The sequence below is a fragment of the Balearica regulorum genome, chromosome 3 (genome assembly GCF_011004875.1).
Source record: "Balearica regulorum gibbericeps isolate bBalReg1 chromosome 3, bBalReg1.pri, whole genome shotgun sequence".
Lineage (NCBI taxonomy): Eukaryota > Metazoa > Chordata > Aves > Gruiformes > Gruidae > Balearica > Balearica regulorum.
The window spans coordinates 114,178,886-114,322,146 of NC_046186.1; the positions used below are offsets into that span (position 1 = coordinate 114,178,886).

Below are 143,261 nucleotides of genomic sequence, written 5' to 3' on the forward strand. Positions count from 1 at the left end.
GGAGTGGCTAAGGTCACTTGGTTTGTTCAGCTTGCAGAAGAGAAGGCTAAGGGGTGCCTTCATCGCAATCTACAGCTTCCTTAAAGGGGGCAGCAGAGGAGGAGGTGCTGATCTCCTCTCTCTGGTGAGCAGTGGTAAGACACCAGGAAATGGTATAAACCTGTGTCAGGGGAAGTTCAGATTGGACATTAGGAAAAGGCTCTTCACTGAGAGGGTGGTCAGTGACAGGGACAGGCTTCCCCAGGGAAATGGTCATGGCACCAAGCCTGTCAGAGTTCAAGGAGCATCTGGATGATGCTCTTAGTGATATGGTTCAGTTTTATGTAGTCCTGCGAGGAGCAAGGAGTTGAATTCGATGATCCTTATGGGTCCCTTCCAACTCAAGATATGATTCTAAGACAGAGGTAGAGCAGGACAGAAAATCACTGAGCCTTAGTCATACCAAGATTAGTGGCTGAAACAGGACAAGTCCCCTGACAATGAATTTGGCAATTCCTCCAATGCCATACTGCAGCAAGCAGAGACAAGAACTGAGATGCTCGAGAGACATCCTGTTTGTGATGGGGTTACTTTCACAAGGCAAGGATGCAGAAGAGAAGCTGCCCTGGGGGGAACTGAGGTCTCACCATTGCCTGCAGTGGGAGCAGGCACTGGAAGAAGAGCTGGGACTGACAGTGAGGTGCCCCATGAGGCCCTGAGCCATGCCATTTGGGAAGTGATGCACAGGGTGTGCTACCCAGCTTGCCCTCTGCACTGTCTCCCCTGTGACTCTAAGAAGGCCATACTGGAAGGACAGTCTTGGTTTTTGACTAAGGGACATTTTGTACATGTGCATCTTGGCCATCACCTCATTGTCCTTGCTTTCAGCTGAAATGATCTTCTGGTTCTCCAAGTGTTCATTCTGTTCCCCATGGGCAAAGCCAGGATGGAGACAAGGGAGGTAACAGTATTCTGTGCTCCTTGTGATGGAAGTAGGAATGGGCTGGCCCCTTCCACCGATAGCCCGAAAACAGCCATTTTAGGGTATGGCTGTGTCTTCACTGGGAAGGAAAGCCGTCTTTCTGTTTAGTTATAGCCTCCCAGCAATGCTGGTGGGAAAGGGCCCTGAGAGTTTCCAGTCCAACACCCTGCTGTGACCAGCACTAGGTCTAGACAAATCCTGAAAACCTCTAGGGATGGAGATCCCTGACTCTGACGACCTGTCCCAGGGATGAATTAAAAATCCTAGGGCAAAGCAGGACTATCCAATTCTTATCTATAATGCAAGGCTGACCTTAGGTAAGTGCACTGAGAGAGGAAAAATGCCCACCTGTTCTGTCCAGCAGAACTTGTTATTAAAATATTTTGGATATTAGCTGACAACCTAAAAAAAATCCCCACCCCTTGTCTGCCATCGGCTGGGGTTGACTTTGCAGTTCTGGCAAGTTTTGCAGTCAACTTCAGACTAAATTCTAGGTCTCTTTCTACCCTAAGAGCAAAGTAACGCTTAGATGCTGGATTGGATGACATGAGATTTGAGGTTGTGATTTTAGGCTGATTTTAAGAGACTGTGGATGCAGCTAAACTTGGGGGCATTGTGTCAGCTTAGTACAGCCAGCACCGCTTGGACATGCTTGCTCTGCCGAGTACCTTTCTTGCCAGAAACTGAGACTGCTCCTTCATGCTTGTGCTTCGTATTGCCCTGAAAGCAGGTAGAAGACAGCAGTTCTCACAGAAATCCTGGTCCCCTTGCTGGGAAAACAGGGCAGTGTCCCTCTGGGTGTGAACCTCTGGCTGTTATCCAACCGTGAACCTAGATCACTTATACTGGAAAATCAGATGAGTGTTTGGGATTCTGGGGCAGGTTGGGGACAGGATGGTTTCAGTATGCTGACCCCTGTACCAGCAGTTTTCTGACAGTAAAGTAGTCCTGCTAGGCACAGCCAGCCATGTCTCTCTCAGCTTTCCACAGGGACAGAATTTCATTGGTCTGTGCAGAATGTTTTTTTTTTTAATTTTTATTATTGTGATGCCCAGAGCTGGGCCAACAAGGCAGAAAAGCTCATGACTCATTTGAAGGAACCTGTCAAACAAGCATTTCTCTACCTGGGAGTGAAACCAGTGTGGAAGCTTATCAGCCTGCGTGTTCAAAGCAGGGCTATCCGGACTTCAAACTGTTCATAGTGTGGGGAAGGCTCTGAGCTCCACAGCTCCAGAATATGCCTCTAGCTCACTTGATAAGATATGACAGGCAATGTCCTGTCCCTAGCTGCTGCTTGTTGTGTACCACTCATCCCAGCCTCCTGGGAAAATGCAATGTCTTGATGGCCCTGCAGCAGCTGCCTGCCTTGCTGCATTTTCCAATGCAGGTGTAGAGATGGAGCCAAACACCTCTGCACATCCCTGCCCAAATTCTAAAATGCTTTGTGACTCCCCAGTGTCAGTGGGAGGCATCTGGCTGCCTCAGGAGCAGGAACACTCGTGTCCCAAGCTTGGTTATATGGAGTTATCTGACAACCATTACCACTTGCAGGTTGGTTTGTAGGATAGAGGCCAGCGGGGAGAGGCATTAAAACATTCTGACAGATTCTAAACCTGTACTGGGGTAAGTGTGGCCAGCTAGGACTGGTTGAATCTCCCTACCAAACAAAGATAAAAGTTGTTGAAGTAGTCGGGAACTGGCAGTGTTGTTTTTATAACTGACCTCTCAACTAGAAAGGGCAAGCTCATGAAAAAGATATTTCCATTCATTCAGGCAGCACTGAATATATTGAAGGAACTGCAGTCTACTCGTGGCTTTTGTCAACTGGTAAAGAGGTTGAATTCATGCAACAAATTTTTCAGAAGTTTGCCAGAATCTCATTATGAGCTCCACAGACCAGAGGAGTGGAAACATCAGCTACAATTAACTTCATGTTATAAAACCCTTTTGAGATGCAAAGACTAGACCCTGCCAGCCCTACTGTACTGTAATGGCCTCGTTGCTGATGATTTTAATAGGAACCTATGTCTATTCAGCCTGTGTATGCCTGTGTGTAGTAAAATTCATGAAAATCCTATGAGCCATTGTCCAGGATATGTCTGAGGAACAAAGCAACACCCCAGCCAACGCAAGCAGAATTCAAGCGTGGGTTTTGAGTAGGACTAAACATTCCTCAAAGTAGTGAAATATCAAGCTGTCCTGGTTCTGGCAAGGATAGAGTTAATTTCACAAGGAGCCAGGACAGGTGAGCCAAGCTGGCCGGGGGCTATTTCATACTATGTGACATCATGCTCACCATAAAAGGGGGCTAGTCGGGCAGGGGCGGGCTCGGCGTGGCTCCAGGACGGGTTGAGCATCCCGGTTGGTCCTCGGATCCTCGGATCGGTAAATCGTTCTCTGTTATCACCCATTGTTACTATCTGTTATCAGCACTGTTGTTGATTGTTTCCCTCTCCCTTGCTGTCCCAGTAAACTGCCCTTATCCCAACCCTCGAGGCTTTGCCGTTGTTTTTCCGTTCTCCTCCCCGCCCCGCTGGGGGAGGGGTGAGCGAGCGGCGTGTGGCACTTAGCTACCGGCTGGGGCTAAACCGCGTCAGTCCTTCTTGGCGCCCAACGTGGGGCTCGAGGGGTTGTGATAACGACAAGTCTGACCCAAGTGTGTTAAAACAAAGTTGTTATAAGCATTTATAATGTTATTGAAACAGTCACTGGTCATAATGATGTTCTGTTTGGTTGCATGGCTCTGTTTTGTAGACCCGTGTTTACTCTATGTAATCCCTGCGGTGCTGTTTATCACCTCTGGGAGAGGGGTTCCTGTTCTCATATTGTTGTATTGTGTGATAATGACTTATGATATCATTGACAGTCATGAGTTTGAGCTGGTATGTGTATGTAGCATTTCAGTCAGGCCCGTACCTCGGTCAATATCTTTCAGAATTGATTAATAATTGGACTCAATTATTAATTTGAAGTAATTAATACTTCAAATTAAGTTGGGGAGACGGGGGGGATATCTTCTCCCACTCTTTCACCTCCCCTTTTCCCTTTTGGTTGGTTACAACAATTTTTGAGAATTTTGAATAACCTTGGAATGTTCAGGCCAGTATATTCCTATTGCTAGGTCTCCTGCATGCTTTCCAACTCCTGTTCAGGGTTAGCAAAAATTGTTTCAAGAATATTACCCAGGGATATTCCCCAAGACTGAATGGTCAGGGCTGGCATGGCATGTGGGAGAGTATGGACGGGTATCTAGAGACCTTTTCACCCCCAATGGTTTGGAGCTTCACTCCCGAACAACTGCAAGACCCTGATAAAATGGTAGAATATTTGAAAGGAAAATGCTGTGGGGATTCTAGGGAGACACAACTTACTGTGCTGTGCTGGGCCCTGGCCACAATCTATCAAACACTGCTTGACAGCACCATCCAGAGGGAGAGAGCGGACCCACAGGCACTGCAGCTGCCCAGGCCCCTGTAACAGGCACTGCAGCTACCCAAACCCCTGCAATAGGCACTGTAGCCGAGCCAAAAGATCAACCCATACCAGTATCAGTTGCCCCTATACACAAAAAGAAATACACAAAGAAATCGGTTCGCTTAGTTAGAGATGATGATGAACTGGGGCCATCATGAGAACAAGAAGAAGAGCCAGAACCACAAGTGATCACTTGATCCATGTCCCTGAGTGAGCTGCGAGATATGCGGAAAGATTTCAGCCGCCTTCCAGGGGAGCACATTATTACCTGGCTGCTCCGCTGCTGGGATAACGGGGCCAGTAGCCTGGAACTGGAGGGCAGGGAGGCCAAGCAGCTAGGATCCTTGTCTAGGGAAGGGGGCATTGACAAGGCAATTGGGAAGAAGGCGCAGGCCCTCAGCCTCTGGAGGCGACTCCTGTCAAGTGTGAGGGAAAGGTATCCTTTCAGCGAAGATGTCGTATGTCAGGTGGGCAAGTGGACCACCATGGAGAGAGGTATCCAATATCTGAGGGAATTAGCTGTGCGGGAGATGGTTTATTACGATCCAGACAACACACAGTTGCCCACAGACCCCGATGAAGTCCAGTGTACCCGATCCATGTGGCGAAAATTTGTGCGAAGTGCACCATCATCGTACGCCAACTCACTGGCAGTAATTGACTGGAAAAATGAAGAGGCACCCACGGTGAATGAAGTGGCTGGCCGACTCCGGCAATATGAAGAGAGCCTTTCTTCCTCCCTTGTCTCGGCTGCGGAGAAACTGTCCCAGGACGTCCAGCAACTCAAAGAGGATATATCATACTCCCCACCCCCACAGACCCCTATTATTTCAGCTGTTAGGAGTAAGCGTTTTTCTGCTCCAGAGAGGGGATATAGAGCATACACACCACGAGGTGTCCTGTGGTTTTATCTGCGTGACCACGGAGAAGACATGAGGAAATGGGATGGGAAGCCTACTTCAACCCTGCAGGCACGTGTACATGAGCTACAAGGCAAGACAGCTGTAAAAAGGAACTCTTCCAGAAAGGATGCTGCTCCAGTTTCCACCAGGCAGCCCCCCAGACCAAGTGAAAGGCCAGATCGCACTTCTGATCCTCTTGAAGGGACTTCTAAGTCCTTTCTGCAAGAGATGAGCAGTGAATATGATGAGCAGGATTAGAGTGGCCCTGCCTCCAGCCAGGTGGAGGAAAGGGACAATAGGGTTTATTGGACTGTGTGGATCCGATGGCCTGGCACATCGAACCCACAGGAGTACAAAGCCCTAGTGGACACGGGTGCACAGTGTACCCTAATGCCGTCAAACTATGAAGGGGTGGAACCGATATCTATTTCTGGTGTGATGGGGGGATCCCAACAGTTGACTCGGTTGGAGGCTGAAGTCTAACTGGGAATGAGTGGCAAAAGCACCCCATTGTGACTGGGCCAGAGGCTCCGTGCATCCTGGGCATAGACTACCTCCGGAAAGGGTATTTCAAAGACCCAAAAGGCTACCGGTGGGCTTTTGGAATAGCTGCCTTGGAAGCGGAGGAAATTGAACCATTGTCTAGTTTGCCTGGTCTCTCGGAGGACCCTTCTGTTGTAGGGTTGCTGAGGGTTGAAGAGCAATAGGTGCCAATTGCTACTACAACTGTGCACCGGCGGCAATACTGCACCAACCGAGACTCCCTGGTTCCCATCCACAAGCTAATTCGTCAACTGGAGGGTCAGGGAGTGATCAGCAGAACCCGCTAACCCTTTAACAGTCCCATATGGCCAGTGCGGAAGTCCAACGGAGAGTGGAGGTTGATGGTAGACTATCGTGGCCTGAATGAAGTCACACCGCCCATGAGTGCTGCTGTGCCAGACATGCTGGAACTTCAATATGAACTGGAGTCAAAGGCAGCCAAATGGTATGCCACAATTGATATCACTAATGCATTTTTCTCGATCCCTTTGGCAGCAGAGTGCAGGCCACAGTTTGCCTTCACTTGGAGGGGCGTCCAGTACACCTGGAATCGACTGCCCCAGGGGTGGAAACACAGCCCCACCATCTGCCATGGACTGATCCAGACTGCACTGGAAAAGGGTGAAGCCCCAGAGCACCTGCAATACATTGATGACATCATTGTATGGGGCAACTCAGCAGAGGAAGTTTCTGAGAAAGGGAAGAAAATAATCCAAATCCTGCTGCAGGTTGGCTTTGCCATAAAACGAAGTAAGGTGAAGGGGCCTGTGCAGAAAATCCAATTTTTAGGAATAAGGTGGCATGATGGGCAGCATCAGATCCCTATGGATATTATCAACAAAATAGCAGCCATGCCTCCACCAACCAACAAAAAGGAGACACAGGCCTTCTTAGGCGTTGTGGGTTTCTGGCGAATGCACATTCCGAATTACAGTCTGATAGTAAGCCCTCTCTACCATGTAACCCGGAAGAAGAATGATTTCAAATGGGGCCCTGAGCAATGACAAGCTTTTGAACAAATTAAACAAGAAATAGTTCATGCCGTAGCTCTTGGGCCAGTCCGGGCAGGACCAGATGTAAAAAATGTGCTGTACACCGCAGCCGGGGAGAATGGCCCTACCTGGAGTCTCTGGCAGAAAGCACCAGGGGAGACTCGAGGTCGACCCCTGGGGTTTTGGAGTTGGGGATACAGAGGATCCGAGGCCTGCTACACTCCAACGGAAAAGGAGATATTGGCAGCCTACGAAGGGGTTCGAGCTGCTTCAGAGGTGATTGGCACCAAAGCACAGCTCCTCTTGGCACCCCGACTCCCAGTGCTGGGCTGGATGTTCAAAGAGAGGGCTCCTTCTACACATCAGGCAACCGATGCTACATGGAGTAAGTGGGTTGCACTGATCACACAACGGGCTCAAATAGGAAGCCCCAGTCGTCCAGGGATTCTGGAAGTGATCACAGACTGGCCAGAAGGGAAAGGTTTTGGCATGTCACCAGAGGAGGAGGTGACACGTGCTGAAGAAGCCCCACCGTATAATAAACTAACAGAAGATGAGAAAGCATATGCCCTCTTCACTGATGGGTCCTGTCGCATCGTGGGAAAGCAATGAAGGTGGAAGGCCGCTGTATGGAGTCCTACACGGCGAGTTGCGGAAGCTGCTGAAGGAGAAGGTGAATCGAGCCAGTTTGCAGAGGTGAAAGCCATCCAGCTGGCTTTAGATATTGCTGAAAGAGAAAAGTGGCCAACGCTGTACCTCTACACTGACTCATGGATGGTGGCCAATGCCCTGTGGGGGTGGTTACAGCAGTGGAAGCGGAGCAACTGGCAATGCAGAGGCAAACCCATCTGGGCTGCCCCACTGTGGCAAGATATTGCTGCCCGGCTAGAGAAGCTGGTTGTAAAGGTACGTCATGTAGGTGCCCACGTACCTAAGAGTCGGGCCACTGAGGAACATCAGAACAACCAGCAGGTAGATCAGGCTGCCGAGATTGAAGTGGCTCAGGTGGATTTGGACTGGCAGCGTAAGGGTGAATTATTTATAGCTCGGTGGGCCCATGACACCTCAGGTCATCAAGGAAGAGATGCGACATATAGATGGGCCCGTGATCGAGGGGTGGACTTGAGCATGGACGCCATCTCACAGGTCATCCATCAATGTGAAACGTGCGCTGCAATCAAGCAAGCCAAGCGGGTAAAGCCTCTGTGGTATGGAGGACGGTGGTTGAAATATAAATATGGGGAAGCATGGCAAATCGACTACATCACGCTCCCGCAAAGCCGCCAAGGCAAGCGTTATGTTCTTACAATGGTGGAAGTAACCACTGGATGGCTGGAAACATATCCTGTGCCCCATGCCACTGCCCGGAACACTATTCTGGGTCTTGAAAAGCAAGTCCTGTGGTGACATGGCACCCCAGAGAGAATTGAGTCAGACAATGGGACTCATTTTCGGAACAACCTCATAGACACCTGGGCCAAAGAGCATGGTATTGAGTGGGTGTATCACATCCCCTACCATGCACCAGCCTCTGGGAAAGTTGAAAGCTGCAATGGGCTGCTAAAAACCACCCTGAGGGCAATGGGTGGTAGGACCCTCAAACACTGGGATACGCATTTAGCAAAGGCCACCTGGTTAGTTAACACTAGGGGATCTGCCAGTTGAGCTGGCCCTGCCCAATCAAAATTTCCACGCCCAGTAGAAAGGGATAAAGTTCCTGTAGTGCACATGAAAAATATGTTGGGTAAAACATATTTTTGCCTTTGCCTTTGCCTGAAGCAGGTTATCCCTGCTTTAGGCAAAGGCAAGCCCATCTGTGGGATTGCTTTTGCTCAGGGACCAGGGTGCACTTGGTGGGTGATGATAAAAGATGGGGAAGTCCGGTGTGTACTCCAAAGGGATTTGATTTTGGGTGAAAATAGCCAATAAATTAAATTGCATTATGTTAATAGCGATATACTGTATCAATCGTATGACCATAAAAATCACCCAAAACTAATGAAGGATGGACTTTGAAACTGAACAAAATGCCACGATGATGGAACTAGAAATGACTTCAGTTGGGGTCCAGACACTTTTTCGAAAATCACATCTTTGACATCCAGACTGTGAGCATGGACCATACCAGATACACCGGCTGTGAAAACTCCTGATGCAGCGTGCAACAATCCAGCAGCTCGCACCATTGCTCCTGCTCAGAGAGACTGTAATGGCAGATGGAACCCAAAGCCATGGACTAAATGAACTCGACAGACATTTTAGAGCGATAGCCCATAGAGTAAGGCAATGAGATCTGTAAAACAATCTGGGCATGACGTAGATGGTATGGAATGAAGGGTGGATAATGTCCTGGTTCTGGCAAGGATAGAGGTAATTTCAGGAGCCAGGACAGGTGAGCCAAGCTGGCCGGGGGCTACTCCATACCATGTGACATCATGCTCACCATAAAAGGGGGCTAGTCGGGCAGGGGCGGGCTCGGCGTGGCTCGCGGAGGGATTGAGTGTCCTTCTCTGTTATCACCCATTGTTACTGTCTGTTATCAGCACTGTTGTTGATTGTTTCCCTCTCCCTTGCTGTCCCAGTAAACTGCCCTTATCCCAATCCTTGAGGCTTTGCCGTTGTTTTTCCGTTCTCCTCCCCAGCCCGCCGGGGGAGGGGTGAGTGAGCGGCACATGGCACTTAGCTACCGGCTGGGGCTAAACCGCGTCACAAGCTTATAAGCATTAGCACTGAAAAGGATTTTCAAAATGTGTTGCAGCTAGCAGGATTTTGCTGAGGGCAAAGTTAGACCAACACCAGTCTTTCCTAATCAGGTTCTTAATTACAAAGTCTTTGCTGAATGCAGTTAATAAATCTCTTCAGGAAAAGACACTGAGAACATGCATTCTGCTCAGTAAAACATGGGGTCTGTGGCCAGAGCAGCAGTCCACAATGTGCAGGGTGAAGAAAGTGCAATTGGTTCATAAGCATGGGAAAGCAACAGATCAGATTCAGCTGACAGAAAAATGTTCTACAGAGGCAATGCCGTTTCACCAGATTCATCACAGCAGCTCAGAAAATGTTGATTGTGCCTTTTTTAATGCACTGCATTAGACTTTTTATGCAAATTTATATTCTTGTCAGCATCTATGTTTTAGTTCTGTTCCAGCTAAACTTCACTGGCCAATGTGAAATGTATTTTTAACTGTTAGGGACCTCAGCTAAAAACAAAAATAGTAATGGAAATTGTTTCTTTTTCTTAACTGTCAGAGAAATGAAATATCAATTAGTTGCACAGCTCTGGATAGAAGCAATGGGAGAATAAAGGGAGGATGAGTCCTGCAGCTGAGCAGAAAGCATTCTGAAGCATTTTGGAAGGTAAAGTTCATCATAAGTGCTCAGAAGCATATACTGTGTATTCTTAAGGAAAATATATGTTGGGCATTTCCAGTATTTATAGCTATCATTTATTCAGAAAGAAGTTTTTAGTGCTTTTAAGGTAAATGCTGATCTTAGAATAATTCTATTTAATCAACCAAACCCAAAACAATGCTTGCATTAGCAACTAGCAAGAGAGACTCAAATCACTATGATTATTCCCTGAAATCTCACACAAAGAAACTTTAGTAACATCTGTCACTTCCTCAGCTAGAAGGGAAAAAAGTATTCAAGAAAAAAAACAAGAGGGATCCTGCTGAGATAGGGGCCTTAGGCATAATTCCTCTAGACTTATTTTCTTTTTTCTAAAACAGCAACTGTGATGGTGACCCTTAGAATAACCTACAGTGATGATTCTGTTGCACAGCCTGTAAACAGCAGGGATCAGATTTACTTCACATCTATACACATTGCAATGTGGGACAAATGCTCTGTAAAACACTGCTTACAACAACTGTTAATAAACAGCCATCATCTTGTGCTTTCAGTGCAGGGCTTGTTCAAGAAATAGCTGAGACCATGGCTGTGATGTAACTGCACCCAACGGCCTTAGGAAAAGGAAGGTTCCAAAAGGTGTCACTCTGTTTTCTCAAGTATCAGAAGTGCCCCACATAGACAACTCATGTGGAAATAAGAGGTGAAGGAGCAAGCTAAAATAAGGAGGTCAGGGTTGCTGGGACCACCTGGTGCATCCCCAAGATCTAATGGGATTTAGGAATAAAATCAGCTGTTAAGAAGGGTCCAGTTCATACAGATTTTGCAAATGCAAACAAGGTTTTGCAACCTAGAACACAGTGATCATGGCAGCAAAAATACTATGCAATTGTCAGACCTAAATTACTTGCACCATGTAAAAGTGAGGGGTGTCACAGTCTCCCTACATTGGACAGGCTGAATGTGGAACTGGGGTTGTCACTTTTCTTGGGGACCAAAGTTCTCCTAAGAAGCAGCTCCTGTGGTGGCGCACATGGGTTGGTGTACGAGTGTGTGATGTTTGGGCAGATATTGAAAAGAAAGCAGAAATGGAAGCACTGGAATCAACATTAAGACACAGAAGTAGCTTTGGAGTTGGGTCAAAGTGAATGGAAAGGAAAAAAAGAAAGGATCTGTGAGGTCAAGAGTAGCACATGTCAAGAATTAGGCTTTTTTCCTTAATATCACTGAGACGCCCTTTTCCCTGTGGAAAGTCACGGTGGTATTTTTAAACAGGGGTAGGAAGGCAAGGGCATGGAAGCTGGGGGACTCTGAATGAGATGCCCCTTGATGGCAGCTATTTCCTGGGCCACCTCCTCCCATGATGGCTCTGTTACATTTTAATTGAGTACAAGCCTACCAGGTCAGGCAAATGAGCAAACCAAGGGAACGGATACAACCATTCTTACAGAAGCGCCTGGCATCAGGCACACGTTAAAAGCAGTAGGACATTCACTTTAACATCTACAGAAGTCTTAGCTATCACTGCTAATTGAATCTAGGGATTTGATTAATTAAACTAAGCAGATTAGTGCAGAAATCTGCAGGAGAAAGCTGTTGCTTGGCCTTAACAAGTGAAAGGTGCAATAAGAACTTCCATGCAGGTGAGACAGTGGCTGATGAGTTAGTGGATGTCCCAAGAACTTCACTAGTGCCCTTGCGGGATTTGAGGTCCAGCATTTGGCTCCTCAGCATCTGTAATTCTCTGGATGGAGCCAGGATGTGCCCATATCCACACCTGAACAGGTATAAACCTGCCCATCGGGTTTTTACACTGATACAATTAAAATGGAAGTTTTAAATTGTAGTTCAAACAGGCATGCTTTCCAGCCATTTCCAATCTGTCATAGGGGAAATAACCACAGGAGACCGGAACTGTAGGGATTTTGGCCTGGGATAGACTCTGGATCAATAAAATACATAACAGGAAATGACATGAAAGGAAAATGATTGCCACTGCAAAAATAAAGTGCTCAGGATTTAGCAGGTAAAAGACTTAATGTTTCGTGTGCAAACTTTATTCTACTGCTCCCCCTCATAACAGCTGTTGATTGCAATGTCATGAACTGCTTTTTTCTACAGTGCTAATGTCTCTTTCATGGAGGAAATTTATTTTTTAAATTATATAATATATAATATTAAACTATATGTTATATGTATTATATAATTATATATTGTTAATGTGAATTCCTGCCAAGCTGCCTGCATGACAAATGCTGAGAACTTGAAAGTCACTGCATAACATTATTTGTGACACTCAAACTGCAAAAGTTTGTGTGCTGTTTACATTCTTTGGATGTAGCAGAAACAGTAAACAGTATTTGCAATATACAGTACCTGGTACCTGGCATTGTCAAGAGAGAGGACTAATTCTGGACTAGATTCTGTTGAGATTAGTGCCTTCAAGAAGGGAGTCTGCAAAGGACCAAAACACGGCACCGTATCATGATACTTCATGCACCCTTCATGCAGGGCCCACCACAGGATGGGTGCACATGAAATAGGAGGGTCTGGCAGCTTGGTGGCAGCTGACAGAGGGGCAGTGCAGTGCAGGCAGCTGCTTCCACCTTCTGCACCAAGCCCCAGGAGCCTGTGGACTCCCAAGGGCCCAGCACTGGAGCTCAGCAGAGAAGGGGATGTTAAAGTCAATATATTAAAGCACTCCAAAAAATGGAAAATTTATCTCAATGGTGTGACACTGGGTGTTGCTCGCAGGGTCCTTAGCTCCTGTCTCCAGCCCTGTGCTCACATCTGGTGCAAACGTGTTGGGTGGATTCCCAGATGGCTTTGCTTGGTACACCACTATTCATACTGGTGAAATTCAGTGAGTTTCATGGACCCAATCTCACCCGTGGGCAGGAGGAATGGACCCCAGTGCATTTTGCTTGATCAAGGCAGTAATACACAGCTGTTTGCCAGCTCACTGAGTAGTTGCTGTTCATCACAGGATTTGCTGGTTGGAAGCCAGGTGGTTTGTGCATTCATGTTGAATACATTGCATTATTTAGTATGCATGTGTGCATGTATTTTACCTACTAAATTGCACAATTGCAGTAATATAAGAATACATTTGTTATACATGTGTTTATGTATATTGTGTTAGCTACTTTGATGAGAATTAGTAGAATCTGAGAAGCAACTGCTTTTCCAGTAAAACATGAGTAAAGAGGAAGTAGAAACTGTTTGAGGGTTACTAAATCTGAAGTTAATGAATGGCATCGGGGCACCCAGAGTTACGAATAGCTCTTTGGACTGGGTGAAAGCACTTAGATCCAGAGTAATGCCTCCCAGCTAGTGCCATGTGGGGTGCACTATAAATATTCACTTAAAAGGAGGTTGCCTCTAACATGAAAGAATGGGAACATGTGGTGATCCTGCTGCAAAGGCAAAGAATCCTGCTTGGATCTGCGGAGAAAGCAACTGGGAAAAGCAGAGGCAGGGAAGCTGATGCTGTTGTCAGTCCCTGCAGTGTGCCTTCCACTAAGTGCTGTGAAGTTTCAGCCTAGATTGCATCATCACTCTGCTGCAAGAGTAGGGCATGCCCAGGGAGGACAAATCCTTCAGGTCTCACTTCAAACTGGAGCTGTTTGATGTTAAATTGAAAAAGAAAAAAGTTTGTATTAAAAGGAAGACCAAATGACCCCACCACTCTTTTCCCATATGAGACAGTACCATGGAATATTTTTAGGTTTTTGAAATTTTATGTTTTACACTTCATGCTTTTCTGTGGAGAAGAGAGTGAAATGGAGGAAAAAAAATCTTTCTTAGGCTTTCGTTCCCCTGTGCTGTAGCAAGCCTCTTCCCATTTCTTACACCACAGAATACATAGTGATGTAGGTTGTCCCTGAAAAGCTCAAGCCCAACTCCCTGCTCTGAGTGGGTCCAATTACACAGGGTTGCTCAGGACCATGTTCAGCTGAGGTCTGAATACTTGCAATGATGGTGATCCCACAGTCACTCTGGTCCTTGTTCCAGTGTGCATTGTGAAAAATCCATTTCCTTATAAAATGGAATCTCAGAAATACAGATTTTCAACCATGGCATTTTCCCCTAATAATATTGGATCTGTATTTTTTTCCCCAAAGTCAGAATATTAAGAACAAAATTAGGAAACAATAACAGATGACACAAAATATTCCAAAATGAAGTGAAAAAAAAAATTTATGTTTTTTGTCAGAACCAAGCACAAGGTTTTTCTGAATTGACAGAAAGCCATGTTCTTAGGGGTTATTGCCTGGTCTAAACCTTTCCAGTTAGCTCTAACCAGGACTTTGGTCAGTGTTACTGTCTGATGGGGTCCTGGCATATAGCTCAGTGCCGTACTCTTAACTTAAGATCCCGATGATGCGTTTGATTCTTTAACTCCTGTACTGGCTTCTCTGTTGCCATTGAAACGTCTCTAATCAAAACACACTGATCTGTGAATGCCAGGACTGAGGGATTGCTCTGTCCACTGTGTGGTTTTGTTTGGGTTTGTTTTGTTGGGGCTTTTTTTTGCCTGATACACTTTTATGTGCAATGGTTCTGTTCACAGCTGGATATATTCATCTGACATTGCCCTCTTCCTTCAAGCACTGTTACTAAGTTATATTTTAATGACTAGATGAAGTTTTGCATTTTGCTTTTATTGCTTCTAGGTCTTTCAAAGGGTTTTCGTTGATTAAAAGATGGGTAAATTACTTAAAGGCTTCTTAAAGACCTACACCCAGATTTTAAGCACTCAGGTCTTGTCAGCACTAGTGGAGTTATGTGGTGAAACAGGTGTGGCAGATTGTGGGTCCAATTGTGCAGAGAACTTTTCAAAGGTTGAGAGGAAGGATACCTCACCTAGGCATTTTGCAGATTCCCCCAAATGTAAATGTTTATGAGCACAGAAATAGCAAATCAGCAGGTATCAGGGACTCTGACCTTCCTTTCGCCATTAATACGAGCTTATATTTTCTTTTAACAAACCACCTAAAGCTTCTCCTATGCTGGGCAGAAAGTGCGTTTCAGAGGTTGCGAAGGCTCAATGAAATACATCTTCCCATTTATCTTACCCTCAAATCTGGCAAGCTTTAATATAGTAAGGTGTCAGCAACTCAGTGTCAGGTTGAGACAATGCTGGAGAAAGGCACTGGAAGGGCAGCCTGGGAATCGCTTTTAGAGGCAGGGCAATCTACTGCATTCAAAACTTCTGAGCCTTGCCCTTGAAAGCTGGGTTGTTTAAATACTTATATGGATAGAAATTTATTCTGCTTTGCCTCCTCGTCCTGAGCCAGAAATAAGCATTCATTTCACAGTTACAAGCCTTTTCACTCCATTTCATTAAAGAAGAAGGAGCAGGAGCAGAAGGAGGAGAAGAAGAATAGCACAAGCTGAGATTCTGGTCCTTCAGAGAATCAATTTATTTCTGGATGTGAGTATGTGTACATGCCTTTATGTATACATACATGTATGTACACAAATACAGACATACATATATGTATGCATATAGGCAGGTATATATAGATATACATATTACATATGTTGGACTTATGTCCAAGAACAACTGTCCATTTATAAATGATCTGTTTTCACAGAGCATCTACTGTGTATTTCCAGCATCTGACTTTCTGAGCACAGATGCCTGCTTTACAGATGAAGGAGCTGGCTCAACCACAAGTTTTGTCCTGGACCTGAGAATAAACCTACTTTTCCCAAGTTCCCTTCCAGGGCATTTTTCTGCTGCTCAGCTCTGCCTCCTGGTGTGCTGCTGCTCTGAGGCAGAACAACAAAATGATACTGGCATTCCTGTATGTGGGAGACAGCCATGCTGATGGCTGTCAGACCCAGAGCACTTGCACAGAGGGAGATGCCAGAGTAAATGTGTCAAGTTTTCCCATTGTTTCTCCTTCACACCATTGACATTTGGTTTGCCCCAACCTCCTTGGGCCACCTGCTTATAAGACCTCATCAATGTGGAGATAACAGCAGGTGGTCAGCTCCAATGTACCCAAACCAGAGTGCCCCAGTCTCCCTGGACCATACCTCAGCATTGACTAGCATGGAAAATCTGTTTATTTTTAGAAGCAGAGACTTAGAGGCTAGAAAACCAAGTTGTGTGGGGATTTATGCATGTGCGTGCAAGAGTGTGTTTGTGAGGTTACAAAAGGTGGTACATCTTGTGCGAATCTTCCCAAACTTGTTCTCCCTTTACCTGGGGATGTGTTTGCCTGCCACTGGGACTAGTCTGCCAATGGAACACTAGCTTAGGTGTCAGGCCAGGACACAGCATCCTAGGCCATTCCTGGGAGCCTGGATCTACCTGAGCTCACTTCAGGCACCTAGGAATTACACTGCTGCGCTAAAATCTTCTCTTAGGCTCCTTTATAGTCAGCAGAGAGACATGGATACCTCCAGATGACAGGCCAGCCTATTTGAAAACAGATGTGAGTGAGAAGCTCTGGGCCAGCTGAGGTGGTGGTGGTGGGGTCCCAAACCTGATCATCAGCCAATCTCTGTCAGTACTCCTGCACAGCATGTTTGAAAGCAATGGCTCTTCCCATTTCCAAAATGCCCTCAATAATAAAGAAAAATGGAAAGATCCAAGGTGGGTAGTGGTGTCTGCAAACATATTTAATGCTTCAGCTGCCCCCAGTTGCTTAGGAACAAAAAGCAGAATATATTTAGACCTCAAGTTTGGGGAAAATGCTGATGCTGAGAATGCCATCCATTCCCAGCTGTTCCCTCCATAACACAGGTGGATCTTGGAAAGCAGCACTGTCTTCTGATAAAAGCTCTTCTGTCAAAAGTGAGTGACCAGTAAAAAAAAAACAAGATTATTTTAAAATGCAATGATGCTCATTCCAGTATGCTTTAGGTTGATTGAAGGAGACAGCCACTCATATGAAGCCAAAGTCAACCACAGGCACTTCTGTGGCTAGTTGAAAGCAAACAGGTTTGTGCATTAAGTCCTTCTCTATAGTAACAGGAGTAACTCAAGGGTCAGAACACTGTCTAGATTTTCATCACTGTCCCAGTTGTCCTGGCTAGGATAGAGTTAATTTCACAAGGAGCCAGGACACATGAGCCAAGCTGGCCAGGGGGCTATTCAATACCATGTGAAGCCATGCTCACCATAAAAGGGGGCTAGTTGGGGAGGGGTGGGCTTGGTGTGGCTCTGGGATGGTCTGAGTGTCTGGTGGGTTGGTCATCGGATCAGTAAATTGCTTTCTGTTATTACCCATTGTGAATATCTGTTATCAGTACTGTTGTTGTTGTTTCCCTCTCCCTTGCCATCCCAGTAAACTGTCCTCATCCCAACCCACGAGGTTTTTTCTTTGTTTTTCCCATTCTTCTCCCCATCCCGCCGGGGGAGTGGTGAGCAAGCGGTGCGTGGTGCTCAGCTGCCAGCTGGGGCTAAATCACATCACATCACCAGTTCATTCAGTTCCTGCAACATACTGATCAACACCACATCATGTAGGTACATCCTGAGTGCACCAGGCAGTTGGTGTTCTGCCTCCTTTCTTCAGTCATGCAAGTTCTAGCCAATGCCAGTGCTATTCTTTCCATAGAAAATATTTTATTCTTAGGAGAAATCCCAAACCATAAATCTTCTGGCCACAGAACAAAACAATTCAATTCTCTCATGGTGCTCAGTGTTTCACAGGCCATGGAGATTGCGGGCCCCATGCTCCCATTTTCTTCTCAGGGCGCTTGGACTCTGCTTGGACTTCATGTCCTTGATACTTTTGGTCCCCCATGTGCATGGGGGCACACAGGATGTGTCTCAGCAGGAACACCACACAGTGGTGAGGACAAGTGTGCTCCTTGCACAACAAGAGCTCCCTGAGTTGTTGCTCAGGCACTCCCAACCTGAAATCTGGACTTGGGGATGAAATCTTTGGCTGGAAAGATTATTTTTTTACAAGTGATTTTTGAGGGGGCTGGATGTGGGAGGGCATTGATCTGTGAGTATGTATCTATCCAAGTGCTGTTTTTCTTGCACAAGATATAACTTGGTGTTGTAAAGATTGGGAGAGCTCTGTGTACAAGTTCAGTGGAAACATGATGCACATGTTTTACCCACATGAACTTATCCTACCAATGGCAAAAAGCAGGAATGCATCACTTAATGGTTTTACCTACATTATTGGCCTTTGCAGTTGTTACCATTTTTCCCTAGTATATGAGAAATAAGCAATCTATTCAGGTGGAGTTGGTCTTGAACTGTTTTCAGCATTTGTTAGACACAAGTCTCTGAAGAGAAAGAGCTCACAGCCACCAAATTCAGCTGTTAATGCAGCTGGTAACCAAGGAAGCTGCAGGCCACCTCCTATAAACTTTTGGGTGTCTATGCCAATGAGAAGAGCACAAAGAAGCAAATGTCCAGTGTGCTTTAGGAATAAAGCTATCCTATATTATTAATGTAAATTACACTCTCCAAAGAACATCCGATCAATAGTTTTGAGCAGCTGTAGAGTCATCTTAGACTCCTAGAAGTGCTGGTTAGAATGGCCCTGTGGAGTCTCCAGTCCAGCTCCTGACTCATAGCTGAACTGATGCCAACACTAGATTAGGTGGCCATGGCTTTGGGTGAGTCTTGGCAGCCTCCACAGCTGACAGTCCCCACCTCTCTGGAGACCTGTGGCTTGGCTGCATCACCCTTCCAGGGAAGATGCCAAAGTAATCATCCCAAATGTGAGAGCTGGCACTTTGGTGAACTCCTGTTGTCATAAGAGGAACTTCTCCCCAGGGGCTAACAAAGATGGTGAAGAGAGCACAGAGCTGTGGCAAAACTCAGCTTGAGACTCTGTAGAAGGGGAAGATAAAACTAATTTCAGTTTTCCACCTATTCTTCAACACTTACAAGCACCTAGGCATGTCTGTCCAGGATTCCTTGTGGTGACACAGAGGATTAAGAACAGATCCCAAGTCCTCATCTTGTCTCCTGATACCTCCCATGATACTGTGTGACTGTTACTTTTACAACTCAACCCAGCCCTGAGCCTGCTTCAGCAAGAGATGGAGAAGTCACACCACTGGTGCTCCAGCACCTATGTGCACCCAGCACTCTTCCCAGTGCCACCTCCTGCCAGTTCCCAGGCATTATCGATATTCCATCTCGGATTTCACAGCTTCTCTCAGTCTCTTGACTTGCCGCATATCCAGCCAGACTTCCTGCTCTGCTGTTTCTTCCAGTGTTTCCACATATGTGCTGTCTTACAAACAACTGTCAAGTTTCCTTTGCAAATCTCTACAGAGCTGGAACATGTTATTTACTGTCACTGAAAAAGGCAGCTCTTCAATAAAAACAAGAGAGTCAGAGACAGTAAAATCAGTGCACGAATCCAGCTGACCTGCAGAAACCTGTATAAAATGATGACCTTAAAGAGGGTCACTAGCCAGCTCCTCTCTCTTCTGTGTTGCATGCCTGGAGGAAAACTTCTATGAGCCATGGGCAGAGCAAAGGAAATAAGACCTCTGCATTGGGCACGAGGGGTGAGAACAACTTGTTGTTGCTTTGTGGAGCTATGTGCTCTTTGTCAGTTGATGAGCGCCATGGAAATCCAAGCCCTGGGCTTGTATGGGCTGGAGGGATCAAGGTTGGTGGGGCAGGGCAGTCCATGCTTTTCTTGGTTTTTCTCTGTGCTTATTGCAGGGGGCTGCTGCCTGCTGTAGTAGCAGCACTGGAAGAAAGCAGAAAAGTGAAATGAAAAACTCTCATCTGCATCGCTCCAGCCAGAGCTGCTTATACAACTGTACTGCATTCGGAACTGTCACTGCAGCCTTTCTGTTTTTTCTTGTGGAAGACGGCTAGTGGCTCAGTTGAGTTATATTGCTCCATTGATGAAATGGTTTGTCAATAGAAAGGTAGTTTGTTGTGCTCAAACAGCGTTATGATCCCATAACAACAATTCCCTCACCTACTATTGAGACCTTATTCTTTTATAAGGTGTATAGTGCAATGCCTGAAGGGGTTCCTTTCGAAGACAGCCAGGTACCTTATCCCTTTGCTTGGGAGTTTTCTTGCCTTGATGTTGCTGCTTCTTTTTCCTCTAGTTCCACTTCAAGCAGTTTCTCCCAGCTCTCAGAGTTGCACTGAATTTGCTCTGCACTGGTTGCACAGGCCAAAGAAGTAGCTTGCAAGAACCTAACTGGTATCCCAGTGCATTTTGCAATGCCTTAAATACTCACTTCCATATATACAAAACAAACATTTTGAAAACAGAGACAATGATGTCCAGTGTCTGATTTGACACAGGTTAAACAGTAGCCTGAGTAATCTTGGAAAAGAGGACCTCAGTATTGCCTGGCTCATTTATGCCAAGAGAAGGCCTCTTCTTTACAGCTGATGTAGTTTGTACTGCTGGGTGGGCAGCAGCAGCAAAGGAGCAGGCTGTGGATACACAGAAGATATGAACTGTGCTGGCACCACATGCATAAGTTCAGTCCTGCCCCTGCTTGTGCAGAGAACACCATGAAGAGTTTGTCTTATGTGTAACAGTAAAATCAGCTTTGCAGAAAAGGCCACCTTTGCTTGTAAGCCTGCTAACACGACACTTAGTGTAATATACAAATTGAAGTTGAACATGCTGGGGCGTGTCTGATAACTTGTTCGGCACTGTATGTGTTGTGCCCGCAGTTGGGATGTCTGTTGTGGACTTAGGAGCCCTGCTTTGTGCATGTAGGTGCTGGCTCACACTGCACAGCCACTCTGCCTGTCCCTGGCTCTTGTCTCCATGGAGCTAATTAGGGACACATTCTTATCCTTAATCTCCTTCCAGGTTAGTTCTACCCTGACAAAGATTTGGCTGGCCCCAGTTTTTGCTGTTTTGTTTTTTCCTCCAGTCTGTCTCTCCCTTTTTATAGGAGACAAGTAGAATCAGGTTGTTGTGAAGGGAAGCTGTGCCCAGAAGACAAAATGCTTCAATAAGAGAAAAAAGGGAGAGAAAAATCCTGTATTTTATCCTAGCAGTAGCCAGGAAGAGCTGTAAGTCTCCTGGGAGGTCTTGTTCCTGAAGATCAAAGAGGCTCAGAGAAGACTTGCCTACTTTGGAAAAAATCTCCAGAAAGCTCTTAGCTCCATCCACAAGCCGTTTCCCATCCAGTAACTTAGCCAGTAAAATATCTTGTGAGCCTTCTTTAAAGCAGTGAACTAAAAAGTGCAGAGTATGAAGTAGGATTTTATGGCCCCATGTATATTTCCAAAATATGCTTATACTTTTTATAGAGACTGAGCATAGAATTTTAATGCAGAGAGTGGACTATATAAAAGGCAAGGTGGAGTCACTTCTGGCCTGGATGGAAACTGCTGAACTCACTCTATACTCTCTGCTTTTGAGAAGAGAGAGCTGGTGCTGAACAGGTTGTAATTCCAGGGCCAGGGCTCTTGCAGGGCAGAAGAAGAGGCATCCAGTGAAGCAATGTGTTAGGCTGCAAGCATTGACATCGATAGCATTTACTCACAGGTAAGCTATAGGAACCTGAGCCAGAGAGCCGTAAACCAGAACTACCTCCTAACAAGAATGTTTATCAAGAGATGGAGCCAATAGGCCTGGACACTATTGCAGAGCAAGCCAAGTCAGTATTTCCCTGGCACACAGGTGCTTTATTTTTTTTTCAGCATAATTCTGCAATAAAAGCTCTTTTTCCCCTAGGCATTAGTGGCAGATGACAGGCCATAAGTGTAATTGCATAGCTAAGACATAGCTTTTGTTGCAGCTAATGGTTTCTTTCCTCAATAAGTGATACAGACAAAAATATTTGCACTTGATCCTTCTCAAGTATTCTGAAAAACAGAAAAGACCAAAACATTTCCTGAGCTCAAAACAGAATAATGTATTCACAATTTGTATTCAGAGCATTGGTGCTTTACTCTGAAAAAGGCAACAAATAGCAGGCAGACTGAGTATCCACCAGGCTGATCATATGCTCAGCAGAAAGTGCTTCTGACTGTATTTGTAATGCATGGCAGTCACTGCATCTCCACAGTCAAAATATTTGGCTTTGTTTATAGATGTTTAAAACATCTCTGAAACTTAACTTCCCAAGTGACTGGGTTTCTTCTAAGCACAGATAAACAAATGCTTCTCAAGGTGTTCTCAGATCTCTAAGTGTTTCAGATTGTCTCAACTCATCACGCTATAGAAAGTCACTTTGAGGCAGAAGAAGACTCCTGGTGCAAGTTTTCAGAAAAATACTGTCAGTGTGTTGCCCCTCTCCACCTGACACCTGGGCACATAAATCAAGACTGTCTCAACTACAGGGAGGTACAGGACTGAGACTGAAGACCATCTTCAGAACTTAAGTCACCCAACCCATGCCCTGTTGGCTGCAGGATTGTCTGACCATCTGTATAGGTACATCATAGGCATGCCAATGCAACATTTGGGGCACTCCAAATCTGGAAAGGGGTGAGGTGATGGTGGACAGCATGATGAGGGAGGCTCTTGTACTTTCCCTGTTAAATCAGCACTGGGGATCTGCTTCAAGTGCCTGAATGTGAATGCAGGTAACATGGGAAGCCCTTGGGAAGCAACAGTGTATCTAATAAGAGTGAACCCATTCTTGCCATAGCAGAGGAGCATGTCCCAGAAGGACTAAGGCACTCCAGACACTGGGCTGTCTGTGGTCAGCAGCTGCTGCTTTGAAGGAAACAGCAATAATCTCTCTTGTGAGCACTTCAGGGCTAATAGCCTGCCTCTGTGCTGCTCATTTTCCCATTTCCTGAGACGATATAGAAGATGCAGCTTGATTAGGAAGTAACACTGAAGTTAGGATGAGATAATCAGCATATGTACCAGTTGATACAACCCACAAAGTTGGTATGACCTTCTACACTGCAAAGATTTGCTGGGTCTACTAGACTGGTTTAACATCTGACCTGATGGATGCTGGCTTATGGTAAGAGTTCTGAGAAACCAGTCTAGCTTTTATTCCAAAGTATGTAGACTTTTCTGGTTCATAACTTTCATTTGTATCTAATTCTTTTTCCTCAAACTGTAAGAGCAGAAGTACAAGGCAGCAGCTCCAGGAGCTTCTCTTGACAAACTGGAGATGCAGCTCAATGCAGGTAAGTGAAGGGCTGTACTTGGGTAGGAGTTACGTGCAAGCCTGACCTTGGCTTGGAGAGCTGCTGAAGTGATCCGAGCCCCAGTCAACCACAAGCCAAACAGGAGGCAACTGTGCTCTCATGGAGAAGGCATGCCTCATACTGGGATGTATCACAGGCAGTTGTCCTCCTGGCATGTATATAGTCAACTGGTTTTTGCTATTTACTGTGGGTCACCTGGAGAGCTGTGTCTGAGCTGGAGGCATTCATCATGGAAGGGATGCAGGCCTGCTGGAGAGAGTCCCAGGGAAAGCGCGAGGTGGTTTCAAGGTCTGAGCCCTAGGAAATTTGCACTGACAGAAAGCAAAAAGAAGCAGGGGTTGACTTTATTTAACCTATCCTGGAATTGCCTTCTCTGTCACCAGCACAACTGGGCTTGCAGTCTGCCCTGGAGGCTGCACACTAGTGATAAGCATAAATATTTTAAAATTTCATATTAATGAAATTGACTACCATATGCCCTAAAGATAACAGCCATCGAGCTGTCACTCAGAACACTTTAGGTGCGAACAGATGCATTTTCCCCTGCAGCAATTTTCCTCTGTGAGAATAGTGATATTATTAAAGTTTGCCCAGAGACCATTTCAGCAGCTCATTAAACACAGCTGTGTATTTTGTGTAGCATTAAAGTAATTCACTTAGTAATTAACTAAATGTATGATAAGACGTTTTAACTAATACTGCTTTTCTCATGCAAGTGGTTTTCATTCATCCCAATCTAGTGTCCTCCTAGCTGATAGCATGGCAGGTGAGGATTGACTGCCAACCAGGGTGGGGGCAGTCTGTGAAGCCACTGCATGGCCCTGACAGGCTTTTCATCTGAGCATGTCAGGTCCTCCTCCAAAGCAGCTGTCCACCTCTGCACTGGACTTGCCAGCCTTCTCCCTCTTGTCTCCATCCTACTCCTCCCAAATAGCAATCTTGATATTTCTCCACATTTTGCCCTCCTCTTTTGGATTTCTGTGTTTCTCCTCCTGTGTCCATAGGTACCATGTAGTTTCTCCCTTCATGCTGCTGCTGCTTCTCTCTTCATCAAGGGCTGTTTGGGTAGTTTTGCAGTCCTATGGGTTGACCCATGTTCCACAGTGGCTCTTCCAAGTGCCTTTGCTGCCTGGGGCTGTTGGATGGCAGAGTCAAAGCTGCTCTCTGCTGTTCAATGGCCTCTGGCCCAGGTGAGCTTTGTTGAGCCAGGGTCCCTGTATACTGGGCATCCTGGGACCTGTTGGTCCCCTGAGCTTCAAGTTATGTGTTTGTCATTCTTTGCCTTGCTCTGCTGCTATGCTCAGCTTCTTCAATCCCCAGCATTGCAACTGCAATTGCAATGGCCCAGCCATCACATGCCATGCATGGCACAGCACAGGGAAATGCATCTTCAATTTCCAGCTCACAGTGCTTGCTGCAGGTGATCACCAAGACCTCCATCAAGAAAAGCAATAGTCAAAAAGTCTTATGCTACATAGCCATATGTTTTCTGCCCTTATGAGTGAGCAGGTTTGTTCTGTAAGGCTGCGATGGTGTCAGAGAATCTGGAATCTTTGCAGGTCTTGCTTAGTGCATATCAGGTTTTTGTGCAGCCTGAATCCTGTCATCCAGTGCCAGAAAGGAGCTCCTGTGTGCTGAGGCAGTGGTCTGCACCAGCCTTCCTCCCTGAGCCAGCATCTGGCTGGATGAGCATTGTAGTGGCTCTTCCAGGGGAAGCTATGGCATTCATTTTGCACCCCAAGACAGGGTGACCCCAGGGACACCTCAGGACTCTCGGGGCAGGTCCTGGTGGTGGGCAGCAATGCAGTGCTGCAGCTCCTATGGCAATGGGGAGCAGCAAGTCTGCTGCAAGGAGGCAGCTCTGGGATAGTCTCTTGCTAGGCCAGCAGCTTGCAGACGGTCCATCAGAACGCAGAGCCATGGACTAGGGGGTGAGCTGGGAAGCAGGAAGGAAGATGGATAGGGAGGGCCCAGGCCATTCCTGCAGCTAGGTTTTCGCTGAGCAGTCATATCTCAGGTGACCCCTTTGCTCAGCACATGGGAAAGTCTGTAGCAGATTCTGGGAGGTGCTATATATGCAGAGTTTGCATCCTTGCCCTAGATGTAAAAAAAACCAAAAAGGGTTCAGCGCTATCTACATAGCAGCCACCATGCATCAAAGTCATAATTTCACTTCTGTTGTTCATAAATGGTGATATGATTTTGTTTTTCCTAACAAGTGTATTGGGTTTGCATGGCAAGGTTTGGTAGTGGGGGGCTACAGGGGTGGCTTATGCGAGAAGCTGCTAGAAGCTTCCCCTATGTCTGATAGAGCCAATGTCAGATGGCTCTAAGACAGACCCACCGCTGGCCATAGCCAAGCCCATTAGCAACGGTGGTAGTGCCTCTGGGATAATGTATTTAAGAAGGGAAAAAAAAAAAAACCCAAAACACGGAGCAGGAGCTTTTGCAGCCAGAGAGAGGAGTAAGAAGATGTGAGAAACTTTGCAGACACCAAGGTCAGTGAAGAAGGAGGGGCAGGAGGTGCTCCAGGCGCCGGAGCAGAGATTCCCCTGCAGCCCATGGAGAAGACCATGGTGAGGCAGGCTGTCCCCCTGCAGCCCATGGAGGATGATGGGGAGCAGAGATGCCCCTGCAGCCCATGGAGGACCCCACGCCGGAGCAGGTGGAGGCACCTGAAGGAGGCTGTGGCCCGTGGGAAGCCCACACTGGAGCAAGCTCCTGGCAGGACCTGTGGATCTGTGGAGAGAGGAGCCCACGCCAGAGCAGGTTTGCTGACAGGACTTGTGACCACGTGGGGGACCCACGCTGGAGCAATTTGTGAAGAACTACAGCAGGTAGGATGTACTCACTTTGGAGAAGTTGGTGGAGGACTGTCTCCTGTGGGAAGGAGTCCAGGCTGGAGCAGGGGAAGAGTGTGAGGAGTTGCCCCCTGAGGAGGAAGGAGCTGCAGAGACAACGTGTGATGAACTGACTACAAGCCCCATTCCCCGTCCCCCTCTGCCGCTGGGAGGGGGGAGGAGGGAGAGAAATCGGGAGTGAAGTTGAGCCCAGGAAGAAGGGAGGGGTGGGAGGAGGTGTTTTAAGATTTGGGTTTATTTCTCATTGCTCTGCTCTGTTTTCTTGGTAATAAATGGGATTAATTTTTTTCTAAGTTGAGTCTGTTTTGCCCATGACGGTAATTAGTAAACGATCTCTCTGTACCCTTATCTCGACTCATGAGCCTTTTGTTATACTTTCCCTCCCCTGTCCAATTGAGGAGGGGCAGTGATAGAGCGGCTCTGGTGGGCACCTGGCCTCCAGCTAGGGTCAACCTACCACACAAGTAATATGACATAGGGCATCCACTGAAAAAATGGAGTGAACACTTTATTACACCGCAAGGTCCAACATTCCTAAAGGTATGTGGATACTCCCTAAATTTAATATGGACACCCCCCCCCAAACTCAAGAGAGAATTGAGTATAATAATATGAATAGTTTTTAGCAGCTTCTTGCTTTGTAACCAGAGAATGAAAATGAATTGGTGTAAGTCTTATTTTGGAATATTTTGGCCTCATCCCAGACTAATTAAAAAAGTTTTCTTTTGTTCACTTCCACCAATACAGAGCATGTATGATGCTTGTAAGGGAGATGGAAAACTCCTGCATCAACTTACTTGTCCTTACAAATAGTTTGCTGTAGACTAGCCTGCAATGTTCAGTGTTAATAGAAAACAGAACAAGATGAGGAGCTTGTCTCATCTTCTGAGCATTTAAGATAACTTTGCTACTAGACTTCTCTCACTGGATTGTGAAATGGTGTTTTGTGTGTTGGTGATGGGCTGTAATGGGATCCCACAAGAGGGTCCCACATCATTGCTTAATGTGCTGCTGAGCAGGAATCTGGAAAAATGCTGACCGTTTTTTTAGGATCTTGCAGCACCAGAATTGCAGTGAAGCGCTGTTAATGGAGACATCTTTGAAATACCTCGAGTCAAAATCTGCCACCCACAAATGAACAGGGCATTCAAGAGATTATCACTAGCAGCCTTTCTCTGCTAAACAGCTTACTGAATTTCAATATTGCCAATGGAGTGGGCAAACTGGATAGTATGAACATTAATAAACATAATATTTTTTTTTGCACAGTCCCCAAGGTATTATTTTTCCCTCTTGTTTAATGTAAGGAAGGTGCAGTGTAACTATGGAAACCTTCAAACTCACTTCACCCAAGTTTGGGGGGAGGGAGGCAGGAGCAGAGAAAATGAAGAAGAGATGCTTTTTTCTTTGGCATATTTCTCACAACTCCTAGATCCCACAAAAGCAAGACTCTTAGGGGAAGGCATTTCTCTTGTTCTGTGCAATTTAATAATAATTTGAACACAGCAAGTTCTCCATCTTGGTCCTTGGTCCTTATGTCCTGGATCCTTCCACCCATTTGGCTGAGCCTGGGCTTTCAGTGCCTGGATGCTGCACAACTCACCATCTGCATAGGAAGGAAATAGTGGGATGAGAATCAGAAGTATGGGGAGCTCTAGAGGGTCTTACAGCCTCTACAGGTGGACTCACAGCAAGAGCAGAAACAGGAGTTGGTTCCCTGCTCATTACCCTCTCAGCCAGTACTTCCATTTGTGCATTCTTGCTTTCATCCCAATGATAAAGCTTTTGGTCCTGCCTTTCCCTGTGAGAGTGTCAGTAGTGGAGACTGTGCAGCCCCTGACTGCCCTTTAGGCAAAGGGAGTGGTGGGACAAGATGAAGGCACTGGCAGGCTAGGCAGAGTAAGCAGCCCTTCTGTCCCAAGGCAGAGTGAATTTGCCGCTGCAGTACTAACATGCAATGCATGGGAAAAAACCTCCTTTGGTTCAGGAGACAAATACCGCAGGTGTTGGTGAGACCAGAAGTAAAACGCCCTGAGAGTACAGTTACAGAAACTAAAAATGAGCAAAAGCAAAGGGCACTGCTGTTTTGTACTTTCTTTCTCAGCTGTATCAGCAATTGGGACAAAGTTAGTGCAGGCTCAGGACCATTAAGATCAAACACCATTACATACTGGTTATGATCAAAGACTAGTACTCACACGCAATCACACAATATACTGTTTGGCACACTGGTACTGCAGCTCTGGCCACTGAAACTTTAGCCCAAACCCTTCTGTTTAGGTGGACTATGAAGGCATCAAGGGAAAAAAAAATAAAAAATTTACAAACTGCGTAAAAACTTGAAAAAGTCATACAGAGACTTTAGAAAGTAGTCAATAAAAATAAGATATTACAATGTGTGCATGACTAGGATTGGCAGGGTTTAAGAAAACAAGAAAGGAGGTCTATGAGGACAGTGAGTAAAAGAGAGATTCTAGTGATGCAGTAGACTGAATGCCAGCCAATGGAACTTATTAACTATGGTGGAGAAAATGCACGTTCACTCAAACTGCATTTTTGCCTTGCCCGTCTTTGGAATGGATCAGGAGATTGTTCATGTATCAGAGCAGGAGGAAATACTTCACACGTCAAATCAGTTTTATTACAGACAATCACATTTTGATCAGTAGGCCGTGATCCATTTGTATCCACAGGTCCAAAAACAACAGCTGAGGAGGCAAGCCAGCTCACTGAGATCCATTCTTGACTAATACTAGAATAATTTCAATTGTAAGGAAAGCAGTTTTGCCCAGGACCTCAGGAGACCATCTAGTCCAACTCCCCCCACACAAGCAAACACTCTCAGAGCTGGTCCAACTAGATCTGGTTCCTGCAGGAGCAAATCTGGAAACAGTGGAGGAGTTTCCAGTCTCGGACACGCTAACATTTTGCACATGGTCAGATGGTGAGTGGAATGACCTGGCGTTATCAGATATAGCAAAAATAATGGAGAGACAAAGAGGAGATTGGGGTAACATGGATGAGATTAATAATTAGTGGCTGTCAACAGCGTATTCTGGGAAAGAGGTTTGACCTGGATTTTATTTTAATGAGAGGCAACAAGTTTGCTTGGCAACTGCAGGCATTTGCATGGACCAACCATTTTTTCGCTTTGGCAGCACAGTGAAGCTCTTTGCAGCATTTCTGCAGCTTGTGCTGCACACCCCTTGAGTGGGTGAAGTGACAAGCGTGAGGAGGGGCTTCAACGCAGGCTGAATAAAGCTGTTACTCCCTGCTTACCCTGAAGCGTTTACATCCCTGAACAGCTGATTTAAGTCAATCTTAGATAGCTGCTGAGAGATACACAGTTTAAACAAACCTCCCTGAGGCAAAATAAGGAACCTCTGGAGGTGGCCAAGGATCTTGTACTGAGTATTTGCTGCTTTCAGGCAGGAACCTGTTCCCATCTGAATATGGTAGTCATCTCGCCAAGTGCTTCCAGAGTCATACGAGGCCAGCACTAGGCAGATGTATGCCCCATCTCTGCCTTAGAGATCATCTAGTAAGGAGTGCTTAAACTCAAGCAAAAGGTCTGACGTTATGATTGGACTTGATGATCTTAAGGGTCTTTTCCAACCAAAATGATTCTATGATTTTATGCTGTTTTCAAAATGGCATCATGAGGTACAATGTCCGAGATCCTCATGAGTCCACAGAGATGCCCTTACCTTTTGCTGAGTCTGGCTCCAGTTGCTTCCTGTGGCAACAGTCTCCATTTCATCAGCTAGCTCAAATGGTTTTAGGAGGGGAGTGGGATGGTCTGTTTTCCTTGTGATGTTTGCACTGCTCATCTCTACCAGGTCATGGCGTTCCCCATGTTTTTCTGGGCTTTCACCAACATTTCAAATGCTTTGCCTGTTCTGCATGGGAGGCCTATGGTTCAAGAACTTCTTCTGAACTTGTTAAGGGTCAACATCTGCTATTCTCATAATGTCTGGAGCAGGGTTTTGCTAACAGCATGGATAACTCATTTTTCTACTCCTTTGTTGTTCCTGGCTGGTCTGATGATTAAACCAGCCTTAAAAAATGCATTCTCTTCAGGATAAATTTAAATACAACAATGGTTTAACTTCTCAGCAGTATTCTTTTCTTTTTTTTTTATTTCACTCCTGGTGATATACCAGAAGGTTCACTGGGTTTGAAGTTAGCAATATATTTAAGTAACCTTTTGAATCTTTAAGATTTTAAGTCTCTAGCATTAACATATTTTTGGGTTGTAATTTTCTGTGCTGCAATGGATGTCTGGGACTGTCTCATTCATAGAAAGCAGGGGAATATTCTCAAAACAATTTTTGATATATGTTTTTTACTGTTGGTCAATAAGGTTGGGGCACCTGGTTCCTTTCATTCACACACTGAAGACAACTTATCAGGCAAATGAAAAAATAAAATAAAACCCCAGCTTTTGCTCTTGGCTTCCCAAAAGCAAAAAGCCCTCAGTTCATTTCCTTTGGCAAGGAATTGCTAGTTTCTGAAATCAAATGTTCAGCTTCATACCCTTGCAAGGATATCGTGGTGGGTTGACCCTGGCTGAGGGCCAGGTGCCCACCAGAGCTGGTCTATCACTCCCCTCCTTCTCTAGACAGGGGAGAAAAAGTATAACCAAAAAAAACTTACAGGTCGAGATAAGGACAGGGAGAGGTCATTCACTAATTATCATCACGAGCAAAACAGACCGAACTTAGAGAGGAAATTCATCTTATATATTACTAAGCAAAACAGAGTAGAGGAATGAGAAATAAAACCGAATCTTAAAACACCTCCCCCCACCCCTCCCATCTTCCCGGGCTCAACTTCACTCCCGGCTTCAACCTCCGCCCCCCTCAGCGGCACAGGGGGACGGGGAGGGGGGGTTACGGTCAGGTCATCACACGGTGTTTCTGCCGCTTCTTCATCCTCAGGGGGAGGACTCCTCTCATCGTTCCCCTGCTCCAGCGTGGGGTCCCTCTCACGGGAGACAGTCCTTCACAACCTTCTCCAACGTGAGTCTCCTCCACGGGGTGCAGACCTTCAGGAGCAAACTGCTCCAGCGTGGGTCCCCCATGGGGTCACAAGTCCTGTCAGCAAACCTGCTCTGGCGTGGGCTCCTCTCTCCATGGGGCCACAGGTCCTGCCAGGAACTTGCTCCAGCGTGGGCTTCCCACGGGGTCACAGCCTCCTTCAGGTGCCTCCACCTGCTCCGGCGTGGGGTCCTCCACAGGCTGCAGGTGGAATCTCTACACCCCCTCATCCTTCCTCCATGGGCTGCAGGGGGACAGCCTGCTTCACCATGGTCTTCACCACGGGCTGCAGGGGAATCTTGCTCCGGCGCCTGGAGCACCTCCTCCCCCTCCTTCTGCACTGACCTTGGTGTCTGCAGATGTTCTTACATCTTCTCACTCCTCTCTCTGGCTGCAAAAGTGCTGTTTTTTTTCCTTCTTAAATATGTTATCACAGAGGCGCTGATTGGCTTGGCCTTGGCCAGCGGCGGGTCCGTCTTGGAGCTGGCTGGCATTGGCTCTGTCAGACACAGGGGTAGCTTCTAGCAGCTTCTCACAGAAGCCACCCCTGTAGCCCCCCCCGCTACCAAAACTTTGCCACGCAAAACCAACACAGGATATATATAATAACATTTTCACAATGGCCGTCCAAAAAAAGAGAACAAAACTCCCTGATCACTTCTTGAGCATGACCACGCAATGACTAGGACTTTTTTCCATGGTGGTTGTTTCTTCTGGGAATCTTTTCAAATGACCTGAAGATAAGAGACTGAACAAAAATCTCTGCACAGATTTGCTATTGCTTGGAAATAGCATGCTTGAGGACACGATGTGCCTTCATCAAGGAAGACCTCTATTCTTTGCTAACTGACAAATAGTCACACCATAGGCCATCTGTCCTATTTTCTTGCCAGGGTTAATCCCGCACTTCAATCCCTGAAGCTCCCAAAATGTTAGCTCTGGTTAATGGTCTTGAACTACTCCAGGGGAATCCATGGGCACTTACGCCTCTCTACCATTTCTTCCCTTGTAAAATGGAGGCATTTGCACACCCTGAGTGGTTGCAAAGACCTGCATTGACTGCAGACGATGGACTTGATATATTGTACTTGATTTGGTTATTAGTAACTTTGAGTTTTTCCCTCTGAGGCTGAAGTATTCTTTGTTGGGCAAACCAGACAGGGTTTTCCTAAGGCAGGAGGAGGGAGGTGAAGCAGTGTGGTCAATGTACTCTATGGGGTTAATGGGGCTATGCCATTCCCCATCACTGAATGATTTGGCCCTCTGTGCTAATACCAATCCATGGGTAGCGTTCTGGAGCAGGGCATTCCAAACATACTGTTAAAAAACATCTCTTTCATTTATTTACAAATGCTCAAGCAACTTTTTATGCAGTATTTTTTAAATGATTCACTGTACATAATTTAAATTGCATTGCTTTACTTGGGGTAGGGGGAGGGGGGCAGGGAAAACTTACTGTAAATAGTTATTTTATTACTGGCTATAGACACTGCAAAAAAAGTATTACTTTAACTGAAGTTGGAGTTCCAGTGAAATTTCTCAACATGGAAATTAAACCTGTTTCTTAGGAGACTGTAACTCCTCTTCTTTGGGCTTCCAAAACCTCTTTTTTTAACCCAAAGCCCAGTACAAATATAAAGTTTTTGCCTTGTAGTTTGGCTCCTTTTTGGAAAGAGAGCATTGACCTCAGTGATGTCTTGTTGCGGACATACTTCCAGCTGTGCCATTAGGAGAAGCTGCCGTCATTAGTTCAGCTGCCTGGACAGCATTGTCCACAACTAGACCAGACATCACCTTGGCCTTCGTGTCCTTATCAGTGGGTTGGACTGTTCATAGGTCACAATCTGTCACATGAACTTTGAACAGAAAAGAACTTGATTTCAGGAAAATTTAGTGTCTCGCATGCTTTGCTTTCTTCTCCTTAAGTGTGCTATCCTAGGGTGCTGCTGAAATCTTCTTTTGTTGATGGAATATTTCAACAGCTTCTTTAGAAGGATGTCAAGCAAGCAGAAAATCAAAGCATGTATTATGCATGTGAAGATACTAGTTCTCAATTTTTGTACAGTTGCTTAGATCAAATCTTGACAGGATGTGTCCGCAAAGTTGTTCCACTGATTTCCACTCAGTCTCCAATTGCCTAGAGGCCCCAGCCCCTGAAAACACATGACAGCATCAGCCGCGGTCCCTTCAGGGGTACTACCTCATGGTGTGGGTAAACCAGCATTAGAGAGATAAAGTGGAAAACACAGCTAAATAGGGAGCAATAAAAAGAAGGAGGAACACATCAGCAGACTGTTAGAAATGTTGCCGCTTTCTGGCCCTACCGTGAATCTTCCCCAGTCCATTTCATTGCAGAGATAGGTGCCTCATGGGACTCCATTCTCACCAGCCTTCTCTCTCAGAGCCAGCTGCCAGGCTTTTTGTCAGCTCTCATCCATGGCTGTTTGAATGTGGAGATGTCAGTGCACCTGGTGCACACCTGGGCTATGAGTTGGAAGTACTTCCTAGCCACATGTCCCAGGCTGCATCTAGCCCTGCTGAATGGTCCTGTGGTTGATCTTGGCTGGTAACCGGGTGCCCACCAAGCTGCTCTATCACTCCCCTTCCTCAGCAGAACAGGGAGAGAAAAATACAATGAAAACCTTATGGGTCGAGATAAGGACAGGGACATCACTTACAACTACCATCACAGGCAAAACAGACTCAACTTGGGGAAATTAATTCAATTTATTGCCAATTAATAACAGAGTAGGATAATTAGAAATAAGAACAAATCTAAAAACACCTTCCTCCCACCCCTCCCTTCTTCCCGGCCTCAACTTCACTCCCAACTTCTCTACCTCCTCCCCAAGCAGTGCAAGGGGATGGGGAATGGGGGTTGTGGTCAGTTCATAACACTTTGCTGCTCCTTCCTCCTCATGCTTTTCCCCTGCTCCAGCATGAGGTCCCCAGCTCCAGTGGGTAACCCATGGGATCCAGTCCTTCATGACCTTCTCCAACATGAGTTCTTCCCATGGGCTGCAGTTCTTCATGAACTGCTCCAATGTGGGTCCCTTCCACGGGGTGCAGACCTGCCAGAAGCCTGCTTCAGTGTGGGCTCTCCACAGGGTCACAGCTTCCTTCAGGGCACATCCACCCACTCTGGCATGGGGTCTGCCACAAGCTGCAGGTGGGTATCTGTTCCACCATAGACCTCCATGGGCTGCAGGGATACAGCCTGCCTCACCATGGTCTTCACCACGGGCTGGAGGGGGATCTCTGCTTCGGTGCCTGGAGCACCTCCTCCCCCTCCTTCTTCACTGACCTTGGTGTCTGCAGGGTTGTTCCTCTCACATTTTCTCACTCCTCTGTACCGGGTCCTGTTGCTAAGCAATTTTTACCCTTTCTTAACTATGTTATCCCAGAGGCGTGACCACCATCGCTGATGGGCTCAGCCTTGGCCAGCAGCTGGAACCTGCTCTGTCTGACATGGGGGCAGCTTCTGCTGTCTTCTCATAGACGCCACCCCTGCAGCCCCTCCCCTACTGAAACCCTGCCACATACACGAAATATGTACAATGTTGTACATATGGCGTGGTGATACCAGCCCACTTCATTGCATACTCTATGCATACCTTATGACAGTTCCAATCAGGACTGCTACAGTGCCTGCACAAGATGAGAATGAGCCCATGGTGAAGTCACTCAAGTTCAGAGAATGGCTGTGGAGATTTAGGAATCCAAAGGATTGGCTGAAAGGATTGGTACTAAAGCAATGTTTCTCACTATCCCTCCCAGAAGTCATTGTGAATGACCACTCCCAGTGTCAAAAGCCAAGAATGCTGCTCCATGTGAGGTAATTTTTAAATTGAAGGTAGAGATGGAGCATGGGCAATGTGCACCACAATGTCTCAGATCAGTGGGAGCTTTTGCTTTGGTTTCTGGGGTTTTTTTTGTTTGTTTCATTTTGTTTTACCAATGTTTGTAGACAAGAGAGACTGCTAGTCCAGATTTTCCAACATACTTGAACACCTAAGGATAGATAAAAGGATATCTAGCACTCACTGTGAAGCTTTTCCAATATGTATTTATAACTTTTGGCACCTTATCACTAACTATGATACCTAGCAGAAGCAGCATGGCTCAGGAGTGGCAAGTTGCCCTGAACCAGCAGCAGGGTACATGTAACTCAGCTGTCAACAGGTAAGACTGTTTCATGTGGAACCTACTACCATATTGCTGCCCACTTCTATATGAAGAGCGTGAGTCATTATTATACTTTGAATTCCTGATGGAGCAGACTGGGGTTCCCATCAGATTTCAAGCAGCAGATTTTACCTGAATGTTTCACGAGTGAGCTGTAGCTTGAGGAGAATAATCACAGCTTCCTCAGTCAACCACAAGTCTTCTTAAGTTTGATGAAGCACCTTCTCTTATCTTTCTCATAATATAACACACTGAATGATTATGGCAATAAAGATCATAGAATTATAGAATAGTTTGGGTTGGAAGGGACCTTTAAAGGTCATCTAGTCCAACACTCCTGCAGTGAGCAGGGACATCTTCAACTAGATCAGGCTCAGAGCCCCATCCAACCTGACCTTGAATGTTTCCAGGGATGGGGCATCTACAACCTCTCTGGGCAACCTGATCCAGTGTTTCACCACCCTCACTGTAAAACATTTCTTCCTTATATCTAGTTTAAATCTACCCTCTTTTACTTTAAAACCATTACCTCTTGTCCTGTCATTCCAGGCCCTACTAAAAAGTTTGTCCCCATCTTTCTTATAAGCCCCCTTTAAGTACTGGAAGGCTGCTATAAGGTCTCCCCGGAGCCTTTTCCTCTCCAGACTGAACAACCTCAACTCTCTCAGCCTGTCTTCATAGGATCTGATCATCTTCATGGCTCTCCTCTGGACTTGCTCGAACAGCTCCATGTCTTTCTTGTACTGAGGACCCCAGAGCTGGATGCAGTACTCCAGGTGGGGTCTCACCAGAGTGGAGTAGAGGGGCAGGGTCACCTCCCTTAACCTGCTGGACACGCTTCTTTTGATGCAGCCCAGGATGTTTGTCTTTCTGGGGAGCAAGCACACATTGCCAGCTCCTGTTGAGCTTTTTATCTACCAACACACCAAGTCCTTCTCCTCAGGGCTGCTCTCAATCCCTTCATCCGCCAACCTGTACTGATACCAGTGGTTGCCTCAAGCCAGGTGCAGCACCTTGTGCTTGGCCTTGTTGAACCTCATGAGGTTCACATGGGCCCACTTATCGAGCTTGTCCAGATCCCTCTGGATGGCATCCTGTCTGTCAGGCATGTCAACTGCACCATTCAGCTTGGTGGTGTCTGCAAACTTGCTGACAGTGCACTTGATCTCACTGTCTATGTCATTGATGAAGAAATTATATAACACAGGCCCTATTAAGTCCCTGAGAATGAGCGGCACTTTGGTGGGGAGCCGAGTCCCAGAGGCACCCAAACAGCTGCTGTTGCTGTTAGCACTTTCCTTGGGAGCAGGGAACAGAAAGGTTTTTTGCCTGCTCTGCAGAGAGTTGGAGGTGCTGAAGTCGGCGCTGGCAGGGTGGCTTTTCACATCCTCTTTTACAGCGTGATCATGCTTACTTACCACGCCCAAGAGAGAAGGGTCTGAGATTCCCCTCCAGATGCTGGGATGTGTGAGGCAGAGAGTACAGATCAGTCTCAAATCTATTCTGTTTGTTCTGCATTTTAGACCCTGGCAGCTCAGCTGCCCAAGCCCAGATCACCTCCACCAGTTCATATGACCTGCAGACACGGGAGGTTTTTTTATTTTTATTTTTTGAGTGTTGCATTAAATTTCCTCAATCTCTGACATGTCAGGGAGGGAAGAAAGAAAATCTCATCACCTCTTTTCTCTAGAAATACATCTTAAAGAGGAGATGACAGTATGTTTTAATTTTTTAAAAGTTCTCTCAAGCAAAACGAATATTTATTTTGTGCCTGAAAGCATCTATTTTCTGAACCATAACTTCTAGTGTCTGTTACTCATAATGTGTCCTTTGGATTCTTGACATTCCCTAGAGATGTCCCCATCCCTGGCAACATGTCATTTATTAGGACTGATTTTTTCAGACCGAGTGGCTTCTGGGATGACACTGGGGTCATCCTCAGAAAGACAAGACAGGCTGGCTCTCGTTGCTGTGAGAGTAGTCCTCCACTACCAGCTCTTAGCACTCCAGCCTCTTAATTTTGTGCTACTATTGGGGGCAGCTGACACAAGAGCTGACTTTTTGATTGGTTCTTCACTACATTTGCTATGTCATGAACGAGCCTTTGGCATATACGTCGAGCTGGGTGTTGCTCAGACAAGTTGTGTAGATAGGAAGCAACTGAACATAAGATGCTTGGCTGCCAGGTAGCGGGACAGCCCCGGAGAGCAGCCCAACAGATTATGATTTTTGTGTCAGTAAGTTCCCCAGCTCATAATGCATCCTTGACACCAGCACAGGAAAGAGGCAAAATCAAGACACTAAGTGCAGGCTGGGTGAGAACTCTTCATGCTGGCAGTGTCACCTGTGTTCCTAGCACTGACTGCTAAAGGTTATTTAACAACCTAAGCCTATGCAACAGAGAGCTGTCCTGAGGGTCTTGGAGTCATTGCAAAAATTGAGATACTGCAGGTAAATCAATCATCTGTTGGTCTGACATGCATCATTAAACCATATCAATAAAAGATGTGTATGGGGTGACTCAATGACAAACACTGCATTACTTGGTCTTACCTCTTTAAGTACAGTGTTTCTAAATAAAGAAAAACAAAGACCCCAAATAGTCAAAGGAGCTATTCCAATTTAGACCCTGTAGATTTAGTGCTGGTAGTAAATGCCTTTGTCCTGTACAGAATTTCTGCCTTCCTTTGGCATAATTGGTATCTTTCAGGATGACTAGTATCTAAGTTGCCTGTTCTGTTCTTTGTTGTTTATACTCATGTGCCAGATAGAGGCAGGGATCTGAGCATGCAAACAAGAGCTTGCAGCTTTATTTCATTTCCTGCCACCCTGTGACAGTGGCCCTAGCAAGACAGTCTTTGCAAGAGGAGGTCAGCAGATGCAAATGTCCAGCTTAACTGCAGCTGCTGTTCCCATATGATTTCTCACTGCACCCTCTATTTCACATCAGCTCTCTGGGAAGTCAAGTGTTGAACACCTGTAGTGAAGTCTGGTGTGACAGACCCCTGCGAGTTCCTGCTCTTGGAGTCTGCTCATGCCAGCACAATAGTGATGATGGATTTGTACTAAGACCCTGGACTGGTCAAGTGTGCAGTCACTGTACTAACCCTGCCAGAGCAAGTGTCCATGTCCCCCAACCACGGAGTCCAGCAGAAGCTCTTCAGAGCTGTGCCACTGTGCACCTGAGTGCTAGCAGCTGTTTTTTTGAGACAGCAGCCTTCTGCTTAGCAAATGATCCATGTGAGACAGGTGGAGCATGGTTTGTTACTGCCAGTAATGGAAGAAGAACACATAGATAATGTGAAAAGGTGAACAGTTGCTTTGTTTACTACTCCTGTATCTCTGGCTGCTGCCATACAGAAATCAGCTATGATGCATTTGATGCCAGGTGGCAATAATATTTAGATCTCAGTAGAAATGTGTATTTCTTTAAGAGATTGAGCAGTACTGTCAGATGAATGTTACCCTGGCTAAGAGGTATCTTTGAGCAGCCTTCTGGGCCTGCCAGACCCTGCTTTACATATATGGTTATTGGTCTGTATAACTGATTGACTGCTTTTCCCATTGCACAGCCTTCAAAGCAGGTGCCTGGCAGTAGCCATCTATTTCAAGAGGCATGTAAATTATCTTCTGTCCTGCCTGGAACTCAGTATACCTTAATGGACCTGGCCACAGGAAAGATTCAATCTACTTCCAGCTTTCACTTTGGCATGTTATTGATGTGTAGCTTGTAACACTGCACCTCAGCAACACTAGAGAAATGATGGCAGTAGTCACATTAACCTTTCCAATCAGCTACATGCTGGTTTCACATTGCTTTGCTAAGAGCCTGCCAGTGGCTTTTGGGACTCACAGATGCCATCTCAAAACAATTAAATACCAAGGAATGTCATTGCTGAAAGACTCCTAACAGCTATGGCAGAAATACCCAGGCACCTTCAGAACTCAAGTGTGTTTATGACCTTTCTTTTGGCTTCATTAGCAATACTGCTGTGCAATTTCATGTTAACTGTTATGAATAGCCAGTGCACCTGCTCATTTCCCTGCTTGACTCTGAGCACGACCAGCAGTTGCAAGGCCTGTGCTGATCACCTACGTATCAAAAGTGGAAGAGTAACCAGGCAGAGCAAGCAGCAATTGCTCTAAATACTTATGTTGGTATGATTTTGTATCGGGAAGAAACAAGGGTTTCACCTGGTGCCACATCACACAGTGTTGTTAGATGCAGCATCACTACAGCTGCTACAACTCTGTCATGCATATCCCTGATAATATGGACACCTGGGATTCATGTGTCACCTCCTCCATAAAACTGATGCTTATGCCCAAATAGTATGAAAAGTCAAGCACCCAGAAGTGTTGAAGAAAACAAGTCATCAGCCAAGTGTGAGACCAATGGACTAAAAAAAGAGGGGGAGAGGCAGAGAGAGTGTACTGACCGGGCCAGGAATGTTTCTGACTACAATTCAGTGAGCAATTGTATTAAACACCCACTGAAGATTTCAAATTACTGAAAGCTGTCTGGTTTCAGCAGCTGTGCAGTATCTCTAGATCAGCAGAGCCGTATTGTCTTTGCCACTCTCCTTGGCAGCTGGTCTTTGGCCCCAGAGATACACTTCTGTGGCGATACTGGAGTTTTACAGCATGGGAGCCTCCACAGACCGGCACAGAAGAGGAGGAAACGAAGCACTACACAAACTGCAGGCAGGAGCAGAAGGGTAGCATCTGCGAAGGGAATAACCGATTTTGCTGGCACAGAGCAAAGGAGTGACCACTGGGGAGATGGTGTGCCACAGTTACTCCTGACTGGCTGAGGAGAAACAAAGTTTTGGCAGAAACCCTAAAAACAGTCTGGTACTAAAAGGCAGCAGCAATCTGGCAGGTATGCCCTCATGGATACTGCTGATGGCCTTGGTCTGGCATCTTTAATGACACCTTCGTGAAACAGGATCCTTGACAGTGCTTGTCAGTCCCCAACATGTACAGAAGCAAACCCTTAAAGTGCAGGTTTCCATGGAGAATGCATTATATTTTCTCCTGGCAACCCTCAACTGGCTATTGTGTTTGCAGAGTAAGGCTGATTTGGCGTTTAGCAAGGAAGCTGGGGATGGGGCCCCTTCCATGTGCCACCAAGGCCTGGGATCAAGGTGGGCATCTGGGCTGAAAGCTCTCTGGTTCATTGCTACCCAGTGGCCCAGGCAGGGAAGAAGGATACAAAATATCTCCTCTACCTGGGAGGAGATTACCGTTCTCTGGCACACAGCTGTTCCCATCGCACCTGGAGGACCTTCCTACTCCTTTTTAAAAATGCATTTCCTAGCATTAGTTGCTAAACAGCTAAATACTGCTGAGTATGTCACATTATAAGGTCACCCACAACTGCCTGTGCTATCTCACCTCACCTTGAGCCCTGGGAGCAAGGTCTGGCTGATTTTCCTTGGTACAGTGGAGTGCCTATGCCAAACAGCCATTTCTGTTATTTTGGAAACTTGTTTATCAGAAACTGTTCAAGACAACAGCCTCTTCCCTGCTGAAGCTCACCCAAAGTCAGTCAAGTCCTTCTGACTCCACTAGGTCTCAGAGCTCCTCCTCTTTAGAAATGTTTCTTCTTGCACATCCGAAGGTCCCACCAAGGAGAAGCCAAAGCAGTGTAATGCATTTAGTTGACATATTGCTTTTACAATGGGAAAGCCTACCTTGGGGATAACTTCAAACAACAGAGATTTACACACAATGAACCAGGCAAAAAAATAGTGTTTATGCTATCAGTTGTTAAAAATTATCAGTCTTGCTGAAACAAATGAGCTAGATTGACACTGCTACTATTCAAAGATAGGAAAACCCTAACCAAAATCACATCTCCTCTGAAATTTTTGTCTGCTGGTGTCAGAGTGTACTATTCACCCTTCATTGGAGCAGGCAGCCTACCTTTGAATGGTCCATTATCAGGTGGCGTTGCTGTCCCTCCCAGTGACAGCACTGTTCACACATCAATGATTAATATTGGTTCAAATCTATTTTACTGCCAAGTAAAAGTTATCACTGATGAAAAAACAGGAGCAAATAAGGTTTGCTCTAAAATGTAAGTGATAGCATGCCCAAACAGTAGGTTTACTGTAATTGTTTTCAGTTCTGGTAGGTTATCAGATATGATGGGATTTTTCTCTATCCTGAGACAGCGAAGAGATAGCTGGTAACGTCACTTTGCTGAAAGTATTCCAGTGCTGGACAGACCAGATATGTGTCTCACAGGAGTGCAGTGGGATGCCAGAAGTGCCAGGCTGCCTGATGGATACCTGTGGAATGGGGCTTTTTCCACCTCAGCTTCTCACCACAGGGAGAATGGTGGCTGCACAATGGTGTTTTAACAATCAGCTATTCCCCCTTCTGGGCTGATTACCCTTCTGGTTCCATTTCCCCACCACATGTACATCCTTTCCTGCCTGCCACGACAGCACCACGCTGGCACTAACCAGATGCTTCCAGCGGCTCAGGCCATCTGCTTTCTCTCTAGCTTCTCACAGCATCAACCCCACCAGCTTCTTGCACAGCAACCAAGCACTAGCACTAGGTGCTTGTCCGAGGCCCCAGACTTTTGCAGGCTACTTGGGTCTCTGTGGAGCTCAAGGCACATGGGTAGACTTAGCATGCTATTTCCAGCTCTAGGGAGAGAACTCTGGGTTCAACCAGGTAAGATAATAATAGTTCAGAGCTAATGGAACCAGATTTTTTTAAGAGGGTCTAAGTGAAACCCCCAGGCCTCCAACCCCCAAAACCATTCTGAGGCAATTCAGAACTTTGTTACCTTTTCAGACTTGGAAGGTTTTGCTCCAAGATAATGCAGCCTTTTGGGAAGTCTCTTCTCAAAATGTGGGTCCATTTTCTTTTTTTTTTTGGGGGGGGAGAGAAAAATAATTGTAATAAACAATTCTCACAAAGGAGGAAATCTGTCCTTTTTGAGTTGGATCTTGAAGCTGAATGACCAGTAGTGAACTCCAGGAACTGGCTTTCAGGACTTTTTTTTTTTTTTAACTTTTTCTCCATCTTTTATAGTCTGTACACCATACTGAGAGACTGGCTAGTGCATAAACCAATTCCCATTGACAGAAGACAAAACACACTCACTCCTACATTGCTGGCATTGACCAGCTGCACCAGTGTGACAAGGTACAGTTGCTAAACAGTCATTTCACTGGCTGCAAATTTTTTTCTGTGTAACAAATTTGTACAGGGCAATTTTTTTCTCTCCAGTAAATGATGCGCAGAAAGTGGCATTTCCATTAGATCACCCAGTGCATAAATAAAAAAAAAGAATTTAATTCTCCATGTGACACAATTACTTCCAAAAGGAAGAACTAGAAATAAATACTGCAGCAAACATATCTGCAGGAATTTATAAGAGGCTAATTGGTTTTATCCTTAGTGACACTGTCAGGGTTACATCCTGAAATATGTGGTATCTTAATGCTGTGAGAATGGGCATGTTTAAAGTGCCTGAAGATAAGATAAAAATCCTGTTTAAAAGATTATGTCTCATATCACTTTTCTGCCAGCAGTTGGTCTGTCAGCACACTACAGGAAATTCTTCTTTACAGCTTCTCAGCATATTTTTGTTCCATAAGGTACAAAGCAATCATTGTATTACATGTTGAATGTATGACAAATACTGAACACATTGCAGGTTGTGTGCTTCTGCTCACTAATGCAAATTAAGCTATTCGTTATCACTTTAGTCTTTAATACTGGAACTAGTACATCAGGAAGAAGAATGGTAATGCAGTATATGAAAATGCCTGTACTGCAGAAGAGGGCAGTCAGACCAATAACTCCACTGGCTTTGCTGCACAGGAGGGAGAAAAATAACAGGGGAAAAAGTTGCTGTGAATCATTTCCAGCAAAGTTTTCCCTGCCCAAAAAACTGTTCTGAAAAAGCAAGAATTCATCCCCTAGCATTTTGCCTTTTCATTCTTGGTGTAATAATGCTTCATAGCCACAGTGCACCATGCAGGAGGATTCCCACCCTAAGGGTACACCAAAGGGTATAAGGTGTCCGCAGCATGCTGAACTGCCAGGTCTTGTTGTTACACTTGCTGTATGAGTTAGTTCAGGATCTTAAGCAGTTGCTAAAGCACATTTGGTGCTTAAGCTGCTGCAGTTCAGGGGACTAACAGAGCTGTGGGGAAACTGCAAGCTGTGTTTGACAGCATTATTGTCAGGCACAGGGGAGCCTTCTAAGCCACGGGCAAAGTTCATCTGTGCAGGAAACAGCTTCTGCTGGAGCTCACCTGCCCCCTTGGATCAAATGGGCCCCAGCACCCACGGAACAGCAAGCACACCATGGCTGCCACTCTGACCAGCAATGCAGAGCCACCAGAAAAAAGCTGTCTGTGAGGAGACACCTCATCTAACTGAGCATCCATCCACCAAGAGCACTGCACAGCCCACTGCGCCTCAGGTGCGTGAAAGGCGAACGGAACCACCGGGAAAGAGATCACAACTCCTAGGAAAGTCAGAGCTGCCGCCCTAGTGTTCATACGAGCACCAACACCAAACCCAGCGCAGCGCAGCACCGCACCGCACCGGTGACCCTCAGCTGCACCCGTAGCCCATCCCCACGGCTGCCGCAGCGGCGGTTGCGAGGGCAGGAAACGCTGAGGTACCAGCGGATGGCTATTTACTTCGACTCCCTTATGCCTAAGGCCCGGCCCGGCCCAGGCGGCAGAAGGCCGCCAGGGCGCAGCACGCGCCTACCTGCCGCTCCGACGCCGAGGGCCGTCACCGCCGCCTGGCCCCGCCCCTGGGTGGGGACCAGTCTCACGCCGACTTCGGGCAAGGCCTCGGCGACCGTTGGGGTCCTGCGAGGGGTGTTTGCTGCGGGTCTGTCCGGTGTCTGCCTGTTGTTGTACCGTTAACTGTGTAGCTGCTCGCGGGAAAGGGCCGGGGCAGGGGGAGCGTTTCAGCAAGGTTTCATCGGAGTGTCAGCCATAAGTTTTCGCCGCTTTGCCCTAGTTTTGCCCTCAGCGGGTCTCTCGCTGCCTTCGCTTTCTCATCAGGCAGTACGCGAGTTAGCTAAGTACGGTGGCCGTGAGCGGGGGAGGGGGCCAGTATGGCGGCTGCGGTGGCGGCGATCGGCCGGGCGTGCGCCTATGGAACCTTCCGAGTGGCGTGGCGAGGTGATGGGGGAGTGCGTGGTACTGGGGGCGCCGCCTCGGGGAGGGGAGGTGGTAATCGCTCGGGGGCCCGTCTCCCGTAGCAACGGGCTGGTCTAGGCAGTCGCCACGGGAAGCAGGGCCCGAACGGTTCTCCGCGGGGTGCGGGTGCATGTATATGCACACATGTGTATGCACGTAAGCGCGGAAAGTGATTTTGCCCCGTCCCTGCCATGTTCCCTTAGACCTGAGGGACATGGTAAGAGCTCTTCGTGGTAAGAGCAACTTGTTCCGTCGCGGCCTGCTGCCTGCCTGCCTGCTCTGGGGTTACACTGGCAGGGCTTCTGGGGGACAGTGGGAGGTCAAGAGTGTCTCTTTGTTTCCGAGGTAGTTGGTCGTTGTCATATGTGGGTGTCTGTACATGGGTGTATTTGTATTTATAAGCCCTTGCACTGATTTCTCTTCCATTGTATTAATTCCGGTGTGGAAAAAGTGCTTTGCTGTTTGTTGGACTCAACTCCATCTCTGAGACTTTATGATGGTTACTGTGACACAATATTAAAGGCTAGTGATTAATTCAAAAGCAACACACAGCAAAGTGGGAGCTTCTCTTATATGTGCATGGATCAGAACGCAGTTGCATACATTCCCTTGTTTGTTCAATCACTCCAGGTCCTACAAAAGCTAGATATGAATTTTGTTTTACATCTAAACAACACTAATGGGACTTTCTAAACAAATGTTATTTTTTTTAAGTCTATATTTTGCTAGGTAGTGTGAACCAGGTTGCTCTTGCATGTGTTATTCTTCACCAGGACAGTAAGTGTGATAAATACCTTGTGAAATAACTAGCTTTACACTTGCGTTGTCATCAGTGCACAAGGTTGCTATTGTCACTACTTGGCACTTCCTATATTTCTTTCTTCACATGCAGTAAACATACTTCAAATTGTACATGAGCTTTAAGCCTGCAGATCTTGCTTATCATGACAGGGTTTGGAGCAGACCAGCTGTGCCTTTGGAAAACTATTATCCCATCAGAGTAACTTCAGCAGTAATAGATGCCTTAAGATAACAGGAGTGAGGTGGTTTCCTTTTTAATTCAAAGATATTCTTCCAATTTTTTCTACCATTCTCCTCTTAGGTCTTTCTGGACATTTTTAATTGATAGGAATCTAAGTTTGTTTTCTAAACTTCTCTAATTCTTCAGCAGACATTCTTCTTACTTTTCAAAACTTAAAGGTATTATTTTCTCAGTAGAGGTTAAAGTATACTTAGGAGGAAGGGAGAACATGTATATTTTTTCCACTAGGGATCAGAGTTGGCTTTGGGATCTGTCCTTCAGAAATTGTGGTTAAAAAATTGGGAAAATTGTCTTTTGATTATATAATAAATAATACTGTATAATTGAAAGCTTCTGCTAGGTGGCATTTTCTGAATTCTGTAGTTAATTTTGAATTCTGTAGTTAATTTTGATATATTTTTTTTTTTTTTTACCTGCATGCTTCTCATAAGAGAAAACTAAAGTCTTTTTGTTATACAGCGTTTTTAAGCAGTGAATACTACTGAGGTTTTGACACAAACTTATGGTGGTATAGGTGTAGTTATTGCAGTGCCATGGGTACCTTAACTTTTTGTATTGCTAAGTGCCCACCATTTGCAACTTTGCTGCCTGCCTTTCAGGAGCTCTGTCCCCTTTCATTCAAGCTGGCCTGGTATTGTTGCAGTGCTTCTGGGGCAGTATTTTCCCCTTGTTCTCATGCTTGTTGTCCTTATGTTATGACCTTACAGCTGCCATTCAGGGAGGTTTGAAAAGCAGGCCACAGGTGTTTCCTTGGTGGAGGGAAACATTTTCACTGTCTAGTCACAGAGTATATCCTAAAAAAAAAATAATTAAACAATTCTTGCAAATAAATGAGGAAAAGTAAACAGCTACAACTGCTCCTAAATAATTTATTAAAATAATCTGTGTCTTTTTGGGTGTGACCCTCTAACTCTTTCTGTTTTGATTACCTTTGTGTTCCATGCTTAGCCCAGGTAGATACTGATCCTCTCCATGTGCTACGATTTTAAATGTGTGAGTTTTAGCTTTAGAAATTAAGTTCTTTACATCCGAATTTTTCCAAGGTAGCTGGAGGGTTTTTTAAAAAGCAGTTTGTATTAGTGCAAAGATTTCATTACTATATGGGCCTTTCTTGAGCACTTATAAGATGATATGAAAAAACCCAGGAATGATTCTGAAGCGTGTTCCCTGTTGCGATTCTTTGTATGAATACGTCTGTGCATAATTGTTTCATTTGAATAAGAAGCAGTGAGCAAAACGTTAAACAGAAAAAACAGGCAAAAAACCCCCCAAATTTCATTACACATTAGAGGCTAAGTTAATAGCGCTTGATATCTTCAGAACTGCCATTTGGAATTTGATCAGAACATCTCTGTTTTCTTATATGTAAATCTTTTGAGAATGCCATGATTATGTCAGCCTAGAGCCTCCCATGTGTATGTCTGAAACTATACTTGGGCAATTTTTCCAAAGTTCTAATTACAATGACACAATAACCATCTTGATTGCTCTTTTTAGAAGTTTTTTTACAATACAGTTCTCACTGCTGAAACCAGCTTCATGTGGTGTTTCTTTCTCTGAAGTATGGAACTGAGTAAGAAGAGTTTTCTGTATTTAATTCCTGTGTAAGATAATTACAGGAGCAGAAGGGATTATTAAATTGTTGCCAGTTGTTTAAAAAAAATTAGCATGTTAGAAAACTGGGATTTAAAGTTTGCAGAAATAAGACTGATAACCTGTTAGGTTTACTTTTCCACCTATCTTGAGATTTATTCTTCTGTTGCATCACATCTTGTGAGAAGAATGAAATGGTTTTAAAGTGGTTTTGCTAAGTGAATTTTTTAGTGCTGTGTGTATGTATATATATGTTTATACTTGTATACAGTTTTGTATTTAGCCAGAAAAAGACAACAATTAAAAGTCAGTGCAGGGTTTTAAGTGTAATGTTTATAGCAGGGAAGTAAGTATCACAGAGGAGTTAATTTTCTGTTAGTGCAGAGCATGACTTAAATATACTAAGTATGCATTTTTTCCTGCTTTGTTGACGTGTGTTTTGCTGGTGGCAAGATGTCAGTCCAGCATTGGTGACCTGTCTCACTTTTAAAAATGATTTAGTTTTTAATAGCTTATTGTAAGAAACATGTTAGATTTTAAATAAAAACCCCATCACAGATGTTTGGAGCACGTATAGGGAATGGAGGATATGATGTATTAAGTGTACATGCTTACATGTCAAAATGCTTTTTTTTCTTGAGATAAGACATTTCAAACTGTTTACATTCCATAAATATTTTTATTCTTTGCTCTTCTTTCAAAGTGTCTATCCCTTGGTGGCAGTATGTGTACAGAAGTGTGTGGGTATACTTTAATAAATACCAGCACTCAGTATTTCAGACTTTGGGAATCATGTAGCTTTGTTGTTTGTTCTTTTTTGTTGGGTTTTTTTTTTTTTTTTTTTTTCCTTTGGCCACATCTTCCTCCTCTTTTTGTTCTGCTGCAATTCAGAGACCAAAACTGTCTTATCTCCCAGTGTCCAGAATATGGTCAACACAGCCCCTGGGCTTTCCTAGACATATAATTTTGATTGCTGGCTCAGAACTGGTATTCTCTCTCTGCCAGTCTTAAAAGTATAAATTGCTCTCACCTTAAAAAAGATGGAATCCTTAAGGAAAAGAAGAGATTTGTCACTGGCTTCAGTGAAGCTGGGATCTTACCCTGGGCTTCAACAACTTCTGTTATGAATTGTAATAGTTAAACGTTGTAGTACTTTTTAAAAATAACTTTGGATCACCAGACTTCTTGAGATCAGCTGAAGGTCTTCTGATCTTTTTCCATCATACCAGTGTTTATTTGGCTTCTCTTTTTTTGACATTTGACTTTTTCTCCTCTTGGCCCTAGCCATTCTGTCAGAATTTTATTTCTGCAGCAGTTACTCATCTGATTCCCCTGTCTCTTGATTCTTCTTAGTGTTGTCATTTTGTCCTGAGTTTATTGCCTCTGTATAGACTTTTTTCAGATTTCCATCATGATTTCAGAAGGAGATGGTATTTAGAATGTGGAACTTTTATTTGCTAATGAAAGTAGGAGTAAAACAAACAACTGAAAGCAAATTGCATTGCAAATATTTTTAATAATGAAGTAAACTGTCTGATACTCCGTGTTCAGTTGAGAGTTTAAAACAAGAAAAAGTTTTCTTATGTTCAGATGGCATTTTGTGCTTTTAAATTTACACCCATTGCCTCTTGTCCTGTCACTGGGTACCAGTGAGAAGAACCTAGCTCAGTCTTCTTTATAACCTCCCTTCAGATATTTATATGCATAAGTAAGATCCCTCCTGAGCCTGTTTTTCTCTAGGCTAAACAGTCCCACCTCTTGCAGACTTTCCTCTTATGAGAAACACTCTAGTCCCTTAATCATCTTGGTGACCCTTCGCTGGACTTCCTCATAGAATTAGAGAATATCTGAAGTTGGAAGGGACTCATAAGGATCATAGAGTCCGACTCTCTGCTCCTTGCAGGACTATCTAAAACTAAACCATGTGACAAGAGTGGCCATCCAGACACTCCTTGAACTATGACAGACTTGGTGCTATGTCTACTTCTGTGGGGAGTCTGTTCAGTAGCTGACCTCCCTGTCAGTGAAGAGTCTTTTCGCAATGTCCAATTCTCCAGTATGTCCACGTCTCTCTTGTACTGGGGAGGCCAGAACTGGACACAGTGCTTCAGGTGTGTCTCACCAGTGCTGAGTATAGAGGGGAAAGATCACCTCCCCCAACCCACTGGCGGCAGTCCTCCTAATGCAGTCCAGGATGCTGTTGGCCTTTTTTGCTGCAAGGGCACATTGCTGGCTCATGGTCAACTTGGTGGCCGCCAGGATCCCCTGAGACATTTTCTGCCAAGCTGCTTTCCAGCCGTTCGACCCCCTGGATGTATTGGTGCATGCGGTTCCTTCCCAGGTGCGGGACTTTGCACTTGCCATTGTTGAACTTCATGAGGTTCCTGTCAACCCATTTCTCCAGCCTGTCAAGGTCCCTCTGCGTGGCAGCTTGACCCTCTGGTGTATCGGCCACTCCTCCCAGTTTTGTATCGTCAGCAAACTTGTCCCACCATCCAGATCATTAATGGAGATGTTGAACAGGATTATTGGTCTGATTTCAGATTTGGTTTTCATAGCACATATAGTATGTAATGACGTTTATCAGTTTTGATTGTGTCCAGGAACATTATTGCCTGTTTTGCTGCTAGGACAATATTTCTACTTTCTGAGGGTGAATTCTTGCTCTGTCAGCAATATGTTAGAAGCCTTCTAGCCGCTTTCTCTTTGTGACGTTTTCTATTGCAGTATTTGCCCACCCTTCTGCAACTTGCTCCGTATTTCAAGACAGAAGGTTCAAGTTTGATTTCCTTTGGAAACTAAGCTGTATGAGTAAATATTACTGTTTTTTTCTTCTGGTGCAGAAAATGATGTTTTAAAGTAGATGATGTCCTGTATATAAATGCCTTTCTGTCTTCATTCTCAGGGTTTGCTTCTGTGCCAGTGAAAGGGAGTTGCTGTTCATATTCTAGCCTGTCATGGGCTTTCCAGACACAGTGTTCCATCTCTGCCCCCTGGAATGTGACAGTCGAGCAATGCAGACAAAGCAGTTTCTTCAATACATGTAAGTCTTGAGTTGGATTAAAATTATTATCTGTAGTAAACAGAAGAAGGAAAGAAAATTTTACTTGGGAGAGATACAGTCATGAAAATCTATGTAAAATAATTTTTGTATCTACTCTAGTTACATATCTCCTAAAATTATAGTTGCAACTACAGCTTTTGACAGAAGGTTAGTTTATTATCTTTTAATAGCAAGCAAGGGTTTCATTTATGTCACAGTGAATCCATCTAATATACATCATTGGGTGGAAGGGGAAAACACCTTCCCCTCTGTTTCCTAGTCCTTTATTAAGAATATAAATTGTGTGTTTATTTTCCAAATGATTTTTGAGCCACAGGCAAGACATACTCTTCAAGTTATGCTGTCTCAAAAATGAAATAACTAAAATGCAATAATATGTTAAACAAAAACTGTTGATAACGTCCTGCTAATTGTCTGGCCAGCTGCAGTATTTTTCTCTAGTCCTGAAAGGAATTACACACATGCTTAACATAATTGAGAAATGATGCCTGTTTAAATTCACGCTTGGGACTGTGAACTGAGACAGCTGAGAGGCCATTATGCCTGCTCTGTGGTTCCTTATCCTGTCCCATAGTGGAAGACAAGGAATAGTAAGATCTTAATCTCCGGAGGAGGTAACTGCAGCAGTTTGAGAGCCAAAGTTCTTTGTTATAATCCATAGAATATAAGAGCTCTGCAAAATTAGGCTTTCAGAACTGGTGGTCTCTTCCTATTCTTCTCAATGTCAGAGTGGCAGAATACTGTATTTGCTTTCTTTACATTCGCTAAGGAAATGGTGTTTAAGCAGTCATGCTGGCTGGCTGTTCATCTTACCCAGTAAATTTTGATTGTTGACTGATTTCAAACAACTGAGGGTAGAGAGGTCTCAAAAGACCTGCAAAAACGTGAACCAGAGGCTCTGCATGGTAGAGGTTTTCTAAGGATGCCAACTGCAGGAGAAATTAATTTAGAACTTTTCTTAGGCATTGAAACAGTCACAAGATAAGAATACGTAAGAAGTTAAGTAGTGTTGTTATTTTGTTTGTCTTAAATTTAACACATAGCACTGCAAGCGATTGCAATGTGATTACTATTTGTAGGTTAGATGTTTTCTTAAGTATGCCTATGTTCATATTCACAAAGTCTAGATGAGGTCTGTTTTACCAGGAATTTTGCCAGCTGTCTTGTTAGATGACTGGATTAAAAATGTTGCTTGCGATGGCATCCCCATTGTTTGACTTAGTAAAATTTTTTAACAAGTTGTATTTAGGCAAACTATTAATTAGATGTAACAACTTGGAAGAATTTAAATGTACCTTCTTTATGTATTCAGCAGAGACAGTAGCCATCAGATTTGGAAGACTGAAGGTTTTATATTTCAAAGTAAGTTATTCTAAGAACAGTTTCTCTTACAGAAATCAAAAATAAAATCTTCAAAATTCAAATGAAGTAGATATTAACAGTATAAATCACTCATATCCTCTAGCAGTGCAGTTGCTTCAGAAGTGGTAACATTAAAAATGCAGATATGACCATTTTATGTGAAACAATTTCCCAGTGAAATGTCAACCAAATGACAGTCCTTTGACTGGGAAAGGTGATTATACTTTTCTGTCTTGTTAGTGAAGGTTTACTTCTCTTCCATCACACTTTTAAAAAATACTAACATGCTTTCGTTAGTAGCATCATCTATGCCTTCAACCTAACAATAGGTTGAAAAACAGTTAAACTCATTTCAATAGAAGGAATTAATTTGAATGTGTGGAATTGCAATTATCCTAGGCAGTCTATGATCCTTGCCTAGATAGCTGTCTCCTGCAGCTCTAACAGGGGGTTATTCTTGACCAATGATGTATTTCAGTGAGTTTGCCATGAAGTAATTTAAAATGATCTTGTTATTCCAGGCTTAGCTTCTGTCCCTACCTCCTTTCCCATTTTCACCCTCCCCACTGTGGGAAGCAGTTCAGTTTCCATTTTCTTAATAATTTCACATGCTTATTTAGAGATGTGGAAGGGCCTGAGTTTTTTCAGATCATGTTTAAAAAAAACCCAACTTCTTCTGAAAAGTCTTGCCTCCTTTTTCAGTGTGTCTCAATAGACCTGGTATTTGCAGATACTATTTGCTCGTGCCTGTCTCAGTCCAGCTTTTGCCTGTGCCTGTTTTCCCTACCTTGCAGTACATTTATGTGCTCTTATGTGGAGGCACATAGACTGGGAAATCCAACCAATCCAGACTTTCTGAACAGATGCTTGAGCTTCAGTTGTTGAGAAACATTCATAGATAGTGCTATATGTTTAATGGAAGAAGTATGTATCTGTCTGACCTGAGATGAGGAAAATGTGAGATATAGATCATTTAAATTCGATAGCCGCAGAATTGGGTTGAAATATATAGGTTGTCATTCCTGATGGCAGCAGATGCACACACGTGTCATGAATACTGAAACAATTTGGCTGTCTCCCAGCCACAGGAGTTGTCTTTAACCCCAATCATCCAAACCAGCAAGCATAATTTTCTCAACATCAGTTGTGTATCCAAGTGTATGTGAAAACAAAGAACTTTTGTTTGATACTGGGACTATATAAAAATTATGCTTTCCTACTCTCAGTATTAATTCTATTAGCTACTCTTGTGATCAAATGAAAAGAAGAACTTAATTTCTCTGTTGTTAGGTGATGCTTCCTTTTAGGTTAGAATACAGAATAAGGAATATGATGATTTTTCAGAGGTTATAGAACTAGATTGTAACAATCAAGGGAGAGTAATTTAGACCAACGATATAAAATCATACTCGGAGTAACTCATTTTGTCTCTAGAGGTGTTGCTTACCAGAAGCAATTGTACTCAGTATAAATCTCTGTTCTTTATTGGAAACATCAGTTCCTGAAAGCCTACTCCTTAATTATAGTTTAGATTAATTTTTTTTAATTAGTCCTATGTGAGTTTTCTTTGAATTAAATTGTTCATTTTTTCTGCCATGCCTAATTTAAGGATCAAAGTGGGAAAAAAAAATAATTTCCCAATTTTTAAAGAATTTTTCTTTATGTATGTATGTAAGTACGACCACTCCAGATAAACTATTACTCAGTTACCACTTGTCATTTTCAGTAGTAACATGTGAAGAGTTTTGATGTTTCAGCATTAAGGATGTATATTTGGAGCTCTTTACAACTGTGTGGTTTTTTTTTTTAATTCCCTTTTACAAGGGGGATGCCTGTGTGTGCATGTGTGTTGAAGAATAGTTGGTTAATTGTTTTTGGTCAGAAAAAGGGGAATTATCAGATACGACATGCCTTACAGTTAATTGTACTTAATGGAGTGGGGGGTGTATTTTATTTGGTTTTAATTTCTTACTGTGCAGTGTAACTTTTATGAAGGCACTTGGCCTCTGATTATTGTTTTGTTTTAAGGAAATGAACCAGGCCAATGGTGTTCAGTTTGCAAACCTCACTGAAATGTCTGTTCTCTGTAGCCATCTGTTGACACTGAGGCCAGCTTCATAATACTTATTATTTAAAAAAAAAAAAAACCAAACCAAAAAAACCTGCAAATGAAAGCTTTATAATGAAAGCAACCTTCAAAAGATAGTAGCATTTACAACAGCATCTATTAGCTAAGTTAAGGTCCTGGTTTTTTAATAAGATGTTGAAAAGGAAAAACTACATTTCAGATGTTTGTCAGAGTAATTTACAGCACTTTTTGTTCTTTGTTTAAGCTAACAAGTTTTTAGTCTGTTAATGACTAGGTTTGTAGCTGGATTTTTCAGGATTTGAATCGTGACTAACCTGAAAATCTCATGTCTGCAACTTCTGCTGACATTGTGCTAAATTGCCAGTTTTAAAAAATGTGAAATTCTAATGCAAAGTGCACTATGAAAGTGTGCTCGAGGTTTGCAGTTAAGTGGAGTTATTCACTGTGTCTGTGTACAGTATGAAAGCATCTTTCAGAATAGTATTTTCCAGATGTTTTGTTGTACTATGATAATGCAATAGATTCGTTTCTGATTTTGGGGAAGTTGCCCAAAACTTTCCTGTGCTATCCTATGGGAATAATAGTTAGATTATAGACATCTTTTGCTGCCAACAAATTTGCAAACACACTTAAGGCATCATTTTTTCCTGAACAGGCATATTTGTCTTGCTTTGCTATAATCGATTCTGGGCATCTGATGATTGTGTAGTAGCCATGAAATTATGAAAATCCCCTTTGTTTAGCATGGAAGTTGTGAATGGAACCGAAAGTACCAAATCTAATACACAGAGGCAAATGACTGGGACATTTTGTAGATTGATGCAATTTAAACACTAGTTCCTTAAAAAAAAAAATTAATTTTTATTATTTCCCATAATGAAAATGTACATAATTTACAAGAACAGTGTTAGAGTGATTAATTTTCTGAGATCATCAGCAGCATGCAGCTTAAAGTACAGCACTTTTGATTTTACAGTGATAAGACAGTCTGGCATGTGACTGAGGATTCATTTAATGGTGTACTTCACCAGAACTAGCAGGTTTATGCATCAATCAGTTCTATCAAAAGGTGGCTTTTACTGAATGTGTAGCTTTACCAGAACTTTGAGAGTTTTGATAAGATTCCTGAACAGCATTTTAGTCGTTACTGTCTTCCATGTTATTATGGTGGAAGTGTAGCCAAAAAGATAGGCCTGTAATGAAGGCCTGCTTATATTGTACATAATAAGAAAATGTAGCCAAGAAGAAAGGCCTGTACTGAAGGCCTACTTGTATTATATGTGATAAGAAACTATTCATTATTACTTTAGGTAGAAGGCTAACAATTCTTAGAATGAGCACCTGCTACACATCATGAGAAAAAGGAGGAGCTACAAGACACTTCAAGGTCCTTATGTACATACTTTGCAGAAAGGGAGGACATTAATTGCCTCCAGCAACATCCTTATCTTTCTGAGGCGTATAGCAAACAATTACCAACACTGAAATACTGAGAAACTAGGGGAAAGGTAATTTGGGCCAGGGTCCCCACGACCACCGACCCATAAGCCCCCTACCCAAATTATACCACCTACTCAAAAGATAGAGGCAGAGAAAGGAACTGAGCATGCGTTCTAGTTTGCATACTAAGTGAAGAAATATGAACCAATTATTGTAATGGGGAGTGTACCACTTTGTAATCTTTGTAACATTTGTGTATAAATATGACAAGAGAACCAGCATTAGGTGTGCCTGATTTGAGGAACTATCCTCCTGACACCCAGCGCTGCAATAAAGGAAATGCCTGCTTCTTAATGCTAAATTAGTGTTAAGGAGTTTTCTTTCATTCCCGAATTTCGGTGACAGAAGCATCTGACCATAGTGCTCTTTGGCTTTGGAGGCTTGATAAATAATTTTGGTTAAATTGGTGTAAGAATGCCAAAATGTTGTTGCGATCTATTGTGAAAAATAACAGAAGTATAGGTTAAAAGCCAGTGCTTTTTAAAACACATCAAAGATTTAAAAAAAACAACACAATTGCTATTGGGCTTTCCAGGCTTCTCAAGAAAGCTGTCATTTTACAAAGAAAGCCTAATGTTTAGAACTCCTGTAGACTATTTAGTTAGCTCTGATAAGATAGGGTTGCAGTTGTCTCTTTTGGAGAGATCATAAAATCCAATTTAATTGGAATAATCCAGCTCTGTCTGTACCTCAGTGATGAGACTGCTTAATAGTTTAGTTTAATCATGTCAGTGCCATGTTAAAAATTCTTATTTGATGGGATATCAATTTATTGGCAGTTGTCACTGAGAACTTGTGTAATTTAAAAGTGAGTGGATTACTGTGTTCACCTTAATACTAGTATTAGATACTAGCTATATATATAATCAAAGAGGTAGAAGGATTAACTTAATTATCTTTCTGGACTCTCAGCACATCCTGCTTTAGAAGGATGACTTAATACTAATTGTTCATAAACACTGACAGAATGACCTCTTCCTCAAGGCTTTGCCTGTTCAGAACAAATACTGAAATGCAGTTCTCAGTAGTGAAGAACTTGTTTATAAGCTGTCTGGGATGTGAAAAGACTTTTCACTGTCTAATAGTAGTACAGTTGCGTAGTTTGTATCGGAGATGCACATCCTTAAGATGTTAGCCATAACAGTAGACTTTTGAAAGTACAACCAGTGCTGTGTATTGGTAGCCAGCAAGGTGTTGGTAACACACCAGTGTTTTGGCTACTGCTGAGCAGTGCTGGCACAGCACCAAGGCTGTCTCTCCAACCATTCCCCCTCACCAGTAGGCTGGGGGTGGGCAAGATCTTGGGAGAGGACACAGCTGGGACAGCTGACCCAAGCTGATCGAAGGGATATTACATGCCATATGACATCTGCTCAGCAATAAAAGCCAAGAGAAAGGAGAGGGAAGGGAGAGCATTCGTTGTTATGGTGTTTGTCAGTTGTACTGAAGCCCCACTTCGTGGGAAGTGGCTGGACGTTGTCTGCTGATGGGAAGTAGAGAATAAATCTTTTGTTTTCCTTTGCTTCTGCATGCGGCCTTTGCTTTTGCTTTATTAAACTGAGAGGTTTTTTTCTATCTTATTTTCTACCCCCTCTGTCCTGCTGAGGAGGGGAGTGATAGAGAGGCTTGGTGAGCACCTGGCCTCCAGCCAAGGTCAACCTACCACAGCCCATCATTTGCTTTTCTTACCTGGTTAATGCTTGGCATATGAATCAATCATCAGAGCTTTCTTTTGTGGTGAGGTGATAGGAACATGTGTTTTTTCTGAGAACTTATGGAGTCCATACTGTTTTTTCAGAAATGTGTTTCAAAACCAACAGATACTGAATGTGAAAACTATACCTTACAGTAGTGTCTTAGAGGAGTAAGTTACAAATGAATTTCCAGAAGATGAACAAAACCTTGCTTCATCAGACCAAATGTCCATCTAACTGAGCATCCTGACTCCCAACAGCAGCTGATGCTATGGGAAGAAAGTAAGAATTAGATGAGCATGTAGGGATGCTTCCTTTGAAAAACTTCACGATCTTCAGTGATTTGCGACATGGAATTTTTTTAATTGATAGCTCTAGGTGGCTTTTTCTTTCATGAATTTGTTTGGCTGCTTTTGAGGCCATATAAATGATCTGACAAGAGTGCATTCTCTTTCCTGCAGATGGGTAAATATGTGTCTGTCGGAGAAGACAAAACCAAGGAAATTCCCATTGCACTTGAGTATAGTGAGGTTTGTGAGTGGTTCTTAGAGGAGTTGATTGTTAAGCCTTTGACCTGCCTCCGAGAAAACATGTCTCCTTGTGGTCATTAGGCAGCATTGTGTAATTTATTGTGCAATCTGTAATAGAATATGCAGGCAGCACATTCCCTTTGCAGATGCTCTTTCATGTTTCATGTGTGTGAAGTACTTTTTCCGAATCCTGTTTTTGTTTGGAGATGGTGCCAAAGCCATTGGTATCTGGAGAAGGAAAGTGATTGAAATATCATACGTTTTTAGAATTCATCTACTAGTAAAAGTGTGTATTCCAAGCTGAAACCTGGAAGAGAATGTTAGTGACTGAAAAGACTTAACTAAGTTCCTTAAGGTAATACAGATGAGTAGATGTAATGGCATTACTGTGCAACAGTACATTGAAAGAAGCATGTTTATTATAACATGTTCATTAATCTTTTAATTATGTCATTAATATTAATGTCTTTGGATCTCTGCTGCTGTGCTACCACAAGACTATTTGTCATCAAAAAACTTAAGGAAAAATTGCTTCTAAGTGGAAGAAGTGAGCCTACTCAGCAGTTTTACAAAGTTGATCCTTTCTTCTTTTACTTCAGTTTTCCAACTTCCTGCTATTTGTCTTTCTGTGTAGTTTATATTCTAAGCAAGCTGAGAACTCATCTTGTAGGAGGCAAAGAAATCTACTTTTAATCCCGGTTTATCAGGATCTATGATACAGTTTTCTGATATGGTCTACAGCAAGTCTTTTTGTTAATACTTGTGAGTTACTGAGGTGTGGTCTAATATTCATCTTTCTCTGAAGTAAGCACTAGGGCTGTCTGGTTCCTGAAATTCAAGGATAGTATAAAAAGACACAAAACCAAATCCTTTTCAAAATACTGCAAACATCTTTTATACAGATTAAGCAAAATGGAGTGGTATTACACAAACTTAGTATTGGCGATTGTTAGTGATCAGCTTGTATAAAGCACGCTTTCAGCAAAATTCAATAGTGGATCTTTTTTCTAAGCCATAAAATAAAATCTTTTATATGATATGTTTTCTTTTATTTTTTTCAGTTAGTAGCTATGTGCTTTTCAGTAACTGACTGAAAATGTGAGGTGGCTTTTATGACGGTCTGTTTTAGCTCTGGAGGAATGCATGCAGCCTCCCATTTTACAAAGGCAAAATAAAGATGAGGCCACAAATCACTAAGAGACTGCATACCTGCTGTACTGTCTTCATTTCAGAGCATTTCTGCAAATGTGAAGAGCAGTACAGTGATTCTCGTTTCTGTTTGGGGTTATTTCCTCCTCTGCAAGACCTTTCTCCTGCCTATGTATATGCTCTCCAATCATCTTGGTGCTTTGCTGCCAAGTCAGATTGACCTTTCTTATGGTCAGATATATATTTTCTTTGTTGCTGTGTTGTCTGTTGTAAGCGATGTCCTCACCATTGTGATCTTTTTGACTGCAGCCTATCCTCTCCATATTCCATTCTTGTCACTGTGTCTTAAAATCAGTGTGATACCTGCCATCTTACAAAGAACGCTCAGCTCTGTAGGTCCCAGGCTTCTGATGTGTTTCATTAAGTTCAACTGCTTTCCAAACACATGATAATATTATTATCGACTGATTAGATGAACTGCACTTTCATACCAAATGTGATGTTTTCCTCTGGTTATAATTTTGTCAGAATTTGTGCGGTGCTTGAGGCCAAAACTTGACTCAGTCTGACCTCACCTTGCTGGATCTGTTGGCATTGACTGATCTCCTGTGGTAAAAAACCTCCTTACTCTGCTTTCCTCTGTGTGTTGGTTTTGCGTGGCAAGGTTTTGGTAGCGGGGGGGCTACAGGGGTGGCTTCTGTGAGAAGCTGCTAGAAGCTTCCCCTGTGTCTGACAGAGCCAATGCCAGCCGGCTCCAAGACGGACCTGCTGCTGGCCAAGGCCAAGCCAATCAGCGCCTCTGTGATAACATATTTAAGAAAGAGAAAAAACAGCACTTTTGCAGCCAGAGAGGAGTGAGAAGATGTAAGAAGATCTGCAGACACCAAGGTCAGTGCAGAAGGAGGGGGAGGAGGTGCTCCAGGCGCCGGAGCAAGATTCCCCTGCAGCCCATGGTGAAGACCATGGTGAAGCAGGCTGTCCCCCTGCAGCCCATGGAGGGAGGATGAGGGGGTGTAGCGATTCCACCTGCAGCCCGTGGAGGACCCCACGCCGGAGCAGGTGGAGGCACCCACAGGAGGCTGTGACCCCGTGGGAAGCCCACGCTGGAGCAAGTTCCTGGCAAGACCTGTGGATCCGTGGAGAGAGGAGCCCACGCCAGAGCAGGTTTGCTGACAGGACTTGTGACCCCGTGGGGGACCCACGCTGGAGCAGTTTGCTCCTGAAGGTCTGCACCCCGTGGAGGAGACTCACGTTGGAGAAGGTTGTGAAGGACTGTCTCCCGTGAGAGGGACCCCACGCTGGAGCAGGGGAGCGATGAGAGGAGTCCTCCCCCTGAGGATGAAGAAGCGGCAGAAACACCGCATGATGACCTGACCGTAACCCCCATTCCCCGTCCCCCTGTGCCGCTGAGGGGGGTGGAGGTTTGAAGCCGGGAGTGAAGTTGAGCCCGGGAAGATGGGAGGGGTGGGGGGAGGTGTTTTAAGATTCGGTTTTATTTCTCATTCCTCTACTCTGTTTTGCTTAGTAATAAATAAGATGAATTCCCTCTCTAAGTTCGGTCTGTTTTGCTCGTGATGATAATTAGAGAATGATCTCTCCCTGTCCTTATCTCGACCCACAAGCTTTCCGTTACACCTTTTCTCCCCCCTTGTCTAATGAAAGAGGGGAGTGATAGAGCGGCTCTGGTGGGCACCTGGCCCTCAGACAGGGTCAACCCACCACACTCTGTTGTGATTAAGTGATCTTCTTGTACAGATACTTAGAATACAGCTCGAAGTGTGTGTGTGGGCTTTGAGTGTATTAGAAGCTCAAGAGCTCCCTTTTCTTGTCTCAACTGTTTGTTGCTGCCCTTTTGCAGCCGCCTTTGTAGTTGTTAGGACCTTTTGTGAGGCCACACAAACTGCAGTAGATTGGGGAACTGTTCCAGCTTAAAAATAACCTTGCAAAGAAAAATGTAAATACCTTTATTGTAATTCCATGTTTCTAGGCTAGCAGGATTATCATAAAAAAAAAGAAATTGCTAGTTATACAATGTTTTCTGAATAAGCTAAGCTTAACATGATTGATCATCAACCTTCCAACTCATGCAACAGTCCTATAGTCTGCTTTAGAACATGAAAAACTGCATCATGCCTTACCTACTTAATATCAGTCTTTTGCTACACTGAACTGTAATGCAGTGTTATCTTAGGGCAATGTTTGCTACTCATAAACAGTCTAGTACCTATCACACCTGTGCTTTTATTGAAAGTAACATGCTGAGTCAGCAATGAAGTTTTTTGATTTGGTGAGTTCTGTGCAGCTGAAGATTTTTTTTTTTCATTTAGCACGCAGTTACCATCACTTTATTGTAATCAGCTTGAAATTTTTTTAGTGGCTGATAGTTCAGACACTGGTTTCAAGCCATTTGATACAGTTACTGTTTGTGGGATTTTTTTTTTTAACCATAAACCTCTGGACATTAGGGTTCACTTGAATGCCTAGAAAAGAGAGTAATTTCAGATAGAAATTTCTTTTTTGCAGGGACTAAAGCCTACCCAGGAACAAATACAATTCTTTCCTCACAGCATATAGGAAGTGTGATAAATGTTGCTGTTATGTGCAATCCATGGGCACTTCTACTTGTCTGTAATACAGCCGAAATCTGTATTACATATTTTGACTTGTACTATTCGTACAATATATTATTTGGATATGTAGTGACTTTCTACGCCATTCTGCTCTGGCGCATCTTGAGGGAATACTATTTTGTAGTTTCCTGGACTCGTAGCATTGTGTATGCTTGCTTTCCAATGTACTGGGCTTTGATTACTTGATTCAGGATTATCCTTCTCAGAAAAGAATCACAGTTATGCATCCCGATTTGAAAAGGATTTTTAACTGAAAAGATGGGCGTCATACCTTTGGAATGGAATAGAATAGAATGGAATGGAATAGAATAGACTATTTCATTTAAAAGGGACCCAGAATGGTCATCTAGTCCAACTGCCTAACCAGTTCAGGGCTGACTAAGTTAAAGCATGTCATCGAGGGCATTGTCCAAATGCCTCTTGACACCATATACAAACTTATTCAATATAAAAATAAACCTCAGCACTTAGCAGTAGCTCTAGAAACCCTGCATAGCTCCAGTCCCTCACCTTGTTGTCAACATAGCAGAGCTTCCCCAGTTCCAATGCATTTGCCAGTCTGTGGGACAAGATCTCTCACACGTATTAATTTAACAAGCATGAATTGCTGTTGGGAAACAGTTGGATTTCAGCATAGTTATTTTAATTCCCAGGGTTAAAAATGTTTACTGACATTTTTGTCTAGTTTAAATAAATGGTAAATAAAATCAGTTTCTAATCAGAGATGAGATTTAAACTGCCATCGTAACATTGCCACTGGGTGAAACACATAATAGCATTCATCTGCAAATAAAACAATGGTGATGTTTGTGTATTCCTTGGTGATAGCCTTCTTGTCTGGACTAACAGGATGAAATATTGTCTGTGGTGTCTTATTCGCATCATCAGTTTCATTTTGGTGTAGTTCGGTTTTGTCTAAGGAGGTTATCCTATATTTCTATTGGTTGGGCAAATAGTAGTTTGAACTACTAAATATGTGCTTCCTAAGTTGTACTCTCGTACGTTGGGTGAAACATCTTAAGACAGTGGATGCCTTGTACACAGCCACTGAGTAAGGAGGCGTGAGCAAAGCCTGAGCTCTGTGATGAGACTGTTTGAAGTGTCTTACATTCCTTCCTCCTTAATATTCCTTTGCATTTATACCGACAATAAGAGGGACCTTGTATTTTGTCAGAATATGGGAACAGCAGCAGATTTATGTTGTCAGGTAACTTCTTGTGTTTTGTGGCTTTTTAAAGCAGGCTAACCCTTGGATATTTTTAGGAGTGCTTCGAGTTGACTGTCATTGATATTTGTCCTTGTATAAGTTCTTACAGGTATTGCTGCTCTGAGTTGCTAATGAATGGTTTTCTTTTAATGACTTGGGAATTAATACATCACTGGTTACTAGTTAGGAATGTTTGCCTTCAAATAAATTTTGAAAATCCTTTTAAAAACCATGCAGCTGGCTGCGTGCCTATCTGATTGCAATCATCAGAAGTAGAGGCACATCTCTGCACCAGATACATATGCACATAGTAGCAAATCACCTTGTTAGCAAGACAGTAATCCTACAGTTTAAATCCCAGCAAAGATCAAGAAAGGGTTAACATATATATTTTTTTTTTTTGTTCAGCTTCAGTTTCCAATATAAGCTGTACTTGTATATTACTTACAAAAGCTTTTTTATTTCAGTGACAGCTGACGACCTCTGGAAAGGAGCTTTGGCAGAGACTGGTGTGGGAGTAAAGAAAGGAAGAGGAAAGAGAAGGAAGAAAAAGCTAAGGAAGAATCTCAATAAAGGCCAGGAGATTGGTGAAGGTAGATTCACAAATAAGGGGCTGAAGACATGTCCTTTTTGTGTATAGAGTTTCTTGATTTAATAAATTGACAACTTGCTGTTAATTTCTTTGGTGTCAGAACTGCTTGAGATATTTTTGTCTTTAAAAAAATAAATCCTGATATGATTGTTTAATGTTATTCTTGGGTTTAAAATATTAATTCTGTATCATAAAACGCACTTGAAATATGTGAGAATCTTCCATTTTATTGCATTTTTCTGGTGTGCAGAGTTTCAGTCCTCATTTGGCATAAAATGTAATTTTTCTCTGTTCTTTTTAAGGACGCTCTGGTTTCCTCTGGCCTGGTCTTAATGCTCCTGTGATACAAAGTGGGAGAGTCCAGGCAGTTACCCAACGAAAAAAAGAAGAACGAGAGAGAATTCAGTCCGAAATTGTTCAACAGAGAGATACATGGGAGAAAAAAAGAAAAATAAAAGTTAAAAGAGAGGGAGGATGGAGTGGAAAGTGTTGGGGAGGTGTCATTCTGGATCCTCCTGACCCAGGTCCTAATGGAGGTAAGAAAACTGAGCTTAGTTTTACTTATCTGTTCTGATGAGGGGCTTGGAGAAAGTGAGATCCAGACTTTTCCTGTGATTGAAAATCAATTTTGTACTTCTCTCTTACATGCCCATAAATGAAGCAAGGCAGTTAAATCAAGGAACAAGTTGTATTAACACAAGTGAAATGTGTTAAATCACTTCTTAGTTTAACATAACTGTTAGACTATTGTTTTTTATTATAGACTGTATGATGCTATACTGTATTACAGAGTACTGTATTATGTCGTAGACTCTTATAGGAGTCTTGAAGTATGGAAATACTTTTCCGTGTTCAACATCAGTTGTCTTGAGCGTGAAATATAGCCATGGGTTTTTATAGTTCCTTAAAGGATCCTGTGGGATAAGTCAGGCTTTTTTTCTAGTTCAAATAATGAAATACGGTTAGAGATAATGTACCTAATAGAAGTTTATGTATTTATTTGTTGCCTAAATAAATATCATAGAGAAACTAGATGTCCCATACGTAGAGTGGAGAGGTGACCTTAACTTTTTTTACAATGCTGTTCTTCACCAGAAATTCTATACTAGCTTTGTTTAATATCATTTAGAAGCCCAATCCTTTTTCAACTAATTAAATATGAAAATGAGTTTTTACTTATATTCACCTGAGTTTTTCTTGTAAAGCACTTAATGATGCTTTTATTTTTATTGTTGTCTTTCTGTAGGCTTTATAGTCAGATGAACTAAGAGAGACAGTTGAATTATTTTTTTTTCTTAGCATTGTTGTCTCAGGCTTGTTGCAGTCATTCTAACAGTTAAGCTTGTTCATGTTTTCAGAGCTCTCTTTGTCCAGGAATATATTGTCCCAGTGCAAGCTTGGACATTGGAACATACGTTGCAGCAAGTCAATGTAAATGGGAAGTTACATGCATGGAATCACAATTCTATTGTTGTCTAATCTTCTTGCAGTCACCTTTGCTCCTCACTCTGCCTGGTGCTTTGTTTATTAATTTCTTTCTGTCTGTGAATATTTTCTGGTTACATTCTGTTAGACATTAATTAAAAATTCAGAAGTTCTTTGAACCAAGACATAAGGTAATGAGAGCATTGTCTTTCTGGAGAGATCTAATGCCTTTGTCTGTGTAGATTGAAGTAACGTTGGCAATTGTGCAGCTTTCTGCTTTAGAAATCCATGCCATTGCTGCTATCTACTACTTCTCTATTCCCTTCCTAGGTTTTCCGTTCCTGTAGCAGGTATAGATGATTTTGTGGCTGCTTTTGCTGTAGATATGTTGTTTCCCTCAGATTTACCTTGTGAAATTAAGCTTGCCTGCCAACCTCTCTGAGTACTTTTTGGTTGTCTTCAATTTTGAGACCAGTTTGTTTTATTTTAATATCAGCATAATACTACAGTATACAAATGAATGATATACTATATTCACTTCCCTGTGCTTCATTTTGTTACCTTGAAAGCAAATATTTCATGGAAGGCAGTGATGTGACAATGGACTTGGCAGCCTGTCATTGAACCTTACAACTGAAAAATAGAAGATTTGATAAATGAAGGAATTGTTCCAAATTCCCTATAAGTCAGTGGTGGAATTTAGAAAAAGTCAAGAAAATTTTGTGGTTCTAGTTCCATACTTTGAACACAACAATATGTTGTTATAAATTTAAGTGTATTTTCAAGTAGTTTATTCTGTTAAAAGAAGTGGCGGCTCTTGCAAACAACATGCATGCATGAATTTTACCTTCCGGTGTTTTCATTGATTTTGGTTTTGGCTGATGCTATGACTGTAGATTACTTGCATTAAAGTTGGCTGTGTGGAAGCAAGTTCTGCCAGCAAGAGGAAAGGGTACTACAATCAAAATAGGAAAGCTTGTACTATAAATATGCTTGAGAAAAAGCAGTTTCTGATTAGTATACACTAGTTTCCTTTTAATCTGTTAAAAATTGTGGGCATTTTCAGGTCCCTGTAATTTCTTTCAACATCTTTTTATTCAGAAAATTCATGATTTTGCAGGGGAACTGGGACATTGGCTGTATGCAAAGCTCTGTCAAGGTGGTAGGAAGAATAGACCTGAAACTGCCAAACATAATGAATCCTTTTGTCCTGATATTATGGCGTGTCTGACTTCGTGGCGTCTAAGCAAGCATGAGTTCTGATTGAGATTCTGCAGTTCAGCCCTTCCTAGTATTTTGGTATTAGATTCTCTAGTAACAAACGGAGGTTGAGCATATGCTGCAGCTTCCCTTCAGCAACATTAATTTTTTCCAATAAAAACAGGTACAGAAAGTTTGTAGAAACCTCAGTGGTGTTAGCCTTCAACATCTGACAAATTTGATTGGAATTGACCATATGTTAAAAAAGATAAAAAAAAAAATTGAGGGCACACTGTGATGGTATATGTTTCATTCTTTCAGGGGGATCTTCTTCCACTACACGTTTACTTATTGTGCTGGCTATGAGTAGAGAAAGAACACTATTTTTCAGTAGGAAATAAAATTATTTTTCTTCCAGGTTTATGGTGGGTCTTTGCAAGTGAAGAGGCTTCAGAGAGCGAACAGAGAGCCTGTTGGCATTCTTATCCTCTACTGTGAGCTAGAAGTCTACTTCTTGTAGACTAACAGATCTCTAAATTGTGCTGAGATGATCATGTTTATAATCATCTTGGAGATTATGTGTAAATGACAAAGCAATGTTTAGTGGAGGAATGAGTCCCCAGTTCTTCACTTGTTATACTATTTTCAGCTCCCAAGCCTTTCTCCAGAATCTCACTGCGACTATACCAAATAAATAAGTATTAAATGCTTTAATTAACACTAGTCCTCTATGTTACACTGAAACGCTCTTGTTCATGAGATAAATTGGAAAAGCAGAAGGTTGGAAGGATCTTTAACCTATTCTGCTGCTTATACCAAGATGTTGCATTTTACTCCATTGTCCATTGTTTTCAAAGTCAGTAGGTTTTTTTTCTACGACCAAGCTGATAATAGAATAGTCCTTGTGGAAAATGTATCTGTGTTAAAATACAGATCAATTATAAGTCCACTCTCAACTGCATAAAAGGAAGCAAATACATTTGCAATTTATATTCAGGTGTTTGTGTGGTCATCAGGTTTTGAAACAGAAACTCACAGAAAATGGGAGCTTTTTGGCAGTATCCATGATTTGCAGCGTTTTTGCCTGCTTCTATACAGTGGATTTTGAGAAATGCTGGTGGGACTGCTGAAAGCCAAGCCTAAGGGATTTGCTTGCTGACTTTTTTTACAGCGGGTGTCAAGGTGAAGGCCTATGGATAAGATCTGACTGGGATGTTGTTTGCATGGTTTTATGCTCTCTCATTTGACCTGCTGTCTTTGGAGGTAGTACATCTAGATGCCCGTGTTATGCCCAGAGCTCTCCAGTATTCTTGCTCTTTCCTCCTTCACAATGTTGTAAGACATTTCAAAAACATCTTAGCTCTTTGAAGTCCCCATTTAATGACAGAACAGAAACTTACTTTCTGTGCAGTAAAAAGGATATGTTTGCCACTTAGACATGAATATGTAATGTTCACCTCAGCAGAGCTCTATATTCAGTGTTTCATTACCCCTGTGATGAAAAGACCTGAACACAGATGTGACATAGAAGCGATCTTTATTTTACAGTGCAAAACACCTTAACTGTTACTAGACAAAATAAATGATGCCGTAATTGTCTGTGATTGCAAAGACAATTTTTCAGGCAGCATCTGAAATTGAAAGAGAAAAAAAAAAACTCTAGCTATGTAATTTCTTAATTATTTGAAGTGGCTATGTATTGTGTTGTTTTATATCCCCCTGCCCTTTTGGAATTTCACAGAAATATGTGTCAAAAAATACTTGCAATTTCTTTGAATCCCTACTGATTGTCTAATAGAAGTTTCAGAATATTCTGAACAATATTGGGTAATACGGGTTTTGCCATGATGGAAGTGACCAGTTTGGTGATTTGCCTTTTTGTTTTTTAACTATTTATGGCCTTTGCTCAGTGTGTGAGAAATATGGGTCTCACAGTTTTAGAGCAGTATTTAGGGAAGAAGGCAGTTTACACTGCCAGCCAGTGAAAACCCAAAACATTGTTTTCATAACATGGTGTGAATAGTTATTTTTCATAGCATTTCTGCGGTTGGAAAGAATTAGGAAGAATATCAGATATAATTTAACAAAAATGCTTCAGCATAAGTGGTGAGTTGCAGTGATTTCCAAAAGAAAGTTTCACATTTAGGAGAGGACTTATAGCTTAGCTTATGATCAAAATATTCAACAGATTCTGAGGATGTCTCCATTTTTCTATCAGCTTTGCTTTCTGTGTGATGTTCAAACAAAGCAGTTACATTTGTGTATCTTGCTTTACCGTTTAAAAAAATTACTTTTCTTCCTTTGTACTACTCAGGTTATTTAGATTGGACAGTCTTTGGAGACTGTTTCCATCTTGCTTCCCTGCATGTATGGTAATTAAAAAAGATAAGATATTGATTGCCGTTGGAGGTTGAGGTCCGTATTAGAGCATAATGAATGTATTTAACAGTTGTCATTTCTAAATTATGACAGGAGCTGTGTTGTAATTATAACAAGAGTAGTATTACAGTTTCTGGGAAGTTTATGATTTTAACTATATTTTTTTAAGCTAGTTTTCTTCACATATGTTGATTTTACTGAAGAAATGAAAAAACCCCTATGTCTTATAAATAAGAGCTATACGCTAGGTTTTTTCACTGACCTTATTCTTAAAGAGATTGAATGAATGCAGTCAAGTAAAAAGATATCTTTTAGGCCTTTTTAAAAGGAAGCAACTAATAAAGTTCACATTAGATATCTTTGTTCAAATTATTCTTACCTTTTCTACTTATTGCTGAGATTAATTTATAAATTACAGTTACATGAAAATTGTGTCCTTTTTAAATTATGCTACCTAGAGGGAGCTGTGCTGATAGGTAAGTAATAGAAGGAAATGTAATACCCTATTTTTCTCCCAACAGAAACTTATGAAAATTTTGAAACAAGAGTCATTGAGGTAAGCATTACAAATAATCATCACTATTTTATATTGAGCTTGCAATTATTTCACCAGTCTTTGCTAAGTCAGACTTATAGCAATAGGAATTAGTCTGGTATTCTGTTTCAACTGCATGACATAATCTGTCATTCTCTTCATTGGGGCCTTATCTTTGCTGTTGAGCAAATAATATCTAATTCAAAGGTGGTTTTGAGCAACTCTGAAATGGCAAATGCCTGCAGATAAAGCTTTAATAGTTCACATACAACCATAATAAGGAATCTAGTAAAGTGTTTGTGTTATTTCTTAGACAAAACTACAAGTAGGAAATTGTATAATTCTGCTTGTAAAATAATTAAAGGCAGGGAGAGCAGCAGCACAGGGCAGAGACCACGTGGGACAAAGATCCCATTTTATGTGACTCTCAAGTAATAAAATACTTCTCTTAGATGTCTTAACCAATGATATTTGTATCTTCTTGGAAAAATATTCTGACAAAATTTCCCATTCATATCCACTTGGTGCTTATTGACAGATAAAGGATGATGGTTATGACTGGACTCATGCAAATCTTGTTTCCACCCTTATTTCTAAACAGATTGTATTGCATCATCTCTCTTTAAAAATATCTATCAGTCAAAACTAGTAACTGACAAAAGATGTCTGTGTTCAGGTATTGTCCTTGTCTCTGTTTTTCAGTAAATAAGATCTAATATATGCTGTAAATCCTACTCTCTTTATCTGCATGTAATAAGGTTGACTCCCACATGCTTATCTCATGAACTTTTGGCTGCGAGAGCACACTGTTCATACTCAACTTGCCATCACCCCAAACCCGCAGCTCTCTTATAGACTCCTCTTATAGACTCCTCTTATAGACTCCTCTTATAGACTCCTCTTATAGACTCCTCTTATAGACTCCTCTTATAGACTCCTCTTATAGACTCCTCTTATAGACTCCTGGAACAGCTCTTTTTCCTTCATGCAAATCCATTTGAAATCCTTTGTCTGACAAAACTGGCAAGGAATAACATGTTCTTAATAAGTAGGATGCACTTGAAAACAGTTATTGTGTCTCGAGATTTTGCATTGTGGTCATAGTAAAATCTCATATTCAGATTTTAATGTCTTTGAGACCACAACTTTCTTCTGCACTGCATATCTCTAAGCAAGCTATAAATGCCAAGCATTGATTTTCTTGCCAGACTTTATGTCTGATTGCGTTTTTCTTGAAACATGGCCAAACATTTAATTTTTTTGAGACAGAAAAACGTGAACCAGTCCCTTGACAATGAAATCAGAGCTGCTGCCTAAAGAACTGTGAATCAGTTATTTACTTGGTTGGGAGAGAAAGGAAAAGGTTGCCCTTTAAATGGGATTGTAGTTGAACAGGGAAGGAGGTGGCCATGTTTCAGTCCAGCACAGGATCAAGTGTATAGAGCAGAGAGTCCTTTTATCTGCCAGTTTTGCAGGGTTCATTGCAACAAAAGGCTGCATAGGTTTAGGGGTAGGATGCAAGATGTGCAAGGGACCTTAAAGCTACATCAGTATCTAGTTTCCATCACTGTCTTTTCTGAGAAAAAAGCAGATACTTCAAGTTAGGGAAATAAATAATGTACTTTAATAATAATACTCTTACATGGTGCCTTATTTAGAGGCTTAGGATAAAGAGGGGAACCAAAAGTACTGAATATCAGCTGTGAACCACATCTCTCATGTGGAGACAGAAACAGTTTTCTGTCCTTTTGGTTTTAGCTCTCAACTCTGTATCATTGTTTGTGGCACCTGTCTGGAATGGTGATCAACTGCCTTTTGCTTGAAATTGTTTTGCCATTCCTTGGTGAGGTACTTCGCATGAAGAAATGTTTTGTTCAGAACTTGCACCAACATTTGAGAATTTTAGTGTTGTATTTGATGCGATAATAGGAGTCTGTCCATTGACTTAATTGAAATATATGTTGCCAGCATAGGTAAGATTTTTGCCACAATTAAAATAAAATACCTTTTAAATGTCATTGAGTAACTAATAATGTGTATAAGGTGCAAGAGTAAGAACAAAGTTAGTATAACTTTGAGCAGCATTCATTTCCTTTAAACTGTGTATAAGCATAACCTATTGGAAAGTGAGTTACTTTAAGTCTATTTAATTGGGAGAGAGGGATTATGAGAAACATTTCCTTAAACAGAATAGCTTGATTGGCAACAGCTCCTTGTCTGAAAATTAAAAGAACAATGAGGCAAGTCAGAACTTGACTGACAGCTCTACTCCAGAAAGCCTCTGAGGGTTGTCTGCTGTCCTCATAAAAGAGCAAATGGGTTTCTTTGTCCTTGACTATCTTCCTGCATTTTACTGTGAGGACCATCAGTTGGGAATGCATCCAGCAGCTTGAATGATTCTAGATTAATCCTATGTATCAAAATCATTGCTTGTTGCAGTGGTTTTGAATATCTTCTGAGACATGCAAAACAATGATGTAATGTAAGATTGGGTAATTAAAAGTCACAAGTTGGTTTATATATTTTAAAAAATCCTCCATTGGGGAAAGGAATAAGCTGTTTTACATGTCTGCTATGATAAGAATAAGAAACAATGGATTTAAATAATGAGCAAGGGAAATTTAGATGTAAAGAATGAGTTGCAAATGGAAAGTTGAATACTAGAATGGATTGTCTTGAGAGTATATGGGATATCTGTCATTGGAGGTTTTTAAAAACAATTTAGATAAATCTGTCAAGAGGAGGTGGGGAGACAATTGGTAACCTTCTAAACCATTTTCCTATGATTCTTTAAGACTTTTCAGGTGCATTTCATTTAATCTGTAGACATATTAGTGCAGTCCACTTTATTTTACTTTATAAGTAGAATAATTATTAAGGTTAGGGCAGATTTATCTTCAAAGATACGCACTCAGCTCCCAAGGAGTATTCATCTGACACCTTCATGAGGTCAAAGTAGATCTGTACTACTATCAGTATATATGATAGGAGAGAAGAGGAATGCTTTCCTCCCTGGCAGCAGCTGGGAGTAGCCTGTAATCTAGTCCGTATATATCTGCACCAGTTGAACTGTTATCTTTGTGTATTGGATGCATTTGAGAACAATGCTGTCCTGTTGGAACTTCCAAAGGGCTCTAGCAAATGTTCTGCCTGAATTAAAAATACATTTCCTTCCTTCTTCTCATTTGTGGAGTGCCCTCTCCCCCTAAATGTAGTGAATGTCTCCATCACTGAGCTCATGTTTCTTCCTCCTATTCTGTTTGCCCTGAAACAGCATTATGCAGACATTGTCTCAGATGTCTCTGCCACTCAATAGTGCTCTTTTATGGTGAGGATGATGATGTCAAGCAAAATCACTTTTCTATATCTGCTGCTCAGAGTGATGATAACATCCTTGCAAATGAAAAATAGTTTATTTTTCTTGTCAGTTGTCTTTAAACTTTTTTAATAGACCTTTCTTTGCCTTGCTGCCTGAGTAATTTTTTTTCCTGAACGAAGTTCTCTTTTTTTTTAAATTTGATTTTGCAGTATTCCAGCACTTAGACTTTAGAGTAAGATGAGTATTTGTAGGGTCCCTTCTGTTATCTTGACAAAGCTATTTTATTCTTTGGATACAATCACTATTTATTTTAAAACTAAATTGCTGTTCAAGATCTTTGAGTTTTGAGAGTCTTCAACAGAATGTGTGAAGTGGTACTGGTATGCACAAGAACAAATGAAATTGAAGTTAGTTTAATGAGGGATATCTTTTCCATTAAAGAGTGTATTCTGTCTAAATCTTAAGATAGCATTTATCAAAGGGTCTGACCTTCACCGGTAGTTCATATTTAATGTGCTATGTCATGTGTATCTAAAAAGACACGATTATAAACCTATACAAATGAGTTTAGTATCAAGATTTTTCTGTTTTCTCAAGTATCTCTAATATATTCTTGTCAGATTTGTCATTGATGCCTAGAGATGATAGAAAATAAAATGAGTAGCAAACTTGCACTTAATGTCATAGATGGTGTGTTGCAATAATAAAAGGATTCCATGCTCCTATACCTTATTGCATATGTTGAAGTGCATATGTCTAGACATCCCCAAAACAACTTTTAAAGGGTGGTATTCTTTGAAAAAGAGCTTGTCATCATCTGATCATATGTAGGTGGATCATCTGATCAATTTACATACCAAATTCCCATCTAATAGTATTTTAGGGTTTATGTTGCGAATGACAAATGCAACAAAAATTAACATTTATGTGAGCATTGAGATGTCCTGAATTGCACCATACATGTGTTGTAACATGCAAAGTTAATCCATTACTCTCAGGTTTAAAACTACACATGTGCAGTTTCATTTGAGATGCTGAAGAATCAGTATAGCCTCCTCTGTGGTTTTTTTAGTTCCTCTCAGATCAGGAGTAGCTGTACACACAGTAGATTGTTGTGGTGGATTTTGGAAAACCCGCACAATTTATTAAAGCTCCTTTAAGTAAATGAGGTTTTGGAGTGGACTGGGCTCGCTGGGCTTTGATGTAGCAAAGACCATACGGACCACTTAGCCTTTAACTGTGTGTGTTTGAAGACATCTTGTAGTAGTTGAGTTGCATGGGCACCGCTCATGAAAGGAAATGATTTTGTTTGTTTGTAATGAGTCCTGCAGCTGGCAGTGCTTTCAGTTAATTGAAAGGGCACATTGCAGAAAAGTGGCTGTTGTTTTGTTACTGTGACATGTCACAACTGACTGTCAGTTTAGTAAATACCTACTGTAGTATCCAAAGTACTGGCATTATTTACAGTCAAATTCATTAGATTAAATGACAGAGTAAGTTGCTATACAGTGCTTCCATGTGCTATAGAAATCTGTTTCACTGCTTTATTATATCTGAATAATAAAAAAGCTTTTAGAAGCAGGCTGGGGCTCTACTATTATATGAGATTGCCACAGGTGTGAACTGAGAGAGAGGAGTGGTTTTTTACAGAAAAATAGCAGCAGTAGCAAAACTTTCTGTATGCCAAGCCAGCATTGAGCCCAAGATAATTGAGTCCTATAATTTTCTGAAAACAAGTACGAGTTTTGAAATAAACAGATCTTTTTTTAGCATTCTTATTTTAAATACATGGCATACATGTTTATATGTCTTTCCACTATCTTTACAACAGTACAGGAGATTAAAATAATGTTTGCTGGGAAATTATACTTTGCAGCAAGAAACTGAAAGCCATTTTTAAAGGACTATCTTATGAACAAAGATACAAAAGCCTCTTTCTGTTGTGATGCTACTAAAAAGGCTGTGCTCCCTTGCTAGAAGAGAGAAATTGCTTATTAAAGTGTTTTCTTATAGTGTAGAAACAGAAAAGCTAACTTGATTTTTTTCCTGCTTGTAGCATAGAGTACAGACAAGGTCAGATTTTCATGTAAACTAGAGCTAAAGTTTTCATAGAGAAAAAGGTAGCTTGAGTGAGTGTTAAGGGACAGCGGCAGGGACTGCATGTTGGTTTTGTTTGTGGCTTTCCTACAGACTATTGTGTTACGGGCTACCTGGGGTTTTTTTTTTTCCATGTGTTGTGGTTTAACCCTAGGCGGCAACTAGGCACCACGCAGCTGCTCGCTCCCTCACGGCCCGCGGGATGGAGGAGAGAATCAGAAGGGTAAAAGTGAGAAATCTTGTGGGTTGAGATAAGCACAGTTTAATAATTGAAATAAAATATAATAACAACAACAACAATTTACAGGGCAACCTACTCTGTAAATTAAGCTTTATTTTATCAGCTTACTTACCAAACAAGCGCTCAATCTGCTTTGTACTGACTAGTCTAACACATTAATTCACTAGTTCATCGCTTAATTCATGAGGTTTCTAACTCAAAAGTTCTCTAAATCATAATTCATAACTCACAACTTGTAGCTTGTGCATCTGTGAGCAAAATAGTTGTCAAACCAACAGTAGGAGTGCTCATTCTTCTTCCTCTGTCACGGTACAGGCATTCCCTGTATCACACCAGGAAGCACAAAAGCCTCAGCAGTCTGGCTGCTGTCAGATCCACTTCAAAATCTTTTTGAGTAAGCTGACATATTTATACCATCCAGCTTGGAAGTCTGGTCTGTACCATTGCCATGAGTTAGGGGATTATGAAGAAATTGCCAGACAATCAGTATGCAAAGTTGATGGCTGCAGGTGGCAGTGACTGCATAATGGCCTTTAGCCCTTCATGGCCATTGTGTTTGCCTGCGTGTTGCCCTCACTCCCACCTAATGGGGCTGCTCCCAGCATACATCATGCCTTAGCATGAGCTGTGTGTTAGCCAAACTCTGAGCAGGAGTGGAGTGAACAGTCACTATTCCTAGCTGGAAAAGATTAACAGAAGTTTCAAGGTTTATGTTCTTGCAGTTGAATGTCACCTGTACTTATTTAATCATCTGAATCCAGCCCTTGGCAAATATTAGTGGGGCAGTAGAGAAGGTTGTTGGGACTCCCATTCTGTTCTGGGACTGTTTAGGGATGGTGGCACTAGGAACCACTAGGCTTTCTTTACCAAGCCATGGAGAATTGACTTGCCTTAGGAACAATGGCTTTATGTTGGCATGTGGAAAGCAGGGGTAAAATGAGAAAAACAAAAGTTTGTTGGGTCAAAATGATATGAAGGACCTTGTCTTAAGTATTTCTAAATGTATTTTCACAAAAGCATGCAACTGTAGAGAGTTATCTGTAGGGAATATGAACAGAAGAAAGTTATAACTGTGTCACTCTATAGTCATTTGTTCTGCATCCACTAAACAAAAATAAATTGTGTAGGTGCAGCAGGGGATTGTTAGAGTATAAAGCTCTAGTTTCAACTTTCCATGAAGTAACAAAAAAACCATGACTATGTGTTTGTTTTAAGACCAAAGAATTAATCTTGGTATACTTGCTACTTGTGACAAAAAGAATATTCCTTAAAATGCAGTCTAAAACCTTTGTTTCTTTTCATAAGTCATAGGAAATTGTTTTCTCGCTATTGTTTTTGCAAAGGGTGCAATAAAAAAGACTTGTGAAAAGGAAATGTTGCACGAAATTACAGTGTCTGAGATCCATTGTTTGACATCCTTGACTGAAAAATTATATGGTATACAGGATACTCTCTGAATCATAATTTACTTCAAATGAGATGTTGGCTAAAAAGTACTTTTGGACTACTGGTGCTCTAGATTTTGCTTTTAGAACTACAGGGAAGTTTTCTGTTCCCTGGATGATAGTGGCAGTATCTTTAGACTGACAATGAAAATTTCAGACAGTTTCTAAGATAGCACCTGAAACAACCTGTCACAGGAAAGAATGAGAGGTCAGAGCTGTGCACTAAAGTTTATTTCTGATATTCTGGGAGTTCTAAAGAGTTTTGGCCTACCATTAAAGTAGAGTTTAGGCATGCTACCTTCAAGTGGTTCTGTTGGTTAAATAATTAAATCTTCTTATCTCTTTTGCCTGTCAGCCTGTATGGATGAAATAATTGGCATTTGGAACATTGAGAAGCTTTCAAGTGAATTATAATTCAGCATGATTAAGGATCATCTTTTCAAAAGAAACAAAGCCATTTCAGATGTAGTGTGGCTTTGAGCATGCATTATTGTGGGGTTAATCCAAATAATCTGTACTCAGATCTGTGCTGTAGTATGGAGAAGCCACATTTAGACACACACTGTGTCAGTACGGCATTTGAGCTATGTTATTTTTCCTAGTGAGTTATAAAAGACAGAGTTTCACACATGTGACGGGAAAACTATCAGCACTAAACATGGTTTAGTCAATAGTTTCTCTGCAGATTTGGCTCATTACTAATTTGGATGAGAGCTGCACTTGGGGTTTATCCCAGAGCTGTGATGAGTCAGCATATGTGAAAAAGACTTCAAGTATCTGGTCAAGAACTTTCATCTGTTTTGCTGAGTGTGAGGGGTAGGGGAGTCTAGATTATTTTCTGTATTGCAGTTTCTTCACTTACTGTGTCCTGGGGGATGGATGCACGCACCATGAACAGGATTACTAGTACTAATCTTCCTGCTTCTCAGAGGTTATAGCTACTTAATCAGATTCTTTGAGAGGGGAGTACTTATTCTACTGATGGCCAAGATGGAGAGAGTACTGGTGTTAGGGATGTGATAAAAGGCCTGTCTGCGCACACACGAAGGAGCACAGAGGCAATAGCAGGTAGAGGAACCTGAGTAACACCTTGCCAGAACTCCTCCCAGAACCATCACAGGAGAGCCATAACTGCATCAGTGGCTCATATGCACAGACCAGAGGAGCAGAGGCAGGCAAGGGAACCAAAATTACAGACTCGGAGAAACAGACACCCTGTTTGGCTCCTTCTGGGGCTATACAGTTTGCTTCAGCCCCATGGTCCACGAGTGACAACAATATAAGATGAAGCCCTCCAGAACACTCCACAGACTGAGGTGGGGTTATTGCCAAAGGGTAGGGGACACATTATGAACTGCAGGGGAAGAGTATTTCAGTATTACACAAGATGTCTGGAGCAGGAACCAAAGGGAGCAAGGGAAGGACCTAGGTGATTTGGGGAGGAACAAATGTGGGAAAATAGAGGGATAAGGGGATAGAAAGAGTGGCTTGCATGTAAGCAGGGCTGGTCAGTATGCTTTTCTTGCCATGACCTGTGTCTGATCAGTACAGTCTGTCCTGACTTCTTATTAAAATAAATTTCTAACTATTTTCTTGGGCTCGCGACTCTTGTTTACCAGGTGCATGTGTGTTTATGGGGAGTGTCTAAGTGCCAGCAACTGGAGTATTTGCATTTCCCACTAATGGACCTTCAGCTGATCTGCCAGAGAGAGGAACAGGATCAGGCTGTTAGTGCTGTTCGTGTGAGCGCTGTTCATTTCTGTTTGTGTTGATCTGCGGGCTTGCTGTGGATATATGCATATATGTGTTGTATAGGTGTGTTTATGACTGTGCCTACTGGGATTGCATTCCCATCTTTCTGTAAGGGTACATGCATAGAGAGAACATCTCCTTCTTTAAGGGTGCATTATTAAGGACCTTTTCAATGTAAAAAGGGTATAATAAGGGAGAAGCCATAAAAGAGAACACAGAGACACAAGCCTGAGACACAAACTATAAGACAGGCAGTAATGAGTACCAAACCTGATCAGCCACACTAGTTGCTAAGGGTATGTGAAACATGAGAATGTTTATTTCATTAAGATTATCTGATGGAGGTCCAGTGGGGATACTAAGGAAAAGGGGGAAGCTGTAAGCAAAATATATAGAGACACAAACCTGAGGCACAGACGTAGCGGAGCAAAAAAAAGAAACAAACCTTGTCGGTCACACTCATTGATGGGCTATCAAAAAGCTGCAGGCAAACCAGTACTTTGCAACTGATAAGGATGCAAACCTAAGGGTCCGGGATGTTGGAGGAGTGTCGTTGGAACTGTGCAAACTGGTGAAGGACTGTGCAGGGCAGGAGGTTGAGGTGGAACAAAGGAGAAATAGGCAGGAATGAGGAGTATAAAAGGGGCTGGCTGCATTTAAGATGGGGCCAGTCCATATGCTTGTCTGACTGAGGCCTGTGCTTGATCACCACACTCTTATCTTCTTATTAAATCCTTTCATAGTTAACTCTCTGTCTAATCTCACTCTTTGTGCAGTGTGTGTGGGGTCTGCAGGGACTGAGTGCAAGGACTTCTTATGGGGACTGGTGTTGAGTGGACACTGGGCCAGCAACTGGAGTCAGACTGGGGGTGTGGGTACCCTGTGGCGTCAGCCACTGGAACAAGTGTGAGGGTCCTAGCATCAGCATTTGGAGGGACCATAGGTCTCTGGATCTAGGGAGAGTCCTACAGAATTTGAGCCTGCAGTACTAGCTACATGAGGGCACCAGTGGGAATGAAATTGGTGCCATCAACTGCAATCAGTCTGGGGGTATGGGCACCCCTGACCTGTGGCATCAGCAGATGGAGCGAGTGGGGACTTGGTGCAAGCTACTGGAGCAGATAAGGGTCTTTGCCACCAGCCACTGGTGCAGAAATGGTATGTGTCCTGAAAATCAGCTTTGGGGAGGGACCAGGGTGAGTGAAGCAGGTCAGGGGCTCAGCACTGGGCAGGACCACAGGTCAGAGCCTGTTTGTCTGGTTCCAGCTGCAGTAGGGGCAGCAGGGAGGTCAGGGTCTCTATCTTCTCCAAATCTGATGTTTGTTTGTGGGCAGAGGTGTAATTTGCTAGCAAACTTTAGGCTGGACTAGACAGTGAGTAGGAAGCCTGAGGTTTGGGCATGGCATCAGGCAAGCAGAAGACCAGTTGCTTGTATTCAGGGAGACCTGTGAGTGTGGGGTGCCTGTGAGACCAGTGTGTGTGTGTGTGTTGCATATTTGCTAGTGAGGACCAAGCTGGACCTGCTGGCAAGTAGGAAATGCATGAGGCAGGTAAGAGGGCATGGGCACTGGTATCAGATGGACAGAGGGGCCGTGTTGGTACTTGGGGGATCTGCAAATGTACATGTGCTTGTGGACCTAAAGAATGGCGTGTATGTGCATGCACTAGCGAACTTCAGTTTCTACCAGTTGAAGAGGAGGAAGTGGACGTGGCTGTCTATACTTAGGTCTTATGCGAGTCCTATACGTAGGTGCTGTTTAAGGCAGTGCCGTGTCTGTGACAGACTGTAACTGGACATGTCGGTGTCCTGCATGCATGTCTCTGGGATACGTAATCATCTTTGCTTCTTTTTGAACCTGCAGCCACATCCCTCAGCCTGGCTGGACTGGGCTCCAGTGGCCAAGGTGGGACGAAGTCCTGGGCCTGGAGCTTCAGGAGGTGGTGTCCACTCCTAACATCCCTTAACACCTTGCTACTTGTTCGTCCTGGGCACATGGAGCTATGGCAGCCTCGCCTCTGTTGGGCTACTGAATTCAGCCCTCCCTAACACTTATATTAAATGTCAGTATCGACTGATGAGTTCACTAGGTGACTGTTCTGGAGAAGGTCACATTTTAGTAATCACAGCAGAAGACAAATTTGCCTTCTCCTGAAGCACTGCGCTTGCCACTGTTCCAGTTTGTGCTCGTTGCCCCTTGTCCTATTACTCGGCACCACTGAAAAGAGTCTGGCCCCATCCTCTTGACATCCACCATATAGGTATTTATGTGTATTGATCAGATTCCCTCTCAGTCTTCTCCAGGCTAAACAGACCCAGCTCTCTCAGCCTTTCCTCATACAAGAGATGCTCCAGTTTCCTCATCATCTCTGTAACCTTCTGCTGGCCTCTCTCCAGTAGTTCCTTGTCTGTCTTGAACTGGGGAGCCCAGAACTGGACACAGAACTCCAGATGTGGCCTCACCAGGGCAGAGTAGAGGGGGAGGATAACCTCCCTCAACCTGCTGGCCACGCTCTTCTTAATGCACCCCAAGATACCATTGGCCTTCTTGGCCACAAGGGCACCACTACTGGCTCATGCTTAACTTGTTGTCCACCAGGACTCCCAGGTCCTCTGCAGCTAGGTGGACGGGAAGCATTGCTGAGCACCCTCCAGAAGAGTACTGCTTTCTCTGATATAAGGAGGCACAGGGCTGTGGCAGGGGGAATCTGAGGACGCTGTTGTTCCAGCAGTCATGGCTGCCAGTGTACATTATCAAGCTTGCAAGGCCTTCACGGCATTTCAGGAGAGATGCAATAGCACTGATTGGGATGGGTGACTGAACACGTTTTTCTTCAGAGATGCTCAGAAACAGCTGACAGGTGCAGTTCAGGAAAGCATCTGGAGAAGCTTATTGCATGTGTCTTTATTGCCACCTTCTGGAAAGGGAGAAGAATAATTCTTGAGTACTACAAACTAGCCTATTTGCACAGGTGCTTTCATCTTGGCATTATTATTTTAGTTTGTTCTTGTAAGCAATAGATTGCAGAAAGAAAAATAGCTTAGAATGAGCAATTAGCAAAGCTGATATTTCTTTGAAGTGCTCTCTAGAATATATATGCACCTTGAATTTAACAGCATCTTTATTTTAATGAAAGCAAGGTGGAATTTTTCAGAAGCACTCGTTCCTAATCTGTACCTACTGATGTCAGTGGAATTTTTTTAACTTTTTTTTTGTGGATATCAGTAAGGATGTTTAAGCCATGACCAAGTATTCTATAATGATCTACTTCCAGATGTATAATGCTATAACCAGACTAGCTTACTGAAGAAGGGAAAAGGGGGGACCACTGCTTAATTCATGTATTAATAATGCATGTTTAATTTAACTGATGTTACAATTTACGGAAATCATATTAAGGCTTAAAGAAAGTAGACCCTGATGCATTTGAGAGTAGAGGGAGAAATGAACCATGAAGTAAACTGTATCTTTTGACTGGTAATTCCGAGACACACATATTAACACAGTCAAGCAATATCCAGTGTTTTTTTACATGCGTATATATATTTATATACACACACATATATAGGTACTATATGTTATATTTCTATATTTTATATATAGTTTATTATATACAGTATAAAATTATATTAAAATATATGCCTATATTTAAATAAACATATATTTTAATATATAAACAAACCAAAGGACACTAGAACAGGAGCTAGATGGACAAAAGATCTCAGATGATGTGTTAGACTGTTTAAGGTGGGAGAATATAAAGCAGTGACTTGCCTATAGTCACATAGGGGAGTCTGTAGCAGAGGCAGAAGGAAATTTAGATTTCCAGAATGTTAACCATAAGGCTACCTGTCCTCAGTTGTTGTTGTGTCCCCCCACTCTAAAATAAATAGCTTTATTGCATCTCTTGAATTTCTTGCAGAGTTTTTGTAAACATTTCTAGTTCTAGGAACGAAATACCATTTATTCTTCCCCTCTCTTAAATGAACTCTTCTTTTTAGCAGCTGTCATCCTAGTAATGAGACTACCTTCTGTGGTCTGCAAGTAGATGTCAGTCCTAAGTTTTGTTCCATGTAAAGTAACAACATGCTGTGACCAGTTCCTGAGAATGCTTCTAAAATATGTTAATATGTGAGGGGGGCAGTAAGATATTAATGTCACTTCCAATTTTTTTCCATGTTTTTTCATTACAACTGAAATCAACAGATGAAGCTATCCACATTAGAGCATTATCTGTTGTACAGCTAAACACAACAGAGGGGATATTTTAATGAAACTGTACTGAGGTAACTTCTTCTGTGTCTGAGTATAGATTTTTAGCAGTCTTTGTGTATTTAATGCCTTGAAGCTGGTGCCCCACTGCAGATGATACCCATTGACAAAGATGATATATATTGTAAGGTTTCATCATAGACCTCTAATTCCTTTTTGGTGAACTGACTCTCTAAAAAAAATGCTGTTGGATGGCACAATAACAAGATGCTTTGTGTTTGGTATTTTTCTTCTTCAGGTGAAAAATGTGTTTTGTATGAAGGCAAAGGAAGGCAGAAAAAAATCAATACGTGCCTTAGTGGCTATTGGAAATGGTAAAGGGGCTGCAGGTATGTGCATGTATGTAAAAGATGTCAAATTAATCGTTTGTAATAGGACTTTAGAGGCATTGTGACTTAAAGGGACTTTGTATACTTAAAAAAAAAAAATTACCCTTTTTTCCACTGGGTAATATTGAAATACCTGTAAGAATTTTGAGTTTAATCTATAAAAGTAAGCTATATAATCAAATTATGTATGTATTCATTTGGACACTTTGTTTTGTATAAAAAAAGAAATTGGGAAAAGTAGTAATAATGTGATTAGGTTTGGAGCATATATCATTCAGTGGTAAAAACAATTTTATTTAACTCTAGAGTGGTATATCTAATACTGGTAGATCCTACCAGAAGGTAGGTCCTACCAGAAGGGATCATCTATGCTTTCCTGTACCCCATTTCTTTTTACTGTAGATACCGTTAATGTTTAAAAAAAATCAAAGCCTAAAACTATTCAGCCATGCATATCTGCATTTGCTTCTGCCAGCCTTAGGCACTTAGCTGCGGAGTGTAGTTTTTACTCTCAGGTCAAAGAATCAGGCACCTGCAAAAGGAATGGCCTAGAATGGCAGGTGGGCTGAGGTGCCCTGGGCAGTATTCATCCCCTTGTGCTGATGATGGAAGAAAACTCAGCTGAGCCTTCATAGAGGTGCCTGTGATTGACTAAAATGCATCTGGGCCTCCATGGTTAGTAAAGCAGATAGTCATAAGGAAGCAGGAGTCAGTAGACATGGTTTGTCTTTCTGGTTTTGAAAATCACTTTCATGTTGTTGGGGTTCTTGGGGTTTTATTTTCAGTTGCTCTAACAGTGGTGACTGCTTTGCAGCAAAGAGCAGCATGACTGGTTTTGCATTTTTCTGGGTTATATTCTAGCTAGTGTTAGTATTTCTAGGTAGAATTAGTATAAATCTGGCTGATTTTTTTTGTTTTTTCTTCTCTCTACGTCTTAGGATAGTCCCTTGGAAGAATTACAGCTTTTAGTTAAAAAGGGCTTTTTTACTGGTAGTCTCAGCTAGCATCTTGATTCAGAAATTCTTAATGAATGTCTCAAATCAGAAGACCCTAAATTTCCTTCTGATTCAGCCTCTTTAGGAAGCTTTCTTATTTTACTGAAGTTAATCATTAAAAAAAATCCACTTTATGGGCTTTCTAAAAATACTAGTTTTATACTTTTAGGGAAAAATAGAATACTCAGGGCCCTTTGAGTCTGGTGTCATAGTAACTTCAGTGTTCTGCAGCTTGAGCCATTTGTAGGCTTTCTCTGTTATGAATGACTCTTCATAATGTCTCTTCAGCAAGCTATTTGAAGTCTAACCATATTAATGCTGTCAGTGGCACATATAGGAAAAAACAAAAGAAACTTAAGATTATGAAGGATCTTATAATACAAGCTGTGAAAAGAGACCTTTTTCATATTCTTTTTCAGCAAAGACTGGAGAAGGAAGTGGCCAGAGGCATTCAGTTTAATTGTGAATTCCTTCTAATGGAACTCTAAGCACAATTATATATGCAGGGTAGTGATGACCAAGCTATTTCTAGAAGCAATCAAACCATCTTAGTGCAGCAATTTACTTGGATTAACTAGCCCTGGATCCCAGCATAAAGGAACTATGCAGCCACCCTGTACAGCAACGAGTTTCCTGCATGTTTCCAGTTCTCTTATTGAGGAAATAGTGTTTATCTTTCACTCAGTTTTCAAATACCAGGATTTTTTTTTGTTGTTGCAGGATAAGTTTTATTTAAGAAGCACTCTTGAATGTGCTAAGGTTTTCTCCATGAAGGGAGAGTTTTCATGCAGTCTCTTGTGGATACAAACCAATGTATGTTAAAATTCCCGTTAGACCTCAAATAGAGATAAGACAGATGTGCAGAATGAAAAGAAGAATCAGCTAAAAAAAATAGAAAATTAATAACTGTGAAGTAAATAATCCAAGTAGTATAATCCAAATAATAGAGAATTCCTACCTCTGTCAGGAGGCAGGAATATGCCATGTATTGGTGACAGAGTATGGGAAATTACATTTGCAGTGCTATATGGCTATTAAAGTCCTGCTTTCAGTATATATGCAGAGCATCCACTTTTTGGATATAAATAGTCTCATTTTATTATGAGCTGAATAGATATCTCTGATGATGGGATGTATGTGTGAGCTTTAATAAGACAACTGTATTTCTAGTCAACTGTAGTTTTGCAGAACTTCATTTATGTGAAAGATTCAAGTCAAGGTGTGTTCCTCAATTTTAATTGCAGTTTGGAGGGGAGGAAAATTTATGTAGAGAGGAAGGTGTGGTTCTCCAGCAGAAAGATATGTTACTCTGAAAAAATTCTTCCTACCTCTTCTTTGAAAAGCTTTTTCATGAAACATGTTATCACTTTAATCCATGTCTGCCAAATGATTGAATTGAGGTTGCCCAGGTGACCTAATTTTTGGCATTTTCTAATTATTGCATGACTTCACAGCATTAATACACTGCTGTTGTGCTCTGTGTTTGTGTTTAAAAGAATAACAGAGTTTCCTTGCATTTTCTTGTACAGGAGTTAGAAAGTGACAGAGACCTCTGGGTGCGCACGGTGTGTGTGCAGGGAAAGCTGTCTCTAGAGGTAGCTGATAGCAGGCACTACCCATGACTGTCTGCTTCTTCCACAGGAGCCTCCGGGCTTGTGGTCATATCCTCTTTGCTTGTAGCACCACAACAGTCAGGATGGTATTTCTTTCCTAAATCTCTTCCAGCTCATTTCTCTTGTACTGTCTGCATGAAATTAGTGAGTCAGTGTTGGCCAATGGGTCAAATCCCATTGATTTTGAGTTATGCTTTTGGATACAGGTAACCCACAGCCCTAGCTGACACAACAGAAACATCAAAGGACCAAAAAAGCTAGATCTGCCGATTTGAAGTTAAATTATTTTAATTCAATCTACCTTGATATTGTTGGACAACAGAGTTTGTAAAAACGGCTGTCACATCCTCTTATTCATTCTATATAGTCAGTTGATGCCCTGCTCTGAGCTATTTGCAAATACTCCCAAGACTGCTGTGAAATCTCTTCATCACTACCACAGTTCACATGGTAAATAGGAGTAGGTCTGAAGGTTCAGAGAAAATTAGGTAGCAGTTTGGAAACTGGCAGTTTGTTTTTCCTCTGTTCCACAGGCATGCATTTTTTGCAAATGCACTATTCTGTTAAACGTGGTTTTCATATTCTCTATTTCACTTATAGAAGAACAGTCTCCTTTCTTCTAGGGTGTTGGAGCTAGTCTTTGTGCAGATATTGACATACTTGCATCATCTTCCTTTTTTTTCTTCCTTCCCTTCTTTCTTTTTAAGCACAAGACTGGAATTTTTTTTTTTTTTGGTTAAAGCAGTCACCACTATTCAATTGTTTGGGAAGAGTTTGGACAAATACACAAAAGAAGTAACTTAAGCTTTATTTGTTTTAATTTGACAACAAGATATTCCTAACTCCTAAACCATTACTGTGTGTGGTTTCTGTGATTTTCTCTGGACCATTTTCTGAGTTTGATCTGTGCGATGGAGTGGAAATAACAGGCACTAAACTTGGTTGTGAAGTTCTCTGTTTTTTCCCCTTTGCTTTTTGAAGGTCCTGTCTCTTGTATTTCTCAGTAATAAAATGATTCTTTTCTGTCTTGCAGGTTTTGCAATGGGGAAAGCAGGTGACAGGATGAATGCTTTACGGAAAGTATGTTGATTGAATTATTTGTTGCTTGATGACTAGCACAAATAATTCATACCTATACTTTCTTTTTAAATAATCAGTTTCTTTTGTAGTCTATGTAAGACTATGCAAGAAGCGAGTCCATGTACGTGATTTGTCCATCTTGATACAAATAATAAGGTTGCCCTGAAATGAGATTCTGTTAATGCACTTTTATTTTCTTTCCACTCCCTTTTCTGTGGCCTATACCCATTCTCTCCTTGCTCAGTTGTTTCCAATAGCTATAAAACATACAATCTGCTTATACAGTTAGTGAGTAGGAATTTTTCTCTTACACATGCATAAAGACTTTATTAAGACTCCTTTAGATTTCAAAATGTTACTTGTCCATCTACATCAATCTAGTTGGTGTTGTCACACTCAACTAAGCTATTGAAGCAGCAATGCTAAAATATACAAAGTTTGAATTTGTTACTATATTGAGAAATTTTTTAAAATATTAAATCTGTTAGGAGAAAGCAGTACTTTAGAGAGAACATTTTCATTCCCATAAAGTAAATGGTTTAGCTGTGGTAAATTTGGTTTTCTGTTTTCTTTCTTGCTTTTTTTTCTGTCTAGTTAACTGAATAATTTCAAATAGTTTGCAAATTTCAAATAGTTTTGTAAATTTCAAGTAGTTTGCAGAAAAAGTCAAGAAAAAATGTTTTCTGCTTTTATTTCCTAGGCAAAGAATAAAGCAATACGCTGCTTACATTTTATAGAGCTGTATCAAAACCACACAAGTAAGTATTATGGCTTTTTAGACTGTTTAACTTTCAATAAATACTGAATATAACAAGAACTGATTGCAACTAGTTACAAAGCACAAAAAGATGTTAACTAAAACCTTTCTGATCTGATGCGTTGTATTATTATTCTTCGTGCATTATTTTGTTTCTTCAGCATGCTGTAAGAAATCTTAGCCCCAGACTGTTTTAGCTAGATAGTGGTAATATCAGTGTACATAGTCTGTCAATGCTTCTGTAAAATACCTGGAATGAATGTGTGATTTACCCTTTACTTTCACTCAGATTTGTATCAACTGTTATAGGAAGGTCCATGAGGAAGAGTTAAGATTACATAATACAAGATGATGTTAAAATATTGATAGATACATTCCCTTCTAGTCTCCTCCCTTTGCCATGTTAAAGATTTGGATACTTAATGCACAGTATTTCAGGCTCCTCAAAAATGAGGGCAGGGAGAGAGGGTAGTAGCGAGATTTGATCTCTGTTGGCATAATTTGAGTTAAGGAGGGTGGATACTGCCTGGGCATCTTTTGTCTATGGTGAATTCCTCTGTGCTTTTCCCCTTTGTATCTCAGAGATGATAACCTGTTGACTCAATCTGTATATGCTGACAAAGTCCAGCAGCTGGGCAGAACGTGGGCTGGAGAAGTCAGTCTGATCTTTCATGGTAGCTTTTTGTTAATTCAATACCATATAAGTCCTCTCTGATGTCAGACATGGTACCAGTATACCAAATACTCAGTTATCTTTCAGAAACATTTTGAAAGATGTACCTTGCAGAGTATAGGAATATTTAACTAAGTCATTGTGTAGATAAATATTCAGTATGCAAATACAAAACTGCAGTTATTCTCATAAGTCTATTCCTTGAGCGTTATTATTCACACTAACAGATTGGGGATTTGATTAAGAACTGGTGGCGTTTCCACCGTGCTTTCCATTCTGCTTAACATAGAGGTTGTTTCTGAGCCATCTTGACTGCAGTGCTAGAATCCGGTATGCAGAGACTGAGCCACTGCATCAGATGTATGTAACAGCCACCCATCAGAGGATATGGGTTTGGGGTTCCTTTTGAAGCAGAGAGAGGCAGAAGACTGAAATGGTAAATATTCTGTATGGAATATCCAAGAACACTGAAGCCTATGGGGAAATCTTAGGTTAAAAGCTGAATTATTAGAAAAATCTGAGTATGATGAAGAAGGTTAAGTTGTATCACATGAGCTAACTTAAAAGCAAAATGACGGCTATTGGTAACATACAGACACTTCATATTTTTCAAGTGAAGCTTGGTATTGTATACGATAGTAACATAGTATTCACAGATATGTAAACACTCCTAATCTATTCCAGAAATTTACCTAGATTAACTCTTCTCTCTAAAGAACTCAGTGGAGATTAAAAACCTACTTTCTGTTCAGTTCTGAAGAAGAAAGGTACTCCTTAAATGTGCTGAACTAAAGCTTTATCTAGAAGGAAGAATTTAGCTGTAATGCCTTTTTTTTTTTTTAATCCTCTCCAGTTTACCATGACATTACAGTGAAGTTCAAAAGTACAACCATCCGCATGAAGAAGCAAAACAAAGGTAAGTAAAGCTGCCTAGAAATTTTGAAGTTGTATTGATTACTGTTATTTATTTAATGAAGTTAAATTTGTGCAGTGTCTACTTACTTCAGAGATGGATCACTTGATGCTAGTCTACCATGTTTTAAACGTTGAAGGTGATCAGTTATTTCTCATTAGAAATATCTACTGTTGATGACATGGCTTTGTTATTGTAAATCAGGGCTTGTTCCTCTTACACTGATGGGAGCTCTATTCCTGGTTTTCTTTCATGCTTCCTAAGTTCCTTCTGCTCTAAATTACCTAGATGTGGAAGAGTCTAATCTAATAGTAAAGATGTTGGAGACAAAGGCCTATAGACGAACCCTGGAGGTTTTTCTTCTTACCATGTGTCCCATGCATGCTTTGGAGAACTGATAGGCTCATTCCATTATTTTTCAGTGATTTTTTTTAAATCGTTTTCAAGACAAGATTCAGAGGTAGTTTAGTATGCAGTAGTGGGAGTGCTTCAAATGGGAATCAGAGTGCAAGCTGCATAGGTGTGCTTGGGTGTGCTCAGTATGGGTGTCTCTCCTACACCCGTACTGAGATAGCAAGGGCAGATGTCCTCCCTCAGCTGCCTCAGACTACCTGTGGTCATGAGCTGGAGCCAGGACAGCATCCAACCTGCTGCTTCCTTGAGACCATTACTGCTTTATTTTCCCTAAAATCAAGAGCTCCCAATGTAGAAACTAGAGAGATTATCTACCCTGGCTTGTTGTCTTACACCTTACCAGCACAAAGACCATCTCATTGTTACACAGTAGCACTGTTTTCATTTCTCCATCTTTGCAAGCTGTCATGGTTTTACCCCAGCCAGCTGCTAAGCACCGTGCAGTTGCTCACTCCCCTCCAGCAGGATGGGGGAGAGAATTGGAAGAGTGAAGAAACTCGTGGGTTGAGATAAAAACGCTTGAATAGGACAAGCGCAAAAAGGAAAATAATAATAATTATACAAATCAAATTATGAACAGTACAATTTCTTGTCACCCAAAGTCAATGCTACACATGACCCCAGCTACCCAGCCTCCCAGCCCATACACCCAAGCAAAACAAGACAAGCAATTCATTCACCACTTCCCATCGGCAGGCAGGTATTCAGCCATCTTCAGGAAAACAGGGCTCCATCACGTGTAACAGTTACTTGGGAAGATAAACACCATCACTCCAAAGTCGATGCTGTGCAAGACCCCCAGCTGCCATGCCAGGACCCCAGCTGACACACCCCTCAGCCCACCCCCTAGTTATAAATGGGACATGGCATCGTATGGTATGGAATATCCCTTTGGCCAGTTTGGGTCAGCTGTTCTGGCTGTGTCCCATCCCACCTTCTTGTGCACCTCCTGCCTTCTCGTTGGCAGGGCAGTATGAGAAACTGAAAAGTCCTTGACTGCTTGGCAACAACTAAAACATCAGTATGTTATCAACATTATTCTCATCCTAAACCCAAAACACAGCACTAACCAGCTGCTAGGGAGAAAATTAACTCTGTCCTTGCCAAAACCAGGACACAAGCTGTTCTTCACTTTTATAGCAGTTGTAGTACAGGCAAATACTTCTTTAGACTGCTGTAGGTTACATGTGAGTAGTAGTGAGTCCATGCCTGGTAGCTCTCAGCTCACAGGTCTATTCTTCCACAAAGCTACTGTTAAGTGATGTTAGATGTGCAGCCACCTCTTTCAGCCACTTCAGCTGAGGACCCTCCTGCCCAACCACTGGAGCCCAGCCCAGTTCCCCAGGGAACCAGGGCCCCTGCCCAGGCTGAGGGATATGGCTGTCACTTTCTCGTTTGCAGGTTCAACCAGTAGCGAAGCTGTCTGTGCATCCCAGAGACACACAGAAATGCAGGACACTGACATGGCTGGCCACAGATGGGGTGCTGCCTTCAACAGCACCTACATACAGGACTCCTATAAAACACAGCCAGCCAAGTCCTCTCCTCTTTGGTTGGCAGAGGTTGAAGATCACTATTGCAGGCACACACAGCACTCTCCAGGTTCACAGACACACGCACATCTGCAGATCCCTTGAGTACCAGCATGGCTCCTTGGTCTGCCCAGCACCCCTGCCCAGATTCTGGGCCCTCTTACCTGCTTCATCAGTCCCTTACTTGCTGGCTGGTCCAGCTTGATGCTCACTAGCCAACACACATGCACTCACACACTTGTCCCTCATGCACTCCATGTTCACAACTCCCCACAGGTATACAGGGGGCACAGATCCCCTGCCCAGACCTGAGGCCCCCCCCTCCCCGCCCTTATTCACTGGCTAGTCCAGCTTTAAAGTTTGCTAGTGAAAATACATGCGCACCTCATGCGCACCAGGATTTGGGAAGATACAGATGCTCGGCCCCCCCAGCAGCCACCACCAAGCAGACAGAGTCATGGTCCTGCTCCAGCCACTGGTGGGCTTGTATAGCACTATCGATTCTCATGCCCCTCCAGTATGGGTCTCCCCTGGCTTACAGTCTTACCACTTGCAGAGTCTAGGTTGATCTTCCTGGAAGCGGCACCTGTAGTTTCTTGATAGCCCATCAGTTAGTGGTGATGTTTGTTTCTTGTCATTGTCTCTGTTTATTTTGTCAGGTCTATGTCTGTATATTTTGTTAGTGGTTTCCCCCTTTCCCTCAGTTTCCCAATTGACAAGGTCCCCAATCAGATAACCTCACTAGAATAAACATTCTCACATACTCTCATCAATTAGTGTGACTGACCAGATTTGGTTCTCATCACTGCCTCCCTTATCATTTGTTGGTCATGTTTGTGTCCCTGTATGTTCTTATCACTCTCTTTTGACATAGCCTTATAGCCACCAGTCCATTGGAGATACTTGCAATTAAAAATACTGTCAGTCCACGGTGATACTAAATCACTGTCAAGAATGATGAAGTATGGCAACAGTTCTGCACCAGCAAGACATAGCACAGATTTTATCATTGGACTGGAATTGATGGAGGGCCATGACTGTGTTCCCTTCCTGGCTTTAGCTGAAGAGATACACAGCCCGCCACACATTGTCACTCAGTTGTGTGTGTGCTATCTCCGACAGCTTCGACACGAACACTGACCTTTTGAAGACATGTTGCTGACTTTCTGCTATCCCTTTCCTCACCTTCAGAACTGTTGCAGTATGGGTTTTGCCAGTCATTTACAATGACAGGGATACATCCAGGGCAGCCTTGTAAACTGCTGTCATGTTCTTCAGGATTGCAACATAAAAAAGGTTTAACACATGAGGTAGTTTGAGGAGCTAAAGGTTAGCTTATTTCTAATGCATTGCAGTTTTCATTGTGATCCATTTTATCTTTTAAAAGATCTTTCTGTTTTAAAGATGTGCAAGGATGATGTGAGGTCATTTCTTCATAGAATGGTTTGGGTTGGAAGGGACCTTAAAGATCATCTAGTTGCAACCCCCCTGCTGCAGGCAGGGACACCCTCCACAGGACCACGTTGCCCAAAGCCTCATCCAACCTGGCCTTAAACACTTCCAGGGATGGGGCATCCACAACCTCTCTGGGCAACCTGTTCCAGTGCCTCACCACCCTCACAGTAAAGAATTTCTTCCTAACATCTAATCTAAATTGACTCTCCTTCAGCTTAAACCCATCACCCTTTGTCCTGTCACTACACTCCCTGATAAACAGTCCCTCACCATCTTTCCTGTAGGCCCCCTTCAGGTACTGGTAAGCCGCAATCAGATCTCCCCGGAGCCGCCTTTTCTCCAGGCTGAACAACCCCAACTCTCTCAGCCTGTCCTCATAGGAGAGGTGCTCCAGCCCTCTGATCAACTTTGTGGCCCTCCTCTGGACTCGCTCCAACAGCTCCATGTCTCTCTTGTACTGGGACCTCCAGAGCTGGATGCAGTACTCCAGGTGGGGTCTCACCAGAGCAGAGTAGAGGGGCAGGATCACCTCCCTCGACCTGCTGGTCACGCCTCTTTTGATGCAGCCCAGGACAAGGTTGGCTTTCTGGGCTGCAAGCACACACTGCTGGCTCATGTTGAGGTTCTCATCAATCAATACCCCCAAGTCCTTCTCCTCAGGGCTGCTTTCAATCCATTCCTCACCCAGCCTATAGTCGTGCTTGGGATTGCACCGACCCACATGCAGGACCTTGCACTTGGCCTTGTTGAACTTCATGCGGTTCGCACGGTCCCACCTCTCCAGCCTGTCAAGGTCCCTCTGGATGGCATCCCTTCCCTCCAGCGTGTCGACCACATCACACAGCTTGATGTTGTTGGCAAACTTGCTGAGGGTGCACTTGATCCCACTGTCCATGTCGCCGACAAAGATGTTCAACAGTACCGGTCCCAGTACCAACTCCTGTGAAACGCCACTCGTCACTGTTCTCCACTTTGACAATGAGCCGTTGACCACAACTCTTGGAGTGCGACCATCCAGCCAATTCCTTATCCGCCGAGTGGTCCATCCATCGAATCCATGTCTCTCCAATTTAGACACAAGGATGTGGAACAGTGTCAAATGCCTTGCACAAGTCCAGGTAGATTACGTCAGTTGCCCTTCCCTTATCCACCAATTCTGTAACCCCATCATAGAAGGCCACCAAATTTGTCAGGCACGATTTGCCCTTAGTGAAGCTGTGTTGGCTGTCATCAGTCACCTCCTTATTTTCCATGTGCCTGAGCATAGTCTCCAGGAGGGTCTGCTCCATAATCTTGCCAGGCACGGAGGTGAGACTGACTGGCCTGTAGTTCCCTGGGTCTTCCTTTCTTCCCTTCTTAAAAGTGGGGGTTATGTTTCCCCTCTTCCAGTCAGTGGGAACTTCACCGGACTGCCAGGACTTCTCAAATATGATGGAGAGTGGCCTGGCCACTTCATCCGCCAGTTCCCTCAAGACCCGTGGATGCATCTCATCAGGTCCCATGGACTTGTGCACCTTCAGGTTCCTTAGATATTCTCGAACCTGATCTTCTCCTACAGTGGGTGGTTCTGCATTCTCCCAGTCCCTGCCTTCTGTGACCCGGGCAGTGTGGCTCAAGAATTTGCCAGTGAAGACTGAGGCAAAGAAGTCGTTGAGTACCTCAGCCTTCTCCATATCCTGGGCAACCAGGTCACCCGTTTCATTCCGGAGGGGACCCGCTTTTTCCCTCATCCTCCTTTTCTCACTAACATACCTATAGAAGCTTTTCTTGTTGTCCTTGACATCCCTGGCCAGACTAATTTCTATCAGGGCTTTGGCTTTCCTAACCTGATCCCTGGCTGCTCGGACAGTTTCTCTGTATTTCTCCCAGGCTACCTGCCCTTGCTTCCACCTTCTGTAGGCTTCCTTTTTTTGTTTGACTTTGCCCAGGAGCTCCTTGTTCATCCATGGGGGCCTCCTGGTGTTTTTGCTTGACTTCCTCTTTGTTGGGATGCATCGCTCCTGAGCTTGGAGGAGGTGACCCTTGAATATTAGCCAGCTGTCTTGAGCCCCTCTTCCTTCCAGGGCTTTGTCCTATGGTATTCTACCAAGCAGATCCCTGAAGAGGCCAAAGTCTGCTCTCCTGAAGTCCAGGGTAGTAAACTTGCTGCACACCCTCCTCGCTGCCCTGAGGATCTTGAATTCCACCATTCTGTGGTCACTGCAGCCAAGGCTGCCCTTGAGCTTGACATCCTGTCCCGTCCCACTCAGGGGGTGAGGGTGAGGTAACTTTTTAATTCTCTATGCGGTAATTAGAAGTAACAACAATTACTTTAGAGGTTCAAACTGATCATAAATTTACTTAAAATTCAGTGGAACTACAAAAGATAAGAGGCTTGGCAAAGGTCGTAACAATGCTTAAAATTTAGCAGCACTATGAAAGGTAAGGGTTTAGCAAAACGTGTGACGTGGTTTAGGCCCAGCCAGCAGCTGAGCGCCACGCGGCTGCTCACTCACTCCTTCCCCAGCATGATGGGGAGGAGAAGTGTAACAAAAGGCTTGGGTCGAGATAAGGACAGGGAGAGCTCACTAATTATCGTCACGAGCAAAACAAACTGAACTTAGAAAAAAGGGCTTCATCTAATTTATTACTAAACAATAGAGCAATGAAAAAAAAAATCAAGTCTTAAAACACCTCCCCCCACCCTTCCCACCTTCCCAGGCTCAACTTCACTCCCTGCTTCAACCTTCTCCCCCCTCAGTGGCGGGGCAGGTGGGGGAATGGGGGTTGCGGTCAGTGCAGCGCATGTTGTTTCTGCCGCTTCTTTGTCCTCGGGGGGAGGACTCCTCTCATCGCTCCCCTGCTCCAAAATGGAGTCTCTCCCACGGGCTACAGTCTTTCCCAAACTGCTCCGGCATAATCTCTTCCATGGGGTGCAGACCTTTAGGAGAAAACTGCTCCAGCATGGGTCTCCCACGGGGTCACAAGTCCTGCCAGCAAAACCTGCCCTGGTGTGGGCTCCCCTCTCCACGGGTCTACTGGTCTGGCCAGGGACTTGCTTCAGCCCAGGCTTCCCACAGGCCACAGCCTCCCTCGGGTGCCTCCACCTGCTCCGGCTTGGGGTCCTCCACGGGCTGCAGGTGGAATCGCTACACCCCCTCATCCTCCCTCCATGGGCTGCAGGGGAACAGCCTGCTTCCCCATGATTTTCACCACGGGCTGCAGGGGGATCTCTGCTCTGGTGTCTGGAGCACCTCCTCCCCCCTCCTCCTGCACTGACCTTGGTGTTACATCTTCACACTTCCCCCTCCAGCTCCAAAAAACTTCCCCCCTTCTTAAATATGTTATCACAGAGGCGCTGATTGGCTTGGCCTTGGCCAGGGGCGGGCCCATCTTGGAGCTGGCTAGCATTGGCTCTATCAGACACTGTGGAAGCTTCTAGAAGCTCCTCATAGGAGCCACCCTATAGCCTATGCCCCCACCTGCTACCAAAACCTTGCCACACAAACCCAACACAATGTGTAACAATATTACCCTATGTGCAGACATTTAAGTTAGAGAGAAAGAGAGTGATAGGAAGAGAAAGAAAGAGAGAAGGAGAGAGAGAGAAAAGATATCACCACCCTTGGATCCAGTGATGGTCTCTGCTCGTAGTTGTAGTCTTCAGGTGGTGGGTGCGCCCTGAAAACTTATGTTTCCACTTTTTGTAACCCGATGTGCCTGCCCCATAGGCGGGGGTCTGTCATCACTGAGCAGGTGCAGTATGTGCTCAGGAATGTTCAGAAATGTTCTAGAAATGAAATGGGTGGGTTGTGGGGGTTCTGGGGGACTCACTGACCCCCCCTTCAAGGCTGTCCAAGTCAGTGGTGATCTGTCACAGGCACATGGTGCACAGGGCACAGATGGTCATTGTTTACATGTTTCAGGAATAGAGGAGTGGTCTCACAAGACGTTATCCGCAGGCTCCGTCCTTGTTCAACACTCATCAGCCCATCCCTGTCCGTGTCAAGACGGGTGTTTGTGACATTCACTTGTTATCAGGGCCTTACACATCCCCTACCAGGCCCTCCTTATTGGTGAGAATAAGGTCCAGCATGGCACCTCTCCTCATGGGCTCCTCTATCACTTGGAGGAGAAGGTTGTCATCTACACATTCCAGGAACTTCCTGGATTGCTTACGCTCTGCTGCGCTGTCCCTCCAACAGATGTTGGGGTGGTCGAAGTCCCCCATAAGGACCAGGGCTTGTGAGCGTGAGGCTGCTCCTGTCTGCCTATAGAGGGCTTCATCTGCTCGGTCCCCCTGGTCAGGTGGCCTGTAGCAGACCCCTGCTATGATGTCCCCTGCCCCAGCCCTCCCTTTAATCCTGACCCATAGGCTCTTGGTCAGCTCCTCATCCATCCCCAGATGGAGCTCCATGCACTCCAGCTGGTCACTGATGTAGAGGGCGACACCCCCTCCTCATCTGCCCTGCCTGTCCTTCCTGAAGAGCCTGTACCCTTCCATCCCAACACTCCAGTCATAGGAGCTATCCCACCACGTCTCTGTAATGCCAATAAGGTCATAGCCTTGCAGGCACACACATGTCTCCAGCTCCTCTTGTTTATTCCCCATGCTCTGTGTGGTCACGTAGAGGCATTTCAGTTGTGCCCCCGATGAGGCTGACTTATTGGCTGGAGTGGCTGGAATTCTTTTGATGTATCTTCCCAGTGTTACCCTGTTTGTTCCTGTTGCATCTGGAGCCCCTGGCTCATGTCCTCTACGCTTCGAGCATGCTGTAGTGCATTCAGCACATCTCTGAGCAGTAGGCTGAGGGCCCTCACCAGCACCCCATCGCTCCAACCTGGGCACATCGTCCCACAACATGTCTCTGGCAAGCCTGATGTTATCCCCCTCCCCCTTCGAGCCTAGTTTAAAGCTCTGTTGATGAGCCCTGCTAGTTCCTGGGCAAAGATCCTCTTCCCCCTTTGAAAGAGGTGAATCCCATCAGGGTTCATCAGTCCTGGTGCTATGTAGGCTGTTCCATTGTCAAAGAACCCAAAGTTGTGGCGTTGACACCAGCCACGGAGCCATGCATTTATGGACTGTGCCCGCCTGTTCCTCCCGCCATTGCTGCCCTCAACTGGAAGGAGGGAGGAGAATACTACCTGCGCTCCCGAATCCTTCAGTGACCGTCCCAAGAGCCTGAAGTCCCTTTTGATCACATTCGTGGTACGTGTCTCTGCTTCATCCCCACCCACATGGAGGAGCAGCAGTGGGTAGTAGTCAGAGGGGCGCACCAGGCTGAGGAGTTTCCTAGTGATGTCCTTAACGTGGGCCCCGGGAAGGCAGCAGGCTTCTCTGAGAGGAGGGTCTGCCCTGCATATTGGGCCCTCTGTACCCTTCAGAAGGGCGTCCCCTACAACTATAACTCTCCTTTTCTTCTTTGTTGGGGTGGTCACGACCAGAGGCATGGGCCTTTTGGGCCTAGGTGCTGCCTCTGTAGTAGCTTGACTGTCATCCATATCCTCGTTCAAGTGGCCTTCCACAGCCAGAGCCTCATACCTGTTGCACAGGGGTACATGGGAAGGCGAGGTGGGTGAGGAGGAGAAGGTTCGCCTGCCATGCCAAGCGTGGACTTGTTTCCATTCACTCCCCTCTTTGAGGCTGCGGCCTTCTGCCTGGCAAGGGGAGGATACAGGGTCCCCTTCACTTTGGCTTTGGTCTGTTAGCTGTCCCTGTTTCTGTCTCAGGGAGGGCAGAGCTTGGCTCCACCAGTCTATCTCTCTCTCAGCCTCTCTGATGCTCCTTAACCTCTCCACTTCTTCACGTAATTCTGCCACTAGGCTGAGCAGATCGTCCACCTGGTCACGCCTCAGGCAGCCAATCTCACTACTGCCTTCCCCTGCCAGTGCCAAGCTCAGACACTCCCTGCAGCCTGAGAGCTGGGTGGCTGCATGCTTCTGTGGCAGCTCTGTGTTGCCACATGCCTTCTGGAGAACACAGAGCTTAGGGCTTTCTGCCTGGTGGGTGCCATGGCTGAACTCCTTCTGTGAGAGAGTGATGACCATGAGTGGACTTGGACTCCCCTCTTGAGCAGGTAGACTGACTAGGCCCTACCCGCACGCCCTGCCTGCACAAACTGCCGCGCCACGCCCTGGCTGACGCGCCACACTCCCTAGGCTGCTTTTTATAGGCGGCAGGGGTGGGCGCCATTGCTTTGGCAATGCCCAGGTCTCATCAGTGGTTCCCGTGAGAACAGCCAGCTCGTTGCGGGTCTCTTCTGCATCCCTGGCGTTTCCCTGCCTCTGGAAAGTCAGGAAAACCCCGTGTGCCTAGATCTGCTGCTCCGCTGTGGGTTGGGCTGGCACCAGAGCTGCACTCTTTGGCGACTGACTGCTTTCCAGCTGTTCGACCCCCTGGATGTATTGGTGCATGCGGTTCCTCCCTGGGTGCAGGACTTTGCACTTGCCATTGTTGAACTTCATGAGGTTCCTGTCAACCCATTTCTCCAGCCTGTCAAGGTCCCTCTGGATGGCACCTTGATCCTTTCATGTATCAGCCACTCCTCCCAGTTTTGTATCATCAGCAAACTTGTCCCACCATCCAGATCATTAATGAAGATGTTGAACATGATTGAGCCCTGTATTGACCCCTGCAGTACACCACTAATTACTGGTCTCTAGAGTTCACGCCATTGATTACCACTCTCTGGGCCTGGCTGTTCAGCCAGTTTTCTATTCACCTCACTGCTCATCCAGCCCATACTTCATCAGCTTCTCTTTGAGGATCTTATGGGAGATAGTGTGAAAAGCCTTACTGAAGTCAAGACTGATAATATTCACAGCTCTCCATCATAGAAAGTTATATGGGTAGTCAAGTGTGACATACCCCTGGTGAATCCATGCCTTACAATTCATCCATGTTGGTCTACTTTTTAATCCTTACTCGTAAGCTCTCACTTGGCTCATTGTCCATCCACAAAGCAGAATAGATCTCCACATACTCCAGCTATTTTCTCAGATAAAGGGCAACTCCACCTCTTTGTCTTCCCACTCTGTCCTTTCTAAAGATACTGTATCCCTCCACTGTAGAACTCAATTCATGTTAGCCATCCACCACATCTTCATGATTTCAACAAGACCATAGACATGCAACTGCACACAGATCTCGTAATTCCTCATGTTTATTCTCCATGCTGCATGCATTAGTGTACAGGCGTTTCAGAGAGACACCTTAGCATGCTGATTTTCCCAGAAAACACTTTTCCACAACAGTGCCTTGCAGGCACTTCCTTGCTTACATGCCAGTGCTGGAGGTGACCCCACTCAAGCCCTGCTTTAGTGATTTTTTGCTTTCTGTTTTGTTCACATCACTCCAGACCCTTTGTTCATCAACGCTATCTGTCACCCCCTCAGAGGGCTGTTAATAACTTTCTCTCTGCCTTGTCATTCCTAGTTTAAAGACATCCTCGCCAGGTCAGCCATCCTACTGGCAAAGATATCTTTGCCCTGCTTAGCAAGGTGGATCCCACCTTCCCCAAGAACACACTGATCCTCAAACAAGGTCCCATTGTCACAGAAACCAAAATTCTGTTATTGACACCACCTGTGCAAGTAATTGTTGACCTGCATTATCAGTGCTGTCCTCGTTACACCCTTGCCCTTTCTCGGCAGAGTTGAGGAGAACAATACCTGGGGACCCCATGCCTCTGACTGTCTCCCCCAGAGCTAGCTCTGTAGTCACTTTTGATACTCTCCAGCTTGCTCCTGGCGGTTTCATTGGTGCGCTTGTGAAAGAACAGCAAGGGGTAATAGAGGGTTGGACAAGCTTCAGCCACCTCTCCACGACACCTGGGATCCAGGCCCCTGGCAAGCAGCAAACTTCTTTAGATGACAGGTCAGGTCAGCAGATGGGTGCCTCTTCCCCACAGCAGGGAGTTGTCCATTACTATCAGTAACTGCTTCCTCCCAGTGGTTTAGCATTGTTCAGGGTCATGTCGCCCAGATGCTTGGCTTGAAAGCACATCTGGCTCTTCCTCAGCCTTGAGGGCAGTGAACCTATTTCATAGTGGCAAGCTGGAGCCCTCCTCTTGGTGCCAGAAATCACTAGCTTCCATTCTTTGCCTTCTTCAGAGGTTGCATTTGCTGTTCAACTGGACTGTGCCTGTGTCCACACTGCAGATGGAGTCTAGGCCTCTTAAAGCTGTTAACACCATTGAGCAACATTTAACACATATGAACACCATCGATTAATGATGCTTGGAAAAACTTACACAGTATGCATTTTGTTCTAGGCTTCAAATGTGCTGCAGCAGGATAATTCTGTTGATCTCTGGGGGGGGGTGTTTGTGTCCATTATAATCCCTAGATCCTTTTTCTGTTGCTTTTTAGTCAGTCTCCTCTATTTTGTACTTGTGCTTTTGATTTCTCAGCAAAGCACTCTGTATCTGTCTGTTGAATTTCAGTGTTTTGGTTTCAAACTGTGTCTCCAGTTTGTCAGACCTACGTTGACTTTACAATTGCAGTAGTTATGAGACTACTCTGCTAGCCATATTGATAAGTAGTGTAAATTAGTTCCTAATGTGAATTAATAAGGGGAAGTGCAAGCACAATTTGTCAATTTGGGGGAGATTGTGCTTGAGATCTCAAGGACAGGAAGCTGTCAGTTGGTGACCTGAAATTGCAAAGGAAGCAGTTTTGAAGCTGTGTAGGTATTGCTTTTTAGAAGAGACAGTCTTCATCAGGATTCAGTTACATTTAGATCCTCTGCCCTTGTAATAGCTTCTTTTTAATACTCTTAAGTAAACTTGTTGCCTTGGTTCGCTGCTGCTGCTTTTTCTTTTTCTTTTGGGAAGTACTAGAGTGTTATTTTTCTGCTGAGTGGGAGAAAGAAGTTGCCTTTGGTTTGGTGAATGTTCCCAGGGTGGTGGTGTATGTTTGTGGAAGGTTATTCTAAAGCTGCCAATGGTACTTCTAAGTAATACTACCCAAACACGTGGTATTAAACAATTCTTCAAGTTGCATTTTTTATGGTTTTATGTTTTGACTTTATAGGTGGTGACATTTTCATTTGTTTTTGCAATATGTTAGGTAAGGTATATTTACTATAAAAACCCCATGATCTTTATGTGGGCATGGCTACAAACACTGGGAAGAGTGGTCTTCCCAGAATGGTTTTGCCATTTTTAAGATACAATGTGTTCTAACTTGCTAGGTAACAAAAATAACTAAGAGGAGGTCTTAGTTGTCTCTTCTTCGTTAGCTAAGGTGTATGCTTACAAATAATCACATAATGCTAATTTTTTTTTTTTCCCCTCAGGGTATGGTCTTCGTTGCCACCGAGCTATCATCACCATCTGCAAACTAATTGGCATTAAAGACATGTATGCCAAGGTTTCTGGATCCAAAAACTTGATTAATATTACCAGAGCTCTCTTTAAAGGCTTGACACAACAGGTAGATTGCAGTCTCAGTGGTTCTATACATTAGGTCAGGGGACAGAATGAGATTGATATTGTAATAGTTTGTGGTCAAACAGTTTATATTCTAGGCTTAAAATGCAGTCATTTTCCAAAGAGTAAACAAAATCAGCATGTTGAAGAATTCCTCAGCAGTTGTATGAAGTTATCCAGTCAGAAACAGCTGTTGCACAGCCAAGTGCCTCCAGGGACATCTGAGTTGCTGGGCTTTCATTTGTATTTTTGGTGACGTTTGAAAAATCACAGGCAGAAAAAGTTATGGCCAGGCTTTGGTTGCTGCTGCTTGTTTGTCTGCACTCCAAGTTTTCATTGCCTAAGGATTGAATGTCACAGCTGATTCTATCACGAGTATAATTAAGACCTGTGAAATAAGTCAGGGAGGTGGTGTCATTTCCTCAAATTGAAAGTGCTCACAATGGAGGTGGCTCTGTCTGAGCCAACTGCCTGAAGTTGATGGGAAGATCCAACATGCAGCATTTCATCTGACTTTCTTGGAACACCAGCCTTAGGATCCTGAGTCAGTCCTTTGGAAATTCCTGGTTCTTTCATTTGGTTGTAGAGTCTTGTTAGCTGCCAGGATTCAGATGTTTACATTCCCAATAAAACCCTGCAAAGCTATAGTTGTCAAATCTGTTACCCCACCCTAGCCAACATTTTCACTTTAGCCTTGTGAGGGGAGGGGTGATGATCCTCTTTGCCTAATGAGATAGTGTGGTGGTTTACCCTCGGCTGGACGCCAAGTGTCCACCAAGCCGCTCTATCACTCCCCTCTTCAGGAAGGCAGGGAGGAGAGAAAGTAAGATGGAAAAACAACCCGAAACTCGTGGGTTAAGATAAAGGCAGTTTAATGTAGCTAAAGAAAAAAGCTGCGTGTGGAAACAAAGCAAAAGATTATTGTCTACTTCCCATCAGCAGGCGATGTCCGGTCACTTCCTGGGAAGCAGGGCTTCAGTATGCATACTCCTTACTCCAGAAGACAAACATTGTAAAAAAAAAAACCACCAATGCCCCCGCCCTGTTCCTCCCCCTATCTCTCAGTTTCTTATTGCTGAGCAGACATCATATGGTATGGAATATCCCTTTGGTCAGTTTGGATCAGCTATCCTGGCTGTGTCCCCTGCCAAGATCTTACCCCCAGCTGGGGGGAAAAGAAATGTTGGAGAGACAGCCTTGATGTGTGCTGGCACTGCTCAGTAGTAGCCAAAACACTGGTGTGTTATCAATGCTTTGCTAGCTACCAATACACAGCACAGCACCATGAGGGCTGCTATGGGGAGAACTAATTCCATCTCAGCCAGACAGCAATACAGATACTCATCAGTATCTGAGGTTAATCAGACTTGAGGAAGTCTGTCATATATTTTCAATGCATTGTCTCTGAGAAGTCTTCCACAGAATGAATAGTAGAAGAAGGGCCTGATGTATAGATTATTGCTTTGAGAGATGTGCACTTGATAGATTTTCTTAACTGCCCTGAATGGGAGAAATTTCCTGTTCCCACTTGACATTTATGCTGTAAAATCTGAGTGTTAACAAAACAAGTTGTATGCGAGGAAGAGGTATAGTTGAAAGTCATGTTAAGTTCATATCATTATATTAGCTAATACTACCTGTCAGGGCAGTAAGAAGCACTTTGCTGTTGTCAAAGCGAAATTTATATCCGCATAAAGACATAAAAATGTTACTGCATGTTACTAACATGCCAACATCCATCTTTATTAGCAGGATGTGCCTTTTCTGGCCAATCCTTTCCAGAAGCAAATTCCTCTAGGATGACATTGTAATGCCAGTATATCTGCAGTCTAGCTACTTGAATTCGTGCTGCTCATGCAATTAGCTAATTTGAAACCCATGAGGATGAGCCTGACGAGTCATTTAATTTACACAGTATTCAAATTGTTTATTAGTAAATTACTTTTGTTTTTCCTGCCCCATATACCTTGTAGAGTTTGACCTGAAGTAAACCAACATTGTGAATCATTGATTTGATTATCTTTTCTCTTTCCTACTCCCAGGAGACTCACCAACAGTTAGCAAACCAGAAGAGTCTCTATGTAGTGGAGTTCCGGGAGGAGCAGGGCCCTCTGCCCATCGTTGTGGCACTGCCTGAGGGGACTGTCCGCGAGGATCCCGAGCCTGAAGATGAGGTTCCAGACACAAAGCTGGAGTGGAGTGAGGTGAAAGAAGCTCAGGGAATGAAGAAGTCTCCCTGGGCGAATGTCAGACGGACAGTATGGTAAAAGCTTCAGTCCCTCTGTCTGTTCTGCTCAGAGATGCAACTGGGACAGGCCAGCCCAACTGGACAGGTTGTCTAGGCTTACATTTCAGCAGAGGGCACCACTAGCTCTCTGCTGCCATTCACATTGGTACTCCCATTGTTACCATTCAGTAACACTGTTTGCTTTCCCACAATTTTTCTGCCCACTGTTCAGCTAGGGATGTTCAGACAGAACCAGCCAGTGAACATGACTTTCACTTCAAGCATGCATTTACTTGATTCCCGAAGATGATGTTTAATCAACAGATCTTGTGTTTCTTTCACAAGCTCTTGGGAAACTACTGAAAAGATAAGATTGTGAAAGCAATAAAGAATCCTCAGAATGAGTTCAGTGTGGGTTTGTTGGGGTCTTTTTTGCAAACTGTCAATGTCTGGGAGATCTTCAGACAAGCAGCAGTAGTGGGAATTCATGTGTGCACTCTCCATCTTCCTCCCTTGTGTCACTGATTATGGCGGGGGAACTGTGAAATCAGAAAGCAGAAGTTGTGTGTCTTTTGGTGGGGGGGAGGTGGGGCAAGGTGATGGTGGGCAACAGCTGAGTTGTGCAAACACTATTCATACAAGTGGGGGAGTTCTGCCCAAATATCTGAGGATAGCCACCCCACAGTCTCCTGTGGGATATTGCAGTGTTTTGTCTGGCATTGGAAGTCCAGTCCAAAACCTGCAATCCAACCTTTTTTACAGTACTAGCATCTGCATGTGTGGATAAGATCTAACTTCATTTTCTGCCAGTTTGGTACAGAGCACAGTAGAGTCTTGGACCCTATCCAGAAAGTGCTATAGCTGTCAGAGGATTAAAGAAAAAGAGAAAGTCCATGATACACACCAGCCTCTGACAGGAAATGGAGTAAACCCCTTCACGTAGTGGATCTCCAACTGAAGCGCACAGAAGTATGTGCCAGATGCTAGATTAGCTGATTGGTTGGAGGATCCATCACCCAAGTCCCACCAGAAGATAAACACACTCTGCATCCACATGCTAGGACACAATGCCTACCTAGCAACTCCATGTTTTTGTCTTGGGCATGGCGAAAGTGACAGTGGAACTGAACCTGAACAATGTTTTATCACAGTGTTAGAGCAGTCCGGGCTGTAAAATAATTCAAGAGTTAACCTCTGTGCCTCCCAGTCAGTGAGTGCTTGTCCTGGCATTTCTCCGTATGCCAAAAGGTGCTTGTACCACCTGTTTTACTTCAAGACCAGCCTGGGAATTTACATTTGAAGTTCTGATGTTAAAGACATTTAGGAGCAATATTTTGCATTGATTTCAGTGCAGGTTTCTAAAGACACAGTTGCGTATATACCAGCAGATACGGTGAATTTAATTGAGTTTTCTCTCTGGTGGTGAAAATTCTAATTCAAAGGCCATGCCTGCTGAGCAGTTGGCTGTAGGCTTTATTCCAGTTTGCTGGGTCAGTCTAAATCCACCTTCCACAGGATGCAAAGTGTTCAGTTTGCAAACTTCCTTGTGAGCAGCATATCAAACTACTGTTTGAGAAAGTGCTCACATTTAGCTTGCACCTTACTATTGAGCAAAATGAAGAATGAATAAACCTGGGCTAAAGGAATCAAATCTTGCTGCATTTAGATGACCATCAATTTTCCTCTATCCCTGCAGAAACAGTGAGCTGAAGTGAGTTGGCTTTGCCACTGACACAAAACGGCCTCAGCCTGGGTAGTAGAGAGAGCCTGAAGTGACTGTCTGGATCAGCTATTTGTCATTTGCTTCCCTGTGTTGGGGTAAGCAAATGGATCATGCCAGCATTTTCTCTCTTCTCAGAATCAGGAATAAGGTGCGTGTCAATAGCAGGTGGTTGCATCCATGCTTGGAGATGTCCTGCTCCTTCTTCGAACTCTGTTCTTGCATTTCCACATTTGGAAAAGCCCCCCATATTCTGGCCTAAGAATGGTGATGGTGCCACAGAAGATCATACAAGGCCACTGCTGCACAAAAATTGGGGATGTGGGTGATGTCAAGGTCTGCAGCAATGCCCCATCTGCGTAGTGGGATGAGATGGCAGGATTGGGCAGGGGAGGGCTGAAGACAGACAAGCTGTAGGGACAGGTCCTTAGCTAGCAGCACCCAATGCAGAGCAAGTTGTAAAGTCCAGTTCTCCCCTGCTGACCTGCCCTGAACGCTGTTCCTTGTCCGACCCAAACAGATCTCACACCATGTTTTCCCAGCTCCTGAGGTACATAAGCCATCACTCAGCACAAGGGTCCCAGCCTGTCTGCTGAGTAGGGATCTGCAAACAGGGATCTGCATCTCCCCTGAACCCTTCTTGGTCACTCAGTAATTTCTGTTCTCGCTGCCAGTGCAGGGTGAAACAACACGTTCTCAGTGGATCTTTCCTCCATCAGCCAAAGCACTGGGAACTGTCTGACTGATCTCTAGCTGGTGCCTCCAAGAGAACCTACACAAGCCTTGCAGGTCCACCTTGTGTGCTAGTAAAAATGAGGAGCTGCAAGGTAAGGAAGTGGTAGGGTGAATGTCATTTGTCTTTTCAGACCTTAAAGAAAATATTGTAGTAACCACCAATCTCCCTCTTTCCCCAAGGTCCACACACGAGCTATACTTGCGTCTGCTCCTGTGAGGGTCTTCAGGACTCCTCTGGCTTGTCTCTGCTCTCTGGAGGAGGTTTAGGGCTCTTCTCAGACCCACAGGACAATAACTCATGTTTGAGCACTTCCATCAATCAGGAAAAAGGTGTTTCCATCCCTGTCCTCAAAGCAAATGGGGTTTCAGTGCTTGATTCTGTTAGCATAAGGGAGAGTGAGGAGCAGGAGGGGCCATGGTCTGGGTGTGAAGATAAGAAGTGGGGAATGGACCATAGCTGGGTCCATCACCATAAGAGGGGGAAGGCAGGCTGAGCCAGCCATGGATTGGAGTCTGCCACAGGCCCACGTGGAGCTTTAATCCCTCCATAGAACTCACCTTTTGTGGGTTTACGCAAGTTTGTTCATATTATATATATTATTGTATCATAATATAGACGGTTGTATAGATGTATATAGATGGCCTTCTATGATGGGATTACAGCATTGGTGGATAAGGGAAGGGCAACTGACGTAATCTACCTGGACTTGTGCAAGGCATTTGACACTGTCCTGCATGACATCCTTGTGTCTAAATTGGAGAGACATGGATTCGATGGATGGACCACTCGGCGGATAAGGAATTGGCTGGACAGTCGCACTCCAAGAGTTGTGGTCAACGGCTCAATGTCAAAGTGGAGAACAGTGACGAGTGGTGTTCTCAAGGGTCGGTACTGGGACCGGTACTGTTGAACATCTTTGTCGGCGACATGGACAGTGGGATCGAGTGCACCCTCAGCAAGTTTGCCAACAACATCAAGCTGTGTGATGTGGTCGACACGCTGGAGGGAAGGGATGCCATCCAGAGGGACCTTGACAGGCTGGAGAGGTGGGCCCATGCGAACCGCATGAAGTTCAACAAGGCCAAGTGCAAGGTCCTGCATGTGGGTCGGTGCAATCCCAAGCACGACTATAGGCTGGGTGAGGAATGGATTGAAAGCAGCCCTGAGGAGAAGGACTTGGGGGTATTGATTGATGAGAACCTCAACATGAGCCAGCAGTGTGTGCTTGCAGCCCAGAAAGCCAACCTTGTCCTGGGCTGCATCAAAAGAGGCGTGACCAGCAGGTCGAGGGAGGTGATCCTGCCCCTCTACTCTGCTCTGGTGAGACCTCAGCTGGAGTACTGCATCCAGCTCTGGAGGTCCCACTACAGGAGAGACATGGAGCTGTTGGAGCGAGTCCAGAGGAGGGCCACAAAGTTGATCAGAGGGCTGGAGCACCTCTCCTATGAGGACAGGCTGAGAGAGTTGGGGTTGTTCAGCCTGGAGAAAAGGCAGCTCCGGGGAGATCTGATTGCGGCTTACCAGTACCTGAAGGGGCCTACAGGAAAGATGGTGAGGGACTGTTTATCAGGGAGTGTAGTGACAGGACAAAGGGTGATGGGTTTAAGCTGAAGGAGGGTCAATTTAGATTAGATGTTAGGAAGAAATTCTTTACTGTGAGGGTGGTGAGGCACTGGAACAGGTTGCCCAGAGAGGTTGTGGATGCCCCATCCCTGGAAGTGTTTAAGACCAGGTTGGATGAGGCTTTGGGCAACGAGGTCTAGTGGAGGGTGATTGGAACTGCAGCAGGGAGATTGGAACTAGATAATCTTTAAGGTCCCTTCCAACTCAAACCGTTCTATGATTCTATGATTCTGTGTTTTACCCAGCATACAGTTTGCTCATCACTCACAGATAAAGTGGACTGTAAAATGAGAAACGTCAGAAACTCCCACATTTTCTGTGGAGCTGGCCATAATTTTCTATTAAGTTGCTTTCAGACAAAGCAAATTCTTCTGCAATTCAAGACAAAATGGAAGTGCTTCTAACTCATTGCATTGCTGGAGGCAAGGTATCCAACAGAAATATTTGGGGAACAGCTAACATCATTGTGGTTAAGAAGCTATTTAATTAAGCAAGAGCCACCAAGATTACAATCTGGGCATAGTTAATGAATGATAGGTCTGTAATCTTGTTTTTATCACAGGAGCTGAGGTTTTGCCTGCCTTCAAGTGGATAGTTTGCTTTAACTAAAGTCTAATTGCCTGCTCTCCAGAGTAGATGCCTGCAGACCTTCTTGTTTTGCTGAGGAAGCTGGAGGAGAAAAGCAGAGATGGAAACTCCAGTTACACTACTATTTGAAATCTGGTGGTGGCCGTGGGGATGCAACAGGCCCACTGGTTTTAATAGTGTGAATGGAACTTATAAGGGCTCTGAAAAAAGGGCTGATTTGTGGCTTTTTAAATGGCCTGCTACATCTGCAAGGGAATCCCAGGGATTGGGAGGATGAATGAAATGTCATGAGGAGGATGCTGTGGGAGATGAGGTGCCAGTCTGGGGGAGAGTCTGGAAGTATCTGAGCAAAGGCAGAACCTGGGATGGAGCAGCCCCATATAGTGGGCCAGGCTGGGAGCAGCTCTGCAGGCAAGGCTGCAGGTGCCGTGTGCTCAACAGACTGCAAGGGCCAACCCTGTGCAAGCAGCACTCAGCAGAGCCAGCCATCTCACATTCCGGGGAGGCACGCTACTACACAATTAACCATGCTAATACACAGTTAACCCCAGACATGGGAGAAGGATCAAGCCTGCATGTTCATCATGCCCAACGTTTCCAGTGGACTGACAGCAAATTCTCAGGCCAATACTATCTTCAGGGCTCTCTGTGGGGACGAGACCTGGTGCACATAAGGTAGATGGTTTGTAGGTTCTGGGAGATTCTCTGAGCCCTGGGATGCATCTTTCCCTTCAGAAGCATCAAGGTGTGCCATTTTCCAGGCAGCTACCTTGGGCTGCCCAGCTTCCAGGGCATGTGGATCTTCATGGCTGTATTGAGATGATAGGAGGGCTGGCCATCATGTGCTAATGGAAACCTCAGCGTGCTTTGTTTCATTTTCTTTTTTTTCCCCTCATCTTTCCACCATGCAGGGAACATGCATATTGCTGTAACTCACCTGGCACCTGATGGGTGCTATTCAGCAGCATGGTGCAGCAAAGCCACACATCACTCTGTCACTGTACTGTGCTGGGTCCTAGCAGTCCTGTGCCAAACAGGGTCACGGTCACCTGCAAGCTGTTCAGCTGTGTGGGACTGAAGTTGGGGGCACACTGGGAGGGTTTCAAAGTTGTAGCACTGCTTTGTTTTAGTTTATTTGGATCCCCTGTGGTGGCCCCTCTCTGTCCAGTCCTCCCCAGGCAAAGATTGGGGCCACAGGGCCTCCCTTCCAATGCCATGTCCACAACCTTGTCTCAGCCTGCTCCCCAGCTGCACTGGGGCTGATGACCACTCCCATGCCAGCAGCACCCAGCTGTTTTTTCCCAGTGCTAGTTCACAGCAAGGTTATGCTAATGCTGGGCAGGGAGTGGGGGGGTATCTCATCAGACCCAGTGGGGCAAGCAAGGGAACAGAAAGAGATGAGCAAGTGAACTAGTGTAGACTGGTGTAAACTGGTGCCTGGTAGGGAAGGGAGAAGCAAAGGTCAAAGCAAGACAGAAAGAACTGGGGAGGAGAGATGGGACCCCTGCCAAGACATAGGCTGCAACTTTGATGGCCACAAGGCATAGGGATGTGGATATGAGGGAACAGACAGCATTGCTTGGTTCAGAGGTGCTGGCCACACCTGGGTGCAGAAGATGGGTAGAGATATTGCATCCCAGGGTCTAGGGTATGACCACAAATGTCTGCCTGTATAAATAGACCCAAACAGAAAGGCATGTTTGTGTTTTAATGCTAAATTCAGGGGCATTAACAGAAGCAGAATCTGGACACCAAATGCCACCTCCCCCCCCCACCCCCCCCCCCCGCCGTGATGATGTGATGTTGAAACTAGTTTCAACAGGTGCGTGTTAAACCTTCAGAACCAAGTGCCATTGTCCAAAGTGGCTGTGAGTTTCCTCCCTGCTCTAAAAAGAGGTTTCTTTTTCCACTTCTGTTGCAATCAGCTTGCTTTTGTCACACTAACACAAGCAAAACAGGTCAGGCTAGTTTTCAGCAAGGAAATAACAAGAAAAAATAACAAATGGTTTCCTGACATTGCAATTAAAAAGCTTCAACCCAAACCCATAGTCCAGCTCAAAAGTCCCCCCTGGATCTGAAGCAACAGAGGTGCCTCCAAGTCAACTTTTATTTCCCTTCTATTACCCAGGAACTTGAGACTCAGAGTGGAAGCATTTTTTGCCACACAAGCTGGAAGGGCTAATTTGGTACAACAGTTTATTAGGCACCTCTAACATGTGAAAATACCCCTTCTTGGGTCTAAACCGCATTTAAATTAACTCACTGTGATGGTTTCACCCCAGCCAGCAACTAAGCCCCACACAGCCGCTAACTCACACCCCCTCACCCCCAGCACGATGGGGGAAGAGGATCAGAAGGGCGAAAGCGAGCAAACTCATGGATTGATATAAGTATAGTTTAATAAGTGTAGCAAGAGCCACGCAAGCAAAGCAAAACAAGGAATTCATTCACCACTTCCCATGGGCAGGCAGGTGTTCAGCCATCTCCAGGAAAGCAGGGCTCCATCATGTGTTACAGTTACTTGGGAAGACAAATGCCATCACCCCAAACATTCCCTCTTCTTCACTCAGCTTTACATGCTGAGTGTGATGTCATATGGTATGGAATATCTCTTTGGTCAGTTGGGGTCAGCTGTCCTGGCTGTGTCCCCTCCCAACTCCTTGTGCACCCCCAGCCTACTTGCTGGTGGGGTGGTGTGAGGGGCAGAAAAGGCCTTGCCTCTATGTAAGCACTGCTCAGCAGTAATGAAAACATCCCTGAATTTTCAACATTGTTTTCAGCACAAATCCAAAACACAGTCCCATACTAGCTACTATGAAGAAAATTAACTCTATCCCAGCCAAAACCAGAAGAGTCACTCAAGTTAACACTGGAGTAATTTAAGCATGCAGATGAACATCATTGGTGATGAGTTGGTTTCACCCCTGACCCTGACTACAGAGCCCCACAGGCTCCCCTTGCCAGAAATGCCCTCTCATTCATGCCCAAGTCTATGCCTCCTCCTTAGTCATGGACCTGTTACAGTGCAATGCTCCTGAGTCTGTACAGGGCTGAGTACCTGTGTGCAGCAAAGGGAAAATACCACCAATGACTCTTGTGTATTTGCAAAATCACAGCAAACCCATCTTCATTAGTGATATAGTGGTGGTGTATATGAGAGCAGCCACGTACCAAAGACAAGAGTTGATTGCCTCTGCTTATTTAAGATGTTATTCTAATCATGCATATAATTTTCCTATGGTCTATCATGCTCCTTCTAAGTTGTATTTTGTAGGGGGATTAATGACAGCGGTAATTCCTGGCATTATGGTTGTGCTGCATAATTCAGCAATACCCTTCAGGGGTTGCAATAACTCATATTGCCCCTGAGGCAAGTTAAATATTGTCCCCATTTCCCATCACAAGTCAGAGATGACACTTCCACAAACTGCATGAAAACGTTCTTTTGGCACAGCAGGTTTAGAGAGGGAAACAGGCTTACATGGAGGGGTGGCGATTAAAATGACCCATTTTCATACTCGAGCCCCTTACTGCTGATTGCTATCAGGAGAAGTCTGAACAATAACAAACCTGGAGGCATTGATTCAAGGAGATTTTAGCACTTTGAGCCAACTATATTATTCTTTTCAAAGCTGGATGGTTTTCTATTTGGGCCCAAATTATCAGCATAAAACTGTACCCAACCCGGAAGAGACTGAAGGGAAACAGGTTGTGCCAGGATATAGCTTTCTCTGGCAGGCTCTTTGTCTTCATTGCTATGGTCCCACATAAAAAGCTGCTTGTTTATAGTATATACGTTAAAAACCAAACACCAAACCCAGCCTGGAAACTGCAGTCATTGAATAACTTTCATGTTCATGGGGTGACCAGAAGACGCACTTGCAAGGGGAGGCTCTTAGGATGATTTCCATCGCAGGAGCGAGTACACCTTATGGATCACGTACACCAGGGTAGCTAAGAATGCAAATACCTACAATGGAAAAACATCAGCCAGTTAACTTTTTATTATATGGTATGAGTTCCTGTACTGAGCAAACACTTTGTGATGCATTATATTTCTATTGACTATCACGTTTGGAGACATTCATGTGTAGTAGGACTGGAACTAGTTTCTCTCCCCCTCTCTGAATGGTTGGTGCAATTAAAGATTTGCCCTTGAGGCCACTCCACAGTCACCTCCTCACCTTCCTGCCCCTGCTTGCCAGGCACTCACCACAGCAGCAATGTTCTCCTGATAGACGGACATTATCATATGGTCGGCAGACCACAAGGTGAAGTAGGCTTCCAGCACAGCAGCACTGAGGTAGAACACAGCTGCTGTCTCCTGGCACATGACATCCTAAGAAACAAGCATCACACAGTCATTTACAAGGAGGGAGCACACTGCAATGAGGGGGAAAAAAAAAAAAAAAAAAAAAAGGAACCCACACAAGCAAGCCCCAGCCTGCGATTTGGAGTGCAGTAGCAGCAAAGGAGACAATTGTCTATCAGTGATACCAGGGAGGTGAGAGGCCGTGAGGTTTGTCACATCCACTTACCAAGGTGACCCAGGAGCTGCTGCCCCCATGCGCCCCACAGACGTAAAGGCACAGGAGGGTGATGGACATGACGAAGCAGAACACAGAGACAAACATCACCCAGCCTTGCAGGATGGGTAACAGGACCTTCGAGGATGCCACCAGGATCCAGACAAGGCCCCCAAAGACCTGCAAGTGAAAGTGGGAGAGACGGTGAGCATGGGATAAATTGGCTTATCCAGAGCAGAGGCAAAAGCCATGCATGCCTCTGGCACTAATGCTGCACATGGCAACAGCCCAGGGATGCCTTTGAAGCTGGGTATTTAGCTGGGAGCATCTGCATCTGATCTTGACCCCAAAAAAGCCTTGCTATAGCCCTGCCTCCTGGTGTCAGTGCCACTCATGCTCTCTCCGCATCAGCGTGCTCAGGAGGCTGGTTCAGACATTTTTGAAGGCTGGTTTTGACAAACAGGGAGGCTTATTTCAGAAGGGCATGTTTGCTTCACACCCAGTGTGGCACATCCTTGTAAGGAGTGGTGTCAAACCCAGCTCACCTGCACAAACAGCACAGACATGTGGCATCATGATGGCCACAGACATGGCCCAAATGAAGGTCATGTGGAAATGTCACCCTGAAAGGAGGTTGAAGAGAGATAATATGGCCAGTTTTACTCTCTGAGGAGGGAAAATAAGGTTGAGGCTCCCAGGTCCTCCTGGGAAGTGGGGCTTGTATTACTGCTCCAGCTATTTGGGTCATCCTTTGCTGGCTACAGTGGAGCTGTGCGAGATCCCAGCTGCTGGTCAGGTGGCAGGTGGGACCCCATCCTTCTCAACCAGCCTTGGGAGTTTGCCTTGGGTTTTCTGGTGGGGTGGGGAACACAAGAACAACTATATCTAGACTCCATCCTTTCTCCACTAGCACATTCCAACACAAGAGGATGAGAGTATGATGTCCAGTGCTGTGGAGTGTCTGACCTGCAAGTGGTGTCTTTGCACTAAAATGCACTCAGTAGCTTTTCTCTGCTACAAACCAGTCCAGTTGTTTCTTGAACCTATGCAAAGTTTAGTCTATACATAATCCTACAATGAGGAGCTCCTCAGCTAACCCGCACTGTGTGGAGACCAGTGCTGCTGCAGGGACCTATCCCTCATCACCAGTTGGTATTGATTTTGCAGGCAAATCTCCAGAGGTAAGAGAGCCTCACTGACTCTGATCAGTCTGATTGCTAGTGTATCCCAGGCCAGCCTTTGCCAGCATCCAAGTGCCAACTCATAAAATCATGGCATTTCCATTTCCTTGGAAGCATTTTGCAAGTGAAAAAAATGTTTCTGATTTATGATATTCAGAAAAAAGATCACACTATTTGTGCCACCCCACATTTGTGGGAAAGTTCATTGGTTCCATTGTGCAAATTCATACATTACATTGATGTGGTTGAGACCTTGCAAATATCTGGGTGAAAATAGGTCTTCCAAAATGCTGCTGTTTTGGTGCCTCTTGTAATGACCAAAGACTGACACCTGAAGACTAATACAGTCCCTGTAGTAACTCATGTGGTGACAACGTGGGTGTGTTGCAGCTAAAGATTCTGGAGAAAACCTTATAGTTGCTCCATTACAATCCAACACAATTGGGGTGAGATAAGAGGTTGGGGGGAAGAAGTATCACTTCTCATTTCTTACCACTCCCCATCTCTCCTTTCTTCAGGATGTGACTTCTGACTCAGGCAAGTATGTTTGACATGGTTTGATTATTGACTTTGGTTTTATGGTGCTGTTCAGCAGACTCATAAAAATGAGGAGAGTCAAAAGGCTTTCAATAACAACCCACAGCAGGTTGAGGACAGCAGTCTAAGAAAAACTTCTCTTTTAAATAGCCTTTTACAAAGCAAAGCAAACGTATCTCTTTTCAGCTTGTTTCAGCTTTTCCACATAGGCCTGGATATCCATATATGCAGAAATCTCTTCAGATAAAATAGATTACAAGAATTAAACCCAACCTCACAGAATAAAAATGGTAACTCTTAATCAACACATCCACATGCGGTAATCATCTGAGCTGGCAGACAGGACCTTGTGGCATTTTCACAACTGTGTTAGCATTTGAAATGCTGTTTTTTGGGGGTTTTTTTGTAGTTACCATATTAACCCACTGCAGGTAACCTCAGATTCAACTAAGGATTGAAAAACTCTTTATGCTTCTGAATGCTGTGATTCAAGGCAGCCACCTCCTTTGTACACAGCAGAGATAATACAACTGCACAACCTAGAAACATACAACTCCAGAGATGGAGAAATCAAGTTAGGCAGCATTCCTCTTCTCCAGATGGTTCCTAAAACCTTTAGGATGCATATTTCCAGATCTTACCCAAACCAAAGGATGGGGTGCTTGGTTTTGTCTCATTAAGCAAGATGCCTTACCAAATCCCCTGTAGTCAGTAATTACAAACAAATAGCTGAAGGCACAGTCGGTACTGTAAGCATGCCGAGGCCAACAGCATGCTCAGCACCAGGACTAACACAACCCAGTGGCAGGGGTGGCTCGCAAATGTCTGCCCAGCCAGAACCTCCACAGGGACTTTTCACCATCCTTCATGCAGCTGCAGGAAACCTGGACTTGGCTTTCAGGGCCTGGGCACAGGGACCAAGTCCCCAGAGCATATTTGGAGGAGCTAAAGCAAAGCCTTTCTCCACACATCAGTAATGGTTGCAATTCCTCTTTGCTTGATTGCTACCACTAGGAGAATGAAGTAAATGCTGTAAATCACAGGAGTGTGGACCGAGTTGTGTGACAGGAAAGGATTTGGTCCCAGATGGCAAAGTTGAAGGTTTTTAGCATGAGATAATCTGAGTGCCATCCTACAACATTCAGCCAAACCTGTCAATGCTGGATGAAAGTGCTCAGGCTTTGACCCTCAAACTGTTGTGAGAAGAGCAAGTTTCACAGGTGGGAGCAGAGGACACATGAAAAAGGTTCTTGTTGAACCTTTCCATCGTTTAGTCAGTGCTCACAGCAACTGCTTTTAATCACCTGTGCCAAATACATTAAGATTATGATTTCCCACTCAATGAAATTAAAATACAGGAAGAAGTTACAAGGTGTTTGTTCATCCTTTGTTCACCCACTATTGCCATGCACCCAGGTCCAGCAGTCTGCCCCTCCAGCTCAGGAATGTTTCAACTGAGCTGTACAGCTTTGACAGCCTAGGCTCTTTGCTACTGCAAAAAATTACATCAGCTAGCCTTTACCCTCTGCTTTAAGCAAGCAGTTTATCCTCTGCCTGTATTAGCTGTTAAAAATCATCTTCCAATTAATTAATTGACTTAATTTGGCAACCTAGTTTAAACTCACTAGCAACTCCTTCAAGTTTGTTTGGCAGGAAATTACAAAAGGTTTTCAAAGGCACCCCAAAAATCCCCTGCAGACTAAAGGAGAGTTTCAGAGCCCCAGCTCAGGGGTTGTGGTTTTCTCTGAGGGCAGGCTAAGCATCAGGGGCTGTTCCCAGACCCTCGTAGCTCAGGGACCTGGCACGGCTACTGAATTGCATGCTTTGTGTCAAGTCTCACCCCTCAGACACCTGCAGCATGAAGCGTGCTGGATGCCCCACAAGCAGCATCTGCCCTCCCCAAGTTAAAAAACAGCACTCACAATTTCAGGAATGAAGAGCACATCTGGGAAAGTTCTAAGGACAGCCAGGCCACTGGGCAAAGAGGCGGTGGAAGTTGTAGAGGACATTGTGAGCCTCTCCCACGGTGACTGTCAGCTACTCTGGCTCTAGCTGCTGGAAGCCACTACCAAATGCAGCCTCATTTGTTTGTTTGTTCATTTGTCTGTCCTCCTTCTTCCTGCTCCTCTTTCTTCCCTCCCTCCTTCCTGCTGACAAGTGAAGACAGCTGTGAATGGCCCAGGTGCAGCTGAACCCTATGACCAGGGGTTACTTGGTGGCTGATGGGAGCCACATGGGAGGTTTTCAGGAGATGTGGGCAGCCCTGAGGCATTTTGAGCAGAGCTGTCTCTACACAAGCTGAGTGTGCAGGGCAAGTCCCTGGGTGGTAGTGGGTGGCACTAGCTTACATCTGAGGGTAATAGGGAAGACTTGTACTCATCCAGCTGGGCAGCCTCTCATCCCCTTTATTTGCACAGTAAGTCAGCTTGTCCCCCACCCACATGAGCTGGCCGCAGCAGCAGGCATGAGGGAAGCTGGTGGCCAGGGCAAGCCAGGACATGCCAGCTACTGGCAAACAGCGGGGTTGAGAAATGTCTCACAGATGGAGATGTATCCCAAGCCAAGAGCAAGTCAAATCACAGGGCGAATTACTTCCATTGTCTCAGAAAGAGAATGGATATGCCAAGGTAACAAAAATGACCTAAAATAATAAGATTTCCCAATCCATTTGGCTTCCTTTTTTTTTTCTCCTTTTTTTTTAGTCTGGAGTCCATGGAAGTGAGTCATTCCCCTCTCCATAATATGGAGTTTTTACTTCTTTTTAACATGCTCACTTAGATACCCAGCAAAACCACACAACTCTGGAGCGAAGGCCAAAGACATGAAACATGAGGAAAAGGAGCAATGTGGCAGTACTGTGGACCAATGACCTGTGGAAGAAGTGCCCTTTTTGGCCAGGCCCTATATATGATGCTTGCCCTTCCACAGCTGTTCCCATGCATGAGGCTTTGGTGCAGGGTCTGGAGCAGGAGGCAGGACTGCCTTTTCCCGGCCCCATGCACCTGACCCATATGGCTCAGCTCTGGTCCAGAGCCTCCAGCCAGCCTTCTCACTGCTGCAACGGGGATCACATTCAGTCATTGCTGCTTTGCTCTCCCCAGCTGCAGCAGCTGGTGTCCCAGCCCTAGGGTAGGAATGGGATGCCCTGGGCAGCACTGAGTGTGGTCGCAAGGCTACATGAGCCAGCTACGTTCGAACAATAGTGGCATCTGCACCATTGGTGCAGATCATTCTGGCTGGGAGCATGATGGTTTGTTTTTTTCTTTTTTTGTCTTTGCAGCTGGCTGGCAGGCAGGAGGAAATGGGAGAGCTCTGCAGGGAGGAAAGGAATAAACACCTGCCCTGAATCCAAGGGACACAGAGCGACTGGGGGCACCAAGTGCAAGTGTGGTGGTTTAACCTCAGCTGGACACCAGGTGTCCACCAAGCCACTTGGTCACTCCTCTCCTCAGCAGGGCGGGGAGGGGAGAAACATAAGATGGGGAAAAAAAAGAACCCCAAACTTGTGGGTCAAGATAAAGGCAGTTTAATGTAGCAAAAGCAAAAGGCCACGTGTGGAAGCAAATCAAAAAGCAAAAGATTATTCTCTACTTCCCATCAGCAGGCGATGTCTGGCCACTTCCTGGGAAAGCAGGGCTTCAGTATGTAGTGGTTGCTCTGGAAGACAAACATTGTAAAAAACCAAATCCCTGCCCCCCCCCCCATTCCTCCCCCTATCTCTCAGTTTCTTATTGCTGAGCAGACGTCATATGGTATGGAATATCCCTTTGGTCAGTTTGGGTCAGCTGTCCTGGTTGTGTACCCTCCCAAGATCTTGCCCACCCCCAGCCTACTGGTGAGGGGGGGAGAAATGTTGGAGAGACAGCCTTGGTGTGTGCTGGCACTGCTCAGTAGTAGCCAAAACACTGGTGTGTTACCAACACCTTGCTAGCTACCAATACACAGCACTGTGAAGGCTGCTGTGGGGAAAATTAACTCCATCTCAGCCAGACAGCAAGAAAGGAAGACAGTGTGTAAACTTTCCCTTATGGAGGAAGCAGTGGGGCAGATGGCTGGAGGAGGCTGCAAAATCAGAAAAAATTGGACAAATGCTTTTAATAAGCAGATTAAGTGAGGGAGATGGCCCCCACTTTAGGGACCTCCTCGCCTTATTTTATACAACATGCATAAGAACGTGGCCAGAAAGAGAAGGATCCTCTGGAACATGCCTGAGCCCAGATGGTTTGGAGGATCAAACCTATCTGAAATACAATCGTCACTAGGACTTGCTATAGGCATTGCAAGGACAATGAGGACCTGCAAAGTCTCTGGGCAGCCTTGGCAGGACATGCCAGACAGGCTCCAGGAGTGCTCAAAGATGCCTGAGGGGGTAGGTGAGGGTGAGGATTAGGTGGCAGAGCAAGCACAAAGCCTCAGTGTTGGTGTGAAGGGATATGGTGGATACCCCTTATTGAGACCTTGAGCTCTCTTTTTTTTTTTTCTCCAAGTAGTTCATTGAAGCAGACATCACACAAGGTCTGATCAATGTGATCTCTTATTCCTCCTGTTTTGGCTGATAGAACAGCAGCTCTCTCCTGCAGTGGCGATCCTACTGACAGCTGATGCCCAGGCCTTAAGTTCTCCAGCAGCCTGCTTTGCTAGTTTACATTTCAGAATTTTAAGGTTCGTGTTCCAGGGCTCCTGAGCAATATAGGGCTCTCAGACCTCTGGTGGTCTTAAAAAACATTTCTGGCCTTGATCTGCCTCTTGCCTTCTTTTGTTAGAAAGCAATCATGCTTTTTATAGGCTTAAATGCCACCCAATCTTTGGAGGTGAAGGAATGGTTTATTCACACACAGACTCTCAATCTGTGTCAGGAACTCAAAATCATTGCTTCTAATGAATTACTCTGTGTAAATGAGCTCATTCAATAAGGCCTTACTTAGGTTTTTCCTTACTGAGTTTTTTGGTGTACTTATAACTCTCCAATTGCAGGTAGATCCTGCAATTTTGAGGCATAAGAAGCTGCAATATGTTTCCAGTCCCTAAAATATTTAATGAAACTCATCTGAAAAATACTAAGGCAAACCCCTACCCACCCCTCCACCCCCCTTTTCTTTTTCTTTGAGTAGTCTGTTGAAGCAAGACAATTTAGTGGATAATTCTATGGTTTTTTGTTTCTGGTGTCCTTCTCTCACTTAAATGCAGAGTCCATGCTGAGCATCTCCTGCCACAAGTACCACACAGGGGACTCATGACTTCTTCAAAGGCTGGAGAGCAGTTTTGCTGTATCTACCTAATTTCCTGCTTCTTTAGTGAGATGACACGTGCTGTAAGATTACATAGGTATATGTATGTATAAAAACTTACCTAAGTGGCTGACATATAAACCAGTCAGCAAACAGGTAGAGGAGAAAGCAGTGGGAGTGTAGGCACAGAACTGCACATGTTGGAATAATGGTGGCAACTCGAGGGGATCTAGCTGTCTCAGTAGGGGGGAGGGCTGAAGCTACATAGCCCTCCCCTTCCTGGGACCATGGTGGTGGGTGTAAGGAATGAGTAACTGTGTTCTGAGGTACTCGGTTTGGTTCAGCAGGGCTAAGCAAGCTTTGAAGAACCCCTTCTTTGCTGTTATTAGAATATAATTTCTTGAAGGTATGGCTTCACCTATTTTGTTCCATGTTCTCCTCTGTTGATTGGGAAGCAGCATGTTACTAAAAGCAACTGTCAAAACTGTTGGGACCTGCCACGCTACTGCAAATTTGTGACCTGGTTTTTTTGGTGGCTCTTGATGCAAGAGAAGTTTTCTTCGAATTGGTCTGTAGCTGTTGACATTCCCCTTATAGACCAGCTTTTTAACAAAACCAGTCAAAAATCAGTCAAATCAGAAAACAGTCTATGTGAATTCTACCAAGTCTCTTTGAAAGTTAACTTCATCCTCTTAGCAGAAGAGGTATGTGAAGTGCACGGCAGATGTGATTTTCAGCAGACTAAAATCTCATAGATGTTTCTTCCTGAAATGTGCGTGAGGAAGCAAGAAAATATAACAAATACAGGATTATCACAATTTAAGCTTAAGAAGCTTTGAGGGATTTAGTTCTGGGAATGAGTGTGAGGATTTTAGGAATCTAAATGTCTCCATGGGGAACAGTGTCTATACCAACATCTTTGCTTCCTTCTAGCGGTATACACAAAACAAAGTTTGAGTTCTCTTCATCTAGTTAGTTAAAGCTAAAGCCTACACCTTTTGAAGATTGATTGCACTGTCAAATACTTCACCTGTCTGATGAAAAGACACTGCTACAGCTTAAATATTTGACTGTGATCTTCACAATGAATTGCCAGGGAACCAAATCCAGGCTGAGAATGAATGACAACTTTATTTCACAAATCGTGTCTGAATGGGGAATGTAGTGAACTGAACCATTTCCAGACAACCAACAAGCAAAACATACAATGAATTTGTACTTTATATAAATGCTTTTGAATACTTTTCCTTCATCTGTGCAAGCAAGTAGATAGACAGATCATCTGCACAGCTGAGACAGTGATTTTTTTGGACATCTGCTACATTTCTGTATGGCATTTGTGAGCTCAGAGTTTGTGTAGCTGGTAGAGATTGGAAAAGGGTCTGATTGTAGGTGGACAACAGCTAGCTTGATAATGGCTGGCAAACACTGACTTTCACCTTAAAATTATGAGCATAAGAAAAAGTCTGTAGGGTTTATGCTCCTCTATCTTTTGATTTTTCCTTTTTGTTGTGGTTTCACCCCAGCTGGCAGCTAAGCACCACACAGCCGCTCGCTCACCCCTCTCCCAGAGGGAGAGGGATGAACAGTGCCACAGGGAATACATACAGCAAGTAAGGCTTTACATAACACAGTCATGTGAACAAACAAAACATCATTGTGACCAGCAACTATTTACCTACTTTAATAAATGTGTTCAAAGACTTGTCCTTGTTCAGGGCCCCATTTGAAATTGTTCTTTTTTCAGGTCACCTGATAGAGAGGGCTTACAATCAGACTGTAATTTGGAATATGCACCTTCCAAAAACCCACAATGCCTAAGAAAGCTGGTGTTTCCTTTTTGTTTGTCAGTGGAGACATGGCTGCTGTTTTGTTGATCACAGCCATTACAATGCCCGTCTTGCCATTTTATTCCTAAAATCTGGATATCTTCTGCAGGTCCCTTGACCTTACTTTGTTTTATGGCAAAACTGGCTTTCAGAAGAATTTGGACTATTTGCATGGAGCCTCTGGGCCAGTCACAATGAGTTGCTTTTGCCACTCACTCCCAGTTAGGCTCACTTTGACTTCCTAACAGTACAGTTAGCTGTTGGGATTCCCTGTCACTCCATAAATACAGACAGGTTCTGCCCCTTCATAGCTGGATGTCATTAGGGTACACTTGGCGTGCCAGGCCATCGGATCCACACAGCCCAATAAACCCAGTTGTCCCTCTCCTCCACCTGTGTGTTGTCTCATCCTGCTCATCGTATTTGTTACTCACTCATTGCAAAAAATGACTTAGAAGTCCCTTTGAGAGGATCATAAGTATGATCAGGCTTTCCACTCACTCTGGGGAACTGCCCACTGGAAACTGGAGTGGCATTTTTCCTGGAAGAAACTCCTTTTGTCATTGTTTTCCTTGCAACTCACATACTTGTGCCTGTAGTGTCGAGGTAGGTTTTCCATCCCACTTCGTCATGTCCTCTCCATGGTCACACAGGTAAAACCACAGAGGGCCTCATGGTGTGTACCTTCTATATCCTTTCTCTTGAGCAGAGGAATGCTTACTCTGCATAGCTGAGATACTGGTCTGTACAGGGAGGGAGTAGGACATATTCTCTTTGAGTTGCTGGCCCTTCCGGGACAGTTTCTCCACAGCCAAGATGAGGGAGGAAGAGAGACTTTCTTCGTATTGCTGGAGTTGGCCAGCCGCTTCATCCACCACTGGTGCCTCTTCGCCTTTCCAGTTCATTACTGCCAATGAGTTGGCATATGACGATGGTGCGCTCCATACAAACTTCTGCCACATGAGTCAGGTACATTGGACTTCATCAGGATCTGTGGGTAACTGCGTGTTGTCTGGGTCATAATAAACCATGTCCCACACAGCTAATTCCCTCAGGTACTGGATAGCTATCTCCATGGTGGTTCACTTGCCTGGTTGACACACAACATATTCACTGAAGGGATACTTTTCCCTCACACTTGAAAGAAGTCACCTCCAGAGGTTGAGGGCTTGTGTCTTTTTCCCAACTGCCTTATCAATGCCCCCTTCCCTAGACAGGGATTCCAGCTGCTTGGCTTCCCTACCCTCTAATTCCAGCTACTGGCCCTGTTATCCCAGTATCAGAGCAGCCAGGTAACATTGTGCTCACCTGGATGGCAGCTGAAATCTTTTCACATATGTCACAGTTCACTCAGGGACAGAGATTGGGTGATTACCCTGGTTCTGCCTCTTCCTCATGTTCTTGTGATACTACTGGTTCATTATCATCTCTTACTAAGTGAAAGGATTTTTTTGTGTGTATTTCTTCTTCCGTATAGAATCATAGAATTGTTTTGGTTGGAGAAGACCTTTAAGATCATCAAGTCCAACTATTAACCTAGAACTGCCAAGTCCAACCACTAAACCAACCGTAAGCACCACATCTACTCATATTTTAAATACCTCCAGGGACGGTGACTCAACCACTTCCCTGGGCAGCCTGTGCCAATGATTGATAATGCTTTCAGTGAAGGAATTTTTCCTAATATCCAATCTAAACCTCCCCTGGCACAACCTGAAGCCATGTCCTCGCACCCTATCGTTTGTTACTTGGGAGAAGAGACCAGCACCCACCTGGCTACAACTTCCTTTCAGGTAGTTGTAGAGAGCAATAAGGTCTCCCCTCAGCCTTCTTTTCTCCAGGCTAAACAACGCCAGTTCCCTCAGCTGCTCCTCGTAAGACTTGTGCTCTGAGCCTTCACTAGCTTTGTTGACCTTTGGACACGCTCCAGCACCTCAATGTCTTTCTTGTAGTGAGGGGCCCAGAACTGAACACAGCACTCGAGGTGTGGCCTCACCAGTGCCGAGTACAGGGGGACAATCACTTCCCTCGTCCTGCTGGCCACACTAGTTCTGATTCAAGCCAGTCTTGGCCACCTGAGCACACTGCTGGCTCATATTCAGCCGGCTGTCGACCAACACCCCCAGGTCCTTTTCTGCTGGGCAGCTTTCAACCACTCATCCCCAAGCCTGTAGTGTTACATGGGGTTGTTGTGACACAAGTACAGGACCCAGTACTGAGCCTTGTTGAACCTCATACAGTTGGTCTTGGCCCATTGATCCAGCCTGTCCAGATCCCTCTGTAAAGCTTTCCTATCCTCAAGCAGATCGATACTCCCGCACAACTTGGTGTTGCCTGCAAACTGACTGAGGGTGCACTCAATCCTCTCGTCCAGATCATTCATAAAAATATTAAAGAGAACTGGCCCCAGTGCTGAGCCTGGGGGAACACCACTTGTGACTGGCCACCAACTGGATTTAGCTTCATTCACCACAACTCTTCGGGCCTGGCCATCCAGCCAGTTTTTTTACCCAGCCAAGAACACACCCATCCAAGCCATGAATAGGCAGTTTCTCCAGGAGAATGCTGTGGGAAATGGTGTCAAAGGCTTTACTGAAGTCCAGGTAGACAATGTCCACAGCCTTTCCCTCATTCACTGAGTGGGTCACCTTGTCATAGAAGGAGATCGCGTTGGTCAAGGAGGACCTGCCTTTCATGAACCCATGGTTATTCTGTACGTGTAGCAAGATGGCACTCAAGATGATCTGCTCCATAACCTTCCCCAGCACCGAGGTCAGACTGACAGGCCTGTAGTTCCCTGGATCCTCCTTCCAGCCCTTCTTGTGGATGGGCATCGCATTGGCTAACCTCCAGTCAACTGGGACCTCCCAGGTTAACCAGGACTGCTGACAAATGATAGAAAGTGGCTTGGTGAGTACTTCTGCCAGCTCCCTCAGTACTCCTGGGTGGTCCCCATCCGGCTCCATAGACTTGTGTGTAATTGGTGTAGTGGGTCGCTAACCATCTCCCCTTGTATTATGGAAGCTTCATTCTGCTCCCCATCCGAGCCTTCTAGCTCAGGGGGCTGCGTACCCAGAGAAAAACTGGTCTTACTGCTAAAGACTGTAGGGGAGACTGATATCAGCACGAGTTGTTTTTTTGGTTCAGCTGCAGTGCCTGTCACCAGGGTCTGAGTAGCCACAGTGCCCGTCACCAGGGTTTGAGTAGCCACAACGCCTGTTGCCAGGGTTGGGGTAGCCACAGTGCCTGTTGCTCTGTTTTTCCTCCCTTCCCCCGAGGGTTCTGCCTAATATCGAGCAGTGTTTGGTAGATACTGGCTAGGGCCCAGCCCAGTGTGGTAAGTGGTGCTTCTTTAAAATAGCCACAGCATTTTCCTTTCAAATATTCTGTCTCTTTATCAGGGTCCTGTAGTTGTTTGGGAGTGAAGTTCCAAACTATTGGAGGTGAAAAGTTCTCTAGATACCTGCCCATATTCTCCCACATGCCATGCCACCCACGACTATTCATTCTCGGGGCAGATCTCTGGGTTGTATTCTTAAAACAATTTTTTGTAACCCTAAAAAGACTTGAAATGCATACAGGAGACATAGCAGTAAAAGCATGCTGGCTTCAACATCCCAAGGATACTCAAAATTCTCAAAAGCTGTTGTAACCATCCTGAAAGAAAAAAGGGGAGGTGAAAGAGCAGGAGAAAGTACCCTCGCCACCCCATCCCCTGCCCCCCCCCATTGATTGGGTGAGGTTATTAATGAATTCTAAGAGATGTTGTCTGAGGTACAGGCATGACAGCAATGCCACACACAAATGCCAGCTTAACCTCATGACCTGTGATGTTATTATAAGTCAATATGACATAGTACTGCAACATAAGACTCCTGATCCCTCTCACAGAGGTGATAAACAGTGCCTTCTATCTGTCCCCTTCTAAAAGAGCTGCACTCACTCTCGCTCTCTCTCTCTCACTCTCTCTGTCATGTGTGCGGTTTACAGCAAAAGCCAAGTGATACCATACCCATATCTCTTCCTTGGCTCTTCACAGCTCTTTATTTACCACTTCAGGAGAATATAAACCTTTGTCCTCTCCCTTTGGGCCTCCCTGTGAACTCCAATGAATTTATGGATTCACCGCACCTTTCTCCAGTTTTGATGGTTGAAGCTGTTTAAGGGCCAGAAAGATGTTAAAAGTGGAATGTTGGAGTTTCTGGATGCCTAAAGGAGCCTGCAGCCCCAGGATAGCAGGGCTGTGAATGGGTCCATGGTTTAGGTTTCAGGAAAAAAAGACTTTTCGGGGCTGGGATGTTTTGTCTGGGAGCAGGGGACGGACATTTTCAGTTTTCATGGTCTAACCGTTCAATAGCCAGAAAGATGCTGAGTTGCATGTCGCAGTTTTAGGATGTTTAAAGGAGCCTGCAGCCCCAGGGTTCGTAGGGCTGTGAATGGGTCCATGGTTGAGGTTTCAGGAAAGAAAGAGTTTTCGGGGCTGGGAGGTTCCATTTTGGAGGAGGGCCCAGATGATTTCAGTTTTGATGGGTGAATCTGGTCGGTGGCCCGAGAGATGCTAAGTCAAATGTCGGAGATTTTGGATGCCTAAAGGAGCCTTGAGCCCCAGAGTTAGTAGGGCTGTGAATGGGGCCATGGTTGAGGTTTCAGGAAAGAATCACCATTCAGGGCTAGGAGGTTTCGTCTGGGAGCAGGGCCCGGACGTTTTCAGTTTTGATGGTCAAATCCTGACGATAGCCAGTGACATGCTAAGTCGCATGTCGGAGTTTTTGGATGCCTAAAGGAGCCTGCAGCCCCAGGGTTAGTAGGGCTGTGAATAGGGCAATGGTTGAGGTTTCAGGAGAGAAAGAGTTTTCGGGCTGTGAAGTGTTGTTTGGGAGCAGGGCCCGGACGTTTTCAGTTTTGATGGTCGAAGCTGGTCAGTGGCCCCAGAGATGCTAAGTCGCATGTCGGAGTTTTTGGATGCCTAAAGGAGCCTGCATTCCCAGGGTTAGTAGGGCTGTGACTGGGGCCATGGTTGAGGTTTCAGGAATGAAACACCATTCAGGGCTAGGAGGTTTCGTCTGGGAGCAGGGCCCGGACGTTTTCCCTTCTAATGGTCGAAGCCGGTCAGTGGCCCGAGAGATGCTAAGTCGCATGTCGGAGCTTTTGGATGCCTAAAGGATCCTGCATCCCCAGGGTTAGTAGGGCTGTGAGTGGGGCCATGGTTGAGGTTTCAGGAAAGAAACACCATTCAGGACTGGGAGGTTTTATTTGGGAGCAGGGCCCGGACGTTTTCAGTTCTGATGTTCGAAGGCGGTCACTGGCCCCAGGCATGCGATGTCGCATGTCGGAACATTTTGGATGCCTAAAGGATCCTGCATCCCCAGTGTTAGTAGGGCTGAGACTGGTGCCATGGTTGAGGTTTCAGGAAAGAAACACCATTCAGGGCTAGGAGATTTCGTCTGGGATTAGGGCCCGGACATTTTCCGTTCCGATGATTTAATCCGGTAGGTGGCCCAAGAGATGCTAAGTCGCATGTCGGAGCTTTTGGATGCCTAAAAGAGCATGCAGGCCCAGGGCTGGTAGGGCTATGACTGGGGCCATGGTTGAGGTTTCAGGAAAGAAAAAGCTTTCAGGGATGGGAGGTTTGGTTTGGGAGCAGGGCCCGGATGTTTTCTGTTTTCACGGTCTAAGCCGGGCGCTTGACCGATAGATGGTGAATCGTTTGTTGGAGCTTTTGGATGCCTAAAGGAGCGTGCAGCCCCAGGGCTGGTAGGTCTGTGAATAGGGCCATGGTTGAGGTTTCAGGAGAGCAAGAGTTTTCGGGGCTGAGAAGTGTTGTGTGGGAGCAGGGCCCGGACGTTTTCAGTTTTGACAGTCTAATCCGGTCAATGGCCCCAGGGATGCGATGTCGCGTGTCGGAGTTTTTGGATGCCTAAAGGATCCTGCATCCCCAGGGCTAGTAGGGCTGAGAATGGGGCCATGGTTGAGGTTTCAGGAAAGAATCCCCATTCAGGGCTAGGAGGATTCGTCTGGGAGCAGGGCCCGGACGTTTTGCAGTTTTGACGGTCGAAGCTGGTCAGTGGCCCCAGAGATGCTAAGTCGCATGTTGGAGTTTTTGGATGCCTAAAGGATCCTGCCTCTCCTGGATTAGTAGGGCTGTGAATAGGGCCATGGTTGAGGTTTCCAGAGAGAAAGTTTTCGGGGCTGGGAAGTGTTGTCTGGGAGCAGGGCCCGAACGTTTTCTATTGTGACAGTCGAAGCCGGTCAGTGGCCCCAGGGATGCGATGTCGCCTGTCTGAGTTTTTGGATGCCTAAAGGATCCTGCATCCCCGGTGTTAGTAGGGCTGAGAATGGGGCCATGGTTGAGGTTTCAGGAAAGAATCCCCATTCAGGGCTAGGAGGTTTAGTCTGGGAGCAGGGCCCGGATTTTTTTCGTTCTACAGTTTGAATCCAGTCTGTGGCCTGAGAGATGTTAAGACGCGTGTTGCAGCGTTTGGATGCCTAAAGGAGCCTGCATCCCCAGGGCTAGTAGGGCTGTGACTGGGGTCATGGTTGAGGTTTCAGGAAAGAATCCCCATTCAGGGCTAGGAGGATTCATCTGGGAGCAGGGCCCGGACGTTTTCAGTTTTGACGGTCGAAGCTGGTCAGTGGCCCGAGAGATGCTAAGTTGCATGTTGGAGTTTTTGGATGCCTAAAGGATCCTGCCTCTCCTGGGTTAGTAGGGCTGTGAATAGTGCCATGGTTGCAGTTTGAGGAGAGAAAGAGTTTTCGGGGCTGGGAAGTGTTGTCTGGGAGCAGGGCCCGGACGTTTTCAGTTTTGACGGTCGAAGCCGGTCAGTGGCCCCAGGCATGCGATGTCGCGTGTTGGAGTTTTTGGATGCCTAAAGGATCCTGCATGCCCCGGGGTTAGTAGGGCTGAGAATGGGGCCATGGTTGAGGTTTCAGGAAAGAATCCCCATTCAGGGCTAGGAGGTTTAGTCTGGGAGCAGGGCCCGGATTTTTTTCGTTCTACAGTTTGAATCCAGTCTGTGGCCGGAGAGATGTTAAGACGCATGTTGCAGCGTTTGGATGCCTAAAGGAGCCTGCATGCCCAGTGTTAGTAGGGCTGTGACTGGGGTCATGGTTGAGGTTTCAGGAAAGAATCCCCATTCAGGGCTAGGAGGTTTCGTCTGGGAGCAGGGCCCGGACGTTTTCAGTTTTGACGGTCGAAGCCGGTCACTGGCCCAGGGATGCTAAGTCGCATGTCGGAGTTTTTGGATGCCTAAAGGAGCCTGCATGCCCAGGGTTAGTAGGGCTGTGAATAGGGCCATGGTTGAGGTTTCAGGAGAGAAAAAGTTTTCGGGGCTGTGAAGTGTTGTGTGGGAGCAGGGCCCCGGACGTTTTCAGTTTTGATGGTCGAAGCCGGTCAGTGGCCCAGGGATGCTAAGTCGCATGTCGGAGTTTTTGGATGCCTAAAGGAGCCTGCATCCCCAGGCTTATTAGGGCTGTGAATGGGGCCATGGTTGAGGTTTCAGGAAAGAATCCCCATTCAGGGCTAGGAGGTTTAGTCTGGGAGCAGGGCCCGGACGTTTTCCCTTATAAAGTTTGAATCTAGTCGGTGGCCCGAGAGATGTTAAGTCGCATGTTGGAGCTTTTGGATGCCTAAAGGAGCCTGCATGCCCTGGGTTAGTAGGGCTGTGACTGGGGTCATGGTTGAGGTTTCCGGAAAGAATCCCCATTCAGGGCTAGGAGGATTCGTCTGGGAGCAGGGCCCGGACGTTTTCAGTTTTGACGGTCGTAGCTGGTCAGTGGCCCGAGAGATGCTAAGTTGCATGTTGGAGTTTTTGGATGCCTAAAGGATCCTGCATGCCCCGGGGTTAGTAGGGCTGTGAATAGTGCCATGGTTGCAGTTTGAGGAGAGAAAGAGTTTTCGTGGCTGGGAAGTGTTGTCTGGGAGCAGGGCCCGGACTTTTTCAGTTTTGACGGTTGAATCCGGTCAGTGGCCCCAGGGATGCGATGTCACATGTCGGAGCTTTTGGATGCCTAAAGGAGCGTGCAGGCCCAGGGCTAGTAGGGCTGTGAATAGGGCCATGGTTGAGGTTTCAGGAGAGGAAGAGTTTTCAGGGCTGTGAAGTGTTGTGTGGGAGCAGGGCCCAGAGGTTTTCATTTGTGATGGTCGAAGCCAGTCAGTGGCCCCAGGGATGCTAAGTCGCATGTCGGAGTTTTTGGATGCCTAAAGGAGCCTGCATCCCCAGGGTTAGTAGGGCTGTGACTGGGGCATGGTTGAGGTTTCAGGAAAGAATCACCATTCAGGGCTAGGAGGATTCGTCTGGGAGCAGGGCCCGGACGTTTTCAGTTTTGATGGTCGAAGCCGGTCAGTGGCCCCAGAGATGCTAAGTCGCATGTCGGAGTTTTTGGATGCCTAAAGGAGCCTGCATGCCCAGGGTTAGTAGGGCTGTGAATAGGGCAATGGTTGAGGTTTCAGGAGAGAAAGAGTTTTCGGGGCTGTGAAGTGTTGTGTGGGAGCAGGGCCCGGACGTTTTCAGTTTTGACAATCGAAGCCGGTCAGTGGCCCCAGAGATGCTAAGTCGCATGTCGGAGTTTTTGGATGCCTAAAGGAGCCTGCATCCCCAGGGTTAGTAGGGCTGTGACTGGAGTCATGGTTGAGGTTTCAGGAAAGAATCCCCATTCAGGGCTAGGAGGTTTAGTCTGGGAGCAGGGCCCGGATTTTTTTCGTTCTACAGTTTGAATCCAGTCTGTGGCCTGAGAGATGTTAAGACGCATGTTGCAGCGTTTGGATGCCTAAAGGAGCGTGCATGCCCTGGGTTAGTAGGGCTGTGACTGGGGTCATGGTTGAGGTTTCAGGAAAGAATCACCATTCAGGGCTAGGAGGATTCGTCTGGGAGCAGGGCCCGGACGTTTTCAGTTTTGACGGTCGAAGCCGGTCACTGGCCCCAGGGATGCTAAGTTGCATGTTGGAGCTTTTTGGATGCCTAATGGAGCCTGCATGCCCATGGGTTAGTAGGGCTGTGAATAGGGCAATGGTTGAGGTTTCAGGAGAGAAAGATTTTTCGGGGCTGTGAATTGTTGTGTGGGAGAAGGGCCCAGACGGTTTTCAGTTTTGAATGGTCGAAGCCGGTCAGTGGTCCCAGGATGCGATGTCGCAGTGTCGGAGTTTTGGATGCCTAAAGGAGCCTGCATCCCCAGGGTTAGTAGGGCTGTGACTGGGCCATGGTTGAGGTTTCAGGAAAGAATCACCATTCAGGGCTAGGAGGTTTCGTCTGGGAGCAGGGCCCGGACGTTTTCAGTTTTGATGGTCGAAGCCGGTCAGTGGCCCCAGAGATGCTAAGTCGCATGTCGGAGTTTTTGGATGCCTAAAGGAGCCTGCATCCCCAGGGTTAGTAGGGCTGTGAATGGGGCCATGGTTGAGGTTTCAGGAAAGAATCACCATTTCAGGGCTAGGAGGTTTCGTCTGGGAGCAGGGCCCGGACGTTTTCAGTTTTGATGGTCGAAGCCGGTCAGTGGCCCCAGAGATGCTAAGTCGCATGTCGGAGTTTTTGGATGCCTAAAGGAGCCTGCATCCCCAGGGTTAGTAGGGCTGTGAATAGGGCAATGGTTGAGGTTTCAGGAGAGAAAGAGTTTTCGGGGCTGTGAAGTGTTGTGTGGGAGCAGGGCCCGGACGTTTTCAGTTTTGACAGGTCGAAGCCGGTCAGTGGCCCCAGGGATGCTAAGTCGCATGTCGGAGATTTTGGATGCCTAAAGGAGCCTGCATCCCAGGGTTAGTAGGGCTGTGAATAGGGCCATGGTTGAGGTTTCAGGAGAGAAAGAGTTTTCGGGGCTGTGAAGTGTTGTCTGGGAGCAGGGCCCGGACGTTTTCAGTTTTGATGGTCGAAGCCGGTCAGTGGCTCCAGAGATGCTAAGTCGCATTTCGGAGTTTTTGGATGCCTAAAGGAGCCTGCATCCCCAGGGTTAGTAGGGCTGTGACTGGGGCCATGGTTGAGGTTTCAGGAAAGAATCACCATTCAGGGCTAGGAGGTTTCGTCTGGGAGCAGGGCCCGGACGTTTTCAGTTTTGACGGTCGAAGCCGGTCAGTGGCCCCAGGGATGCTAAGTCGCATGTCGGAGTTTTTGGATGCCTAAAGGAGCCTGCATGCCCAGGGTTAGTAGGGCTGTGAATAGGGCCATGGTTGAGGTTTCAGGAGAGAAATTGTTTTCGGGGCTGAGAAGTGTTGTGTGGGAGAAGGCCCCAGAGGTTTTCATTTGTGAAGGTCGAAGCCGGTCAGTGGTCCCAGGGATGCGATGTCGCGTGTCGGAGTTTTTGGATGCCTAAAGGATCCTGCATCCCCAGGGCTAGTAGGGCTGAGAATGGGGCCATGTTTGAGGTTTCAGGAAAGAATCCCCATTCAGGGCTAGGAGGTTTAGTCTGGCAGCAGGGCGCGGACGTTTTCCGTTCTAAAGTTTGAAACTGGTCAGTGGCCGGAGAGATGTTAAGTGGCATGTTGGAGCTTTTGGATGCTTAAAGGAGCCTGCATGCCCTGGGTTAGTAGGGCTGTGACTGGGGTCATGGTTGAGGTTTCCGGAAAGAATCCCCATTCAGGGCTAGGAGGATTCGTCTGGGAGCAGGGCCCGGACGTTTTCAGTTTTGACGGTCGAAGCCGGTCACTGGCCACAGGGATGCTAAGTTGCATGTTGGAGCTTTTGGATGCCTAAAGGATCCTGCATGCCCCGGGGTTAGTAGGGCTGTGAATAGTGCCATGGTTGCAGTTTGAGGAGAGAAAGAGTTTTCGTGGCTGGGAAGTGTTGTCTGGGAGCAGGGCCCGGACTTTTTCAGTTTTGAAGGTTGAAGCTGGTCACTGGCCCCAGGGATGCGATGTCACATGTCGGAGCTTTTGGATGCCTAAAGGAGCGTGCAGCCCCAGGGCTAGTAGGGCTGTGAATAGGGCCATGGTTGAGGTTTCAGGAGAGGAAGAGTTTTCAGGGCTGTGAAGTGTTGTGTGGGAGCAGGGCCCGAACGTTTTCATTTGTGATGGTCGAAGCCAGTCAGTGGCCCCAGGGATGCGATGTCGCGTGTCGGAGTTTTTGGATGCCTAAAGGATCCTGCATCCCCAGGGTTAGTAAGGCTGAGAATGGGGCCATGGTTGAGGTTTCAGGAAAGAATCCCCATTCAGGGCTAGGAGGTTTAGTCTGGGATCAGGGCCCGGATGTTTTTCGTACTAATGTTTGAATCCAGTCTGTGGCCCGAGAGATGTTAAGTGGCATGTTGAAGCTTTTGGATGCCTGAAGGAGCCTGCATGCCCAGTGTTAGTAGGGCTGTGACTGGGGTCATGGTTGAGGTTTCAGGAAAGAATCCCATTCAGGGCTAGGAGGATTCGTCTGGGAGCAGGGCCCGGACGTTTTCAGTTTTGACGGTCGTAGCTGGTCAGTGGCCCGAGAGATGCTAAGTTGCATGTTGAAGTTTTTGGATGCCTAAAGGATCCTGCATGCCCCGGGGTTAGTAGGGCTGTGAATAGTGCCATGGTTGCAGTTTGAGGAGAGAAAGAGTTTTCGGGGCTGGGAAGTGTTGTCTGGGAGCAGGGCCCGGACGTTTTCAGTTTTGACAGTCGAAGGCGGTCACTGGCCCCAGGGATGCTAAGTCACATGTAGGAGATTCTGGATGCCTAAAGGAGCCTGCCTCTCCTGGGTTAGTAGGGCTGTGAATAGGGCCATGGTTGAGGTTTCACGAGAGAAAGTTTTCGTGTCTGGGAATTGTTGTCTGGGAGCAGGGCCCGGACGTTTTCAGTTTTGATGGTCGAAGCCGGTCACTGGCCACAGGGATGCTAAGTTGCATGTTGGAGCTTTTGGATGCCTAAAGGATCCTGCATGCCCTGGGTTAGTAGGGCTGTGAATAGGGCCATGGTTGAGGTTTCAGGAGAGAAATTGTTTTCGGGGCTGAGAAGTGTTGTGTGGGAGAAGGGCCCAGAGGTTTTCATTTGTGAAGGTCGAAGCCGGTCAGTGGTCCCAGGGATGCGATGTCGCGTGTCGGAGTTTTTGGATGCCTAAAGGATCCTGCATCCCCAGGGCTAGTAGGGCTGTGACTGGGGTCATGGTTGAGGTTTCAGGAAAGAATCCCCATTCAGGGCTAGGAGGATTCGTCTGGGAGCAGGGCCCGCACGTTTTCAGTTTTGACGGTCGAAGCCAGTCAGTGGCCCGAGAGATGCTAAGTCGCATGTCGGAGTTTTTGGATGCCTAAAGGAGCCTGCATCCCCAGGGTTAGTAGGGCTGTGACTGGGGCCATGGTTGAGGTTTCAGGAAAGAATCACCATTCAGGGCTAGGAGGTTTCGTCTGGGAGCAGGGCCCGGACGTTTTCAGTTTTGATGGTCGAAGCCGGTCAGTGGCCCCAGAGATGCTAAGTCGCATGTCGGAGCTTTTGGATGCCTAAAGGAGCCTGCATCCCCAGGGTTAGTAGGGCTGTGACTAGGGCCATGGTTGAGGTTTCAGGAGAGAATACCAGTTTCAGGGCTAGTGAGGTTCGTCTGGGAGCAGGTCCCGGACGTTTTCAGTTTTGATGGTCGAAGCCGGTCAGTGGCCCCAGAGATGCTAAGTCGCATGTCGGAGTTTTTGGATGCCTAAAGGAGCCTGCATCCCCAGGGTTAGTAGGGCTGTGACTGGAGTCATGGTTGAGGTTTCAGGAAAGAATCCCCATTCAGGGCTAGGAGGATTCGTCTGGGAGCAGGGCCCGGACGTTTTCAGTTTTGACGGTCGAAGCCGGTCACTGGCCACAGGGATGCTAAGTTGCATGTTGGAGCTTTTGGATGCCTAAAGGATCCTGCATGCCCTGGGTTAGTAGGGCTGTGAATAGGGCCATGGTTGAGGTTTCAGGAGAGAAATTGTTTTCGGGGCTGAGAAGTGTTGTGTGGGAGAAGGGCCCAGAGGTTTTCATTTGTGAAGGTCGAAGCCGGTCAGTGGTCCCAGGGATGCGATGTCACGTGTCGGAGTTTTTGGATGCCTAAAGGATCCTGCATCCCCAGGGCTAGTAGGGCTGAGAATGGGGCCATGGTTGAGGTTTCAGGAAAGAATCCCCATTCAGGGCTAGGAGGTTTAGTCTGGCAGCATGGCCTGGATTTTTTTTGTACTAATGTTTGAATCCAATCTGTGGCCCGAGAGATGTTAAGTGGCATGTCGGAGCTTTTGGATGCCTAAAGGAGCCTGCATGCCCTAGGGTTAGTAGGGCTGTGACTGGGGCCATGGTTGAGGTTTCAGGAAAGAATCACCATTCAGGGCTAGGAGGTTTCGTCTGGGAGCAGGGCCCGGACGTTTTCAGTTTTGATGGTCGAAGCCGGTCAGTGGCCCCAGAGATGCTAAGTCGCATGTCGGAGTTTTTGGATGCCTAAAGGAGCCTGCATCCCCAGGGTTAGTAGGGCTGTGAATAGGGCAATGGTTGAGGTTTCAGGAGAGAAAGAGTTTTCGGGGCTGTGAAGTGTTGTCTGGGAGCAGGGCCCGGACGTTTTCAGTTTTGAAGGTCGAAGCCGGTCAGTGGCCCCAGGGATGCTAAGTCGCATGTCGGAGATTTTGGATGCCTAAAGGAGCCTGCATCCCCAGGGTTAGTAGGGCTGTGAATAGGGCCATGGTTGAGGTTTCAGGAGAGAAAGAGTTTTCGGGGCTGTGAAGTGTTGTCTGGGAGCAGGGCCCGGACGTTTTCAGTTTTGATGGTCGAAGGCGGTCAGTGGTCCCAGGCATGCGATGTCGCGTGTTGGAGTTTTTGGATGCCTAAGGGATCCTGCATCCCCAGGGCTAGTAGGGCTGAGAATGGGGCCATGGTTGAGGTTTCAGGAAAGAATCCCCATTCAGGGCTAGGAGGATTCGTCTGGGAGCAGGGCCCGGACGTTTTGTAGTTTTGTCGGTCGAAGCTGGTCAGTGGCCCGAGAGATGCTAAGTTGCATGTTGGAGTTTTTGGATGCCTAAAGGATCCTGCCTCTCCTGGGTTAGTAGGGCTGTGAATAGGGCCCTGGTTAAGGTTTCACGAGAGAAAGTTTTCGTGGCTGGGAAGTGTTGTCTGGGAGCAGGGCCCGAACGTTTTCTATTGTGACAGTCGAAGCCGGTCAGTGGTCCCAGGGATGCGATGTCGCCTGTCGGAGTTTTTGGATGCCTAAAGGATCCTGCATCCCCAGGGTTAGTAGGGCTGAGAATGGGGCCATGGTTGAGGTTTCAGGAAAGAATCACCATTCAGGGCTAGGAGGTTTTGTCTGGGAGCAGGGCCCGGACGTTTTCAGTTCTAAAGTTTGAATCCAGTCGGTGGCCCTGAGAGATGTTAAGTCGCATGTTGGAGATTTTGGTTGCCTAAAGGAGCCTGCATCCCCAGGGTTAGTAGGGCTGTGACTGGGGTCATGGTTGAGGTTTCAGGAAAGAATCACCATTCAGGGCTAGGAGGTTTCGTCTGGGAGCAGGGCCCGGACGTTTTCAGTTTTGATGGTCGAAGCCGGTCAGTGGCCCCAGAGGATGCTAAGTCGCATGTCGGAGTTTTTGGATGCCTAAAGGAGCCTGCATCCCCAGGGTTAGTAGGGCTGTGAATAGGGCAATGGTTGAGGTTTCAGGAGAGAAAGAGTTTTCGGGGCTGTGAAGTGTTGTCTGGGAGCAGGGCCCGGACGTTTTCAGTTTTGATGGTCGAAGCCGGTCACAGGCCCCAGGGATGCTAAGTCGCATGTTGGAGCTTTTGGATGCCTAAAGGAGCCTGCATGCCCAGGGTTAGTAGGGCTGTGAATAGGGCCATGGTTGAGGTTTCAGGAGAGAAAGATGTTTTCGGGGCTGTAGAAGTGTTGTGTGGGAGCAGGGCCCGGACGTTTTCAGTTTCGATGGTCGAAGCCGGTCAGTGGCCCCAGAGATGCTAAGTCACATGTTGGAGTTTTTGGATGCCTAAAGGAGCCTGCATCCCCAGGGCTAGTAGGGCTGTGAATGGGGCCATGGTTGAGGTTTCAGGAAAGAATCACCATTCAGGGCTAGGAGGTTTAGTCTGGGAGTAGGGCCCGGACGTTTTCCCTTTCTAAGTTTGAAAGCTGGTCAGTGGCCGGAGAAATGTTAAGTCGCATGTCGGAGCTTTTGGATGCCTAAAGGAGCCTGCATGCCCAGGGTTAGTAGGGCTGTGAATAGGGCCATGGTTGAGGTTTCAGGAAAGAATCCCCATTCAGGGCTAGGAGGTTTAGTCTGGGAGCAGGGCGCGGACGTTTTCCGTTCTAAAGTTTGAAACTGGTCAGTGGCCGGAGAAATGTTAAGTGGCATGTCGGAGCTTTTGGATGCCTAAAGGAGCCTGCATGCCCTGGGTTAGTAGGGCTGTGAATAGGGCCATGGTTGAGGTTTCACGAGAGAAAGTTTTCGTGTCTGGGAATTGTTGTCTGGGAGCAGGGCCCGGATGTTTTCAGTTTTGACGGTCGAAGCCGGTCACTGGCCACAGGGATGCTAAGTTGCATGTTGGAGCTTTTGGATGCCTAAAGGATCCTGCATGACCAGGGTTAGTAGGGCTGTGAATAGGGCCATGGCTGAGGTTTCAGGAGAGAAATTGTTTTCGGGGCTGAGAAGTGTTGTGTGGGAGAAGGGCCCAGAGGTTTTCATTTGTGAAGGTCGAGGCCGGTCAGTGGTCCCAGGGATGCGATGTCGCATGTCGGAGTTTTTGGATGCCTAAAGGATCCTGCATCCCCGGTGTTAGTAGGGCTGTGACTGGGGCCATGGTTGAGGTTTCAGGAAAGAATCACCATTCAGGGCTAGGAGGTTTCGTCTGGGAGCAGGGCCCGGACGTTTTCAGTTTCGATGCTTGAAGCCAGTCAGTGGCCCCAGAGATGCTAAGTCGCATGTCGGAGTTTTTGGATGCCTAAAGGAGCCTGCACGCCCAGGGTTAGTAGGGCTGTGAATAGGGCAATGGTTGAGGTTTCAGGAAAGAATCACCATTCAGGGCTAGGAGGATTCGTCTGGGAGCAGGGCCCGGACGTTTTCAGTTTTGATGGTCGAAGCCGGTCAGTGGCCCCAGAGATGCTAAGTCGCATGTCGGAGTTTTTGGATGCCTAAAGGAGCCTGCATCCCAGGGTTAGTAGGGCTGTGAATAGGGCATGGTTGAGGTTTCAGGAGAGAAAGAGTTTTCGGGGCTGTGAAGTGTTGTCTGGGAGCAGGGCCCGGACGTTTTCAGTTTTGATGGTCGAAGCCGGTCAGTGGCCCCAGGGATGCTAAGTCGCATGTCGGAGTTTTGGATGCCTAAAGGAGCCTGCATCCCCAGGGTTAGTAGGGCTGTGAATAGGGCAATGGTTGAGGTTTCAGGAGAGAAAGAGTTTTCGGGGCTGTGAAGTGTTGTCTGGGAGCAGGGCCCGGACGTTTTCAGTTTTGATGGTCGAAGCCGGTCAGTGGCCCCAGGGATGCTAAGTCGCATGTCGGAGTTTTTGGATGCCTAAAGGAGCCTGCATCCCCAGGGTTAGTAGGGCTGTGACTGGGGCCATGGTTGAGGTTTCAGGAAAGAAATCACCATTCAGGGCTAGGAGGATTCGTCTGGGAGCAGGGCCCGGACGTTTTCAGTTTTGACGGTCGAAGCCGGTCACTGGCCCCAGGGATGCTAAGTCGCATGTCGGAGTTTTTGGATGCCTAAAGGAGCCTGCATGCCCAGGGTTAGTAGGGCTGTGAATAGGGCCATGGTTGAGGTTTCAGGAGAGAAAGAGTTTTCGGGGCTGTGAAGTGTTGTGTGGGAGCAGGGCCCGGACGTTTTCAGTTTTGAAGGTCGAAGCCGGTCAGTGGCCCAGGGATGCTAAGTCGCATGTCGGAGCTTTTGGATGCCTAAAGGAGCCTGCATCCCCAGGGTTAGTAGGGCTGTGACTGGGGCCATGGTTGAGGTTTCAGGAAAGAATCACCATTCAGGGCTAGGAGGTTTCGTCTGGGAGCAGGGCCCGGACGTTTTCAGTTTTGATGGTCGAAGCCGGTCAGTGGCCCCAGAGATGCTAAGTCGCATGTCGGAGTTTTTGGATGCCTAAAGGAGCCTGCATCCCCAGGGTTAGTAGGGCTGTGACTGGGCCATGGTTGAGGTTTCAGGAAAGAATCACCATTCAGGGCTAGGAGGTTTCGTCTGGGAGCAGGGCCCGGACGTTTTCAGTTTTGACAATCGAAGCCGGTCAGTGGCCCCAGAGATGCTAAGTCGCATGTCGGAGTTTTTGGATGCCTAAAGGAGCCTGCACTCCCAGGGTTAGTAGGGCTGTGAATAGGGCAATGGTTGAGGTTTCAGGAGAGAAAGAGTTTTCGGGGCTGTGAAGTGTTGTGTGGGAGCAGGTCCCGGACGTTTTCAGTTTTGAAGGTCGAAGCCGGTCCAGTGGCCCCAGAGGATGCTAAGTCGCATGTCGGAGTTTTTGGATGCCTAAAGGAGCCTGCATCCCCAGGGTTAGTAGGGCTGTGAATAGGGCAATGGTTGAGGTTTCAGGAGAGAATCAGTTTGGGGCTGTGAAGTGTTGTCTGGGAGCAGGGTCCAGACATTTTCAGTTTTGATGGTCGAAGCCGGTCAGTGGCCCCAGGGATGCTAAGTCGCATGTCGGAGTTTTTGGATGCCTAAAGGAGCCTGCATCCCCAGGGTTAGTAGGGCTGTGACTAGGGCCATGGTTGAGGTTTCAGGAAGAAAGCAGTTTCAGGGGCTAGTGAAGTGTTTGTCTGGGAGCAGGTCCCGGACGTTTTCCTTTTGAATGTTCGAAGCCTGGTCAGTGGCCCGAGAGATGTTAAGTCGCATGTTGGAGCTTTTGGATGCCTAAAGGAGCCTGCATGCCTAGGGTTAGTAGGGCTGTGACTGGAGTCATGGTTGAGGTTTCAGGAAAGAATCACCATTCAGGGCTAGGAGGTTTCGTCTGGGAGCAGGGCCCGGACGTTTTCAGTTTTGATGGTCGAAGCCTGGTCAGTGGCCCGAGAGATGCTAAGTCGCATGTTGGAGTTTTTGGATGCCTAAAGGAGCCTGCATCCCCAGGGTTAGTAGGGCTGTGAATAGGGCCATGGTTGAGGTTTCAGGAGAGAAAGAGTTTTCGGGGCTGTGAAGTGTTGTCTGGGAGCAGGGCCCGGACGTTTTCAGTTTTGAAGGTCGAAGCCGGTCAGTGGCCCCAGGGATGCTAAGTCGCATGTCGGAGTTTTGGATGCCTAAAGGAGCCTGCATCCCCAGGGTTAGTAGGGCTGTGAATAGGGCCATGGTTGAGGTTTCAGGAGAGAAAGAGTTTTCGGGGCTGTGAAGTGTTGTCTGGGAGCAGGGTCCGGACGTTTTCAGTTTTGAATGTTCGAATCCAGTCAGGTGGCCCGAGAGATGCTAAGTCGCATGTCGGAGCTTTTGGATGCCTAAAGGAGCCTGCATCCCCAGGGTTAGTAGGGCTGTGACTGGGTCCATGGTTGAGGTTTCAGGAAAGAATCACCATTCAGGGCTAGGAGGTTTCGTCTGGGAGCAGGGCCCGGACGTTTTCAGTTTTGACAATCGAAGCCGGTCAGTGGCCCCAGAGATGCTAAGTCGCATGTCGGAGTTTTTGGATGCCTAAAGGAGCCTGCATCCCCAGGGTTAGTAGGGCTGTGAATAGGGCAATGGTTGAGGTTTCAGGAGAGAAAGAGTTTTCGGGGCTGTGAAGTGTTGTGTGGGAGCAGGTCCCGGACGTTTTCAGTTTTGATGGTCGAAGCCGGTCAGTGGCCCCAGAGATGCTAAGTCGCATGTCGGAGTTTTTGGATGCCTAAAGGAGCCTGCATCCCCAGGGTTAGTAGGGCTGTGAATAGGGCAATGGTTGAGGTTTCAGGAGAGAAAGAGTTTTCGGGGCTGTGAAGTGTTGTGTGGGAGCAGGGCCCGGACGTTTTCAGTTTTGATGGTCGAAGCCGGTCAGTGGCCCCAGAGATGCTAAGTCGCATGTCGGAGTTTTTGGATGCCTAAAGGAGCCTGCATCCCCAGGGTTAGTAGGGCTGTGACTGGGGCCATGGTTGAGGTTTCAGGAAAGAATCACCATTCAGGGCTAGGAGGTTTCGTCTGGGAGCAGGGCCCGGACGTTTTCAGTTTTGATGGTCGAAGCCGGTCAGTGGCCCCAGGGATGCGAAGTCGCATGTCGGAGTTTTTGGATGCCTAAAGGAGCCTGCATCCCCAGGGTTAGTAGGGCTGTGAATAGGGCAATGGTTGAGGTTTCAGGAGAGAAAGAGTTTTCGGGGCTGTGAAGTGTTGTGTGGGAGCAGGGCCCGGACGTTTTCAGTTTGATGGTCGAAGCCGGTCACTGGCCCCAGGAGATGCTAAGTCGCATGTCGGAGTTTTTGGATGCCTAAAGGAGCCTGCATCCCCAGGGTTAGTAGGGCTGTGAATAGGGCAATGGTTGAGGTTTCAGGAGAGAAAGAGTTTTCGGGGCTGTGAAGTGTTGTCTGGGAGCAGGGTCCCGGACGTTTTCAGTTTTGAAGGTTAGAACCTGTCGGTGGCCCGAGAGATGCTAAGTCGCATGTTCGGAGCTTTTGGATGCCTAAAGGAGCCTGCATCCCCAGGGTTAGTAGGGCTGTGACTGGGGCCATGGTTGAGGTTTCAGGAAAGAATCACCATTCAGGGCTAGGAGGTTTCGTCTGGGAGCAGGGCCCGGACGTTTTCAGTTTTGATGGTCGAAGCCGGTCAGTGGCCCCAGGGATGCTAAGTCGCATGTCGGAGTTTTTGGATGCCTAAAGGAGCCTGCATCCCCAGGGTTAGTAGGGCTGTGAATAGGGCCATGGTTGAGGTTTCAGGAAAGAATCACCATTCAGGGCTAGTGAGGTTTCGTCTGGGAGCAGGGCCCGGACGTTTTCAGTTTTGATGGTCGAAGCCGGTCAGTGGCCCCAGAGATGCTAAGTCGCATGTCGGAGTTTTTGGATGCCTAAAGGAGCCTGCATCCCCAGGGTTAGTAGGGCTGTGACTGGGGCAATGGTTGAGGTTTCAGGAGAGAAAGAGTTTTCGGGGCTGTGAAGTGTTGTCTGGGAGCAGGGCCCGGACGTTTTCAGTTTTGATGGTTAGAACCTGTCGGTGGCCCGAGAGATGCTAAGTCGCATGTCGGAGTTTTTGGATGCCTAAAGGAGCCTGCATCCCCAGGGTTAGTAGGGCTGTGACTGGGGCCATGGTTGAGGTTTCAGGAAAGAATCACCATTCAGGGCTAGGAGGTTTCGTCTGGGAGCAGGGCCCGGACGTTTTCAGTTTTGATGGTCGAAGCCGGTCAGTGGCCCCAGAGATGCTAAGTCGCATGTCGGAGTTTTTGGATGCCTAAAGGAGCCTGCATCCCCAGGGTTAGTAGGGCTGTGAATAGGGCAATGGTTGAGGTTTCAGGAGAGAAAGAGTTTTCGGGGCTGTGAAGTGTTGTCTGGGAGCAGGGCCCGGACGTTTTCAGTTTTGATGGTCGAAGCCGGTCAGTGGCCCCAGAGATGCTAAGTCGCATGTCGGAGTTTTTGGATGCCTAAAGGAGCCTGCATCCCCAGGGTTAGTAGGGCTGTGACTAGGGCAATGGTTGAGGTTTCAGGAGAGAAAGAGTTTTCAGGGGCTGTGAAGTGTTGTGTGGGAGCAGGGCCCGGACGTTTTCAGTTTTGATGGTCGAAGCCGGTCAGTGGCCCCAGGGATGCTAAGTCGCATGTCGGAGTTTTTGGATGCCTAAAGGAGCCTGCATCCCCAGGGTTAGTAGGGCTGTGAATAGGGCAATGGTTGAGGTTTCAGGAGAGAAAGAGTTTTCGGGGCTGTGAAGTGTTGTCTGGGAGCAGGGTCCCGGACGTTTTCAGTTTTGATGGTCGAAGCCGGTCAGTGGCCCCAGAGATGCTAAGTCGCATGTCGGAGTTTTGGATGCCTAAAGGAGCCTGCATCCCCAGGGTTAGTAGGGCTGTGACTGGGGCCATGGTTGAGGTTTCAGGAAAGAATCACCATTCAGGGCTAGGAGGTTTCGTCTGGGAGCAGGGCCCGGACGTTTTCAGTTTTGATGGTCGAAGCCGGTCAGTGGCCCCAGGAGATGCTAAGTCGCATGTCGGAGTTTTTGGATGCCTAAAGGAGCCTGCATCCCCAGGGTTAGTAGGGCTGTGAATAGGGCAATGGTTGAGGTTTCAGGAGAGAAAGAGTTTTCGGGGCTGTGAAGTGTTGTGTGGGAGCAGGTCCCGGACGTTTTCAGTTTTGATGGTCGAAGCCGGTCAGTGGCCCCAGAGATGCTAAGTCGCATGTCGGAGTTTTTGGATGCCTAAAGGAGCCTGCATCCCCAGGGTTAGTAGGGCTGTGAATAGGGCCATGGTTGAGGTTTCAGGAGAGAAAGAGTTTTCGGGGCTGTGAAGTGTTCGTCTGGGAGCAGGGCCCGGACGTTTTCAGTTTTGATGGTCGAAGCCGGTCAGTGGCCCCAGGGATGCTAAGTCGCATGTCGGAGCTTTTGGATGCCTAAAGGAGCCTGCATGCCCAGGGTTAGTAGGGCTGTGAATAGGGCAATGGTTGAGGTTTCAGGAGAGAAAGAGTTTTCGGGGCTGTGAAGTGTTGTGTGGGAGCAGGGCCCGGACGTTTTCAGTTTTGAAGGTTCGAAGCCGGTCAGGTGGCCCAGGGATGCTAAGTCGCATGTCGGAGTTTTTGGATGCCTAAAGGAGCCTGCATCCCCAGGGCTAGTAGGGCTGTGACTGGGGCCATGGTTGAGGTTTCAGGAAAGAATCACCATTCAGGGCTAGGAGGTTTCGTCTGGGAGCAGGGCCCGGACGTTTTCAGTTTTGATGGTCGAAGCCGGTCAGTGGCCCCAGAGATGCTAAGTCGCATGTCGGAGTTTTTGGATGCCTAAAGGAGCCTGCATCCCAGGGTTAGTAGGGCTGTGAATAGGGCAATGGTTGAGGTTTCAGGAGAGAAAGAGTTTTCGGGGCTGTGAAGTGTTGTCTGGGAGCAGGGTCTGGACGTTTTCAGTTTTGATGGTCGAAGCCGGTCAGTGGCCCCAGAGATGCTAAGTCGCATGTCGGAGTTTTTGGATGCCTAAAGGAGCCTGCATCCCCAGGGTTAGTAGGGCTGTGAATAGGGCATGGTTGAGGTTTCAGGAGAGAAAGAGTTTTCGGGGCTAATGAAGTGTTTCGTCTGGGAGCAGGGCCCGGACGTTTTCAGTTTTAATGGTCGAAGCCGGTCAGTGGCCCCAGGGATGCTAAGTCGCATGTCGGAGTTTTTGGATGCCTAAAGGAGCCTGCATCCCCAGGGTTAGTAGGGCTGTGACTGGGGCCATGGTTGAGGTTTCAGGAAAGAATCACCATTCAGGGCTAGGAGGTTTCGTCTG

General features: G+C 45.2%; 2 protein-coding genes and 1 long non-coding RNA gene across 3 annotated transcripts; 1 reads left to right on the forward strand and 2 right to left on the reverse strand.

Moving 5' to 3' along the window:
- Positions 1–25,372: 25,372 nt before the first annotated feature.
- On the reverse strand, positions 25,373–44,313 carry LOC142601148 (uncharacterized). Its single transcript, XR_012834767.1, has 2 exons — positions 44,159–44,313; positions 25,373–25,419 (listed from the first exon to the last, which is right to left on the reverse strand). It is a non-coding gene; the product is annotated as an uncharacterized LOC142601148 (long non-coding RNA).
- A 125-nt stretch (positions 44,314–44,438) lies between these two features.
- Positions 44,439–103,516, forward strand: MRPS5 (mitochondrial ribosomal protein S5). The gene is made up of 11 exons (XM_075749644.1): positions 44,439–44,580; positions 50,139–50,276; positions 62,926–63,051; positions 63,353–63,586; positions 68,576–68,610; positions 81,953–82,043; positions 85,685–85,731; positions 86,432–86,489; positions 88,015–88,077; positions 100,753–100,889; positions 102,928–103,516. Exons 1-11 carry the CDS (start codon positions 44,514–44,516, stop codon positions 103,150–103,152), a joined length of 1,221 nt encoding a protein of 406 aa, XP_075605759.1. The 5' UTR covers positions 44,439–44,513; the 3' UTR covers positions 103,153–103,516.
- A 6,577-nt stretch (positions 103,517–110,093) lies between these two features.
- Positions 110,094–116,328, reverse strand: MAL (mal, T cell differentiation protein (MAL blood group)). The gene is made up of 4 exons (XM_010311671.2): positions 115,946–116,328; positions 112,318–112,485; positions 111,993–112,118; positions 110,094–111,749 (listed from the first exon to the last, which is right to left on the reverse strand). Exons 1-4 carry the CDS (start codon positions 116,030–116,032, stop codon positions 111,675–111,677), a joined length of 456 nt encoding a protein of 151 aa, XP_010309973.1. The 5' UTR covers positions 116,033–116,328; the 3' UTR covers positions 110,094–111,674.
- Between the last annotated feature and the right edge of the window lie 26,933 nt (positions 116,329–143,261).

Coding starts and splice junctions, on each gene's coding strand:
- MAL (XM_010311671.2), bottom strand. CDS start 116,032: ATGTCCTCTACAACTTCCACCGCCTCTTTGCCCAGTGGCCTGGCTGTC. Junction 112,119..112,317: donor GCAGCTCCTGGGTCACCTTG/GTAAGTGGATGT, acceptor CTTGTTTCTTAG/GATGTCATGTGCCAGGAGAC. Junction 111,750..111,992: donor AGGAGAACATTGCTGCTGTG/GTGAGTGCCTGG, acceptor TTTCCATTGTAG/GTATTTGCATTCTTAGCTAC.
- MRPS5 (XM_075749644.1), top strand. CDS start 44,514: ATGGCGGCTGCGGTGGCGGCGATCGGCCGGGCGTGCGCCTATGGAACC. Junction 44,581..50,138: donor CTTCCGAGTGGCGTGGCGAG/GTGATGGGGGAG, acceptor CTTCATTCTCAG/GGTTTGCTTCTGTGCCAGTG. Junction 68,611..81,952: donor TTGAAACAAGAGTCATTGAG/GTAAGCATTACA, acceptor TTTCTTCTTCAG/GTGAAAAATGTGTTTTGTAT.